Source organism: Macaca nemestrina, chromosome 16 (assembly GCF_043159975.1).
Source record: "Macaca nemestrina isolate mMacNem1 chromosome 16, mMacNem.hap1, whole genome shotgun sequence".
NCBI lineage: Eukaryota > Metazoa > Chordata > Mammalia > Primates > Cercopithecidae > Macaca > Macaca nemestrina.
Window position 1 is genome coordinate 522,958 of NC_092140.1, and position 121,896 is coordinate 644,853.

General features: G+C 52.4%; 3 protein-coding genes across 6 annotated transcripts; 1 reads left to right on the plus strand and 2 right to left on the minus strand.

The window, feature by feature from the left end:
* Window positions 1-11,272: 11,272 nt before the first annotated feature.
* On the minus strand, window positions 11,273-28,307 carry LOC105485244 (G protein-coupled receptor kinase 1). Its single transcript, XM_011747480.2, has 7 exons — window positions 27,609-28,307; window positions 25,749-25,876; window positions 23,778-23,935; window positions 22,214-22,297; window positions 15,097-15,221; window positions 13,391-13,592; window positions 11,273-12,025 (listed from the first exon to the last, which is right to left on the minus strand). Exons 1-7 carry the CDS (start codon window positions 28,305-28,307, stop codon window positions 11,730-11,732), a joined length of 1,692 nt encoding a protein of 563 aa, XP_011745782.2. The 3' UTR covers window positions 11,273-11,729.
* Window positions 28,308-37,780: 9,473 nt separating this feature from the next.
* Window positions 37,781-46,700, plus strand: LOC105485243 (ATPase H+/K+ transporting subunit beta). Its single transcript, XM_011747479.3, has 7 exons — window positions 37,781-37,921; window positions 41,053-41,181; window positions 42,596-42,709; window positions 42,845-43,044; window positions 44,218-44,274; window positions 45,412-45,513; window positions 46,367-46,700. The coding sequence occupies exons 1-7, from the start codon at window positions 37,810-37,812 to the stop codon at window positions 46,526-46,528; spliced, it is 876 nt and encodes a 291-aa protein (XP_011745781.2). The 5' UTR covers window positions 37,781-37,809; the 3' UTR covers window positions 46,529-46,700.
* Window positions 46,701-49,480: 2,780 nt separating this feature from the next.
* On the minus strand, window positions 49,481-114,849 carry LOC105485246 (transcription factor Dp-1). Of its 4 annotated transcripts, none has more exons than XM_011747482.2 (12): window positions 114,776-114,849; window positions 113,668-113,743; window positions 84,726-84,792; window positions 73,372-73,478; window positions 66,379-66,500; window positions 64,811-64,976; window positions 64,199-64,342; window positions 63,648-63,716; window positions 61,901-62,052; window positions 61,372-61,538; window positions 60,178-60,256; window positions 49,481-58,143 (listed from the first exon to the last, which is right to left on the minus strand). In XM_011747482.2, the coding sequence occupies exons 2-12, from the start codon at window positions 113,677-113,679 to the stop codon at window positions 57,996-57,998; spliced, it is 1,233 nt and encodes a 410-aa protein (XP_011745784.1). In that variant the 5' UTR covers window positions 113,680-113,743; window positions 114,776-114,849; the 3' UTR covers window positions 49,481-57,995. The 4 variants fall into 4 exon arrangements, with proteins under 4 accessions (XP_011745784.1, XP_070937078.1, XP_070937077.1 ...); XM_071080977.1 differs by lacking the exon at window positions 114,776-114,849 and adding an exon at window positions 114,618-114,760 and having other exon boundaries at window positions 60,190-60,256; XM_071080976.1 differs by lacking the exon at window positions 114,776-114,849 and adding an exon at window positions 114,618-114,759.
* Window positions 114,850-121,896: the final 7,047 nt, after the last annotated feature.

Below are 121,896 nucleotides of genomic sequence, written 5' to 3' on the forward strand. Positions count from 1 at the left end.
ATATAAACCAGCTAAGTCTGATTCAAAACATAACCACATCTTCCAAGTGGGAAAGCGTGCATTTACCTGAATGTACACTTTCAAGTTAATCTTTCAATCAACCAATACACATGTGTTGGATTTCCTTACATGCAGGATGCTAGACAAGGTGCAAAGATGACTCGTGCAGTTCTGCCCTGTAAGAATCCACAGTTACAGTAAGAAGCAAGAGAAATGGAACAGACGATGAGGAGACAAAGCGGACAGCGGTGACAGCATCCCACCTCACGGCCGCCCTGCTGGAGAATTCACGGGGAAGCCCAGGATGTGGCTGGCCCGTTTGCAGACCAGGAACTCACTGACCGATCAGCACATCAGGCAGGGGGTTGGCAACTGTGGCCTCACCTGAGGGTCCCCCAGGGGCTGCTAAAGACCCAGGACACAGGCCAGACCCCGCACATCAGTCTCTGGAGGGGGTGGATGTTTGAAGCTCCCGAGGTGGTTCTCTAAGTAGCCAGGCCCGCGGGGGGTGGTGGGGGTGAGCAGCGGGTGAGTTTGGGGTGATGGGGAGGAGCAGTGGGTGAAACCACTCCCCGGGGGGGCGGGGAGGAGCAGCTGGTGAGCCACTCCCTGGGGGGTCTACGGTGGTTCCAGGCAGAGGCTGCATTTGTCAGGCCTTGGAGGATGGCGCTGAGCGGGCAGAATTCCAGGAGGCTCTGGGGCAAACCCTAACCCTAACCCTAATCTTGGCCCTGGCAACACCTCCTCGCAGCTCCTCTTCCTCCTGCAGCCCACAGGAGATTCCCCAGCACGAGCACCAGGAAGACGCCCTGTCCCAGAACCCACCCCAAGCAACAGGAGGGGCAGGCCCAGGCCCCAGACACCAGGGCACAGTGCGTCTCCTCCCACCCTCCCAAGGCTGGTCTCCAGGGCACAGCACCTCTCCTCCCACCCCACCCCCACCCTCATCTGCCTGCCAACCTCGTGGGCCTCCCTCACACACACAGGCACCCCCACACAGGTATGCACACACTCACACACACAAGGACTGCACACACACGCCACCAAGCACACATGCTCATACAGGGACTGGCCCGGGTCCAGGCTACGCAGTGTCATGGTGGCTGGAGTGGGTGGGGCTGAGGCATCGGCCATTGGTCCACACTTGCCACAGTATCCACTGTGGGGCTCAGGCAGCCTTTCACAGCCAGCATGCCTCTGACCTTCCGGCCACAGTGAGGGTGGGTGTGCTGTGTGGCCCGGTGCTTGTACCCCCAAGTCTGCAGCGAGGCCTGGCTGGGGAGCCACCGAGATCACCTGCTCCGGCTCGGCCACCCTCTCTCGGCCCTGTCCTCCCCAGGGAAGCCCTTCCTAGTTTTCTGCCCAGGCCTGTGAATCCCCTTCTTCCTCTTTCCCTGCTTCTTTCTCCTTAGGGTTTAGACTTTGGAGAAACCAAAACAGAAAGACCTGCCTGAAGCTCCCTCATGGACCCTCCCTGGAGCCCCCGATTCCACCGGCCCCCACTGGAACGGGAGAGGAAGTAGAGGAAGAAGGTACATGCAGCCTCCAGAACAATGATCAGGAAGATTCCAGACTCACCTGATCGGGCCACCCAGGGCAGGCGATTAGCCCCGATTCCACCTGGGGAGAGGGGCCTCCCCAACCATGCAGCCCTGTGCGGGGAAGGAGCTGCTGGGGCCTGCCAAAGGAATGGGTGTCCCCTGGAGTTCTAAGAGTCAAAAGTTGTGCCTTTTTTGCATGAAAGCAGGACAGAAGGAATTGGGGGTGGCGGTGGCCAAGGCACTACTGAGTTCAAAAGAAGCTCGTTGAGGGCAGGGACCTTCTCCCCAGTTCTCGCGGGAGGCACCCCCTGAACAAAAGCCGCAGGAGGACCAACGCGCCAAACTGCCAAACTCCGACCAGCACCTGCTGGGCCAGGGCCACGGGGACGCCTGGTCCTCTCCCATCCATGCCCACCACAGCCCCCGGGCAGAGGATACGGGGGCCCCGCGGGGGCCTGACTGCTGGGAATACAGCAGATGTGCGTCAACAAGACTCAGACAATGACGTGGGCTCTAAGCAGGTGGCAATTACATGACCCGTGAGGCTCGGTTCCAGTTCCTCCCGCTTGCTCAGAGCCTCCGCATCCTGGCCCCAGCCGGGTGGGAGTCGTTGCTGAGGCACCTGCGTGTGCACGTGGCCTACCTGGATCGGTAGCGCTGGCAGCAAAACGTGATCCTTCCTGTAACCAAACACCCGTGAAACGCAGCAGGGGATGAATAATGTAAGCCGGGCCATGGGGGAGCTGGAGGGGCTGCCCTGCCTATCTGTCCGTGAAACGCAGCAGGGGATGAATAATGTAAGCCAGGCCATGGGGGAGCTGGAGGGGCTGCCCCGCCTATCTGTACAGGGTGTAGGGTGAGGGCAGGAAGGAGACAGGAGGTGCCCCCAGAGGCATGAATTTTTTAAAATTAAACACGCTCCTTGCACTTTGCTAGAAGGCCTCTGTCACCGTGTGACCTGGGACCTCTCGGGGGCTCCCGGCAGGAAAGGCAGAATTACACCCCCCGGGAAGCCTGAAGCCCACCCTCTCGCAGCCCTGAGCTGGGCAACGGCGGCTCGCCAGCGCCTCCGGTTCTAGGTGGCATTTCTCTAAAGTGCAGAGTGCAGCAGCCTCTGCGTCACCCCGGGGAAGGGAGAGAGCCACGCCCTTTGTGGCTGGGAAACCAGACCCGCCGGACAGTTCGCCTCCAAGCACACAGTGCCTATTGGATGCTGACGGGCCGGGATGGCAGTGGGGCTCCTGGGACCCACGTGACCGGTCTAGAGCTGAGGCTCAGCCCGTCACCCCCGCAAGGCCAGCGGGAGAACGCCAGGTCCATCGCTCTCCACGCTGTCGTCCTCAAACCCCAGCAGGACGCCTCACCCTTGGTAACATTCAGCCTTCAGCCCATTTGTCTTGGAAATAAAAAGGTTGAACTTGGAAGAACGTTTCATTACTGTAATTGGGGGATTGGGGTTTGGTTTTTCAAAAATCAAATGAAGCCTTCTTATCTCCGTTTTAAATTGCCTAGATAGAAACCGAGAGTCAATCTCACATTTATTTGTAATTTCATGTTATCAGATTGAGGTTTTCTTTCAAAACTGCTCCTCCGTGGACTGGCATAACGCCTGTAATCTGTACGTTTCATTTGCAGCTGAGGCTCATTTATGTGTCTAAACACTTGCAGAGGGATGGACCCCATTGTGAAAAAACCACGATGGGCCCCAGCCAGAGACCGCCCGCTTTTCGAGGACTCACTGTGGGGGAGCTCACGTTGAGGGAATTACACACTCAGCAAACCCACAGAGTGCAGACAGGAACAAAGAAAGAACCACCACTCTGACCATATAACAAATAGTTCAGTAAAGGAATAAAATAAGAAGTGCTGAGCCTGCAGCCCGTGCTGGAGTTATCAGAACTGGCCCCACATGTCCTGCACGGCCATCTCTGGCACAGCCCCCCCTAGACACCAGCTGGCCCCGTAGGCACATCCACACTGAGCTCCATGGCCTCTCCTCATCCACGCTGAGCTCCACGGCCTCCCCTCATCCGCGCTGAGCTCCACGGCCTCTCCTCCGTCCGCGCTGAGCTCCACGGCCTCCCCTAGGAAGCCCTGGCTTCCTTCCCTCGCCGGCCCTCATGGGAGGGGCCGCTGCAAGAGTCTGCCCTGCTTTTCTCCAGATCGTTTGAGTCTGGGGAACCCCCTCTCCCCAGCCACCCTGTCAACTGGTTCTGGAGACTATGGGCTGGCGTCACAGCTTCCCCAGGCCTCACTACCCCATCCCATCCGAGGGGCTTCTGCCCAGAGTGTCCGGCTGCCCTGGGGTGCAAAGTCAGGGTGGCGAGAAGGCAGGGTCGTGGGGGCTGATGCAGCCCCAAATCTCTAACCTCATGTTTGCCTGACATTTCGCAGAGGTGCCCCTGAATGAAATTTTAGCTGCTGCCCGTGACAGCTCTGCCTCTGTAAGTGACAACTCGTCACGGTTTTGAAATAGCCTCACAAAATCACGTTTTTTTTGTAATTATGAAGCTTTTCCCTCAAATTCCCAAAGCATAAACTGCATGAATGTGCTATAGAAGTATTACTAGAGAAAGCAGATGGTTAGAATAAATAGGCAAATAATTCTAATGCTGCCAAGAAAAACATTTTCTAAATTCTGAGAGGTCTTACAGCCTAGGAATTAACTCCGAAAAACTGGATGGGCAGTTAAAATGTGGAGGGAAAGGAAGATTAAATTGAGCTCATTAATTAGCTCATGCTGGTTAACTTTACAATGTTGGCAAAAATAAAGCTTTAAAATAACATGAAAATGCCAGCCAGACGCAGTGGCTCCCCATGCCTGTAATCCCTGCACTTTGGGAGGCTGAGGTGGGTGAATCATTTGAGGCCAGGAGTTCAAGACCAGCCTGACCAACATGGTGAAACCCCGTCTCTACTAAAAATACAAAAATTAGCCAGGCACGGTGGCGTATACCTGTAGTCCCAGCTACTCGGGAGGCTGAGACAGGAAAATCACTTGAATCCAGGAAGCGGGGGTTGCAGTGAGCTGAGATTGTGCAACGACACTCCAAGCTGGGTGACAGAGCGAGACACCATCTCAAAAAAAAAAAAAAAAAAAAAAAAGAAAAGAAAATGCCAGTATAACAGTATAGTCATTAGAGAAAAATGTCAACTCTGTGGGGAATGTTAATATTATCTTTCAAAGAATGACTTATTTTAATGTATATGATTGTCTCTAGACTATGGAAATGGTCGTTTTTTGTTGCTTTTAAAAGAAAAAGATTTTTGAAATGGGAGAAAAAGAAATAGCCACAATGAAAAGTTATAATCAGCTTCCATTATCAGCAGATATTGTAATCCCAAGTAAGATAAATTCAAGTAGACCACACCTAGGCACACTGTAGTCAAACTGTTCAAGGCTGAAGATGGAGAAAAAAAATCTTGAAAATAGCAAGAGAAACCCACTCATCTAGCTGAGGAGCAGCAGCATGACTGATGGTCAACTTCCCTTCAGAAATGAAAGATGCCGGAGACAGCAGAACTCAGTGCCGAGATCTCTCAGAGCTGTCAAGTAAGTATTCAATACCCACCTAAACCATCCTTCAGAAACAAAGGGCACTGGAGGCAGGGGAACCACAGGTTCAGTGCCTCAGTGTCTCAGAGCTGTTATGTAAGAATCCAGTACCCAGCTAAACTATCCTTCAGAAATGAAGGCAAATGAAGAAATTCCAAAATGGACAAAAACTGAGAGGAGATATTTCCAGTAGACAAGAATATAATACAAGAAATACTGAAGGGAAATCCCCCAGGCTAGAGTCCTGCGGCTGGGATGAAACGAGCAGGTGCCCAGGGAGGGACACGGAGGGTGCTCGCACAGGGGCTCAGGAGGCACGGGGCTGGCATTCTTAGGACCTGGGACTGGGGCCCTCCTGCTCAGTTCGCCCTGGACCCACTGGAGGGCAACTGGGATCCACAGGAAGAAATAAAAGACACTGGAAATGGTGAACATATGGTTGAACACACAGACATGTAGATGGAATTGTTTCTCTTTTCTTCTCTTAATTTACCTACAGGACAGAAGATTTTATCCAGGCAGCAGCTTTGTGGGCTTGGGATGCATTTCAAGGCCCATCAGAAAATTGTATTTTTTTTTTTTTTGTCATTACAGGAATACTGCTAGGACGAACATGAACACGGCATTGTGAAATGTCCACATAGCCCCAGTTCTTCAGAGGCCTCCCTCTTATCCAGGGCCCTCTTTATCTGACAACTTGTACAAGGCCTTGCACATGGTTGAACAAGTTTGTGGGGAAGAATGGAAATGTAAATCTGATTTACAAGAAACATCAGGTCATTCAAGGCCGAAGCCCTTAAGGAAATATCTACCCCCTCAATCGGGCAGGTGTGGACGGAGTGCCCAGCACCACCACAGCACAGAGGGGACGCGAGAGGTGCCTGCAGCTCCAGCCATTTCTCCTCCAGGGGAGGAGACCAGAGGCAGAGGGAAAGCAGGCAGCTCCCGCAGGACAGCCCTGAGCCAGCGTGAGTGGTGGGGGAAGCTCCCGGTGCTCACTGCAACAAGGAGGATGCGTGAGCAAGTGCGGACACTGGGGACTCCGCCCTGACCGGCAACGTTGGCATCTGCCAGCCATATGGAGATGAAAATGAAGGCATGTCACACGCCTGTATGTGTGTAGAGGTGTGTGTGCACATGTGCACCTGTGTGTAATTTTGAAGGAAAGAATGTGACTTGGAAATCATGTCACAATCCAGGGAGTCCACTCTTCCTTATTAACTTTTATTTTTTACTCTTTTTTATTTGAATACAAATTGCAGGTTTTGTTTTTTACAAAAGGAAAGGTTGGCCGGGCGCGGTGGCTCAAGCCTGTAATCCCAGCACTTTGGGAGGCCGAGACGGGCGGATCACGAGGTCAGGAGATCGAGACCATCCTGGCTAACACAATGAAACCCCGTCTCCACTAAAAATACAAAAAAAAATTAGCCGGGCGTGGTGGCGGCGCCTGTAGTCCCAGCTACCCGGGAGGCTGAGGCAGGAGAATGGCGGGAACCCGGGAGGCGGAGCTTGCAGTGAGCCGAGATCGCGCCACTGCACTCCAGCCTGGGCGAAGAGCGAGACTCCGCCTCAAAAAAAAAAAAAAAAAAAAAGGAAAGGTCATGTGGCATTGCTCCTCAGCCCCCTGGTGGCCCACGGCTCCCCTGGCTGCAGCGTCACTAAGGCAGTGCGGTGGGCTGGCCCTGAGCTGCAGGTGCACACGCTTGCCCAGGAGGTTGACAGTGGGATGTTTCTTGCCATGTTTTTGGCCCCAGCATGAGCCGATCGCATCAGCCGCCTCCGCAGATGAGACAAAGCCATCTTGCAGGGATTCCCATGGGCTTCTAGGCGCACTGGCCGTGGCCCACGTTAAGGATAAGAGGATTGAAGCTGAGGGCTTCTCTGCAGAGGGTGCGCCTATGCCTGCCTCACTGCAGCCAGATGCCCAGATGCCTCGGCCTCTTGATGTGCGGCCCCACCCTTTGTTGACCCCCAGGGAGATTACAAACCCAGACCGGCCAGATGGCTGCCTGGGCAGCAGAGTGGGGCGTTGCTGGTCCAGGCAGCACCAAGAGAGAGCCCAGGGAGGGCAGCAGGGGGTTGACCCCGCTGAGGAGAGTATTTGCCCAGATTCAGGGACCTGAAACCCCAAGACTGCCCTCAACAGACGGCCCAGATGAAGAGCCCACAGAGACATCCACATGGAGGGCACCGAGCCACGTGCAGCAGCACCAGGCAGGCAAGAATGGCCCTGGATGCCTTCCTTCATCCCAGCTCAGCCCTGCAGAGCCAGAGGCCGAGGCTGGCCACGGGGAGCAGGGCGGCTCTGCTCTGGGCATGAGACACGGGCACCGCCTCCGTCAGACACTGCAGCCCTGTGGGTAGAGGCCCCAAAGCTCATCACATGTGGAGCTGTGACCGTCACAGGGCCACACGCACTGAGCCCCTGAGGGGAGGCTGCTGCTGCCTGGGTGGGGAGCCACAGGCGGGGGCCGCAGTTTCTGAGCCCCGGAACTGAGCGGGGTCCCCCGGGGTGTCTCTGTGGGATCATTGACTCAGCATCTGTGATGTATTTTCTCCATAGGACACGAAGCTTTAGAAGTTTTTAAAAATAAAGTGACAATAGGCCGGGCACCGTGGCTCACGCCTGTAATCCCAGCACTTTGGAAGGCCAAGGCCAGTGGATCATGAGGTCAGGAGATCAAGACCATCCTGGCTAACATGTTAAAACCCCGTCTCTACTAAAAAATACAAAAAATTAGCCGGGCGAGGTGGCGGGTGCCTGTAGTCCCGGCTACTGCTGAGGCAGGAGAATGGCGTGAACCTGGAGGCGGAGCTTGCAGTGAGCCAAGATTACGCCACTGCACTCCAGCCTGGGCGAGAGAGTGAGACTCCGTCTCAAAATAAATAAATAAAAAATAAAGTGACAACAGGGCTTTCTTTTTTTTTTTTTTTTTTTTTTTTTTTTTTTTTTTTTGAGACGGAGTCTTGCTCTGTCGCCCAGGCTGGAGTGCAGTGGCCGGATCTCAGCTCACTGCAAGCTCCGCCTCCCGGGTTTACGCCATTCTCCTGCCTCAGCCTCCCGAGTAGCTGGGACTACAGGCGCCCGCCACCACGCCCGGCTAGTTTTTTGTATTTTTAGTAGAGACGGGGTTTCACCGTGTTAGCCAGGATGGTCTCGATCTCCTGACCTCGTGATCCGCCCGTCTCGGCCTCCCAAAGTGCTGGGATTACAGGCTTGAGCCACCGCGCCCGGCGACAACAGGGCTTTCGAATGCCTTGTAGGAACGCGTGGGGCCAGCCTGAGTTTCATCAAGGGGTGAAAACACCACTCAGCTGACCCAAGAGATGGCAGAAGCCAAAAACGAAGCTGCTTTTGTGGTTTTAACCAAACAGGTTGCCTGTGCAGTGGAACCACTGCTGATCTTACAGATAAATATATAATCTGCAACAGGCTTGCCAGAGTTAACCAAAAGAAAACTGCAGAACATCCCATTAAATCTGAATTTCAGAAAAATGATGAAGCATTTTTTAGGACAAGTATGTCCCACACACTGCATGGGATAGACTTACACTAAAAAATGATTCCATATTTATCTCAAATTCAAATTCATTGGGATGTCTTGTATCGTGTCTGGCAACCCAGCCCTGAGACAGGCAGACGGTCTTTTTGGTGGGCCTGGGGGCCACGGGGCTCCTCTCCGGCACGGAAGCCAGGCTCCCCTCCACCGCCGTGACCACTCACAGCTCCTCCAAGCCCCCGATCCCAGTAAAGCCGGGATGAGATTGCTCACCTGTCCAGGGTCATAGGAATGCAAGGCAAGTTAAAATGGGTTTAAAAAGTCAGAAATGGAGTCTTTCATGTTCCAGAGTGTAGTGAAGTCAGATTGATAGCCATTACCTAATAAATGTGTAACATTCTAGAAAACAAAACAGGAGGGCCGAGGCAGGCAGATCGCCTGAGGTCAGGAGTTCAAGATCAGCCTGGCCAGCACGGTGAAACCCCATCTCTACTAAAAATACAAAAATTAGCTGGGTGTAGCCAAGCATGGTGGCTCACGCCTGTAATCCCAGCACTTTGGGAGGCTGAGGTGGGTGGATCACGAGGTCAGGCGATCAAGACCATCCTGGCTAACACGGTGAAACCCCACCTCTACTAAAAATACAAAAAATTAGCTGGGTGTTGTGGCGGGCGCCTGTAGTCCCAGCTACTTGGGAGGCTGAGGCAGGAGAATCGCTTGAACCCGGGAGGCAGAAGTTGCAGTGAGCTGATATTGTGCCACTGCACTCCAGCCTGGGTGACAGAGAGAGACCCTGTCTCAAAAAGAAAAGAAAAGAAAAGAAAGAGAAAGGAAGAGGGGAGGGGAGGGGAGGGGAGGGAAGAAGGAAGAAGGGAGGGAGGGAGGGAGGGAGGAAGGGAGGAAGGAAGGAAGGAGAAAGAGTGGATACGGAAATCTGTCCGGCAGCTTCCCACGGGCCTCCTCCTGGGCCTGCCTGGGCCTGTTCAGGTGCACCTGGATGGGCAGCTTTAGGTCAAAAAGCACTGGACACCCCAGAGCTTCTCATGAACATCTCAGGTCTCAGAAGTGTCAGACTCTCAGAGCCAGGACAGGAGGAGGCTGGGAGGTTTATTCTGCAGTCCAGGTTTGCTTCCCAAGAACAGTCTGCAGGTGCACGAGGCACCTGGACAGGACACGTGAAAGTCTGCACAAAACCAGCCGACGTGGAGTTCTGTTGGGGTTCTGTGGGAAGACGTGCTCCTAACCCTGCAGCGAAGCTGACTTAGGATCTGTGGGAAGACGTGCTCCTCACCCTGGGGCACAGCTGACTTAGGATCTATGGGAAGACATGCTCCTAACCCTGGGCTGTGGCCTATCTTCCCTCCAGAAGATCTAAAACCACATAGGAGGGAGTTGGGTCCCCATTTTGGCTGCAGTCAGCAAATCTCCAAAATTGTGGATTGCCAGGGTCCTCTTCTCCCCAACAAGAAAAGGATGACCTGGCAGCCTGGGGACTGTGAGGGCACAGGCCCTGCCCACCGCAGCGCTGACTCTCAGGCAGTTGTCTCTGCCGCTTCTGGGAGACATTGTGAGACCCCCCAGTCCAGGCTACAGAGGACCCATCTCTTCCACTCCCTGCAGGACATGACACCCCCAAGTGGGGCCTTCCCAAGCCACCCTGTCTCCATCAATCACATCATCAGCCACTCGCCACAGTCCGTCTCGCCAAATGAGAGTAGACAGGGCTTATTTCTACCACCAGCTCCACCCCAAGGCTCACAGGGACGTCCCACCGTCTTCTCTCCCTGTGACCACATGTGGTGGGATCAGGCTCCTTCTCCCACTGGTACAACAGTGGCCGGGGCTCAAAGGAAGTTCTTTCCTAAGAGGAGCTCAGAGACCCTCTCTGGAAAGGAGTCCTCAGGCCCCGCATCACCACTCCTCCCCCGTGGCTTGGATGGACTCCCTCTGAGCCCACCGCTGAGGCCACGGAACCCAGGCCAGCACCGCCGGCCCTCAGGAGGGAGTGTGTCCTGGAGGCAGTTGCAGCGGAACTCGCTTCTTGCAGTTAAAACACACAAAGCACTCGGGGAGCCTTCGGTGTTCAAAGTGCAGTTGGAAATGCCAGGTGCATTGTGGGTGGGGCCGGGCTGTAGGAGAGGGTGGGCCATGACTGTTTTCCCGGCTGTGGCTTTAGGACTCCAGTGCTACTGCTGCTGGGAACACAGAGAGGGGTTGCAGCAAGGAGCTCTGTCCCTGTGCAGAAGGCTCGTGGCCTGAAGTGTCCCCTGGGAGATGAGCCGGACCAGCCCTGGTCGGGGGAGGGGTCAGAGAGCACACGGTCCCGGCTCTGCCCACCAATAGCAGCAGGGGTGCTTCCGGGGCTCAGTGTCAAGACAGAAAACATTTGCAGCCCCCAGCTCAGGGGTGGGAACTTTGCACCAGCTACCATCAGCTGGACACTGAGATGAGGAGACCCCGAGATGCACTGAGACCCCCAAACCCCACACCCACTCCCCTCCTCCCAACAGCCCAACAAAGCCTGCGCCTGGCAGATGCGGACCACGGCACCCTGGCGTGCAGGAGACCACATGGCATGCAGGCCACCAGCACAGGGCCCGGGCACCCTGGGAGGCAGGAGCCTGCACAGAGGGACCTGTGGGGGCTGATGTCCGGCCCTCCCCAGTGGGGCCCAGGGTTGTGGCCAGGGTTCACCAACCCCTCACCTGGCCACAGTGCACTCCCACTGAGGAACGTGGCTCTGGGAAGCCGATGGATAAGGTCTTGGGAGGCCCAAGCCGAGTCTCTGCCCCTGACCGCACAGTTGGTCACTCGCCAGTGCCGGAGGCTCCCTGAGAGTTTGTAGATTTTTGGCTTACTCCCTCTGGAGAGTATCTTATGTCTTCTCAGTGAAATGGAGCGAAAGGAGCGAACTATGCGGTCGGGGGCTCACGGCACCAGGTGTGCGTCTGGCGGCTCAGGCCGACACAGGCTTTCTCCTCCTTGGGCCGCAAGGAGACGGCGTGATGGGGCCCTGGGTGGAGGGAACCGCGTGTCCCCTTGCTGGCGGACCCCAGGCTGGCACCACGGAGGCAGGCGGCCCCCACCGAGCCCTGTGGGTCCTTTTCCTCCACGTGGACTCTGGGGCGTCACCTAGGAAACCAGACACATTCCTGACTTGGACGAGGAGCCGGAGCCCCCGGAGACGCCCTTCATGTCATCTGGCATCTGGCCGTCCGAGCGCCACACGTTCAGCTCTCCGAAGACGCCCGTCTCGATCATCTCCTCCTGCCAGGGGATGGGGCAGTTGCCCGTGGCGAATTCCTGAAAGAATTCTGTGTCTGTTTTGTCAAAGGCCACACCTTTGACGGTGGAAAAGGCACCCACGTCCTGAATATCCTTCGCGTAGACAGTTTTGGAGTCTGGGATGAAAGGGGGTATCAGCATCCCTGTGGGAGACAGAAAACACAGAGGCAGGCACCTCGCGCGGGGAAAGAAGCACCGTTTAGCCAAGAAGCCCCTCCCGCCGTGGCTCTGAGATGCACAAAGGCCTGGGGCAGCTCTTCCTTGGGGAAGTGTCCCCGAGGCGGATAGAGAAAGCCCGGTGTGCCTGGACGGCCCCCGGTTTCCCTGAGACCACACAGCTGGGGCTTGAGTGGCGGCGGAAGCAGCCCGGGATCCCAGGGCCCATTCTGGAGCCTTCTCGTGAAAGGGCCTGGCGCTCGCGTCTGCCTCCTTGGGAGCCTCCCCTAGGGCCTCATCATGAAGCCGTCTCCTCCCAAACACCCCTTCCCCTGGGGCCCCGTCCCCACCAGGGCTTCCCCTGCACACTCTGCAGACCCCAGACCCCAGGTGCTTCAACACTTGCTCCAGTGAACTTGGCAGCTTCCTCCCAAACCAGCGTCCCTCCCTGACGCACCACGGCCCCGATGGCCAGGCACAGCCAGTCACAGACATCAACATCCCCAGTGGGTGGGTGGACCCCTCCTCTCAAGGGTCCCCTCCTCGTCCTGTGACCCCTTGGAGCCCCCTTGGGCTCCCTGACCTCAGTCATCCTTGCCTTGCTGGGCCTGCCCAGGGCACCTGTCCGGCAGTCATTGCTGTGATGCCAATATACGAAAGCGACTTCTCATTTGGGGGATCTCCTGCTCTCTAGTCACCCGTGGCCCTGTCCTAAGTTAGTCACACTGCACGTGGACTGACCCTTCCACCTGACCACAGGGTTCTAGAGGGCATGGCTGTGTCTCAGATGCACAAGTGCACGAACACACATACACGCACACACACACACACTCACGCACACGCTCACATGCACATGCACACACACATGCACACACATGCACATATGCACACACGCTCACACACATGTACATACACACACACATGCACACACATGCACACACACACATGCACACGCACATGCACACACATAGTATCTTCCACATCCACTTGACAAGCAAGTGCTGGGGATGGATGACTTTCTCCCTGGCAGACAGCCTGAGCTGCCGGCCTCTGTTTGATCGCGGGCTCCCTCCAGCACCCGGGGACGTGGCGGAAGGTTTGGGTCTCGAGGTCCCAGTGCAGCCAGCATGTTTCCTGCCCCCTATCGCACCCAGAGCCCTCTGGCCTGATGCCAGCTCCATCGGCTTGTCCTGGGGCCGGGAGGATGAGTGGAGGACTGGGGGCCTTGCTGGGGGCAGAGGGAGAGCCTCAGGGGTCTCAGGCACTCCTCCCTGCTGACTCTCACAGGCTGGACCGGGTGGCCACACAGCCCAGTCCCCCGCTCTCCCCAGGGCTGAGGCGTCCAACAGTACCGGCCTCCAGCTGCCTCCAGTTAAGGTCTTTGAAGAGGAAGTGGGTGCGGAGCTTGTCGCAGGTCTCGTCTCTGAACCCCAGGCGCTTCTCCGGGTCCTTCTCCAGCAGCGCCTCGCAGAAGTCCTTGCTGGCCTGGCTGAACTTGTCCGGGTACTTCACAGGCTCTGAGATGATCCGCTGCTTCAGTTCCTTGTTCTCCACCTGCAGGGATATGCGTCGCCTTAGCCCTGCCGGACCCGCCTCTCTTGGGCAGTCAGACCAGACCACAGCTCCTCCCAGAAGAGCCACTGCTCACCCACGTGGGTGGAGGACCCGTGAGGCCTTGTGCCCCTCCCCAGCACAGCAACATTTGAGGCTCCAGTCTCAGGAATGGAATCCTAAAGGCGAAGCTCCCAGGAGCCACAGGTGGGTGCTGTGCATTTTAGGGACTCTGTCTGACCCACCCCCAGCACAGCCGCACCCACCGAGGAAGGAGGAGTGACAGGAAACTGAAGGCCAGCGTGGGCCCAGCTGGGGAGCAGCCTCCGTTTTCACTCCGCCGTGGTGGACAGAAGCCTTGGTGGCTTTGTGGTCTTCAGGAGCTCTGCCAAGGTCTCACTTCCCCACCAGAGGCCCCACCGGTGGGCACAGTGTGAATGGTGCTGCTCAGCCCCCAAGGCCCCTGGATCAGGCCATCGATGCCCCTCCCATAGACATCCCCTTGCCCTGGCAGCCCACGCCTGCGCCACGTCCTACAGATGCAGAGTGGCCACGGGCGTGCTAGCGTCCCGGGACGACTCTGCTGCAAAACCTGTCTTGGTGGGATGGGTCACACGTCCAGGGAAGTCAGGAGGGAGACGGGTGGGCATGGCCCAGGTGGCATCGAGCGGGCGATGGGTGACCAGGGAAGAGCCACACCCCTCCAGCCCAATGGAACTCTGAGATGGCAGCCTTCTGGCTCTGTGCGGCCACTCCCTCGGTCCAACGAGAGGAAGCCCCAGCCCTGAGCTCTGAGTCAGCCTCACTGGGGAAAAGCCAGCTTTGCTCCACTTGTCTCGAATAAGGGACTGGCACCTCCCAACGTTATCTCTATTTGCAGTTCTGGTGACCTAGGAGCCGAGACAGCCCAGGGGGTGCTCAGAGGAGACCCAGCAGCTCAGAGCAGTGCTGGGCCCACCGTGGGCTGTGGGGTTCTTGGCGTCTGGGGAGAAGGGGAGCTTGTGCTGCAACAGCGAGGGATAAGACCGTCCAGGGAGGGGGGGCCCACTCCCGTATCCCCAGGAGCCCCGGCCTCGCCAGTCCCCAGGGGATGAAGCTGCACCCCATGAAGGTGGTTTGTCCTGCTGCCCAGGGTCTGGGGCCACAGTGGGTAAGTCACCCTCCCTTCTCTGGCCTGCCCCAGAGGGACCGACCCAGCAGGGCCCTCAAAGGCTGAGTGGTGGTGTGCTCTCCGGTGGGAGGGTCTGCCTGCCCTGGGGCACAGGGTGACTTGGAATCCCTCAGCCCTTCCACCTGCAGGCCTCAGGGGCTGGGGGCGTCACTCATCGAGACAGAACAGCACGGACCAGGAGCGAGACCCCAGGACGTGAATCTGTGACCTCCCCACCCCAGGGCCCACAGAACAACTCCCAGGTCTGCCCCAGTAACAGACCCCATTGCTGCCCTGTCCCCAGTGAGAGCCAGGGCACCAGGGTGGCTGCAGAGACACCTGCCGGCCACCTCCTACCTTCTCTCCACGGGCTCGGAAGGGTCCTCTGGCCGCAATCATCTCATACAGGGTGACCCCCAGGGCAAAGTAGTCCACGGAGAAGTCATACTCTTCACCCTGCAGGAGCTCGGGGGCCATGAAACCTGCCGGCAAGGGACATTGCGGGTTCAGAGGCGGTCACCTCCATGGTGGGCACGCACTGTGGCAATCGCGGGACTGATGCTCTGAGGATGCATCCCCCGGGGCCTCAGCACTCTCCACATTTGGGACCAGAATATCCTTTGTGGAGGGGCTGCCCTGTGCGTTACCAGGTGCCGAGCAGCACCCCAGACTCTGCCCACGGGGTGACAGCAGCACCCCGAGGCTGTGACAACCAAAAATGTCCCATGCCCACTCCAGTGCTGGGCCCAGGGCGGGACTTGTTGACTGTAGCTGCACTGAGGCAGCCTTCCTGGACTCTTACTGGGGAGAATCCAACATCAATCTCTTTTGAATTTTCCTCTTGAGCTGGTCAGATCATGCCAAGGCGGGTCCACCACATTCTGGGAACCAAGTTCAGAGGAGGCCTGGGGAGCCCCAGCTATCCGTCACTCTCCTCTTCCTCAGCTGTCAGCCTGTTCTCCAGTTGTCCGGTGTCCCAGGAGTGCTATGGGTGTGTCCTCTCCAGAGAGGCAGCCCCAGTTGTCTGCCAAGAAGGCCCTTAGCTGCAGGGACTGTCTCGGGATGGAGGGATGGGTCTGGGTGCAGCCACGAGGGCTGTCTCGGGATGGAGGGACGGGTCTGGGTGCAGCCACGGGGGCTGTCTCGGGATGGAGGGACGGGTCTGGGTGCAGCCACGGGGGCTGTCTCGGGATGGAGGGACGGGTCTGGGTGCAGCCACGGGGGCTGTCTCGGGATGGAGGGACGGGTCTGGGTGCAGCCATGAGGGCTGTCTCGGGATGGAGGGACGGGTCTGGGTGCAGCCACGGGGGCTGTCTCGGGATGGAGGGACGGGTCTGGGTGCAGCCACGAGGGCTGTCTCGGGATAGAGGGACGGGTCTGGGTGCAGCCACGGGGGCTGTCTCGGGATGGAGGGACGGGTCTGGGTGCAGCCACGGGGGCTGTCTCGGGATGGAGGGACGGGTCTGGGTGCAGCCACGGGGGCTGTCTCGGGATGGAGGGACGGGTCTGGGTGCAGCCACGGGGGCTGTCTCGGGATGGAGGGACGGGTCTGGGTGCAGCCACGGGGGCTGTCACGGGATGGAGGGACGGGTCTGGGTGCAGCCACGGGGGCTGTCTCGGGATGGAGGGACGGGTCTGGGTGCAGCCACGGGGGCTGTCTCGGGATGGAGGGACGGGTCTGGGTGCAGCCACGGGGGCTGTCCCGGGATGGAGGGACGGGTCTGGGTGCAGCCACGGGGGCTGTCCCGGGATGGAGGGACGGGTCTGGGTGCAGCCACGGGGGCTGTCTCGGGATGGAGGGACGGGTCTGGGTGCAGCCACGAGGGCTGTCTTGGGATAGAGGGATGGGTCTGGGTGCAGCCACGAGGGCTGTCTCGGGATGGAGGGATGGCTCTGGGTGCAGCTGCTCTCACGAAGTCATTCATCCGCCAAAGCCACCTCTGCACAGACACCAGGCACTGGGCACTGACAGTTCCGTGCTGCTTCAGGGGGCTCTGGTAGCAGCTTAGCATTCTGCTTCCTCGTGTCAGCTGCTGGCTCCCCTCACCCATCGTCAGTCTTTCAGCTGCCATGACGCTGCCACTCACACCCTCCTTTGAGCACGTGGGTTTGTGCTTTTAGCGAGATTCCTTCACTGCCCCCATCCCGGTACTTCAGGAGGGAAAGCACATCACATGTGTGTCCAGCCCACGAGAATATCTGAGTGTCCGCTTCCTGACACTTCACTAAATTCCAAACACACTTTCCACTCCTCACTCTGTGCTCTGGCTCTGCCAGCGGATCAGGGAGCAATGGAGCCGGCAGCCTTGCTCGCTCGTCTGCTGGTGTCTTAACGTCGAAGCAGATCTCTAGGCTCCGCACTTCCACACTCACAAACACCCCTGCTCTAGGTTCCTGCCTGGAAGCCACGCCAGGCTCACGTATGTCTAGTTCACTGAAGCCGAGTTCTCCGCCTGGTCCCACAGTCTCAGCTCGAGTCTTCTGCACCCTAAAAGGCACCTCCCCTCACCGTGGCCTGACCCTGAGGCGCCTCCCTCACCGTGGCCTGACCCTGAGGCGCCTCCCCTCACCGTGGCCTGACTCTGAGGCGCCTCCCCTCACCGTGGCCTGACTCTGAGGCGCCTCCCCTCACCGTGGCCTGACTCTGAGGTGCCTCCCCTCACCGTGGCCTGACTCTGAGGCAGCCAAGCACCTCTCAAACCCTTCCCAGCTCCTCCTCACAGAGAAGACGGAATCCAGTGTGGACTGTGGCCTTCAGGCACCCCCGCGCTGCTCAGGCTGGCACAGGGTCCTCTCCTCTCCTCCCCACCTCTGGCTGAGGCTTGCCCACCTACCTGGCCTTGTCCACCTTTTTTGGCTCCCTGCAGACCCTGCCAGCCAGGCTGTGCCCTCCCCGGCCCTTCCACCCTCTCCATGGTATCCCTCCTTCTTCACAGAGATGAGGTTCAAGGCCACAGCCACGCACTGAGGTTTCCCTCTCCTTGTGAGCAAGCTTCCCTTCCAGGGTGGAAACCGCAGACCCCGCCTGCCTCAGCTCAGGCACTTCCATGGTCCAGCCCTATGCCTGTTCCACGGAGCCAGGGCATCTCTGAGTGATGGCCGCAGACCCTCCAGGCCCCGCTGCGATGCCACCATGGTGATGAGCACAGCACTTGCTCCAGCCTGCCCTGAGTGCCAGGCACAGCAGTCCACTATATGCCATGAGCTCGCCATGGGTACTCCTCATCGCATGGGTACTTCTCATCGCCATGGGTACTCCTCATCGCATGGGTACTCCTCATCACATGGGTACTCCTCATCGCCGTGGGTACTCCTCATCGCATGGGTACTCCTAATCGTCATGGGTACTCCTCATCGCATGGGTACTCCTCATCGCCATGGGTACTCCTCATCGCATGGGTACTCCTCATCGCATGGGTACTCCTCATCGCCATGGGTACTCCTCATCGCCATGGGTAGTCACGATGGGGATGTGCAGCAACTTGTCTAAGGCCACAGCCCACACCCCACAGCCCATAGGCCACTGTCCACAGCCCACAGTCCACAGCCCACAGGCCACGGTCCATGGTCCACAGGCCACAGCCCACAGCCCACACCCTACATCCCACAGTCCACAACCCACAAGCCAGTCCACAGACTGTGGGCTGCCTCCCTGAGTACTCTGCCCTCTTGTCTCCAGTGGCCGTAGCCATGAGCTCTGGGGACTCCCTCCAGATGGCTACATGCTCACCAAACAGGGTCTTTGGTAGACGTCTGCTCTGGTGAGTCAGACTCCAGGATAGGTTCAGACACCTGCCTGGCCCCTGAGCCAGCTCTGTGTGGCACGTGGGGCCTGTGTGAGCTATGTCAGCTCCCCAGCTGCCACCCAGGTGAGGCCAGCCCAGCACACAGTGGTGGACAGGCCCGTTAGATGGCCCCATGACGGACGTCCTGGGACTGGGCAGAGGGGCCACAGGCTGGGGCATGGAGGCTGCTGGGGCTGGTCAGTTCTGACATTTCTGGGTCAAGGTCCTTCCTGGTCCTTTACTGTGTCTGAGGGCCAGGCTGATGTGGCCACAGAATCCTTTTTCCCCAAAAGAGTCGCAGGAACCCTCCTCCACAGAGCCATAGGCCCTGAATATGCCCTGCTGGTCCAGGATTACACTGATGTCAGAATTCTGCCCAGACCCCGGGGAGGAACTGCTCACATGATCACAGCCTCTAGACCCACCCAGAGCCTTCTTAGCTCCAGACCAGGCACAAGCAAGGCCCACCAGACCGCAGGCTCCTGTCAGTTCCTGGGCCAAGGAGCCCCCCAGCCCTCCTGGCCTGACCCCATGACGCAGCCCAGACGGCGCACCTGTTTGTGCCCCAGGCCTCCTGAGGGACCTGCAGCCACGCAGCGGCCAGTAAATATTGACAGAAAGCGTGAGGGAGCCAGCTCTATCTGCTCTGTTCACAAATTCTCCTGCCCCTGAACTCAAACTGAGGACCGGGCATGACCGGCCCCACCCTGTGCACGCCCCTGGGCTGGCACAGCACTGGCAAGGGGGAGTCCCCGGACAGACTCCTGATGGCTGTGGTATCTCTCTCTGCGTGGGGGGCTGTGTGGGAGGGTGCGAGAGTGCCAGGAAGAAGGACACAGACTCTGCGGCTTTGCTGAACTGGCACCGGCCTCCCAGCCTGCACCCTGACGTCAGCATCTCCAGGTCACTGTGCTGGGGTCACAGCCTGAGCCCAGCCCTGCTGTGTGCACCTGGGGCTCTGAGGAACGGGCACCAGCGAAGGCAGGGGGCCCCCTGGCGGCCAGCCGGGCCATCACACTCGGCCTCAAAGCTGGGCCCTTTCCATCCGTGAGGTTAACTCTTCAAGTCCCGGCCTCGGAGTGCACCTGGATCTCCCCAAAACGCGTGAGGGGGCTTCCACCCACGCGGTCACACCCAGGCTTGGCGAGGATCCCAAAGACTTGAGGGCCACAGTGCCCACCGTTTCTACAGACCCAGAAAGAGGCTTGGATCATCTCACGAAGAACAGGTGCCACCCGAGGCTTCCTTGAGCCATGGGATCCCCCAGGGTGAGCTGCCTTCCAGAAAGTTCTCAGACCTTCGACCACTGGGTGCCTTTCACAGAGCCCTAAGCACTCAGTGGCTCCTGAATCCCGCATCCAGATTGCAACCCAGCCGTGAGAGGTGTGAGCACAGAACTGCCCCTCTTCAGAACTGTGGGGACACAGTCCTTAGCCCCCATCCCGAGGTGCACCTTCCCCTAAGTCCAGCTGCAGCAAGGAGGTCCCCACCTTGGCCACGGCACAAACACACCCAGTGCCTAAGCAGCCACATGCGAGGATCCGAAACACCACCGCACACAAACCCCACCAGGCGACAGCACCGCCTCCCCAGAGCCACAGCAACCCCGGGGAAGGGACGATCTCTGGAAATCCCAGCAGAAGTGAGCCTCGACACGTGGACCCTCAAGACTGCAGAGGAGGGAGGAAGAACTGAAATTCACGGTGTGGCTGCTGTTCACAGGCGCCAGGCACACGGCGTGTGAGGCCCCCTAGCAAACCTGTGCACCGAGTGCTAGCAGGAGGCTCAGAGGTTAAGTAAAGCACACGGGCCACACGCAGCAGGTGCTGGGCCCGGAACACGGACCCCGCTCTGCTTGACTGTGGGGGTCTCCTCTCCTCCGCAGGTGTTGCGAGCCTCCCTGCCTGGGGGGAGGTGAGAGGAGATGAGACGGGATGGGGGAGGCAGCAGGATGCACCATGCATGTGCACTCACACACAGGCACATGGACACACATGTGTGCACAGAGATGCAGGCATGCACACAAGGCACACATGCACACATGTGTGCACAAAGACACAGGCATACACATACAGGCACACAGGCACACGGACACGTGTGTGCACACACAGGCATGTACAGGCACACATGCACACACACACGTATGCACAAAGACATACACATGCAGGCACACAGAAGACACACATGTGTGCATAAAGACCCAGGCATGCACACACAGGAACACATGCACACAGACACACATATGTGCACAAAGACGCATGCATGCACATACAGGCACACAGGCACACAGACACATGCGTGTGCACAGAGACATGGGCATGCACACACAGACACACGTGTGTGCACAGAGACGCAGGCATGCACACACAGGCACACATACACACAGACACACAGACATGTGTGTGCACAGAGATGCAAGCATGCACACACAGGCACACATGCACACAGACACACAGACATGTGTGTGCACAGAGATGCAAGCATGCACACACAGGCACACATGCACACAGACACACAGACACACACACATGTGCACAGAGACGCAGGCATGCACACACAGACACACATGCACACTGTAAAAGAAAAATATCTCGGGACCCAAAATCACTAAACTAAAGGGAAAAGTCAAGCTGGGAGCTGCTTATGGCAAACGCGCCTCCCGTTCTATTCAAAGTGGCCCTCTGCTCACTGAGATAAATGCATATCTGACCGCCTCTCTAGAGAGACTAATCAGAAACTCAAAAGAATGTAGCCATTTGTCTCTTATCTTCCTATGACCTGGAAGCCCCCTCCCCACTTCGAGTTGTCCCCGCCTTTCCAGACAGAACCAGTGTTCATCTTACGTATGCTGACTGATGTCTCCTGGCTCCCTAAAATGTGTAAAACCAAACCGTGCCGCGGTCGTCAGGACTTCCTGAGGCCATCATGGACTCGTGTCCTCAACCTCAGCAAAATAAACTTTCTAAATTAACTGGTACCTGCCTCCGATTTTCAGGGTTCACAACACTCACATACACATAAATGCACAACCACACAGACACCCTCAGACACAGGCACACACAGACGCCCATGTGCACACAGACACACATATATACACAAACTCACATGTACGTGATGTGCACACACATATATACACAAACTCACATGCACGTGATGTGCACACAGACACACACATATACACAAACTCACAAGTACGTGATGTGCACACAGACACACATATATACACAAACTCATATGTACGTGATGTACACACACATATATACACAAACTCACATGCACGTGATGTGCACACACACATATATACACGAACTCACATGTACGTGATGTGTACACAGACACACATATATACGCAAACTCACATGTACGTGATGTACACACACATATATAACAAACTCACATGTACGTGATGTGCACACAGGCACACATATATACACAAACTCACATATATGTGATGTGCACACACATATATACACAAACTCACATGTACATGATGTGCAGACACACATATACACACAAACTCACATGTACATGATGTGCAGACACACATATACACACAAACTCACATGTACATGATGTGCACACACACATATATACACAAACTCACACGTACGTGCATGTGCACACAGACACACATGTACACAGGGATGCACACATGCACAGAGCCTCCCTAGCTGTGCTCAGACCCTTACCTGGGGTCCCTGCATAGCCCTTGGTCTTGCTCTGCCCATCCAGCAGCTCCACAGCCAGCCCAAGGTCAGAGATCCGGACATTGCCTGAGAGGCAGACACAGTGGAGTCACCCCTGGCTGCACAGGTACCAGTGAGCCCAGAGCCACCTTCACACAAACGCACACACACAACACACACTACACCACACACACCACACAGATCACACCACAGACACCACACACACACACACCACGAACACCACACACCACACAGATCACAACACACACCACGGACACCACACACACACAGATCACACCACACACACACTACACACCACACACACTACACAGATCACACCACACACCCACACCATACCACACAGACACACCACTACTACACTATACATACCATACCACACGCAGACCACATAGACCATACCACACATACCACACCACACACACACATATCACAGACACACACCACACACAGACATACCAGGCAGCCATGAGGTCCCAGAGCCCAGAAGCCTCCCCTCCCTAGCCAGACTCACATGCACACACCCCACCACCACACCACAAACACATACACACACACCCCACACACACACCCCATGACCACACCACAAACATACACACACACCAAACAGCCATAAGCACCACCCAGTGCCCATGATCCTCCCCTCCCCAGCCAAACTCACAGACACACCACACACAACCCACACGGTCTCAGACACACCACACTCACTGCACACTCACATACCACACACACCACATTCCACAGACCACACACACAGCACACACCAACAACCAAAGACTACATACACACCTCACACACACGTGCCACACACAATACCACACATACCACACACAATACCAGACATACCACATACCACATCATACAGATACCACACACACACACGCCACACACAATACCACACATACCACGTACCACACCAGATATCTCGCACCACACATACACATACCAAGTGACCACGAGGCCCCAGCACCCCAGACTTACACCATACACACCAGACATACCACACAATCACACACCACACATACACACCATATGCCACACACATACCTCACACACAACACACACCCCACAAACCACATACACGTACACAGCACACACCATGCACATGACAGCGGCTCCCTGGCTGACGGTGAAGGGCGCAGGGTGTAGGGAAGAGGGCCGGTCGTGTTGCAGCTAGGCGTGGGTGTTGCCCACCGGGATCCTCCCATCCCAGCCCCCCACATTCTCTTGGGCCGTGGTGCGTGTCTCGCACTTGCCTGACCTGCCAGCGTCGGGAGCCTAAACCCTTGTGTTTATTTCTGAGAAGAATCCCTGTGTGATGCCTCATTCAGGCAGAAGGAAGGTGGGGACTGGGCCTAGCAGACTCACCATTCCCAGCTAGTTCTGCACCACAGACCCCTGCACTCACTCCCGTGACTCCTGGTGCCCAATGACACCCCCGCTGTCCACGCAGCTGTCAACCCTCGTGAGGTTGTGCAGAGACCTCCAGGGAAGCTGCGCCCCGCCGTCCTCGGAGCCCCCATCCCTCACCGCCGCGGGCGCCGCCTACCGTCGTTGTCCAGCAGCACGTTCTCAGGCTTGAGGTCGCGGTAGACGATCCGCCGCTGGTGCAGGTGCTCCAGGCCGCAGATGATCTGCGCCGTGTAGAAGATGGCACGCGGCTCCGGGAAGCCGGGATTCTCCTCATTCACGTTGTAGATGTGGTACCTGGGGGCAGACACGCGGGAGCCATGTGCCCCGGGTTTAATGGGGAGTAAAATCATGGAAAGACAGAGTGGGGACCTCAGAACCAGCCAGCGTTCTGGTCGTTTTGAGGCCTGGCCCCCCAGCGTCCCTGCAGAGGAGACCCCGAGGCCATGGTGGCTGGCGGCGTTAGCAGCTCAGGGACCCCGAACCCCAACGGCTAACGGGGAGAAAGTGCCGTCCACGTGTGTCTCCTGTCCCCATGCTTCCTGGCGTGGGCTGCAGGTGCTGGAAAACAGCCCAGACCGTCTCAGGAAGAGGACAGGCCGAGGCGGGATGGAGCTCCGCAGGCCCCGAGTTCATCAGACTCGTGAAGGATTTGCAGCAAGGTGTTTCTTCTCAGCCTCTTTCCTCCCCCATAAAACATCATTTCTAATGTTTTCCGTGGACAGGTTTTGCAGAGAAGCAAAACCTAACAAATAAAATAAACTATTTAAACTAGGTGGCACCAGGAGTATAGTCGCAGGAAACAGGAGAGGAGGCCCTGGAGCCAGGTGGATCATGAGGCGGCTGGAGCCACCAGGCCCTCCCTGGGCACCCCTGTGACTAAGCTTCCCAGCGCCCCCTCCCCTCTGCCTGGGCACCCCCGTGTGTGTGCTTCCCGGCGCCCCCTCCCCTCCGCCTGGGCACCTGGCATGGTGACTTAGTCTGGACTCACATTCCTCATCTGAAAAATGGGCCACCAGCCTCACCTGAAGGAGTTTCCTTGGAAATTAAAAGCAGGTGAGAATGGGGCATGGTGCTGCCAACCACAGCCATGGCCCCTGCCCATCCCCAACCTTAGGGGTATCAGACACTGTTAATCTTCCAACAATCTTTCTTTTTTTTTTTTTTTTTTTTTTTTTTTTGAGACGGAGTCTTGCTCTGTTGCCCAGGCTGGAATTCAGTGGCGGGATCTCGGCTCACTGTAAGCTCCACCTCCCGGGTTCACGCCATTCTCCTGCCTCAGCCTCCCGAGTAGCTGGGACTACAGGCGCCCGCCACCTAGCCCAGCTAGTTTTTTTGTATTTTTTTAGTAGAGACGGGGTTTCACCGCATTAGCTAGGATGGTCTCGATCTCCTGACCTTGTGATCCACCTGTCTTGGCCTCCCAAAGTGCTGGGATTACAGGCTTGAGCCACTGCGCCTGGCCAAACAATCTTTCAACTTAGATATTATCTCTTCCCATTTTATAGACCAGGAAACAGAACCAAGCAATGGCTAAGCGGCCCAGGTACCAAGCGAGCCTGTGATCTGATCTCCCACACGGGCCTGGGGCCTGCCTCGGTGATGGATCCGGGGCCAGGACTTTGTGGAGGCAGCACCACCTCCTCTCTGCCAGAAAGCAACAAGGCCATGGCCCCACCTGGCCTGATCTTGTCTCCAGCTCCAGCGTCAGCCCCAGGAATGGGCGCTGGTGAAGTTCATCTTCATTTACTCTCCTGGTGCAAGGCCCTCAGCCCTGCAGAGGCCCCTGCACTGCATCATGTGTCCCCCACAGCACCACGTGCCCCCCACACCCACACCAGGGCCACACACAAGGAGGTGCCCTGGCTGTCAGGTTGGGCGCCTCCCAGGCTCCTGCACCAATGTGGGTCCAGGGTGTATTGTTTCAGGAACTGGCGCCTACCGACAGCGAGAAGGGGACGGTGATGGGTGCAAGGCTTTCCCTCGAGGGCAGGCCTCGGGCCACCATGGCTCTACACACAGGAAGCAGCCCCATCGGGCCCCCCGCCGCCGGAAACCCTGACCCAGTGGGACAGCAGGGTCCCCTGGCGCCCTCTGGACCAGCCCTTACCTGATGTCGCCTCCGTTCATGATGGTCATCACCAGACAGAGGTCAGCTTTGGTTTCAAACGCATAGGCCAGAGACACAATGAACCTGCTGTGCACTTTCATCAGAATCTTCTTCTCCACCATAGCACCCTGAAAAGTGAGACGATGAGTATGTGATGGCTTTGAATAGGAAAGGGACCAGTGCATTGTAGAGACCGTGTGCACACGGCCACGCCCACTGCACACACAGCCACTAGTCGCAAACACGCTTTAAATGCGCCTTTCACGGAGCAATTGCAAATGACTTCAAAACATGTCTGTACCCCCATTTCAGAAAACCAGACGTGTGAATTCCTTCACACAGGGGACTTCTGGTCTTCCAGGCCAGCCTCTGGCAAGGGGAGGCTCAAGCCCCACGGCTGAAAAACATGGGTGAGGACCCCGCCAGCCCTGCCTGCCCAGCAATCCTGAAGCCACAGCCCTCCCTGCTGTCTAGGCCCCTGTGGGCTGGGATCACAGACCAGCACCTCCCAAACCACCTCACCCCTCTGCTTCGTTTTGTCTTTATTTTAAAACCTCACAATGCTCCAATGAATGAGTTTGTAAGTGTCTGGATAAGGACAGCACACCCCTCTTTGAAGAGGGAATTCCTGACGTCGGAGGCCCCTTTCTGTGCATTCACACTGGGGGAGGTGTTCAGTTGATGTCAGTATGGAGTTCAGTTAGGTGATGGAAGTCAGGAGAAGAGGCTGACTGTTGGGTTAAATTTAGTTAGATGTGAATGGCATGGTGTGGGAATTAGATGTCAAGAAAGCTAATTTTAAAAAATTACTGCTACAACCACGTGGCATAGTTACCCACCCCGAGTTCCACGGCAAGAACACACGGATATTCCAGGGCCTCTGCCCAGCGCCATGACCACCTGGTATTTCACCTTCACTAAGGGTTGAGGCCCTGCAGAGCCAGGGTGCACAACGGCTGCTGCTTAACCCTAAGAGTTTTCTGTGCCCTCAACACAGCTGCGCGGTGGGAGAGGGGCCAGGAGCTGCGTGGAGCCGAAGTGCAGGGGGCTGGCTCGGGAGATCACGTCCACACCCGGTGCAGCCGCTGCCTCTCACCCTTAAGACCTGTAAGCAGCTTCTGCTGATCCTGCCCCAGATGCACAGTCTGACGCCAGTGGGCAGAGCGGATGAAACTTAGCGTGGCCTGCGTGCCCGTCACTCACTCCCACCCCCAAGAACAGCGCAGTCAGGGGAATAGTTCCTGCATCCGGTGTCACGCCAGGCTTCTCCTCACAGAAAGTGTCATCGGAGTGAGGCTGCCTCCGTCCTGCCTCACTTCCTCCTGCATTCACTGCCATCAGAGGAGCCAGGTCCCTGGAAAGTCTTCCACGGCCATGGCAAAGAATCCGGAGACCCTGCCCTCTTCAGCCTCCCCTGAGAGGTCCTCTTTCCCCCACACTTGAGGCTAGTCTGTGGTTGGTGAAAAGCTGACGAGCAAAGGTGGCACGTCCCCACCCAAAAATGTGGAGGTCCCTCTCCGAGGAGGGACGTCCCCACCCAAAAATGTGGAGGTCCCTCTCCGAGGAGAGATGTCCCCACCCAAAAATGTGGAGGTCCCTCTCCGAGGAGGGACGTCCCCACCCAAAAATGTGGAGGTCCCTCTCCGAGGAGGGACGTCCCCACCCAAAAATGTGGAGGTCCCTCTCCGAGGAGGGACTTCTGCACATGGACTGGAACTGCCCGTGACTGCACGGCCGCAGGGCGCCCACATGGCAAGGCTGGCGAGGCACCAGCTGTTAAGGGCCACGGAGCCCGACAGCGACTTGGGGGCCCTCTGCACCCTGCTGCCCCATCCCTGTTGGCTGGGCCGCGCTGCTCACCTGGTAGCCCTTCCTCTTCTTCAGTCGCTTCTTGTTCAGCTTCTTGCAGGCATACAGCTTGCCGGTCGCCTTCATCTGGCAGGCCGACACCTCCCCAAAACCCCCTTTCCCCAGCACCCTGAAGTCCAGGAACCAGTCCTCCCCCATGGGCTGGGCTTCCAGCCACTTCCACTGCAGGAACCTCAGGAAGTACAGGCTGCCCAGGTACTCCTGGAAGGGGGCTTGGCCCAGGTGTGCCAGGGTGGCCTGCAGCAGGGGCTGGAAGAGCCCGTCCTGGCTCTCCATGGGCCCCTCCTTAAACTTCACCACCATCCCCTCATCCAGGAAGCTGCAGAAGAGTTTGGCCTGGGGGTCCAGGTACTGGGCCAGGATGGTCTGGGCCTTCTGTGGCTGGAGGTCGTTGTCTGCTGTGTCATAGTCCTCGATGTCTTTCCAGAGCTCCAGGGCTGGCACGTGCTGCTCTGCTGATTGCAGGAACTGCTGAAAGAGCTTCTTGCCGATGGGCTGCTCCAAGCACACGCTCTCAAATTCCAGGCTGAGGCTGTCACGGAGGTACTCACACTTGGACAGCGGGGGCAGCTTGAGCTTGGCCAGGTACTTCTTGTCCCGGGAGGGTTGGGAGCTGCTGCCGTCAAAGCTGCCTCGGGCGGCGATGAAGGCAGAGTTGGCCACCACGGTCTCCAAGGACCCGAAATCCATCCCGGAGCTGGCTTCCTGCCCGCTTCAGGAGTGAGGGCCCATCGGCCGAGGCCAAGCCGGCGGTGCTCACAGCAGAGCAGGCCTGACCGCTGCCCTTGGCCTGTGGCCCGTCCCTGCCCTCGCTGGACGAGGGAGATGCCCTGGCCGTGTTGAGGGTGCCTAGGGACCACTGGGAAGCCCCTGGGAGCCCAGGGCTGACACAGCACCAGGCTAAATCTCAGCTGGGGTCACGGAGGACGCTTAGGAGTGGCGAGAAGGTGCTAGAAAAAGACAATCCCCTGAGCTGCTTGGAATCCGATTAGCTCATTCTGCCCGGCCCTTTCCTCCAAGGGGCCGCCTCGCTTTTCCCAAGACGGACAAATAACTCCCAGGCTTCTGGGGCCCCCCGCTGGAGAGGCACTCAGAGCTCTGTTCTGAACCTCCTCGTCCACCCCCTGGCCTCAGCAGCCAGGCTCAAGCCTGCTCTTTCCTTGGGATGTGGGCCCGACAGGAGAGGGTGGTGCCAGGAGAAACCATAATTTACAAAGGCTGTTTTTCCCTACTATATTTCATTTTTATTTTTAAGAAAATAGCAAGTGAGAAGAAAACCACCTGATAATAGGAATTTAGAGGAAAAAAGCCCACAATGACCAGCTTCCTGGGGGTCTGTAGGTGAGACCACCAGTGCTTACTGAGGGGTCAGTTCCCAATTATTTTTCTTCTTCTCACCTGGGGTTTGCAAGCAAGGCAGGACTGTCAAGAGACAGTTGCTGGTGACACCAGGACCAGGGAGCAGAAGATCCTCGGAGCTACACCAAACCAAGGCTCCACTCAGAGGGCCGTATGTGGAATACAGCTGGGGCACACCTGAGACACACCTGGGGCACAGCTGTGGCACACCTGGGGCACACCTGGGACATACCTAGGACACACCTGGGACAGCTGGGGTACAGCTGGGGCACATCTGGGACACACCTGGGGCACACCTGGGGCACACCTGAGACACACCTAAGGAACACCCAGAATCCACCTGAGACACAATGTGGGACACAGCCGTGGCACACCTGGGGCACATCTGGGACATACCTGGAACAGCTGAGACACACCTGGGAACACCTGGTGCACACCCAGAATCCACTTGAGACACACCTGGAACACAGCTGTGGCACACCTGGGGCACATCTGAGACACACCTGGGACAGCTGGGACACACCTGGGACACACCCAGAATCCACCTGAGACACACCCGGGACACATCTGGGGCACACCTGAGATACAGCTGGTGCACATGTAGGATACACCTGGGACTGCTGAGGCACACCTGGGATATGCCTGGGGCACACCTGAGACACCTGAGACAGCTGGGGCACACCTAGGACACACCTGGGCTGTACCTGGGGCACACCTGAGACACCTGAAATGCAGCTGAGGAACACTTGGGACCCATCTGAGACACACCTGGGGCACACCTGAGATCCACCTGGGATACAGCTGGTGCACACGTAGGACACACCTGGGACAGCTGGGGCACACCTGGGATATGCCTGGGGCACACCTGAGACAGCTGAGGCACACCTAGGACACACCTGGGGCACAGCTGAGACACACTGGAGATAGTTGGGGCACACCTGGGATGCACCTGGGATGCACCTAAGACACACCTAAGACAGCTGAGGCACACCTGAGACAGTTGAGGCACACCTGGGATACAACTGTGGCATACCTGAGACACACCTGGGACAGCTGGTGCACACCTGGGGCACACCTGGGATGCAGCTGGGGCACACCTGAGACAGCTGGGGCACACCTGGGATACAACTGTGGCACACCTGAGACACACCTGGGACAGCTGGTGCACACCTGGGGCACACATGGAATGCAACTGGGGCACACCTGGGATGCAACTGGGGCACACCTGGGATGCAGCTGGGGCACACCTGAGACAGCTTGGGCACACTTCAGACACACCTGGGACACACCTGGGGATGGTTATGCAAATAGGAGTGTCAGCTTCATGAGGGCATGGCCCTGCCTTATTCCAGCACACAGTAGGTACTCAATAAAGGTTTAGAGAAGAACGAGGAGGAAGTTAGCAGGGGATTGGTTCCAGCTCACACAGGGAGGAAGCAAAGGGTCACAGAAAGGAAGAATGCCAGAGTGTGGAGAGGTTGAGAATGTCAGCCCACCCCGTTCCACGTGGGAGAAGAGGCACCTGTGGGAGGGCGCTGGGGCTGCACCTGGCAGGGTCCTCTGTAGCGACCAAGGAGGCTGAAGAGAGGGCCTGCGGACTGAGCTGATGTCCCCACGGCCTCCTGAGGGCTTTGGCAGGTGGATCACGAGTAAATATTTGAGGTGAGTGATATCCCATCGTCCGCCAGGAGCCCTGCACGGGCCCAGCCCTACCCTTCACAGCGGTGACCTTGGGCCAATCACATTAACTCCTTCCTGCCTGCTCACTCAGTGGGGCAACTGTGGTGCTTTGTGAAGTGAAGCCGTCTCTGCTGATGTCTCCCGGCCTATCCTAGGCCATGCCTCAAACAGCTACACACACGAATCGCCCGGAGACCTTGCTGGAATAAAGATTCTGCTTTAGTGGCTGGGCGGTCCAAGACTGTGCACCTGTAACAAGCTCACAGGTGGTGCTGATGCTGCAGAGATGCGGGGTCTGAGGAGGACGGCTTCCTGTTGGACTGGGGGCTGTTCCACCTGCACTCATGTTGGGAAGCGTTCGGTGAAATAAAGTTAAATATGTTAAATAAACAAAGTTAAAAATATGTTAAACATGCCCATCACAGAGCTTATTCAGTGATTTCAGGGTGAACACGGTTCTCAAAGAGAAGTAAAGTATGTCGTTCCCCAAATTCATTTGGCCCTGGAAATCCCTTTTTAAACTCTTTATTCTGTGATAGTTGTGGATTTACATGCAGTGTTAAGAAACAATCCAGAGAGATCCTGTGTATCCTTAACTCCGTCTCCTGTAATGATGACTCTTGCCAAGTAGCGAAGATATTGACATCCATACAGTTGAGACAAAGGCCGCCTCCATCCACGGGACCCTCCTGTGCCACTCGCAGATGCACCCATGTTCCTCCAGCCCGCCCTCCTCAACGCCCGGCAACCACGACTTCTCCAAGAACATTATATGAATGGAGTCAGACACTACGTAGCTTTTCAGGATCTGCGTTTCTCACTCTGCACCGTTCTCCAGGTGTCAGCCATGCCCTCCTGCTCGTCTCTGAGTTGTGCTCCACAGAGGGTGTCACGGTCTGTTTCGCCGTTCACCGGTTGAAGGACCCCTGGGTCATCTCCTGTGTTTAGCTATAAAGCTGCTACAAACATCTGTGTAGGCCTTTGTGTGAATATGTTTCTATTTCTCTGGGGTCAATGCCCAAAAGTGTCGTTGCTGGTTGCTGGGGCACACAGTAATTGCACGTTTAGTTTCGAAGAAACTGGCAAGCTGTTTTCTGGAGTGGCCATGCCATTTTACATTCCCACCAGACATGGGGGAGCAGCTCCTTCCTCAGGATCCTCCCCAGAGTTTAGCGCTGCCACGGTCTTTTATCTTGGCTCTCCTGGTAGGTGTGGGGTATTCCCTTATGGTTGTAACTTACATTTCCCTAATGGTGGTCGAACACCTTTCCATGTGTGGATTGCCACCTGTGTGTGCTTTTGGGTGACATGTCTCTTCATATCTTTTGACCATGTAACAACTGGATTGTTTGCTTTCCTGAGTCTTGAGATTCTATCAATATCAGATACTAGTCCTTTGTCAGACACACGGTTTTTGAATATCCTCTCCCACTGACAGCTTGTCTTTGCCTCCTTTCTATATGGGCTTTCACAGAGCAGAAGTTTTCAATTTTGTTGAATATAAATATTATGGATTGTGCTTTTGGTGTTGTCCAGCCCCAGATCTTGAAGATTTTCTCCCATATTTTTCCTAAAAGTTTTATAGTTTTACACTTTACATTTATGTTCATATCTACTTTGGGTTAATTTTTGTAGAAGGTTTAAGAGGTTGAGGGTCTTTTTCCTCCCACTTTGGCCAATGGATATCCAGTAGCTCCAGCACTGTTTGTTGAAAAGGCTATTTTTGCTTCATTGAATTCCTTTTGCACCTTTGTCAGAAATCAGGTGCACATATTGTGTGGGTCTACCTCTGGATTTTCTCTTCTGTTCCATTGATCTATGTGTCTCCCTCTGACCATACCCTACAATCCTGAGTACCATAGCTACATAATAAGCTTTGAAATTCAGTAGACTGAGTCTTCCCATTTTATTCTTGTTTTTCAAAAAATTTTTTAAAAAATGTTTAAAAAATGCTATGTTCAAAATATGCAAGAAAATATTTACTTATTCTAGTTCCTTTGCTTTTGTATATAAATTTTAGAATAATCTTGTATGTATCTACCAAAAACATTGTGCCTGGATTTTGATAGGAATTATGTTGCACCCATATATCAATCTGGGGAGACTGATCTCTTTGTTGAGTCTTCCACACTATAAACATGGTGTGTGTCTCCATTTATTCAAACTCTATTTCTTTCATCACTATTACATGGGTTTCAGCATGCAAGTCCTGTACATGTCGTGTTAGATTAGCACCTAAATATTCCTCTTGGTGTTGAGCAATCATAAATGGTATTGTGTTTTTAATTTTGGTATCCATATGCCTATTGCTACTATATAGACGTACAGTGGAATTCTTCGCCCTCATCTCATATCCTGAGACCTTGCTAAACTCACTTATGAGCTGTAGGAGTTTTGTTATGGATTCTTTGAGATTTTCTACATAAGCATTCATGTTATCTGCAAATAAGGACAGTTTTATTTCTTCCTTTCTGACATTCATGCTTTTTATGTCCTCTTCTTGTTCATTGCTCTAGCTAGAACTTCCAGTACAATGTTGGATAAAAATGAGGGAGCCTTGTTCTCGGTCTTGGGGTAAAAAAACGTTTCATCTTTCACCATTGGGCATACTGTTAGCTGTGGGTTTTTTGTCAGTGCTTTTAATCAAGTTGAACAGGCTTCCTTCTACTCTTGGTTTGCTGAGAGCTTTTGTCACATGGAAGCTGAATTTCATCAAATGCTTTTTCTACACTGATTGATATGATTGTGTGGTTTTTCTTCAGGTTGGTAATGTGGTGGATCACACTGATTGGGTTTTGAATCCTGAACTAGCCTTGTATTCCTGGAATACATCCCACTTGGTCATGGCGTTTGCTTTTCATACTTCGTTGGATTTAATTTACCAATATTTTGTTTATGGTTTTTGCATCTATATTCATGAGGGATACTGATCTGTAGTGTTCTTTTTTTTGAACTATCCTTGTCTGATTTTGGTATAAAGGTAACACTGGTCTTATAAGATGAGTTGGAAAATATTTCCTCTTCTTCTATTTTCCAAAATATGGTGAGGAATTGGTGTTAATTCTTTATTAAATGTTTGGTAGCATTATCCCATGAAATCATCTGGGCCTAAAGGTTTCTTTATTGGGAGATTTTAAATAACTAATTCAATTTTCTTAATAGTTACAGGCTATTTACATTATCTATTAGAAATTGGGTGAGTTGTGATTTTTGATGAAGCAGACCATTATCTAAGTTGTAAAGTTTATGTATGTAGAATTGCATGTAGTATTTCCTTCCTTATCTTTTTGATATTTGCAGGGTCTGTAGTGATAGCTCCTATTTTATTCCTGCTATCAGTTATCTCAGCCTTCTCTCTAGCTACAGATTTATTAATTTTATTTATATTTTCAAAGAACCAGTACTCTCGATTGCTTTTGCATTTTCAAGTTCATCAGTTTCTGCTCTTATCTTTTAATTTCTTCCTTCTGCTTGTTTTTTTGTTGTTGTTGTTGTGGTTTGCTTGCTCGCTTTTGCTTTGTTTTACTTGCTTTTCTTTTTCTAGGTTTGTGAGATGAGAGCTTAGGTTTTTTTGAGACTTGTCTTCTTTTCTAAAATATGCATTTTTAGTGCTATAAATTTTCCTCTTAATACTGCTTTAGCTATGTCCCTTGAGTTTTTATATGTTGTATTTTTTCTTCATTCAGTTCCATGTATTTTTAAAATTTCCCTTGAAACTTCCTTTTTGACTCATGAGTACTAGAAGCATGTTGTTCAGTTTTCATATTTGGAGGTTTTTCTGTTATCTTTGTTATTAATATCTAATTTGATTCCATTTTGATTGGAGAACACTCTGTATGATTTAAATTCTTTAAATTTGCTAAGACTTCCTTTATGGCCCAAGGTATGGCCTATCTTGATACATATTTCATAGGGACTTGAAAAGTACATGTATTCTCTGTTGAGTATTCTACGAATGTCAATGACATCTTGTTGGTTTGATGATGTTGAGTTCTTCTATATCCATGCTAATTTTCTATTTGGTTATTCTATCAATTGTTAAGAGAGGAGTATTGAGATCTCCAACTATAATTGTGGATTTGTTTATTTCTACTTTTAGTTCTATCAGTTTGCTTTCCATATTTTGCAGCTTTCTAATTTTTCATTCGTTTCAGGCTTGTTTGTAATTGCTACTCAAGCATTTTTATCATGGCTGTTTTAAAATTTTTGGCAGCTAATTCTAACATCTCTGTCACCTTGATGTTGGCATATATTGTCTTTTTTAATTCATTTTTAGAATTTTTAAATTTTTTTTTTTTTTTTTTTTTTTTTTTTTTGAGACGGAGTCTCGCTCTGTCACCCAGGCTGGAGTGCAGTGGCCGGATCTCAGCTCACTGCAAGCTCCGCCTCCCGGGTTCACGCCATTCTCCGGCCTCAGCCTCCCGAGTAGCTGGGACTACAGGCGCCCGCCACCGCGCCCGGCTAGTTTTTTTTTGTATTTCTTAATAGAGACGGGGTTTCACCGTGTTAGCCAGGATGGTCTCGATCTCCTGACCTCGTGATCCGCCCGTCTCGGCCTCCCAAAGTGCTGGGATTACAGGCTTGAGCCACCGCGCCCGGCCAGAATTTTTAAATTTTTTTAGCAGAGATGCCCGGGCTGGTCTGGAGCTCCTGGTCTGAAATGATCCTCTCACCCCAGCCTCCCAATGCTCTGGGATAACAGGCATGAGCCAAAACACCCAGCTTTGTATTAATTCATCTTAAAATCTTCCTCATTCTTTGTGTGATGAGTGGTTATCTACTGAAACCCGGATGTTTTCATATTATTTAATCCTTCTCTTTTTATTGGCTTTCTCTGACCCCACTTCAGCAGCAAAAGGGAGGGGCTTCACCTTAACACCATGTGGGGCTAGAAGTCTAGGTTTCCCACTGGAAACCTTTGCGTGGGCTCCTGAGGACTGCTGGGTGGGTGGGTAGGAGTCCTGGCTCTCCATATGGTCTCCACCGACACCACAGTGGGTGGTGGCCTTGTCACCGTGTGGTGGCCACAGTCCTAACTTTCCACTAGGCTGTGTCTGACACCACTCAGGTGGGGGGAGAGAGGGGTGACCAGTGGCTACCAGATGTGGGTGGGATTCTGGGCCCCCCTCATTGTCTGGCACCCAATTTGTATGGAGCACCTAGTTCTATGTTTTCAGAGCAAGCTCTGGGGAAACTGCCCTCTACCAAGGTCTCTGGCCCTCCTCCCTACACGCATGTGTCCAGAAGAAGGTCATTCTGATAATGTGTACAGTTCAGCACATGTACCTGCTTCTGGAAATTCAGAGACTACATTAGGAAGACTAAATTCAAAGATGCTTAGAAAGAATTCATACTTTGTTCATTTCAAGAGCATCTATATACTTCACAGACAACAGCTGCTGCATACCTGTGTTGTCAGATCCCTGGCACTCTGGGGTCCCAGGGCCACAGGCTGTGAATGATTAGACTGTGGCCTACTGCCAGACCCTGTGTTTTTATTGCCCTAACATTCCAAAGTCAGAAATGAGTACAATGTTAAAGAAAATGCGTAGGATGGGTCCATTAAGAAATTATGGCTGGGTGCAGTGACTCACACCTGTAATCCTAACACTTTGGGAGGATCCCTTGAACTCAGGAGTTCTAACCAGTCTGGGCAACATAGGGAGACCCCATCTTTACAAAAAAATAAAAGAAATAAAAATTAGAAATTAAAAAAAAGAAAAGAAATTATACGAATCCAGGTTAAAATGATGTCATTCCATTTGAATTTTAGGGCAATTATTTTGTAAACTCTAAATTATCCTAAAAAATTAAAGCAGCATAATGCCTTCAGGGTTTTTCTTTCTTCTAAGAAATGAATTTGGTTACACGGGTCCCTGAGAGGGACGGCCTAGAGGTGACAGTGTGGGAAACTCTGCATGTAATTCTGGACGCACAGGGCTCATCATTTCAGTTGACTTCGATTCATATTTGTCAGAAGGCCTCTGAGCACGTTCCATTTGCCCTGCATTCCCGTCACCCCCTGCAGAGATGGGCGCTGCAGCCAGCAGGCAGCAATGGCATCCGACATCCAGGACCCCCGTCTCCAACAGCGAAGCCTCCAAGCCGGGATTCTGTAGTGCCCCGCACAACAAGACTGCCTGGGAGCCCTCCATGTCCTGGTGCTCGGCCCCATGGGCGAGGGGCTCAGGCAGAATCCCCGGGCGGAAGTGGGCAGTAATGACTTCACGGTCCCTGCCCCGGCCCTGTGACCCCAATGCACTGCCCAGACCCCCCAGTGACCCCGAGGTGCTGCCTAGGCTGAGCACTCCCCACCTGGACCTTGCCTTACTCCCTCCCACCAGCACTGTTAGAAATGCAGTGTGGGGCCCCCAGGACTCGCTGGGCTGAATCTGTGTTCAGCAGATGCTCAGGGCTCCTGTGCACTTCATTTCAGGGTCCTCTAGATTTAAGGGCTTATATTTATGAATTCCTCCATAGAGACAAAAAATCCTAAAGGGCCCTCCATGCCACTGCCCTCTGGGGATCTAAGAGGATATTGCTGCTCTGAGTGAATCTGGGAGACAGAGGAGCCCCCGGGGACCCCTGTGTTCCCTGCTGACCCAGCTCCAGCTGCCAGGCTCACCCTTCCACTGGGCGACCCAGAATGGGGCCGGCCGCAGCTGGGGACCCAGGGAGCCGATCACCCCTCACTCGCCTGCCTCACACCCTCCCAGGCCAGGGATGCGGCCCCAGCAGGCTCAGCCCAAGGTCGTGGACACAGTAGGTTCAGGCCGGCTCTGCTTTGACCTCGATCTCTCTCCTGAAGTAGAGGAGGGAAGGGGCAGGGCCTGTGAGTGCTGCTCACCCGGGAACGTGCCCTCACCGCAATCAGAGCAGACAAAGCTGAAGCCAAGGGCGTCCCAAGAGCAGCGGGGTGAGGAACGCAGGCCTGGCCCACCCCAGGGGCAATAGCCGGGCTGCACTGGGCCCCTGGTGTTTGGTGAGGCGATGGCCAGCGCTGATAACTCGGCCCTGGACTCTCCCTGGAATCCTTCGCCTGCCATGCCTTTGACCTCTGGCAGAGGAAACTATAAAGCCGAGGCGGGTGTCTGGTCTCAGTCAGGGCGTAGGGGGTGCAAGGAGCAGGCGGGAGGCTCCCAGGCCAGGGACGATGGCGGCGCTGCAGGAGAAGAAGACGTGCGGACAGCGCATGGAGGAGTTCCAGCACTACTGCTGGAATCCGGACACGGGGCAGATGCTGGGCCGCACCCTGTCCCGGTGGGGTACGTGAAGGGGGTGGGCCGGTTGGGTGCATGGAGGGGGCTGCTCTGAGAACGTGGCCTCCAGGTGAGCTCAGGAGGAGGGGAGCAGAGGGCCCCTGACAGTGAGACCCAGATGCTGCCTGGATGGCATGGATGGGCTTTGGCCAGGGCCTCACTGGCCTCCCAGGGAAAGTGAGGGTCCCCAGAGCATCCTGAAGGCTGAGTTGACCTGGAGCCCCGACTGCAGAACGCCAGTGGAGGGCATCCACAGACTGGCCCCAAATTCCAGCCATATGCCTGACAACAGCATTTTAAAAGTATGTTTCCAGTGAATCATTTTTAAAAGAATGTGAAAGGTGGCCATGGCGATTCCTTGGTCACACAGATTCACTCAATAACCTGAATACGGGGCTCTGCCGAGATGCAGCTGCCAGCCCCTCTTTCTGGGACACCTGCTGGCGTCCAGATGCGGAGGTGGGGAGTAAACCAGGCCTGCCTCAGCCTGTAGCACCTGTGCCTTGTGTGAGGTCCGCCCTGCAGGGTCCTGTCCCTGTGGCTGCGCAGAGGTGCCGGCGGCCTGGCCCTCCTGGGAGGAAAGCAGATGCCTGGGCCTCCAAGGCCACACAGGCGGTGGAAGCATCTGCCTCTACATCAGGACTACCACACCCGTTCCGGGAAATGCCCTCACCCCTCACGGGAGAGTCTGGAGGAAGCACCTGCCCGCTCCCACCTTCCCCGGTGACCCCTGAGCCTCAGATGCAGCTGCACTGTCTGGCCAGGTGCTGGCCCTGGCTCCCAGGGAAGGTTGGGCCCTCCTCAGTCCCCATGGTACCTGGCTCTGGGGGTCCCAGCGCCGAGGTGGGAATGCAGAGCCCCAGGCCTGTCCCACCTGTACGTGTAGCTGAGAGGTAGCAGGAACACCCGCGACACACTGCCAAGCCCCTCACACTCACCGCAGTGCTGGTGAAGGCCGCGGCCCTCGCTGGAGGCTCCGCAGTATCAAGGGGCACCAGAGCCCACTGGAGCCACAGTGCATTTGAAGTAGAACAAATACCCGGTTCTTGAAGACGAAGGGACCGGGGGCGGGGGTGGAGGCGGAAGGGCCTCCTGGGCCAGGCGGGGCAGCAGAGCAGGAGACCAGGTTGGGGAGGGAGCTGAGGGTGGGGACTGGGCCGGGGGCTGCCGGCCAGGCCCTTGGAAGCCCCATCTTCTGAGCCATTCTAGATGCTAAGACTCCCACGTGCCGCCTCCTGGCTGCAGGACCACAGAGAACCTTCCGGAATGGTCTCACTGCCCGGTTGGTAGATGTGGCCTCTGTTTAAGTATAAGAAAGTCTTAGGGCCCCGGGAAAACACAATTCAAGTGAAATGACAAAAACAAAAGGAATAGGACACGTTATGTTTACTAATGGGAGGACAGGTGCAGGTGTGAGAGAAGCAGAGTGAGCAGCATCTGGCCGGCCCCGGGAGCTGGTGGGAATGGGACTCTCACCTCCCAACCCCTCCCCTGTGCACTGCAGTGTGCCCTGAACACCGTGGTGCAAGCGGGGGCCCAGGAAGTCCAGGACGCACAGCCCACTTGAGCCTGGGCCCAGCCTGGCCAACCTCGGGCTCCTAGCTGGGAGGCAGGGCTGAGCCACCTGGTGGAGCTGAGAATCGCCATGAAGCGGGTCGGCAGCCACTGGGGAGACACGCACCACCCACGTCTCCACTGTGCACCACAGGCCCCAGGGTAGACCCACAGGACCCGCAGCGGGGAAACGGAGACCTCTGCCTTCACGGCGTAGGTCCCTGGGGGGCAGGCGGCCAAGTCAAATAGAAGCCACAGCAGGAGTGACCTGAGAACACTGAGGCAGAGACCTGCAGGGCCAGCACCAGGGAGGTGCCAGGCATGATCCAGTGAGAGAACAGAACCCTCTCCACCACCACTGGTCCCACGTTGCTGAAGCTGGAAACCCGAAACTGGAGACTGAAGCCAAGTTGCTGGTGGCCACAGGCCCCCGCCACACGAGAATGCTGCTACCAGGGACGCCCGGCAGGGAAAGGAGGGACTCAAAGTGGATGCCAGGTGAGCAAGACCCAGCCCTGAGCCCAGCCGGTGCTGAAGGGACCTGGCTCAGAGACCTGCGCTGTCTCAGCTCACAGGAGGGGCCCCCCCAGAAAAGGACACACGGTCCGCAGGCCACAGCCTCTCATCATAGCTCAGAGCTCCGGCCTCTTGGCCCCACGCTCCCTTGCTTCTCTCTGACTTGGTCCCGCTCTTTGGTTGTGTTTTGGGTCACTGGAGAACAGCTCACTAAGCAGAATCCATGTCACATCACCGGAGAGGAGGAGGAGGCCCAGTTCATTACAGACTCTTCCCAGAAAGAGAAAAGCCGTGGCAAACACACAGCCGTCCTCTTCCTGGCGGTGTCTCCGTGCAAATGCCTGCGGCGATCCACACAGGCGAATTTACAGAGACAAGACAGCATCCAGGAGCCGCCTGTGTCCAGGAGCCGCCTGTGTCCAGGAGCCACCCATGGCCGTGGGGACGGTGACCTCCGTTAGGCTCTGATTCTGAGGGGAAGCTCACAGGAGGGTCTCAGAAGCAGATGAGATGAAGCCACACCCTGAGTGGCCAGTGCCCGTGGATACCCCTGCTTCTGAGAAGAGCCATCTCCAGGGCCTCCCTTCCTCTTCCTGATGTCCTTGTGGAAGCAGGGCCAGCCATGCGCTTCCAGGCCACACTACAGGTCACCATGGGCAGGACCTCACCTCTCTGCCTCAGTTTCCCTTTCTGTGATGGGGAGAACCAGAACTCCCCTCTCAGAGGGCCCTTGGCTCCTGCTGGAGCTGGGATGGTGGCGCAGCCTTGGACACATCTCGAATAGCAGCTGGAGTGAAGTCAGCTGGGTGCAAGGGCCTCGGGTCGCAGGATTCTGCCTACGTGGACATCGAGACAGGCAAACGCAGAGGCAGAACGTGGCCGGTGGTGCAGGGCTGGGAGGGGAGTGCAGCGACGGTGGGGACGGGGTTTCTGTTTTAGGGGAAGAGAATGTTCTGGAACTAGGTAGGGAAGATGGTCACGCTACATCATGGACGCGCTCAAGGCCATCGAATTGTGTGTGTTAAAATGGCCGACGTGGTAAATTTTGTGCCTGCCTTGTGTCGCAGTGTGGATCAGCCTGTACTACGTGGCCTTCTACGTGGTGATGACTGGGCTCTTCGCCCTGTGCCTCTACGTGCTGATGCAGACGGTTGACCCGTACACGCCCGACTACCAAGACCAGCTACAGTCACCAGGTAAGTGCCGGAGATGCTGCCCCCATGCCATGTGACGGGCTAGGCTGCTGCCTCCTGGGCTCTGGAGATGCCCAGGGGGACCCGTGCCTTTCCCAGAAATGAAGCCCAGAGAGGCCAGCCCGGCAGCCCCAGGGTGAGCCACACACCCCAGCAGGTGCCCCCGAGGGCGGCCCCCAGCCCCCGAACTAGCTTTAAGAGCAGCCCCAAGGCCTAAGTGGCCCCTTAGTTTCTTTCCATGAGGAAAATGACCCCAAATTATAAAATCTGACTTTGGCTTTAGTTTTAATTATGAAACAGAAGGGTTTTGTTATAGAGACAAGTTTTTCCATCCACTTACTTCCTACGCTCGGATATGCACATGGAATGTTTCTGCAAGGATGTACAGGAAACGGTTTCCAAGGCGCACACCTGGGAGACCAGCAGAAAAGAGCCCGCTGGTCACCTACACATCAGCAGGGTGCAAAAACAGAGGAATAGGCATCCGAGTTGTCAGAGGCCACAGGACAGACGTCCCCGTCAGTGTGCAGAGCAAGTGCAGAACCTCCTTTTCCCTTAGACCCTGCTGAAGGCTTTTGTTTTAAACCATATATAGATGTTATTCTAACAACATCCACAAAACAGCAACACCTAGCCTCAAATATAAAGCCAGCAGCATCCACAGGGGATCGGCTAAGCAAACTGCAGGCTTCACACAATGAAACCGCATTTATGGAAAGAATGAGGTGAGTCGACGCAAAATGACAGAAAAAGAGGCTCCCAATCGCATGGGAAGTGGAAGTGTGTAGCGTGCGTGGCCACTGGGAAGCGAGTGGCGTGTGGATGGTGGGCTGGTCCTAAGGACCTGAAGCAAACACACGTTTCTGCATCTTCTGTGTTTCCACAGAAACAGGAGAGTGTGTAAAGGACGCACATTTGACAGTTCACATTGGGAAAGTCGACGGTTCTGGGTTTAACTCCCCGCTGTGTGCATCCTGATATTCAGTTTTACAATTAACACGTTGTTAGACCACTTTTGTTCTTAACCAAAACCAGTGAAGACTTTTCTAATGTGTGTTCAAATACAATTTTACATAGAAACCCAGCTGCAGCCTCTGGATTAGTCATCACCTAACAGAGCAGGCACCCAGTGGAGAGAGCCAGCCACCACCCCCCGCCAACCCCACCACAGCAGCCAGCCAGGTTTCAGGGCCTCTCACACCCCAGGCAGAGCCGGGGCAACTCCCAGGAGGGCCCCGGGCCACATTCTAACCGTGCTGTCCTGGGGGTCCTTCCTTCCTCTGCTGCAGACAAGTTTACTCCGAGGAGGCTCCAGGGTTGGGCCACAGCCTCGGGCGTATCCTCAGCCACTTCAGAACTGATGGCTTAAAAGTGGTGAGCATTTGGAGACACTAAACACAAAGGTCTCTCTCTCCAGGGGTAACCTTAAGGCCGGATATTTACGGGGAGAAAGGCCTGGAAATTGTCTACAACGTCTCTGATAACAGAACCTGGGCAGACCTCACACAGACTCTCCACACCTTCCTAGCAGGTAAAGTGTGAAACATCTCCACAGCTGCGACTTTTTTTTATAAGAAACTGGCACTCAGGGCTCAAGGCCTTCCCGGGGGGCAGCCGGGCATCAGGGCCAGAGCAGGACAGGGCTGGCAGGTGCATCCATCCGCAGGCTACTCTCCAGCAGCCCAGGAGGACAGCATCAACTGCACCTCCGAGCAGTACTTCTTCCAGGAGAGTTTCTCCGCTCCCAACCACACCAAGTTCTCCTGCAAGTTCATGGCAGATATGCTGCAGAACTGCTCAGGCCTGGCGGATCCCAACTTCGGCTTTGAAGAAGGAAAGCCGTGTTTTATTATTAAAATGAACAGGGTGAGTACCGAGGGTCTCCTTCCGGCGCCACTACAACAGTGCGGTCAGGGCCTCTCACTCATCCCCACCACAAGGAGCACATGTGTCCCGACCGGGGCTTGCTCAAGCGGGGACAAGGACTCCGGCCTCACCACCCTGTACCTTGGTTTGGCACACAACTGTCCCGTTTGGCTCTTAGACACAAATTTAAAACCACTCGTCAGACACCAGCACATAGCTGGTCCTCTAAAACACGTGGAAACACGTGAACAGGGGTCTCTGTGAGGCCAGGGCCCCCTTCAGGGCGGCCAGAGATGCCAGGGCCAGGTAAACGGGTCTCAAGTTCTGGAGTCAGGACTGGGAGGGGTTTAGCACCTTCTAAAGCAGAGGCTTCCAACATGGGACCAGGGGCCCCTCGAGGGGTATGGGGAGGTGACCCCTGAGCCAGGCTTGAGCAGGGCAGATCCTGGCCAGGCAGAGGGCTTGGGGCCACCGCTCCATGGACCAATCAGCAGCTCTGTGCTAGGCCTCCGGGCAGCTGCGCTGTTCGTTTCCCACTTAACAGGCTGTACACTTGTGCCCTCCACACCTCACGGGTCCCTCTGTCAGCCAGGGTCTCAGCACTGCTGGCATGGAGGGGCTGTGACGGGGGTCCCAGCAGGGCGTGGTGGCCACTGTGCCCGTCTCATGGCAGCTGCCACCCTTGGAGCACAGCAGGGGATGGCTGGGGCTGGAGAAGCCCAGGGAAGAGGTGTGAGGAAGGGGGCTGAAGGCACGGGTGGACCAGAGAGAGTTTTCCAGAATGGCTGTGCAGAGCAGTGGGCGGACCCAGCCCTGCTGCGAGGCAGGCCGGCCCGTGTTCTGTTTCAGCACTCCACCGCAGACCTGGACACAGTTCGAGAGCTAAGACCACCCCGCCCCAGCTCTGCCACCTGCCAGCCACCTCCTGAAGCCTGGGCCAAGCGGCCTGCTAATGGGTGGGTTGGGGGAGGGCTGTGGCTCCAAGTGATGAGTTAGTGACACCTATGGGGATTCCTCCAAGGGAAGCCGCAAACCAGACCAAGGGTCCTTCTCAGTCCTGGTCAGAAAGCCCAGGCTGGGGCTGGCCAGGTCCCAGCTCCACGGGTGGGTGCCGCTGCACCTCACATGGTGGTGGGGGTGGGGAGCAGACACACTCAAGCTTTTCCCTTCTAGATTGTCAAGTTCCTCCCCAGCAACGGCTCAGCCCCCAGAGTGGACTGCACCTTCCTGGTGAGTATGGCCGCACGGTGGGCAGGGCTGCCCCAGGAAAGGGGCTTGTCAGGGTCGTGCTGGTTCACGCTGGGCATGGCCCGCCTGGTTCTCTCCAGGAATGTAGGCCTCGGCCCCGTAAGCCAGATCCCGAACCATCAGCACAGCGAGTTCCACCATGGGGGTTAAAAACCCAGCAAGGGAAACATGATGCTGTTTTCTCATCATTTTGCTTCCAAACGCATCTGAGTAGCATATCACCAGCACGTTTCAAAATGCTTGGTGGCCATGTGGAAAGACCAATGTACATCTACCAGTTCTGTTCTTTTTATGTGCTTCTTTACAAAAATATTCCAGCTTGCCAGCAGCTACAGTTGTTTGTGTTTAGTATACAGACTGCTAAGAGTTGGCATTGATCTCAGGCTAATTCCGCTTTTTAAGTCAACATTTTTTAAAACTAAATTTTTTAAATTAAATGTTTTCTAAGGTTTGCTTCCACCATTACACCCAAAGGCAAAGGTTTCACAGCATGGTTCCATTACTGCGTGGAGCCTTCCCACTCGGGTGTCTGAGGGAACCTCACTTCCCTCGAAGCCTCCACTTTCCGTGTGGGCTACGGGGGTTTGCTTTTCCTTTTTCAATTTATTTGGGCCACACCGTGGCTCCTGAGATTCTAACAGATCCAAAGCACCCTTCAGCTGTTTGTTGATGACCCTGAGCTACCCACTGAGCAAGTCTCTGCTTCTGAAATGAGAGGGCCCCAATCTCACAAAAACATGTGTTCACTTGTCCCTCTCACACCAACTTGTAACCCAGTTGTGGCAAAGCAGCACATGCCACTGAACAGTGGCCATCCTCGAGTGTGGACAAGCAAGCAGACTCCCAGCTTCACCCACCTACATCATCCTTCCAACACTTCAAGTTGTTAGAAGCACACATTGAGGGGTCACTGGGCATTTTGCATGCTAACAAATCATATCCTTGCTGAATCTCAACACTGAGTATAAAGATTGCATCTGATTTATGCTAATTATGCAATAAAGCGTTTATGCAAGCACCTACACAGTGCACATGTGCACACATGCACACAAATGCAACACACAGACATGGGCACACACCAGCTCCCACCAGACTCAGACAGTGGCCTCTCCTCCCCAGGACCAGCCCCGCGAGCTCGGCCAGCCGCTGCAGGTCGAGTACTACCCTCCCAACGGCACCTTCAGTCTGCACTACTTCCCTTATTACGGGAAAAAAGCCCAGGTAGGTTCCTTCCTTTCACGCTTCCCTCACCACAGTTATTGAGTCCTCTCACACTTGGCCAAAGGAAAGCAATAAGCACCTTCATGTATAAAAATGAAACAAAAGTGAACAGTCTGCGTGTTTCCCAAGCCCAGGTTCTTGTATCTACTTGGAAACATTCCTTTCATGCAACATGAAAATACAACTCTAACTGTTCTACCTTTTTTTTTTTTTTTTTTTTTTGGAGACAGAATCTTGCTCTGTCATCCAGGGTGGATTGCAGCAGTGCAATCTTAGCTCACTACAGCCTCAACCTCCTGGGCTCAAGTGATCCTCCCGCCTCAGCCTCTGGAGTAGCTGGGACCACAGGCACACAACACCATGCCCAGCTAATTTTTGTATTTTTTGTAGAGAAAAGGGTCTCAGTATGTTGCCCAGGGTGGTCTTGAACTCCTGGGCTGAAGCACTCAGCCTGCCTCAGCCTCCCAAAGTGCTAGGATTACAGGCATGAGCCACTGCGCCCAGCCTAATTTTTCTACTTCCCAGATCCTCTAAAACAACTGCATATCCACTTCAGAGACTTTCCTCCACGTCACGTGCTTTTCCTGTTTCATTTTTATGTTCATCATCATAAGAGTTTGTAGCTGAATTTACTCCTGGTATTGTCTGTCCCCTAAAGACCGTTGCTCTCCATTCTTACATGAGGGGATGTTATCTCAGCAAATTCCAGGGCATGCATTCGGTCACGACCAGTCTTACACAAACGAGCTGCTCCTCTGCACCAACCTGACTGTTGACACTTCCCTTGCTTAGTTTTCTCTCCTTAACTTCAGAGATTTTTGAAACACCTGTCCTTTCCTCACTCTCACTTCAGCCTCACTACAGCAACCCTCTGGTGGCCGCGAAGCTCCTCAATGTCCCCTGGAACGCTGAGGTCGCCATTGTGTGCAAGGTCATGGCAGAGCACGTGACCTTCGACAATCCTCACGACCCGTATGAAGGGAAAGTGGAGTTCAAACTCAAGATTGAGAAGTGAAACGGTTTGCGCAGGGGTCCTGGGCACAGCCTGCGGTGTCGCTCATGGACGCCCTCATGGTTGGGCTTCCCTTGCCCCTCAGCTCCCTGCCAAATCATACCCAAAGTGGTTTAGAGCAGCAACGGTGTTGTCAGTGTGGGAACTCCAGAGAAGTGCCCACAGTGAAGGGCCTGCTCGCGAGTATCAGTTCTTCCTTCTTGAATTCTTACAGTTTTTAAATGGAATTTGCTGCTATAAGAATGTCCAGCTAACATGGGAACGCCAAGGCAGCAACTCTAATTTACCAGGTTGTAAAAACAATTCGTCTTCTCCTGTGTAGACATCACTTTCTTATTATAATTTATTTTTCTACACTTCAATATGAACTGCCCACATTAATATAACAACTATTAATGCACTGATATGAAACACGGCTTACACTAATGACATTCTGAATTCTTGCTTTTAAAATTGCAATTCCTATGTTGTAAACATAAAATACATTAAAGTTACTCTTATTGTATGAAAAAAAAATCATGTGTTTCCTGATATGGGAGAAAAATTAAACCAAACACTTCCTTAAAAATCTCATTCTAAAAGTCTCAATTGCAAGTCAAGGAAATTACAAAAACCATGTTGGTGTGGGTTTGTCACCTAAGGATGCTCACAGCTCCGGGAGGCAAACAGTGGGGAGTGAGGGTGTTGGCAACCTGATGGAGTTTAAAACCCAATTAGTTACAAACACACTTCTTGTTCACCAAGAACAAGTCTCTCTTCCAGTTAGCAACTCTAACCCTTTCAGAAAACTGAAATGAGAACATTCTCCCAAACAAGCAAACCTGCTCTTGCTGAAGGCCACGGGCTGCTCACCCAGACGGCGGTGTGAGGCCTGGGACCTAGTTTCACCACTGAAGGCCACGGTTGCTCACCCAAGTGGTGTTGTGCGGCCTGGGCCCCAGTTCCACCACCGAAGGCCACGGGCTTCTCACCCAGACGATGGTGTGCGGCCTGGGTCCCAGTTCCACCACTGAAGGCCACGGGCTTCTCACCCAGACGGCGGTGTGCACCCTGGGTCCAAGTTCCACCACTGAAGGCCACGGGCTGCTCACCCAGACGGCGATGTGTGGCCTGGGTCCCAGTTCCACACGCTCAGTAGCGTGGCTGTTAGTGCCCAAAGGGCCCCAAGCACAGCGACTGACACGTGGAAATCTATCGACCCCCAGTAGATACAAAATCCACGAAAAACGGTGTCTGAAGAAAGATTACAAACCTTGTAGATACGTTGTAAGGTTAACGAAATCAATTTACGGACGGAAGGCGCTGTACCCAGCATCTCCACTGCTTACTCCATCGGTAAAAACTGCTGGCAAAGGTCTCGGCACAGACGTGAGTTTACCTCATGGGACACGTGGCCACACTCACAGTCTGTGCTTCTTGGAGGGAGGGGCTTGTGTGCAGCTGACGCCGCTGGCTGCCACTCAAGCTGGAGACAAGGTGGAGGCACAGCTGCGGCTGGACGTCTGAGGCGTAGGGCGGGACATCTGAGGCGGAGGGCGGGACGTCTGAGGCGGAGGGCGGGACGACTGAGGCGCAGGGCGGGACGACTGAGGCGCAGGGCGGGACGTCTGAGGCGCAGGGCGGGACGTCTGAGGCGCAGGGCGGGACGTCTGAGGCGCAGGGCGGGACGACTGAGGCGCAGGGCGGGACGACTGAGGCCCAGGGCGGCGGTGGCCGGTGGCGCAACACCAGTGCGGAAGACGAGGTACCTGCAGGAGGCGTGGGAGCTTGTGGAATCAGGTCCTGAGCCCAGGACGCTCCATTATGCTGGGCAGTGATGATTCACAGAGAGGGAAGGAAATTAGGGGCTACGCGCCAAAGACTTAATCTGAGTTTTAATTTTGCCTTTGAGAAGTCAGTGGAGCGCTCTTTCAGGAACCCGGAAGGCAGAAGACAAGTCCTTGACTGACCCGAGGCAGTGCGGGAAAGGGCGGCCGTGCCAGCAAGGTTGTCTGCGAGCCCAGGGTCCTCGAGGACAGCCGCCCCGCTCACTGGGGACACGGGAGGAAGCTGAACCGGGAGGCGGTCATGCTCCCAACCAGGAGTAAAACAGCGCTGCCAGGCACAGAAACGAAGTGGGCGGTGACACCAGAATATTCCAATGAACGCAGCCCTCGACGGTCTTAAGCCTCACATTCAGATCTCAGGTTCATTTTTTGGCACATGGAAAATCAGTTTTCCCAATACCAACACTCAGGCTAATATGTGGGACACCTGGGTCACCTCAGTAAGGTCATGCCATGCTGAAGGTCAGAGGTGACACCACCTCAAAGTGACGGTTGGGCCATGAGAGTTCATCCCACCCGACTGTCAAAGTCCACCCAGCTGGAACCCAACACGCCTGCCACGTGTCCCAGGGCCAAACAGAGCCCCCATCTCCAGGCCCTCACAGAACCCTAGCCTCCACCTCCCTCCCCAGACTCTCCATGGACACCAAAGCCCCCTTCTTTCTTTAGAGGCAGGGTCTCTCTATGCTGCCCAGGCTGGCCTTGAACTCCTGGGCTCCAGCAATCCCACCCACAGGGCACCCCTGTGCCCGATCAGAGCCCCTTCCTGATGAAGCCGGGGGCTGCTCCCGCCCCACCCTTCAGAATCACCAGTCCTAGTTTCAGCCCCAAGGCTTGGAGGGAACCACAGGCACAGGAAGCTCGCCACGGGAAGCCACGGTGCACCAGCAGGTGCTGGCTGCACATGCACCCAGACGGAGCGCTCTGAGGCACGACTGCCCGCTGTTTTATTAAGTTCCACAACCCTTGAGATGCTTAATGTAATTCAAGATTAGGAAAAAATGACTCTTCTAAAACTAGTCTTTTATTGGAATTTTCAGTGATTTAGCCAACTCAAAACACTTAGCTCTCCTTCATACCTTCTATGTCTTTCCAATTTTTTTTGTGGCAAAATACACATAACATAAAATTTACCATCTTAACTACTTTTAATGCACAGTTTGGTGGTGTTGGGCACATTCACAGGGTCCTGCAGCCATCACTGCCATCCACCTCCAGGCCTCTCCATCCTTCCAAAGAGAAGGTCGGTCCCATTCAACACTTATTCCCCACCCCTCCCTCAGCTCCTGGCAACCGTTCAACTTCCTGTCTCTATGATTCAAAGACTCTAAGTACCTCATATAAGTATTTTATGACTGGCATATTTCACATAGTATAACGTCCTCAAGGGGCATCCATGTTGTAGCATGACAGGATTTCCTTCCAAAGATTTAAGATTTCGCTGTCTGTACAAACCACACTTTGCTTGTCCACTCATCCATGGATGGACACTTCGGGTGCCTCTGCTGTTCAGCTATCCTAAATAGTGGTACGTGTAGACGTGGGTGTACAAATGTCTCTGGGTATATACCCTAAGCGGAATTGCCGGGCATAGGGTAATTCTGTTTTTAATTCTGTGAAGAACAGACATTTGGTTTTCCATAGTGGCTGTGGCTCTTTACACCCCCACCAACAGTGTTAACAGGGCTCTCTGCCTTCTCCACATCCTCGCCAATGTTTATTTTCTATTTTATAGGTTAATCTATGTTGCCTTCATGATAGTGACATTGAGCCCCTTTCATGTTCTTACAAGCCATTCATAGACTTTTCTTTGGAGAAATGCCTATTCAAGCCCTTGCCTGTTTTTAAATCAGTTTGGTTGGTTGTTGAGTTTTAAGAGTTCTCTATATATCCTGGATATTAATTACCTACCAGATACAGGGGCTGTGCACATTTTCTCCCATTCTGTGCATTGTCTTTCTATGTTGACACTGTCTTCTGATGCAAGAAGGGTTTCTATTTTCATAAAGTCCACATTGTCTATTTTTCCCTGTGCCTTTGGTGTCATATCCAAAAAAATCACTGCCAAATCCAATGCCATGAAGCTTCTGCTCTGTTTTCTTCTTTTGTTTTTTGAGGCAGAGTCTCGCTCTGTCACCCAGGCTGGAGTGCAGTGGCACGATCTCAACTCACTGCAACCTCTGCCTCCCGGATTCAAGCGATTCTCCTGCCTCAGCCTCCCGAGTAGCTGGGATTACAGGTGCGCGCCATCTCACTGGGCTAGTTTTTTGTATTTGTAGTAGAGACGGAGTTTCACCTAACTTTTACAGTACTAGCTTGACAATACTCACCTCTTACAATACTAGCTTTTATAGGTGCCCACATATTTACCTTTACTGAGATCTTGATTTCTTCCTTTGGCTTCAAGCACGTTGGCCAGGCTGGTCTCAAACTCCTGACCTCAAGTGATCCACCTGCCTCGGCCCCCAAAGTGCTGGGATTACAGGAGTGAGCCACTGCGCTCGGCCACTCTTGTTTTCTTCAGAGAGTTTGACGGTCTTAAGCCTCACATTCAGATCTCAGGTTCATTTTTTTTGCACATGGAAAATCAGTTTTCCCAATACCATTTGTGAAAAGACCACCCTTTCCCCATTGCATGGTCTTGGCTCCCTTGTCAAAAAAATCACAAGTATGTGAGGGTGTTTGGCAGGGCTCTCTATTCTATTCCTTTAGTCTGTAGGTCTTTCTTTATGTCAATACTGCTCTGTTTTGATTATTATAGATTTGTATTTTTTTTTTTTTTTTTTTTTTTTTTTTTTTGAGATGGAGTCTCACGCTGTTGCCCAGGCTGGAGTGCAGTGGCGCGATCTCGGCTCACTGCAAGCTCCGCCTCCCGGGTTCCCGCCATTCTCCTGCCTCAGCCTCCTGAGTAGCTGGGACTACGGGCGCCCGCCACCGCGCCCGGCTAATTTTTTGTATTTTTAGTAGAGACGGGGTTTCACTGTGGTCTCGATCTCCTGACCTTGTGATCCGCCCGCCTCGGCCTCCCAAAGTGCTGGGATTACAGGCTTGAGCCACCGCGCCCGGCCTTATAGATTTGTAGTTTTGAAACCAGAAGTATGAGTCCTCCAGCTTTGCTCTTCAAGATTGTTGGGGCTATCTGAGGTCACTTGAGAAATTCTGTATGAATTTTAGGATGAGATTTATTTCTGAAAAACAAATCATTGGGACTTTGACAGGGACTGCATGTAATCTACAGATTAAGTTGGGTAGTGTTGACATCTTAACAATACTGTGTTCCAATACATAGCCATGGGGTGCGTTTCCATTTGTTAATTCTTCTTAGCAATGTCTTGTCATTTTCATTCTGTAGGTCTTTCATGTCCTCCAAGTTAATTCCTAAGTATTTCATTATTTTGATGCTATTGTAAATGGGATTTTTTCTTAATTCCCTTTTCAGATTTTCATTGTTAGTGTACAGAAACACAAATGACTTTCATATTTACTTTACAACCTATAGCCTTGCTTATTAGTTCTGTTTTTTAGTGGATTCTTTCAGATTTCCTGCATATAAGATCACATCAACAAATGGAGATAGTTTTACTTCTTCCTTTCAAATAAAATGCCTTGTATTTATTTTTCTCATATAACTGCTTCGCTAGAACTTCCAGTACTACGTTGAATAGAAAAGGCCAGGGTGGGCATCTCTGCCTTGTCCTTATCTCACAGGAAAAGCTTTTAGTCTTTCACCTTGATGTTTGTTCTCTTTGAGTTTTTCATATATGGCATTAACTATATTGAAGTAGTTTCCTTCTATTCCTAGTTTGTTCCTTTTGCCATAACAGGATGTTGAATTTTTTATTTATTATTTATTTATTTATTTTGAGACGGAGTCTCGCTCTGTTGCCCAGGCTGGAGTGCAGTGGCCGGATCTCAGCTCACTGCAAGCTCCACCTCCCGGGTTCCCGCCATTCTCCTGCCTCAGCCTCCCGAGTAGCTGGGACTACAGGCGCCCGCCACCTCGCCCGGCTAGTTTTTTGTATTTTTTAGTAGTGACGGGGTTTCACCATGTTAGCCAGGATGGTCTCGATCTCCTGACCTCGTGATCCACCCGTCTCGGCCTCCCAAAGTGCTGGAATTACAGGCTTGAGCCACCACGCCCGGCCAGGATGTTGAATTTTATAAAATACTTTTTGTACATCACTTGTGATGATTACAGCTGAACACAGTGGCTCACACCTGTAATCCAAGCATTTTGGGGGGCCAAGGTGGGACGATCACTTGAGCCAGGAGTTCAAAACCAGCCTGGGTAACACAGAGACCCTATCTGTGCAAAAAGATAACAAATCAAAAAATTAGCCTGGCATGGTGACACACACCTGTAGTTCCAGCTACTTGGGAGCATAAGGTAGGAGCTTGAGCCCAGGAGTTTCAGGCTGCAATGAGCTATGATCAGGCCACTGTACTCCACCCTGGATGACAGAGCAAGACTCCATCCCTAATTTAAAAAAAAAAAGCTTTTAAAACAACATTGAGATGATCATGATTTTTGCTTTCATTCTGTTTATGTGTGTATTACAATGATCAATTTTCTTATGTCAAAATATCTTTGCATTCTAAAACTAAATCCCACTAGGTCATGCTGTGTAATCTTCTAAAGACGCTGCTAGTATTTACGTTGTATAATCTTTTAAATACGTTGCCAGTATTTTGTTGAGGATTTCTGCATCACTGCTCCTCAGGCATGTTGGTGTTTTGTGCTTGTGGTGTCTTTGGCTTTGATATCGGGGTAGTAATGGTGGCTTCACAGAATGAATGAGAATGTGTTCCCACCTCGTCAATTTTTTGGAAAAGCTTGAGGACTGGTAGTTATTCTTCAAATATTTGGCAGAATTCACCAGAGAAGACACTAGGTCCAGAGAAAGATTTTAAAGTACTGATTCAATCTCCTTACTAGTCAAAGGTCTATTCAGATTTTTACTTATTTTTATTAAATCTGGGTAGGTTTTGTTTCTAGGAATTTGTCCATTTCATCTAGGTTTTTTATGTTGACATATAATTGTTCCTATTATTCTCTCATAATCCTTTTTATTTCTGTAGAGCCAGTAGAAATGTTCCCATTTTCATTTCTGATTTTAGTAATGTCAATCTTTCTTAGTATACCTAACTAAAGATTTGTCGGTTTTATTGATGTAAACACTTTTCGGTTTCTTGATTTTCTCCATTGTTTTTCTGTTCTCTAATTTTAGCTTTGCTCTAATTTTTGTTAAATTGTCTTCCCTCTACTTGCTATGGGTTTAGATTTTTTTCTAATGCCTGAACTTATAAAGTTAGGCCATTGATTTTGAGATCTTTCTTGTTTTTTAATGTAAGCGTTTATAGCTATAAATCTCCGTTATCACTGCTTTTGCCACATTTAAGTTTTGGCATTTTCATTGTCCTCTAAGTATTTTGTAAAATCTCCCCTGGTTCTTCTTTCATTGTTTAGGAGTGCGTTGGTTAATTTACATAATTTTGTTAATTTTCCAGTTTTACTTGTTACTGATTTCTGACTTCATCTCCTGTGGTCTGAAAAGATACTTGGCATGTTATCTATCTTATTAAATCTACTGAGACTGAATTTGTACCTAGAAAAATGTCCCATGGAAACCTGGGAAGAGTGTGCATGCTGTAGTTGGGTGGGTGTTCTGTATATTCATGTCTGAGATCTAGTTGGCTTACTGTATACTCTATTTCCTGGTTTTTCTGTCTGATTGAGAGTGCTATATTGAAATCTCCAACTATAATTGAAGAGCTATTTCTCACTTCAATTCTGTTAGTTTTTGCTTCATGAATCTTGATGGTCTGTCATTAGGTGTGTAAATGTTTTTAATTGTTTTATGTTCTCACTGTACTGAAGCTTTTATTAATATATAATGTCCTTTGTCTTTTGTAATTTTAAAAATTTAGTCTACTTTGGTATTACTGCTCTCTTCTGGAGACTATTTACACAGAATATCTTTTTCTATGCTTTCGCTTTCACCTATTCATCTCTGGATCTAAAGTGAGTACTTTGAAGACAGCATGTAGGTTGATCACGTTTTTATCCACTCTATCAGTCTTTTGATAGGAGAATTTAATCCATTTACATTTAAAGTAATTACTGATAAGGACTTGTTATTTTGCTATATGGCATATATTTTTCCATATGCCCTATAGCTTTTTAGCTCTTCTTGCCTCTCATTTCTTGTATCACTGTCTTCTTTTATGTTAAGTTGGCTTCTTGTAGCTAAAGTTTACATTCATTTCTCATTTCCTTTTCTGTAAATTCTATAGTGATTTTCTTTGTGGTGGTTACATTTAACATCCTAAAGTTGTAACACTTTAATATGAATTTGTACCAGCTTACCTTCAATAGCATAAACAGTTCTCCTTTAAAGCTCTGTTCCCACCCCTTTAGGTTGCTGATACCACAAAATTACCTCTTAGTACATTGTGTGTTCAAAAACAAATACTTCTTTTAAATACATTAGTCTCTTAATCCTGTAAAAAACAAAAAAATGGAGTTACAACCTATTCTTACAATACTAGCTTTTACAATGGCCCATATATTTACCTTTATTGAGATCTTGAATTCTTCGTTTGGCTTCAAGCTCTTGTCTACCATTCTTTCATTCCACCCTGCAGGACTCCCTTAAGCATTTCTTGCAGGGCAGGTCTAGCGGCAGCACATTTCCTCAGCTTTTGTTTATCTGGGAATGTCTTAATTTTGCCCTCACCTTGTCTTAACTGAAGGACAGTTTTGTCAGCTGTAGGATTCCTGGTACCCAATTTATTGTTTTTCTTTTAGCAGTTTGAATATACTGGCCCACTGCTTTGTGGCCTCCAGTTTCTGATGAAAACTCTGTGGATAATTTTAATGGGGGCCACTTGTATGTGATGAGTTGCTCCTACTCTGCTGCTTTAAAGATCTTCTCTGTCTTCTGAAAGCTTAATTATAATGTGTCTCGGTGTGGATCTCTGAGTTCATCTTACTTGGAGTTCACGGTGCATCTTGGATGTTTATATTCACATCTTTTATTAAACTTGTTGCATTTTCAGTCATTATTATCTTCAAATATTCTCTCTGCCCCTTTCTTTCTCTTCTCCTTCACAGACCTCACAACATGTGCACTGGTCAGCCTGATGGGTGTCCCGCGGGCCCCATAGGCTCTGTTCACTTCAATCTTTTCTCTTTTTGCTCCTCAGACTTAGTTATTTCCATTGTTCTGTCTTCAAATTTGCTATTTCTGCCTTTGAATCACTCTGATGAATTTTTCATTTGTTACTGTACTTTTCAGCTACAGAATTTCTTTTTGGTTTTTCAGATTGTCTGTCTCATTATGATCCTTGCATTTGGTTCTATTATCATTCTCTTGACTTTCTGCACATATTCTTTGGCTTCCGTGAGCATCTTTGACACAGTTGTTTAAAAGTATTTGTCTAGTTTGCCTGCCAGCAGATCCTTTCCAAGGACAGTTTTTTTCCCTTTAAATGGGCCATACTTTGCTATTTGTTGGTATGCCTTGTCACTGTTTGTTGAAAACTGGACATCTGAATCTATTACTGTGGTAAAACTCTGAAAAGAGGTCTCCTGTTCCCCGGGATTTGCCATTTTTGTTATTGCTGTGTTTATTGTTTCTTTGACAGCTCTAGGCTATACCTGTGCCGTGGTTCAGCCTGAGGTGTAAACATAAGGTCTTCTCGGGTCTTTTCTGAGCCTCTCCCTGGGCAGCCCCGTATATACAGTTGATTTTGTACATCCTAGTCTTCAATGTCTGGCTTCCAAAAGGGGTAAGAGAAAAATGAAGGAACAGGGGTTGGGGTAGAAAGCTGAAATGGACCAAAATTAACTGCAATGTGCTGACCAAGCCTCCCTTGAAAGTTTTCAGCCTTCAGTAGATTCCAGTTACAGAACAGCTGCATCAGGCAGATCCTGCCCGCAAGGTAGACGTCTACCTGGGGAGCCAGATTCCTGGTGCTTCCTATTCCGCCATCTTCCCAGAATCCTCTCAATTTTATTCTTGTTCTCAAAGTCAAACTTTTAAATTTTGTCTCAATTTTCATTGTGAAAAAGGGCCAAGGAACTTGGCTTATCTTTCTCTGCACCACAGGCACCAAAAACGAAGGTGCCTCTTTGCCCTGTGTCCACCAAGACCTTCACCCTTGGCCACCTTCCACCTTCAGGGTAAGCTCCCAGAGGATGTGCCTCAGACAACATTTGGTGGGGAAGGGGTTCACACCCACAGGGACCACCCAGGCCTAAGGCGTCTGGGCCTAACAACCTACTTTCTCACTCAAGTATAAAGTAAAACCAACAAGACAGACAAATTTCTAGATAATAATCCTGAATTAGAGAAACACAGCTTGTTTAAAATGCCCATGCGCGTTTTATTAATAAAAACTAACAGTGCCAAGTTAAACAAGTCAAACAATTAAAGTCTCTTTATATTCCATAAAATATTACAGAAAAGTTTATTTGTGTTTCAATAAAAAGACTATCGTTTTAGAACAGGCAGCTAATAGCAACTGTGCAGTTAATGGGTTTTGTGAATAAATTTTAAAAGAGACTACTGCCTGTCCTTAAATTCCTTTTTCTTTTTATAAAAAAAGAACTATTAAAAATGATTGACAAATTTTGAGTTAAAAAATTGTTAAAACATTCTCTATATTTAATTTCAATTTTATAATAGATTACAGGAAGATGCTTATGAAACAAATACATTTGTTTCAGTAGATGTCTTTAAATGATAGACTTATAAGTATGTAAACAACTATATAATAAAAGGTTTCCAAACACTGCCTGTAAGAAATCAGGCAAATTTTACCATAAGCAATAAACCATTCCAAGCCTTCCAGACAGTCTCCATAGCCGCACCAGCGTGGCAATAAGCTTTAACCAAACAAAAACAAACAAACAAAAGCACTTCGCAATTTGTTGCTGCAAAATAGGGAGAGAAAAGAGTGTATAAACTTGATGGAATCACAACAGTCAATATAATTTAAGGGACAATAAAGTCAATAAGGTTGATGGTATTTATTGTTTAAAAAGTCAAATTCTGCTGTTTGCTTAGGGCTGTTTAGAAAGTCGAATTCTGCTGTTTGCTTGGACACCGTACCACTGAACAAACTCCACAGTCTCGCTATCCGCCAGCAGGGGCGCTGTCCAAACTCATGGCAAATAAGTGGCATCAGGGGGCGCCGTCCAAACTCACGGCAAATAAGTGGCATCAGGGGCGCCGTCCAAACTCACGGCAAATAAGCGGCATCAGGTGCTCACCGTCCACAACAGGAGGGTGTTTTATTTTCATGGATGTGGATGAAATACAATTTCTTCAGCAAACTCAGCAAAAACTTTTCAGGGGCAAAAATGAACTCTGCACTTAAAGAAAAATAGCAAATGAAAACACAAAATCCTAAAAAGTAAATAAACGCTCTGCATCAGCACACTGGTATCAAAACACACATCCACAGCACATCCTAATCCTACGGGAAACAATCCTTGCTTATTAGAGGTGCATATCTAAATTCAATAGCTTACCAATATCTTCTTGGGAGTAGGCCAAAAGGAACAGAAAACCCACATTAAAAAAAAAGTTTCTTTTCCTAAACGTTTTCCTGAAGCTGAATTTGAAGTGGGGAGGACATCAGTCGTCCTCGTCATTCTCATTGAAGTCATCGTCCTCCTCATCGTCCTCCCCGACGTAGGACACTGGGGTCTCCACCCTGGAGCCGCTGTACTGAGACCCATTGGAGCTTGTGGCCAGCATCCCATCTGCGCCGTTGGTCAGGTCACTGCAAGGCAGGAGGCGGATGAGGGGTGGTCAGTGCAGGGCAGCCCACTCAGCCTCCCCTCGCCTGAGGGCCTGTGGCCAAAGGACAGGCAGTGCCCCACAGGTGTGGGTTTTGTCATTCACACAAACAGAACTGGGAGGTTGTGAGTGTCTGCAGTAGAGCACACCAGCGCTCTGGCACTCACTCCATCCCTGTCTGGTTCTCTTCTAGCCCTGTCTCCTGGCATCCATAACAACAGAAACAGGAGGCCGAGCAGTCACACGCTGCCTCTCCCTCACTCATCATTCCATCAGGAGCAGTGCCCCAGAGGGAACAAACTGTAAAACCATTAGACCCCTCCCTCCAGGACTTTCACTCATAACCAGCAACAGGAAAAAAGAGAGCCTGGGGCAGGACCGGATGAAGTCCAGAGCATGGGTCGAATCTGGCAGCATGGACTGAGAACCCAGAGGGTTGGCAGCACCACAAAAACCTACCACCAACCAGAGCTCACAACATTCCTAACATTTAAAAATGTTTTTCAATTAACATAAACCCATATGTACATATTTTAATACATTTTAATGGTATTTATTAACACTACAATAAAAATCAGTCAATGTGCCTTTTGATGAAGTAATTCCGTATCTTGGAAACAAGTCAGAATGGTGAGAAATTCAGCCATAAAGCTGCACACTGTAGTTTTTCTTATAACTGGGAACTACCTAGATGTCCTTTCATGAGGTACTTTTATAATATGTCCTATCATGCCACTATGAAAATTGGTATTTGGTAATAGCTTCGTTTCTATTGTTATGAAAAACTGACGAGTCTGAAGAATCACATCCATAAAAAGATTATATGATGATAAAAGTCCTAAAAATACCCGTATCCCACCTCATGGAAGAACCAGCGTTAAACATGTTAAACATGTTTACAGATGGACCCCTACACGTTCACACATAGCTACAAGAATCGGCCTGTCAAAAGCTTGTCACCAAAGTCCTTTCTTCCATCACCATCTCACTGATCCTTGCCACAGATCAGTAACTCATCAATCACCAGTCTCACCTTACAGGTGAGGAGGCTAAGGCTGGCAGAGGCTGGCTTTGCACCTCCAGAGCTGGCCAGGAAGCTACACGTGCCTGACACACCTGTTACATCTCATGGCTACAGCACATCCCAACGCAGGCTCAAGCGCACTGCAACTCACTATGTCGAGCCCTGTTATCCAGACCCATAGGTTACTAAGTTCTTATATTTCTAATGAAAGATTTTATTAAGATTATAATATAAAGTAATACTATATATTGTATCACAATGCAATATAATAGTTAATAAAATCATTGTTTTGTTAATATTTACCATAAAAGGTATATTTATCTTTGAAGCACTAAGATCAATACCTAGGGACATCATTCTACTCTATGGGATTGCAGGTTATAGATTAAATACAAATTTATTTAAATAAAGGCCCTTTAATAGCATAGAAACTATATATATTAATACAATAAAATGTAAGCTGAAAAATGCACGGAACAAAATATGTGTGCTGTGACCGCAGATGCGTTCTGAAAAATACATGCACTGTGACCGTTCTGAAAAATACGTGCACTGTGACCGTTCTGAAAAAATACATGCACTGTGACCGTTCTGAAAAATACGTGCACTGTGACCGTTCTGAAAAATACGTGCACTGTGACTGCAGATGTGTTCTGAAAAATGGGAGAAAAAAACCTAGAAATACTTGCTGTTACTTGGGCTGCCCGGGACAGGAGGGTTTGGGTGGTTTTCGTTCCTACTTTATTTATTAGGTGATACTTTGAAAAAATCCACCACCATGTATTACTTTTAGTTTTTAGTGAGCAAAAACCAACTGAGACAAGCAGGGAAAGCCACAGAGGGAAAGCCAGCAGGGCCCCACTGCCTGGACAGACAAGCCACATTGGAGCAGCCTCGGACCTGATGGCCACACGAGACGGCTGCCCTGCCTTGGCCCCTGGACCCTGGGGGAGGCCTAGACGATGCCTCTCCCACACCCTCAACCACTGTCACCTGGCAGAGAACCTTGTGCCGTTAGACGTGGAACCTGCCGTCGTGATGAACACGCCTCCAACAGTTCCCTGAGCCATTTCTGAAAAGGGAAAGAAAATAAGCGAATGGTCATGAAACAGAAACAACACAAGACGCACAGGCCACCAACAAAATGACACGCAGCGCCACAGGACAGACGGCTGGAGAAGCTTCCAGATATCCTTCACTTGTCCAGTATTTTCTGCACTGTGCCATGGAGCAGGACATCCCGCTGTGCAGTCACATAAGCCTGTCTTCTCTAAAAAGGCACAGACAGCCTTGCAATAAATACCTGCACACACTGACTTACAAACGGCACACGTGTGCTTCTGCATCAGTATCACACCCATCGTGAAACAGAACAGAATGAAGTGTCGAGCTGAAACCCTCTTCCCACAGCCCATCCTGGCGGCTCCACGAAGCACAGGACAGAGGCCGGGGTCAGGGCTCAGCCCACGTGGGCGGCCGGAGCCCACTGTCACCTGACAACATGGACCAGCCAGATTTTCACAAGATCTGGAGTGGTTTAGGAGCTCAGGGAGGAATCTCTGACCCTCTCGGGGAATAAATCCACACCCCAAGTTTAGCCTGACAAGAGAAGGATCAGCAGATATGGCACTTTCACAATTTCTCACCTTAAAGCCATTCTGCTGTCAGTGGCTGGGACCCTACGGCCCCACGGAAAGAATTCACCAGAACAGAAAAAAAGTCCCTTCAACAAAAGCTCCTGTGCTCCCGGCCCTCCGGAGCAGGACGCCAATGACTCTGAAACGCTTTTTCTTGGTTACTTTGCCCTAGTGACCAATCAGCTACCATCAGTGGGTGGGATCAGCAATCCAACTGCACTTCTCAAAGAATGTCAACTTCTACTTCTGGGCCTACGTGGAGGGTAAAATCCTGACTTAGCATCTCCTCATACAAACCACACGGGAAATCCACACGAGCCACCTGCAGACTCAAGGCCCCCACATCCAGTGGGTGATGGCACTGGCTGGACCCCGCCCCAGCCACACCCCCGCCCCCATGCCCCTCGTAGCCCCTTTGTCTTTGCTCCTGGCCCTACACACGTGGGCCCAATCTCAGCAAGACACATCCCAAGCTGGGAGGGGAGGGCGCCATCCGAGGCTGGGAGCCATTCCTCACACAGCCACGCCGGGTTGTCTGGGCATCGCTGACCTGTCACGTACGGCTCTAGAGCCTTGGGGACCAGACTTCTGGCCATTTTAAGGTCTTCGGCAGAGCAGCTCCCCGACTCCAGTCCACAAGCCATGCCCATCCGCTTCAGCACTTCTATGTCATCGTGGATTTCAAATGTGTTGTCAAAATTAAACAGATACTCAAATCTGAAGGGGAAAGGCACAGTCAGAAACACAGGGTCTCCCAGCAGAGCCGGTAACCGGTGGGGCCAGGACAGCTGACCCACGGACCGCCACACACAGCCTCCACATTCCCAGTCATCAGCATCTCCTCACAGAATTTACAAACTCCGCGGTAAATGAGGTGAGAGGCAAATCGAGGTCCATTCTCCCAGGACATGCCCTGAGGCACACGCTCCCGGGACACAGCCTCCCACCACCCCACAATGGACAGCAAACCCCGGCTATTTGTGCAACATTTAAAACTTGTCCTCGTGACAATCCCAACAGGGTCAGCTCCCTCAAAAAGAGATAAGCGACCAGAGAATGGCTCCCCACCCACAACCTACTTGTCATTGGAGATGCTGCAGTCGATGACCGTCTTCTTGCTGGTGTTGACGATGATGAAGGGCAGGTGGATGACTGAGTTGGGTGGCGGCGGCCGGCTGGCCTGCTGCTCCGCATGCCGGTTTCTCTGCACCAGGTTCTTGAAGGCAATTTGCTAAAAAAAAGGAGGAGCCAGGTGGCCCGTGGCAGCACGAGAACACAGTCCCTGTGCTCGAGGGTTCCTCACAGCCCTCCCTGCGCCCAGGCAACAGTGAGAAGTTGGCCTGGACATCTGAAAAGGCCAGCACCAGCCGCTGGGTGCTGACCTCTGCAGTCCAGGGACAAAAGCGCTCAGGAAACGAGATCCTGAGGGAAGAACTAAGGGAAAGCGGGCGCATAGCCATCCGGGCCCGTGATAAAAGTGTCCTCCATGGGAAGGGTGCTCACACCTCACAGCCATCTGTGCCCGTGATGAAAACGTCCACCACGGCAAGGGTGCTCAACAAAACACCAATTTTGGAAGTCGATTTCTTGCTGTCCTTCACCCCTCTGAGGCCACCCACCCCCGTGGCACCTACAGGGTGACAGCCTTGGAGGGGTGCCATGCCGTGGACTTCGCCCACCCTGGGAAGTAGAACGCGGAAGGGCCCGTGTGCTGCAGGGGTGCTCCTCTGGGGGAATGGGCCCTGCAAGGCTGAACCCAGGGCCAGGGCCTCAGGCCCCAAACCAAGTGTTCCACTTGGAGAGAACTTCTCTGCTATTAATGTAGAGCCAGGAGATTCCCTTCCTCTCCCGGCCACCCTGGGTCTATCCCCGTTGGGCAGGTACTAAGGCACTGGCAACCAGGACTGTCCCTCCTGACAGACTCTGTGGCCCTGAGCAGCTCTCGCCCACGAGTCTCCATCACCATGGCTGCCACACCATCCCCTCTGGGAGGGCTCGAGCACACCTCGGCCAGAGCAGCAGTCAGCTCTGCACTGAGCACCTTGCACACGACCCCCTCCACACCAGACACGGGGCCCCCAGGGGTGCCGCCCACCCTCAGCACTCAATGGGAGGTGGGGAAGGCCAGCTCCAGGGCCCTGATCAGCACTGTCAAGACCCAGGTGCATTGCGCCCACCACAGTTTTACATGCCTCGCCTGGCACCTGGGCCTTGGGTTAAGCACCTCTGAGGGGATTTTTCAAATGCTGCCTTTGCATGAAGTCATCCCTCCATCTGTCTTTTGGCTGTTTAGACACTGTGACGAGGGATACACACATACACATGCACACACACAGGCACATGGATGCAGGCACACACACGCAGGCACACACACACATGCGTGCACACACACGCAGGCACACACGCAGGCATGCACACACATGCACACACACAGGCACATGGACGCAGGTGCACACACACATGCACACACGCAGGCACGCACACACATACACATGCACACACGCAGGCACGCACACACATGCGTGCACACACACGCAGGCACACACGCAGGCACACACGCAGGCATGCACACAGGCACATGGACGCAGGTGCACACACACATGCACACACACACGCACGCACGCATGCATACGCACACACATACACAACCTCGCTCTGGGAACACGGCCCACATTCAACACCTATGAGATGAACTCACACTCAGAATCTTAAAGCAGTCATTTAATTTGCCACACAGGAGCGTAACCCAAGGCAGTATGTTGCTGTTATAAAACTAAATTAGTAAAATAAAAATTACCCTGCCTCCAAAGATATGTATTCTCTTACCTGTAGAATAAGTTCTTGAAGTTGAGACTGTTTCTGTTTTATTCTTTCAAGTCTCCTCTGTCTTTCCACCTTCAAAAACAAACCCCCATGTAGAGAATCACCACGATTGTTCCATACAGTGCATTTCACAACCCGCATCCTCAGTGTTACCTATGTTTACCTTGAATGTAATCGAAGGGATATGGACAAAGCTAGACATAGCAGGTGCCACAAAATACAGGTGAGTTTTTCTTCCATTTCTAAACTATACCTTTTCCCCTCTCCTCTCATTTCTTGGATTTAACTATGGTATCTAAAAAGAAAACAAAAATCCCACAAACTAGGATTCACAATTAACCTATGCTAGAGTTTAACACACTCTAGTGGGTCTGGGCCAACCATGCTCCCTCCCCTGACAGCCGAGACTGAGAAACGCAGGGAGACGTCTGCATGACCGTCTGCCAGCCGTCTGGACACAGAGAGCATAAGGGCATGGAGCCCAGACCCTTCTGAGTGACGGACAACAAACACATCTACACAGACTTGAAGGGAAATCAAGGCTGAAGGGCCACCTCTAAGTTCTGACATTCCTGAGCCGAGTTGGTGGGCAGACCAATCCACTTGATCTCCTTCTTCTCCTTGGAGATGATGTTCATGGCCATCAGCACGTTTAAGGCATCGTAGACGCGCCGTCTTATGTTCTTCTGGTCATAAGCCTGCGGATGACAGGGAGTGGATTTTCCAAATGATCCAAAAAAGCCTGTGGATCCCACCTTAAACTGTAGGCCACGTGCACCGGCTTGAAGGGGCACCCCGCTCACAGAGCTGTCACCCCAACACGTCCTCAGGGAGCACTCCCACCCTACAGATGATGCAGGGCAAGACAGGGCTGTGCGAAGCCCGGTGTGTTCCAGGAGGGGAGCTGGGGGCCCTCGGGTGTCGAGCCCAGCTGGCGAGGAGGGCACGTCTGCATTTCTGGGCCGCTGGATGTGCAGAGCCAGCCCACGTGCTCGCTCACTGACGCTGACAGAGCATCATGCCAGCAAATGGACTGGGAAAAATTCTGTCATGCTGTACTTGGAATTTTCTGTATGGTTTTAACTGTTCCCAATATTAAAAGAGTAAAACGTGCCACACCACTTGGTTCCGCTACCCTGGCCTCTCGGCCCCCAGCACACACTTACTGACTCGTTTGGTAAGATGTGGTTGTCGGCAGCACTGAACTCCGCGACCAGCTCGTCCGCCACTTCGTTGTAGGAAGTGGTCCCTTTCCTCTGCACCTTCTCGCAGACCTTCATGGAGAAATGCCGCAGGCCCTTGCCATTCTTCTCTCCTTTCCTGTTGCGCTTCCTTCAAAATACAAAGGAAAAAAGAAGCGACTGTCAGCCCTCCTGAGCATCAGTCTGAATCGAGGAATGCTTTTACCTGAGAGCTCTAATGAGCTGCACAAAAAGGGGCCACATCCCACAGGCGCAGCAGATCCAACACGTGAGCAGGCCAGGACCACCTAGCCCCAGCCCCCAGGCCCAGTGCTCCTGCAGGTCAGAAAGCAAGTGTCTCCCTGGCAGGCTGCACCTCTGTCCTTCCAAGTGTCAGGGAAAACGGGAGGCGTCCCCAGGACCCGAATCAGCATATGGAAGGCCTATCAGTACTCAGCATATGAGAGGCCTATCAGTACACCAAGCACTTCTTTTTTTTTTTTTTCTTTTTTGAGATGGAGTCTCGCTCTGTAGTGGGCTGGAGTGCGGTGGCACGATCTTGGCTCACTGCAACCTCCGCCTCCTGGGTTCAAGCGATTCTCCTGCCTCAGCCTCCCAAGTAGCTGGGATTACAGGCGCCCGCCCGCCACCACACCTGGCTAATTTTTTTGTATTTTTAGTAGAGACAGGGTTTCAGCATGTTGGCCAGGATGGTCTCAATCTCTTGACCTCATGATCTGCCGGCCTCGGCCTCCCACAGGGCTGGGATTACAGGTGTGAGCCACAGGCATCACTTTTCTAAAGAGGGCAACCAGAATCAGGAACTATGGGACATTTCAGTGTACATTTGGGAATTTTTAGGACAAATTTCAGCAGGCTATAATTTCATACGGCTTGGGCTGTGATAGCCGCTTGACAACAGGTGCAAACCACTAAGTGTTCTTCACACAGAGGGAAAGCCCAACTCTACACTCTGGTCAGTCCCCACGTGGCGGGAAAGGTCACCTGCGGTCCCAGCTGGTGAAGCTTTGGGCACCGACACAGGTAGGTTTTTGTAGCTTTGCATGTGTGTTTTTTTAAGGAAAGACACAGCTCATCAGATCTTGCTTTAGTGGAAGGAGCCACTCTGGTGGGACCACTCACGGGGGCCGTAACCCCAGGGGCAGTAGAGGCTGCATTCAGGGGCAGTGGGTGAAATCCATCCCGCGTGCTCCCAGCACAGACGATGAAAAGTCTCCAAGGTCCTGTGGCAAGTACAAGGCCAGCTTCTCCCCGTCTTGGCCAAGAGCTGCCAGCCCTTCCAAGAGCACCCACTACACCAGACACAAAGCAGGGTGGGCAGTGCCCAGCCCGACTTCTCCGTGACCGAGGCAGTGCGCCTCGACTGCACACCTGTGCGGGGCACGATGATGGGTGAGTGTGATTCGGAGGCTGACATCAATGCGCATGGGAGCCCCACCGTGCGACTGTGTCACGCACGTGGCCCAGGAGAACGTGGAGGTGCGAACCGCAAGCAATCCTACAACTCTAAGGGTCCGGAGGGAAGTGCTCACCCGGCAGACCAAGGTGAGGAGTCGGAAGGCTGGTTCTGAGAGGCAAAGTGAGTGCTGGGGGTGTGTGGGCTTCCTACCACCAGGGTGTTTGACGCTGCCGGTCTCTGAGGCGTACCAATTACCTATAGTCAAAAAAGACAATTCAGACAGTCAGTCCCCGCCCACACGGCGAGGGTGCCACGCCCACCAACTGTTCGCTATCCACAGCCACTGTGGAATTTTGTTAACCACAGCGAGCAGCCACGACGGGGCAGGAAAAACGTCCGGCGGTGGACGCTTTTGACACGGTGACGGCATCACCACACCTGTTCTGACTGTGGCTCATCTTCCTCCTGTCAGTCACAGGCATCTTCTCCAATTAGACAAAAGCAACAAGAAACTGTGAACAACCCAAGCAAGCAAGAACAGGACAGGGCAGAGCGTGACCCCCAAAGCGCTAACGGTCATTTAACGAAGGGGGCGGCACAGAATTCCACACAGAGCACTTCGGCACACTTCTGTTTTTCCCTTCACCCTTTTACTTCCTTTTAGCAATATGGATGAGGATGAAATTGTATCCTTCTGTGGTACTAAAAAGAGGCCTGAAACAAACCAAAATAGCTCTCGAAGGACAAAAGCACAGGCAGGGTGACAGCCATCACCTGGTAACCCTGTGCCCTGGGGCCCTGTCCGGGGAGACCCCTGCACCTGCAATGACGTCAGGCAAGGAGGGAGGGCGACCAGCACTGGGGGCGGAAGGTGGGGAGCTCCACGCACCCCTGGGGCTCACACACCTGGGCCCCTCTCGGGGGAACCACGAGAGGCAAGGCCAGTGTGGACGCTGACCCATCCACCTCACCCCACAGCACACCCGAGGTGTCGACAACTATCTCTTCCTCAAGGGACATGCTGGCTGGTGTGACTTTTGACAAGTTCTTATCACTTCATTCATTGGTTCCTCAATGAATGTTTGAGTGTGAAAACCTGGGCACCCTCGTACAGGCAAACAACTCTGACTTCAAAGATCTTGTGGCATGACTCTATCTAAACTGGAAACACTATTTCTCAGTAAATGTTGAGTCATTCCATTCACCACAAATCCAAGTGCCTCAGCGACTGAACTGCTTGTGTGGGCATGTGGCTTCCGCTAAAGGGATTGGAGCTGGACACCTGCATGCTGGCGGGGGGTGCTTCATGCGGCCGACGCCCTGAGCTGCTCTAAGCTGGGCCCGCCACCCCAGCTCCCCTTCTTACAGGGATAAATGCATCACCTGCGGTGGCCCTGGGAGCAGCTGAGGGGACACTTTCCAAGTATCCCCAGGCCAGATCGCCTGTCAGCTCCTGAGAAGAAAAGCATTTCAACAGGACCAATCTTTTCATTGACACTCATGTCTCCGATGATCAGAGACGCATCAGAGTGCGGCCTTCCGTGGATCACCCCGTTAGCAGGCCACGAAATCAAACTAGTGAATTTGCTGCAAAACGAAACCATACAAAAGATAAGTCTCCTGGGCATGAATAAATGTCCTGTGAAGCTTGTTTGGTTTAATACGTGTGTGTGTGTGTGTGTGTGTGTGTGTGTGTGTGTGTGTGTGTGCGCGCGCGCTGCTGAGGCACTGCACCACGTGGCAGATCGAAATAGCTGACAAAAGGACCCTGCGACCCGGTTGCCTGCAAGCACACTGGCCCCACACGGCTTCCTGCGTTGAGTTCAGCGGATGCAGTTCTCCGGGAGCCGATGTAAGACTGAGAACCCGGCCGGGCGCGGTGGCTCAAGCCTGTAATCCCAGCACTTTGGGAGGCCGAGACGGGCGGATCACGAGGTCAGGAGATCGAGACCATCCTGGCTAACACGGTGAAACCCCGTCTCTACTAAAAAAAATACAAAAAACCAGCCGGGCGAGGTGGCGGGCGCCTGTGGTCCCAGCTACTCGGGAGGCTGAGGCAGGAGAATGGCGTAAACCCGGGAGGTGGAGCTTGCAGTGAGCTGAGATCCGGCCACTGCACTCCAGCCTGGGCGACAGAGCAGACTCCGTCTCAAAAAAAAAAAAAAAAAAAAAAAAAAAAAAAAAAGACTGAGAACCCGCCAGCTCCACACCAGGCAGTGCTGGCTGGCTCTGCGCATACCACACGCACAGGTACGGGGGACTGGAGAATCCCACACACAATTCTAACCCACCTCATGGGTCTACTCCCTTCCCCAGGAATCCCAGGACCACACAAGGCACTGGATCTTGGCCCCAAGACAAATGCCATCACTGTGCCGCCGTCCTCCAGTCAGGAGCAAACCGACTCACGAAGAGTGGCTCTGACTCACAATGGGGAACATCCCGATAAACCCGCGTGAGCTGAAAACACCCTAAGTCGAAATGCACGTCATCCACCTGTCCTACTGCGCATCACGGCTTAGCCAGTCTACCTTACATGTGCTCAGATCACGCACATTAGCCCAGTCGGGCCAAAGCATCTCACATAAAGCCCACTCTAGATGAGTGTGGGTATCCCAGAACTGGATACCGCACTCAAAGGGAAAAACAGGATGGTTGTGTGGACACTGGAAGCTGTTTCCACTGAATGCGTGTTGCTTTCAGACCATCTTAAAGTCAAAAAATCGCAGGTCAAACCCACTGTAAGTAGGGAAGAAGAGAAAACCAGAGGGCAGGTGCACACCAGGTGCTCAATGGTGCTCACCAACAGCCTTTCCTGGAAGACAGGACTCAGCACCCAGGGCACCCTGAGACCAAGCCGCCAGTGCACTGGGAAAGCGTTGTTACGGAGGCCAGGTCTTACAGGAAGCCCTTCCTACTCTCCTGCTTTAACTGCTCCCTGCGGAAGGCCCCACATCATCAGGCCCATGCAGTGCTGGGGGAGGGTGCCGGCACCTTCCTCTGCGTGCCCTGCATGGCAGCTCCCCTCGCTGCGTCTCCACAGCACTGTCCCTGCTCTTCACCCATCACCTGCAGCTCACCAGCCCTGTGAGCTGAGTCAGCTTCATAGGGGCGGCCTGGAGCCAGCCCTCCCAGGAATGAGACTCAGACGCTTCGCTCCCGGACCTGGCACAGGTGCGTTTCCTTCCTGGTGCACAGGAAGCCGGGTGAACTCCGGCCGGCCGCCTGTGCCACAGGATGCCTTCTGGCCTCCCATTCAACAGACATGGAGCAGGCTCCCAGCCTCACTTCCCTACACCAGGAGCCACACTCAACAACCACAGGAGCCACAGCAACACACTGAAGCCCTGGAGGGCGTGTGTGGGCAAAAGCGCAGGGAAAACAGCAACCAAGGAGGTGCCAGAGGGTGGATGGGTCAGTGCCGGGAAGGACAGTTCAGAGTTGGGCCCCTAGGAGAGGAGAGGTGGTTTCGGAAGCAGAGGCCACACTAGCTGGAGCGGTGGGCAGAGACCCTGGAAGGGAGAAGTGGTCACAGCACAATGAGGGGTGCTGCCCAAAGTTGGGAGGCAGTGGGTCTGACTCCAACCCGGGCTTTACAGGAGATCCAGGAGCCCTCTGGGAGCAGGAGGCAGGCGGGGCTGCAAGGTGCCAGGGACACCCACTCCTTGGATTTAACGGTGGCTTCTCTGGAGGATGGGCTCTGCCCTCATGACTCCCCCACCCGCCTCTCGTGGGGGAGCAGGGGAGGTGACCCGGGCCCCACAGGTCACGAGGGGTCTTCTCTTCCTACTGTGCTCACGGCTGGAATCCAAGCTGTGCTTCAGAGAAGCTAAATGACACGGCTTCAAACACAGCCGTTTGATTCTAAAGCTTCTGCAGCTTCCGTGCCAGCAGTTGCTAGAAAATGGAGCACGCGGTGTAAGCATCCCACAGTAGAGGACCTGCCAGAGGTCCACCTTGCCTGAGACCAGTCCTCCTCCCCCAGGAGCCCCCCTCACTGGCTCCACAGAGAACCCTGGTGTTTTAAAGCAGCGATCCCCTACCTTTTCAGTACTAGGGACCAGTTTTGTTAAGACAGTTTTTCCACAGACCGGGGTGGGGGTGGTTTGGGGAAGAAACTGCTCCACCTCAGATCATCAGGCATTCGGTTCTCGTAAGGAGCGCCGCCTGGACCCGCACGTGCTGTTCACAGTGGGGTTTGCGCTCCCGAGAACCGAGAACCTCATGCCGCTGATCCCACAGGAGGCAGGGCTCAGGCAGTCCCCTCCTGCTACGCAGCCAGCTTCCTAACAGGCCCAGGGGTTGGGGGTTCCTGATTTAAGGAATTCCTTCTGCCCTAAGAGCACACTTTTTGCACCTTAATTTCACACACTCTAAAAACTGAGATTACAACGCCTCTGTGCAGTGTGGCGCCACCAGACACAGAGTCCTGGAGAGGGACCGAGGTTAGCTGCAGTGTCCAGAGAGACTCGGCCAGCGGTGCAGCCGCAAAGGAAAGGCCACTGCGACCACAGAGGCCACCTTCTGGGACAGAGGCCCGGGTGGGGGCTGCTTCTCACGGGGGTCTCACACGGGCCGCTGCTCCTGCCGCCTGAGCGCATCCGTCCCGCACACCTTCCTGTGCGTGAGCTACGCTTTGCAGCACTGCAGGCTTCACGAGCGTTTGCACCTCAAAAGACCTTGACCTTGACAAGCCCTGTGCCTGCTGGCTGGTGAAGGTCACAGACCTAAGGAACCTCCCACCGCTTTCACTCACATGCCTGGACTGAGCTCCACCCCTCGCATCAGAATGAGCCAGTCCCGTTTTTTGTAAACCTCTGGTATATAAAAAGGTTTAAGAGACATTTGCCATTTGTCAGCTTTAATTCCTATCACTGAGATTTTGCAAAGCATAAAACAGCAATGATAAGCTCCACCCGAACAGGTGAATTTAAATCAGGAACTAGACTTTCAGTGACGAAGTTTAAAGCACATCAGTAAGATAATCTTCTCATTCATTTTCCTCCAGTGTATTCAGACCGGCAGTAAAGACGGAAGTGGTGCTACAATTATTCACCCAGATAAACTCCGCTATGATACACAGCACCTATAAAATCAACCTTATAATTCCCAATCAACTTATAGTCAAATCTATAATCTAATTATAAAGCAAAACAAAAACTGAATTTTTAGCGTTTATCAAAATGGCATTTACTGAAAAGCCGTGATCAGCCGTGATCAGTTATATCAGCCGTATAACATGGAAGAGCTTCCACAAACCGCTACTTTCAATGGCCACAAAACTTCTGCAGAGCGAGGTTTCTGTCACCTCCCACTGGCAGGAAAGGGGCCATGAAAGCTGCGTGGGACCTGGAACCGCTCACTCAGGACAGCTGTGTGGGAGCACACACAGGGTGCGGGGGAGCACGCATGGGGAGGGGGTGCGTGGGGGGGCTCACGGGGAAGGCAATCCCGCTCACATCTCTCAAGGGTGTGACCCACAAGCCGCTCTCTCTTAAAACTCATATCCTAAGATCTGTTAAAGAGTCCAGAGAATTTCAAGGGTATTTAAATAAATGGAAATAGCAGGACTGCATATAAAATAAAGACTAAAGTACAAAAATGACCAAAATATCCCTGGTATGTGGTCATTGTTCTCTAAAGAAAACATGATTAGACCAAAGGGAGATGCCCTAGACAACAGAAAACAGCTCAGTACAGAGAGCTCTCTACAAGGCTGGGGACACCTGAGGATGCCTGGGGACACCTGAGAGACATGTGAGGACACCTGGGGATGCCTGAGACACACCTGGGGACACCTGAGAGACACCTGGGGACACCTGAGAGACACATGAGGACACCTGGGGATGCCTGAGAGACATGAGGACACCTGGGGATGCCTGAGAGACATGGGAGGATACCTGGGGATGCCTGAGAGACATGAGGACACCTGGGGACACCTGGGGATGCCTGAGAGACATGGGAGGATACCTGGGGACACCTGAGAGACACGTGAGGACACCTGGGGATGCCTGAGAGACACGTGAGGACACCTGGGGATGCCTGAGAGACATGGGAGGATACCTGGGGATGCCTGAGAGACACATGAGGACACCTGGGGATGCCTGAGAGACACCTGGGGATAGATGAACGGACAGGTTCTCATCCCACCCGGAGGTGTTCAATCCTTGTAAGAGGACAGGGCCACAGCATAGGCAGTGCAGGGTGAGGGGTTGGAGGAGACCAGGAGGCTGGGGTGCGAGAGGTGCTGCATCACCAAAGCCCACGGCTGGCAGGAACAGGGCTGGGACAGCTGCCCAGGCGGGGCCAGAGCATCATCTCAGGACCAGGAAGGAGCTCTCAGGCACCATAAACAAGTCCCTGAGGAAGGACTGGAAGCCCAGCCTAGCCTTGGGGTGGCTGTGTCCCTCACCACCAGCTCCAGTCACAGCCAAACCTGCCCACCCAGTGCCTGGGGCCCCACTTCTGGTGAGGTCAGGATTCCGTGCGGGCTCCTTGTCTCCAATAGCCTGCCACCGGCAAGAACGCGGAGGGTGGACAGAGACAGGAAACAGCATTGTGAGACGCGGCATCAGTTGGCCAGCAGCAGCCTGGGGAGGGGGGATGCGCCGTTTCCCAACGCCCATGCGCCCCTCTCCTGTGCGCAGCTGAGGGAGCGGCATCTGCCCCGTCACTGCCCCGGGGCCAAGACACAGCCACGGCCAGGGCCCTGCCCCTACCTGGCTTCCCAGCCTGGTGTCGCAAGGAGGGCCACGGCCAGTGCTCGGCCACATCACGTAAGAAGCCCTTGTTAGAAGAAGAGCTTTGAGCTCTGACACTAAGAGGAAGGTGCCTCTGGCTGGGGCTGGGGCCCCGCCCACCACCCTCCAGCTACTGGAAGGACGGCGTGGGCTGGGGCACACAGGAGTGCTGTGCATGCCATCATGTCTCCCACAACAACACGCAGGCAGCTGCAGAGGGCCGTGGAAAATCTAGCACTGGCCATGGGCTCCCTGACGAGGGGAAGGCCCTATGCTGCAACCAGAGTCCAAATCCAGTCATGCCTGGGAACACCCCCAACCACACGGCTCACCCAACCCCGACCCCGCACCAAGATCCCGACTGGCCGCTCCTGCGGGAGCCTTACCACTTGCTGGGCAATGTTGACATTGGACTGTCCAAAGGTTTTTGGCAAGAGCTGCTTCCCGAGCGGGTTGACGGTGGAGGGGTGAACAGCCACGAGGGACACCACGCCTGCAACACAAAGACACCAGGTCAAGGGCGAGACTCCTTTTCTAAGTTAAGGCTAAAAGTGACCGTCCAGCAAGATGGTGCTTCCAATTAGAGATGCTTAGCTTTCCCCACTTGTACTGTCTCAAATCCATGGCTCAAGTGCAAACACCTCCATGAAGCTTAATTCCCAACGTAAAACCGTAAGGGGAGAGCTGCAGGGCCGTGCTGACGCGACCCAGGTGACCCAGGCTGATCACCCACTGCTCTGGCCCCTCAGTGAGGTCTGCAGAACGTGCTGGTGGGACCACGGCCTGGAAAAGTCTGTGATTCTGTGACAATTATGGAACAGAATTTTAAAACTAGAACTTTTATCCCAACATTTCTCTATGAGGTTGCAAACCTAGCATGGAAATCTGATAATCCACTTTTCCTTAGGAAGGAGAGCCACATTTGTTCCCAGGAAGGAGCGTGCCTTCCGTGGAGGCTGCGCCTCTAAACACACAGGAGCCCTCAGAACACTGGTGAAGCAAGTGGGGACTCCTCTGCAGGAGACGTGAGGCCTCTCTCCTCCAACAGCGGAATGCAAAAGGTCCTAGGGACACAGCAGTGGACAAAGTCCTGGAACATTTACACAAAAATAGTAAAATGAAGCAGTAATGATAAAGTTCAAAAACTGGCATCAGCGGGCAGAGAGAACAGAGGAACCTGTAAACTAGGTGGTAGCGAGCACCCTGGGAAACAAGGTGGGAGGCCCGGGTGGCCAGCACAGCCCGGGAGGGGCGTTAGGCGGCCACACGGAGGAGCAAGGGGCTCGCAGTGCCCCGCGGCATGGCTGGGGGAGCTGAGCCGATGGCCCCACATTTGAAAATGCGCGATACCCTCAGGTGAAGAAAAGACAGACTTGCGGGTCATGACAATATCAGGAAAGGAGAACTCCCCAATCTCGCCACACCTCAGGCCTCCCCGGACGGCTGCCCATCCGACCTCGGGCCTCCCCCGACAGCCGCCCGAGGAGCTGCAGGACCCTGGACTTCCCCACAGGCATCTCCCTTCATTCCCACCAGTCAGCACCAAAATGACTCACAAATCATTGGTGAGACTTTCGAATACGTCGTCTTTGCGATCTGGTTTCATTTTGGGGCCCTTTACAACCCATGCGTTCTAAAAACATCTACTGCTTTTTATGCGTTTCTTTAAAATATACTAAAGAATGAATTTTGCTGCTACATAAGAACACTCAATAATTTCTCTTAATAACCTAAGTTGGCCAAGACAGATTATTAGGAAGTGATTAAAAAGACATTTGCCTTTTGATTCAACTGGGTTAAATATTAGTATTTTTACCAACCAATATCAACACATATTTAAAATTCTTTTCTGGAACTAAATAAGATGATCTGCTGTGGGATAATTTTCTTCCAAAAATAAAGATGTGTATCCTAAGAAAGGGCAAATATTTACTTTTTAATTGTTTTATATATGTGAAATATTTTTATTTTAGAATATTCAATTGAAAAGTAAAGATTGTACATATTCAAAATGTACAAGTGATGATTTGATGCACATATACACTGTGTAATACTTACCAGAGAAAGACTTTTTAAAAGCAAACATAATATTCTACTATGCAGGGAATGATTTAAAATACATAATTAAACACTTTTCAGATTCATGTACAGATGAGTAAATAGTAAGCTTTCAAGAATATTTAGCTGATTCATTACAAAGATAACATCTTTTAAAATTTGCAAACGAGTCTCTAATTTCAATAAATGTGGAGAAAGCAACAGACCTCTGAGTTCACAAAAGCCAGTGGCACCATCACTCCCCATCAGCAGCCAGGCGGCTCTTTCCGTCCTGCATGGCCCGGCCACAGCACCACAGCGCCCGGCCACAGCGCCGCCCACCAGCACCACAGGTACCGTGCACTCGGGCGTCCCAGTCTGGGGCTCCCCTTTCCTGCCCCAGCAGGGAGTGTGGGTAGGACTCGGGGATTCGGGGGGTGGTGGGGCTGTGGGACAGCAGTGTAGCTGAGACCCTCGGGGCATCTGGCCTGCCCTCCATCTGCTCTGCCCACAGGCCGGCTGGCTGGCCTGTCTACGCCATCTGTCCTTCCAACCAGGTCTCTCTCTCTGGGCCAGAGGCCAGCACCATGAGTCTGGGGTGGGTTGCTAAGGGTTTTCACAGCTAGGAAGGGGGAGAAACACACAGAGGGAAGAGGGTCCCTCCTCTGGTACCCAGCACAGGATGAGTGAATGCAGGCAGACGTCCACGGCCCCTGAGCTTCCCCACTCGCTCCTGTTGTCCACCTGGAGTCTGAGCCCCCACACCAGTTGCAGGTAAAGGGTTTTGGAGCCCGAGGGCTTGCCAAGCACAGAGGGCCCCTCCCAGCCTAGACGCAAACCAACAGAGAACCTCTGAGCAGCACACATCAACCAGCAGCACCCCTCGGTCACCAGCTGAGTCTCTGCAGGACAGAGGGCAGGGTACGTGCATCAGTAACAGGGAGAAGAAAGAAATCCTGAGGCTGAGGGTGAGTATCCCCTGCCCCGCCCCAGAGCAGCATTTCAGAAGGGCCTTGAGATAGGGGCTGAGTTCGCACGCCCACCCGGCCAGTGAGCAGCAAGGCCCCTCCCTGAATACATCTCAGACCCACACCCAGAAGTACAGGCTGGAAAGGGCAGTGATGTCTGGGGACCAGAGCTGGGTGGGTGGGTTTCTTTCTTTCTTTTTTTCTTTTTTTTTTTGAGATAAGAGTCCTGCTCTGCTGCCCAGGCTGGAGTGCAGTGACATCATCTCGGCTCACTGCAACCTACGCCTCCCAGGTTCCAGCGATTCTCCTGCCTCAGCCTCCTGAGTAGCTGGGACTACAGGCACCCGCCACCACGCCCGGCTAATTTTTGTATTTTTAGTAGAGATGGGGTTTCACCATGTTGGCCAGGCTGGTCTTGAACGCGTGACTTAAGGTGATCCACCCGTCTTGGCCTCCCAAAGTGCTGGGATTACAGGTGTGAGCCAATGTGCCTGGCCGGGCTTGTTTCTATTCATTGAGAAACTTTTCAAATACAAACAATAACACGACAATTTTATTTCAGTACACTTCAAATACACTGTTATCATCATACTTGCTTCAAGTTTCGTAGAGACATAAGGAGCAGAAATAAAATGAGTCCCCAGGACCCTCAGCCTCCCCGCGAGGCTGCCCGTGTGCGGCGCCCAGGGCCTGCAGGGACGCACTCTCTTCATTTTTCATGCTTTTCCAGGATGTGCGGAACTGAACCTAAGGCTATAACGATTGTTTTTTGTGCGCCTCTGAAACACAGACAAATATTATATGGCTCGCATTCTGCAATTCTCCCAACACTGTGTTCAGACTTACCCACACGTACAGATCAGGCTGATTTCCTCAAACGCTGCTACACTATTCCATTGTAATAAAGTGGTCATATGAACACAGACGTCATATGAAAATGCTGTTTGTTATTACTGAACCGCATGCTGTGTGTTTTTCTCAGCACGCCTGCCGCCAGCGAAGCCTGGGTCCAAGCGGCCGCCGTCCCAGAGTCCGCCCAGTTCCCCAGGCGGTCATTCCAGTCCAAACGCACCAGTGGCAGCCAGGCTGTCGCTCCCCGCCACTTTTTTGTCCACCTCAGGGTAGAATGTTATTTCAATTAGTAGTTGTTGTTGTTTTTGAGACAGGGTCTCACTCTGTCACCCAGGCAGGAGCGCGGTGGTACAATCTCAGTTCACTGCAACCTCCACCTCCCGGTTCAAGGGATCCTCCCACCTCAACCTCCCAAGTAGCTGGTACTACAGGCTCGCACCACCACACCCGGCTAATTTTCTTATTTTTTGTAAAGACAGGGTTTCGCCGCATCGCACAGACTGGTCTTGAACTCCTGAGTTCAAGTCATCCACCCGCCTTGGCCTCTCAAAGTGCTGGGACTACAGGTGTGAGCCACCGTGCCCAGCCAATCATTTAGTTTTAATCTGGCAATATAAGTAGAGTGTTCCACATATTTTCTTGGTAAGACTGACCCACACAATCTATGCATGGGAGGGAGGAGGACTAACATTTCAGGGACAAGCTGAGTCACATGAAGACATGGCCCATAAGCTGACTCTACAGAAATAATATTGTTTCAACTGTAAAAGGCACACATAGCCTTTTTCAAAAGAACTAATTAAAAACATTGTATATACAGCATTTTAAATGGAGAATTCCTTTCTTGGGAAGAAAATTAGTTAAGAATATATATGGTCTAAGTTGCTATAATCCACTAACAGAAAAAGGAGTCTAAATACAGTACTCACGTTTTTATCATTACTTGTCCTATTCTATTAATATGTATAGGGCTTAAGATAAATTATGAAACCATAAAGTTTTGTATTTTCTGAAAAACAATTTTAACATCTTTACATTGTCAGAGCCAGAGGTCTACGAGTTACTGTTTTGCCCACCAAGCTGGAGATGTTTTATCTGCTCATCTGGTCAAGCACAGCCCCTCTGCAGGGGAGCGGCTCCGCAGGGAAGTAGCTCCGCAGGGGAGTGCCTCTGTGGCTGGCTTGCAAGCAGCATTTGTGCACACTTGACTGGCCACAACAGAACATTCTTCTCTGTTGTCAGCACTGAGGAGGAAGCTCCTGCCTAAGTGACCACAGCCAGGCACCTGCCCAATGGAGACATTGCTCTCCCCAGACTCCATTCAGACTCAGGAGACCTGAGCTCCTAGAACGCAGGCTGAGGCAACTCCCACACAAAACCTATCCTCTGGCAGTTATCAGAGACCTCAGCTGCACAAACCACACACCTACTGTGCCTGACGTGGCTGGGCCCCCGGCAGGACCTGCTCCTGAGAACACGCGGTTACTACTCTAAGTTCACAGCATGGCTGAAGTCACTCCCAAGAACCTCTCTGTCCAAACACACAGAGCTCCAGCAGGCTACCCTGCATCCAAGAGTCATCATCTCACACCTGGGAACAAGGGTTACAGCCACAGAAATGCCATTACTGGGCTAAAAACAGAGGCTGGGTTTTTAATGTCTTTCAGGCTAAAAACAGAGAAATACGAAGAGAGAAAAAGCGGATGGCCTCTCCTGACAGTTCTGTAGGAGGCTGGCAGTTTGAAGAGGCCAACCAAAAGTTATATCCTCCCTTCCTATAACCCCCTTCCTAACAGTTGTACAAAGATCAGTGCGTGTGTGGGGGGGGTGGGGGGGCACAGTTCACAAGCGACAGTCACCACGAGTAAGGAATTACGTAAGCAACACTAAGCTTCTGACCACACATCACTGATAAATTTCCTCCTCCACTTAGAACCCTAAAGCTGACAGACATGAGACTGAAGCAGGAGGAAAGTAAAGACACAACAAAGGGAGATGCTCTTTCGGAAGCAGTCATTCTGGGCTAAGAGGACATGTATAATCCAATGCCCACATGTGCTGGGCACTCCCATATGAGCAGCAACCGAGGGACCCGGGCCCGGCGCCGCAGACAAGGTGAACCTGCACCGTGCACAGCCATGACCTGTGTCTGAGCGCTCTCCACGGACCCACTATGTTAAAAATCATGAGCACACTATGAGAAAAAGGCAGCAAATAACCAAAGGTAGCAAACACATCGCAGTCGCCGAAGCCACGACTGGAAGGGCCCCAGTGACTAAAGACAGGAGCCACCACACAGCATGGGGAGGACGCAGACACTCCACGCACCAGCTGCCAAAGTACACACTCAAATGTACACTTATACATTTACTCTTTTTTTTTTTTTTTTTTTTTTTGAGACAGAGTCTCACTCTGTCACCCAGGCTAGAGGGTAGTGGAGCGATCCTGGTTCACTGCAACCTCCACCTCCTGGGTTCAAGTGATTCTCCTGCCTCAGCCTCCTGAATAGCTGGGATTACAGGCGTGCACCACAGCGCCCCAGTAATTTTTATATTTGTAGTGGAGAGGCAGTTTCACCATGTTGGCTAGGCTGGTCTTGAACTCCTGACCTCAGGTGATCCACCTGCCTCGGCCTCCCAAAGTGCTGGGATAACAGGCGTGAGCCACTGTGCCCAGCCTACTCATTTGAGACGGGGTCTGGCTCTGTCGCCCAGGCTGGAGTGCAGAGGCTCAATCACAACTCACTGCAGCCTCGACCTCCCACGCTCAAGTGATCCTCCTGCCTCAGCCTCCCAAGTAGCTGCGACTATCTATAGGCATGCGCCACCATGCTTGGCTACTTTTTTTTTTTAATTTTGTAGAGATGGGGCCTCACGTTGATGCCCAGGCTGGTCTTGAACTCCTGGCCTCAAGCAATCCTCCCACTGCAGCACTGAGATTTCTGGTGTGAGCCCCTGCACCTGGCCTACACACGTATCTGCGCTCTCAGGAACAGTGTGGGCAGATTCTCAGGGGGCCTGGATCACCCCTCGGTACAGGGGGTGCACAGGCAGCCCTGAGGTACAGACAGACAAGCACACTTCCAGGCCAGCTGTGGCCTCCCGGCTGGCCTCCCTGAGGACGAGGCGCAGGTCAGACAGGATTGCACACATCAGGGAGGAGGATGCAGGCAGCCCTGGGGCCAGGTCACGCTGGGACGGGGGCAGGGTGGACCAGGCAAAGCCAGAGGGAAAGCTCCTACCAGTACCGCGGGGCCACAGGCATGATATGAGTAAGAGCCCACCTGCGACACACAAAGCCTGAAAACCCAACACCACCAAATGGTGGTGAGGACATGGAACTGTCAGACACACAAAGTGTGTGTGCAAATGTTCACAGCAGCATTTTGCTCTCAGGGAACAATTAGAGGCAAACCAAACAGCCACGACTAAAATAGCCCACGTAAAATGTATTGTCAAAACCTCCACGTTGGGACTCTCATCCTTGGGGAGCCTGTGGATGCAAAATGTCTCGAGTTTGGTGCATTTCTCTGGGTGGAAAGCAGTTTTCTGAGCCTCGAAGGGTGTGGTGGTCAGTTTTACGTGCCAGCCTGACGGTGCTCTATCCCGTTATTCAGCCAAAGGCCAGCTGAGAACTTGCCGCTAAGCTCCTTGAAAAGGAGCCATTAAGCAAAGGAGATTGTGCTCGATGCAGGTGGGCCTCGTCTAACCCGTTGAAGGCTTTTAGAGCAAAACCTACATTTTTCCAGAAAAAGAATTCATCACCAACCGCCCTGCAGGCTCCGCCCTGATGGCCCCACTATGGCTAGGCTGGGTCCTGTCGTGAGTCCCCACCTGGGTTCCCTGTCCCCCTGGCTGTTGCTCTACAGAACACTGACAATCACAGTGGGGACCTGGACACAGGCCCCCCACGGCAGCAGCAGGAAGAGACACAGTGGCCCCAGGCAGCTGTGGCATGGAGTGGAGCTGGGAGGACCAGGGCCAGGGACCCACGAGGAGCCTCGGCTGGGCTCATCCCCTCTACCTTCCCCTGATCCACTCTCACCGGGACAGCTCCTGTCCTGCCTTAAGATCTGACTCAAGGAAGGGCTCCACAGCCCTCGAAGTGCTACTGACCATGCCCTGGGCTCGCAGGGCACAGAGGAAGGCGGAGCCTTGCTCACTTGCACCACCGAGGGCAACTCAAAAAGCACCCGCAACGGCTCCATCTAAGGGCGTAGACCGCCCCACCTCCCAAACTAGAGGCAAGGGGGGCCCACTAGTGAAGACGGGTGTCTGTTGGGGAAGCAAGGGCTGCACGCTCACACACACACACAACTCACACACATGCACAATCAGAACTCACACTCAACTCATGCACATACACGCATACTCACACAACTCATACTCAACTCGCACATACACACACTCATTCAATTCACGCACACAACATACACACATGCACACGCACAGAACACAACACACACAACACTCCACATACAAAACTCACTCAACTCACACCCAACTCACACGTGCACATGCACACAACTCACATGCAACTCACGCACAACTCACGCAACTCACATACTCACATCTCACATGCACACAACTCATGCACACAACACACCTCGACTCACAAATGCACGAACACAACTGACACAACTCACGTGAACTCATGCACACTCACAACACATGCACTCCACACACACTCCTCACAATTCACACATACAACTCACTTGCACACACATGCACACAACTCACACGCATGCACACACACGCAAATTCACAGGTACACTCACGTACTCACACAACTGATGCACACAACACACATGCACACTCAACACATACTCAACTCATGCACACTCAGACATGCAGTCATTCCTCATACACAATGCACCGACAAGCACTCCTCACATACACACTCATTCACGCATACACACTGACACTCATGCACACACTCCTCACATGCACACTCAGTGACACACACGTTCCTCACGCGCACTCATGCACACATATTGACACAGACACATGCAAACACCAACAAACTGTTCTATTTGTTAAACAGAATTCTCTGGAACAAACACCGGAAGTGAACACTGGTGCTAACGTGCTGGGCAGAAGAGGAAAGAAGGAAACCTCTCTGCACCTTTTCACACTTCAAAATTTTAAAACATGAACATGTCACTGACGCAAAAGCAAATTTAAAATAACCACGTGTGGCCAGGTCTCTCTGTACCTTTTCATACTTCAAAACTTTAAAACATGAACATGTCACTGACGCAAAAGCAAATTTAAAATAACCACGTGTGGCCAGGTGCAGTCGCTCACGCCTGTAATCCTAGCACTTTGGGAGGCTGAGGCGAGCAGATCATGAGGTCAGGAGTTGGAGACCAGCCTGACCAACATGGTGAAACCCCATCTCTACTAAAAACACAAAATTAGCTGGATATGGTGGTGGGCACCTGTAATCCCAGCTACTCAGGAGGTTGAGGCAGGAGAATCACTTGAATCCGGGAGGCGGAGGTTGCAGTGAGCCGAGATCACGCCACTGCACTCCAGCGCGGGCGACAGAGTGAGACTCCATCTCAAAAACAACAACAACAACAAAAGCTCCACGTGTGTGGTGGAATCAACACCAGGTGAGGGGAGGGGAGGCCCAAGAGCCGCTGCCGACGATCCGGGGAAAGAACTGACCATCCCAAGGCTCACCTCGGGGGGATCAGGGGCCGGGGCACGTGGGGCAAGCAGACGGGAAACGCATGGCCCTGCCGCGAGCCGGGTCAAAACCAGAACATTTTCAGCTATGCCACAAATGCCAGAGTATGTTCCCTCCTAATCCCAGCAATTCAACTCTTCAGCTCCATTAAACCTGTTACAGATTTAAGCACAGATTTGTGAGTAAGAATGGAAAAGGAGACAGCCCACATGTGGTAAGAAAGCTGACTGCATGTAACCTAACAAGAGGAATTCAAATTCAACACCATAGAAACAGACTTCATCATTTCAAGCATAAAATGGTGAAAATGGTGAATTTTTCATTGTTATTTCTGCTTTATCACTTGAACAGAAAATGTCATGCCTGCAACTTGTGCACTTTTAAGTGTTCAATTAGTTACACTAAAACTATACTTCTCTCGAGCAATCTGTGAATCCTCAAATGATCAAGACAAAAAGCTCATAAATAATCCTAAAAGGGCTGCACAGATTTGCTCCCTATTCCTAGAAAAGCAGGAGGGAAGGACCTGTGTCAGCAGAAGAGCAGGGCCAGTCCCACCACCTTCCTCTGGCAGGGCCCACAGGCAGCAGGAGGCTGGGGAGGCTGCAGGCTGGCTCAGGTCACAAGGCCAAGTTCTCCCAAGGAAGAGACCAGAGTAGGACCTAGGGACAGGCCCCAAGGAGACACCTGGACCTGGCTCCGCAGCAAGTAGGGGTTGGAGGCAGATGGCACCATGGGCACCCGCACCAGCACTGGACAGAAAGGGACGGGCAGCAGGGTCAAGCCTCAGCAGAGAGCTGGTGGCCTGGTCACCACACTCCCACGCCCCAGAGCCACGGCAAGCACTGAGAGGTCACTTACAAGGGTCTCAATGTTAAGAGTAAAAAAAGCGGCCGGGCGCGGTGGCTCAAGCCTGTAATCCCAGCACTTTGGGAGGCCGAGACGGGTGGATCACGAGGTCAGGAGATCGAGACCATCCTGGATAACACGGTGAAACCCCGTCTCTACTAAAAAATACAAAAAACTAGCCGGGCGAGGTGGCGGGCGCCTGTAGTCCCAGCTACTCGGGAGGCTGAGGCAGGAGAATGGCGTAAACCCGGGAGGCGGAGCTTGCAGTGAGCCGAGATCGCGCCACTGCACTCCAGCCTGGGTGACAGAGCCAGACTCCGTCTCAAAAAAAAAAAAAAAAAAAAAAAAAAAAAAAGGAGTAAAAAAAGCTCATTTTATATATGGGAATAATTAGAAAAATCAGAAAGTTCCTTCTAGGAATCTAAAACGGAAACGCATCCAGGCCTCTAGGCTCCTCCCTGGGCTGACGCAACCAAGTGCATGCATGTCGCGACCAGAGCACTCAGTGGGCCCACTAGGTTCTGCAGGCAGAAACGTCTTAGGACAAAGCAAGCTCTTCCACAAGCTTGTCTCCCAGCAATATCGCAACAAACCACAATGAACCGCCCTGCACGCACTCCCAGCTCCACACAGCACAACCTCTCACGAGGGGCCAAGCACCGCACATCAAAGCTTCTAAGTGGTGTGTCCTAACCCAGCACAGGTAAGGAGTTTACCTGGGAAGTAACCAGGTGAGCACACACACCTTCATGAATGTAAACCCCAGCACCACTCCAAGGTGTAAAATGGAAACTGCCAACCGTGGGACCCGGAAGAGGCGGCTTCAACCTCTCCAGCTGACTTCCTCCCCTGGATTCCTCAAGACAAGAAAAATGGCTTTTCCTCAAGAGCTAGTAAAATACACATGCGAAGCGTTAAACGTGGCAAGTGCTTGCTTCGCAGGAGGTGTGCACCATGGTACACCTATCTTTCCTCAAACAGCACAGGTGAGTCTGGCTTCTGGAGGAGCCCACACCACTGCTGAGACGTCATTATCTTTGGGTGGCGGGAAAACAAATTGTCTTTATTTCTTCTTTACATTATTCTACCTTTTTCTAAATGTCTGCAAATAGTACACACACCTTAGAATTCAAAATCCACAAAGCTTCTGGTGTGTGTGTGCAGGCTGTGTTCTAAATATTAGAAGGCCCCTACGCCCACCCTCCTGGATTCTCAGAGCACAAAGGTGCCCGTGCAGGAGATGCCATCATTAGCAAGAGGCTTCAACGTCAACAGCTTCATAAACACATGAAGCTTCACGCGTTCATCAACACAAGTGTGTCCAGAACAGGTGCCCTTACCTTTTCCGGGACTAAGGTTCTGGTCTATGAAGACCTTGAGTTCTCCGTTGGCTTCAATTAGACCGGCCTGCAGAAAGCAACAAAACAATAATAAATACAACAGCTAAAAGGGCTACAAAACTAGGGGTGTCTAAAACCACCCTCAAGGGTTCTATCAAATAACGTCGTAAAAAGGCAGAAGGGCCACAGTTAAGCAACTCCAGGAACACCCCGGAGAACGCCAGGCCCGGAGAAGGAATGTTGCTATCACCATGGCACCTGTAGGGCCAAAACAGCACCGTCCACCAGGAATTAGCCACGACTTACAAAATCTACACAGTCTTGAAAAATCACGACTGTAATGAGGAAAACGTTCACAATAGAATGTTAAACGAAAGGCGGCACAGATAAGAGTACAGCCACACAGCGGGGGCACAGGCGTGATGGCGCAGCCACACAGCGGGGGCACACGCGTGACGGCGAGTCACACAGCGGGGGCACACACGTGATGGTGCAGCCACACAGCTGGACACACATGCATGATGGTACAGCCATACAGAGGGGCACACGTGTGACAGTATAGCTACACAGCAAGAACACACGTGTGATGGCACAGCCACAGCAGGGGCACACACGTGACGGTATAGCCACAGCAGAGGCACACACCTAATGGTCCAGCTATACGGCAGTAACACACACCTAACGGTACAGCCACACAGCAAGAAACATTAAGGGGGACTCCTATCAGAATTGTCAACCTCATCCTGCTTCTCCAGAAAAGTCATGAAATGTTTCATTCTCTTCCTAGTCCCAACAAAATGTCAGTCCCCAGGGGCTAGGCTCTGCGAAGGAAAGGCCATCCCAAGAGGAGGTCTTGGAGGGGCGGCCTCTGGGAGTGGCGTGCTGGCAGCCCAGGCATGGCAGCCTGAGCATGAGCACACACACGGCAGCACGCTTGAGTACCCAGGGTCCGAGGAGGCCACGCACCTCAGGCAGTGGGGCTGCGGTGTGGCGATGGGGGTTGCTGTCTTCACTGAGAGTAAAGGCACTCGAATGCACCCTTCTGTAGACAACACCACGGGAACAAGGAGACGCCATGACCCCATGGTGCCACCCAGGTAAGTCAGGGGACATGGGGAGGCAGCCCAGGTACAAGCCAGGCAGCCAAGACTAAAAGCCCAGCAAGACGACCCCTGCAAGACCACCGGACAATTTCCTGGGCATCTTCACAACCCCCTTCCCCACAGAAGATGAGGAAAGCCAGGGCTGCCCGTAAGCTTGAGGACGGTGGCAAGTTCACGTCCTAGGAGGCTAAAAAAAAGACAGGAACGACAGACGTTCAAACCGGGTCCAACCGCACTTTCTGAGTCTGGCTGTGCAGCAGGCACCATCCCAGCCTTGGCTGTGGGACTTGCTGGGCGGTGGGTGGACGACCCAGTGACCCCCTGCACACAGAGCCAGGTGAGGTGGGATGTGCAGAAGGGGCTGCATCACACTGGCCACACCAAGGGGCTGGGATCCAGGCTCCACCACGCCCAGGGCCCAAAGACAGCTTGTGATGCAATCTCAAGGAAAAGAGCCATGGGGCAAGAACCTGACCACACCCAGGAGGCGCCTCTGAGGCCACCAACCTGATGCAGCACCAGACAGGCCCCCAGAGGGCTACGCCGGCACAAACGCACGACACCAGACAGGCCCGCAGAGGGCTATGCCGGCACAAACGCACGACAGGAAAAGCATGACCCATGGTCAACGATGGTGCCTGAAGGTCGGCGTGCATGGCTTTGTGCTGGCACCCATTAGTGTGTTACAGGTGTGAGATGCCAGATGTCCTGGTCACCATGAGGGCAATACCATCCAGGCCAGGTTGGTAAGGCCGAGACGTTAAGCCTGGGAGAGAAAGGGCAGGAGGGTACGGCCAGTTAGAAAAAGGCGAGTGGGTGTGGACAGGTGGTTGAGCCAGGTACACACGGCCAAGCGGCTATGGAGGGCCAGAACCCACAGGAGATGAAGGTCAAAACACTACAGCAAAGTAGGTAAGGTCAGGTGACTATGACCAAGGAGGTGAAAGCAAACTAGGTAAGACTGAGAAGTTAAACAAAAGGTGGGTCAGCCAGGAGAGAACAGCCAGGTGCGTAAGGCCAGGAAGTTACATCCAAGACGTTAAGGCCTAGTGGGTGAGGCCAGGAGGCAAGGGCCTCGGTCAGGGCTGGTCAGGCTTGAGCCCAGCTCCAGCATCTGTGTGGGAGTGGAGCGTCTGTGTGGGAGTGGAGCATCTGTGTGGGAGTGGAGCGTGCTCCAGCCCCGGGTGCGTGGAGCTGGAGGAAGCCCTGCCAGGGGTCTGATGGAGCAAGTCCCAGTTGTGGAGGACGACTGCCCTCCCCGCTACACAGCCAGGGCTGTGCCCACTTCCCCTGCGTGGCGTCTGCGCTCCCAGCCCTGGCATGTGGCAACCATGGTTTGGGCTCTGAAGCTGTTTTGTACCACTGTCCCTGTCTATCACCCTCCCTCACCAGGATGAACAAATGAACACCTGCTAAGAAGTGTAGGGCCAGGGACTGGTGCAGGGCACGCACTGCGCAGGATGGCACAGCACCTTTTTTCTGTTGGTGGGGACAGTCCAATGGGCAGAGACAGAGCGGGGGCTGTTCCTCCTCATGCCTGCAGGGCGTGTGGAAGACCCCCAGGAGCAGTGGCTGCCTGCGGCCTCCATGAAACGCTGGCAAGTCTGGCCTCAACAGAGGAGCCCGACTAGGGCCACCGTGCACTCAGACACGGGCCTGGCCCGGCCACCACGACGCTCGTGTCCGTAAACGTTCTGCCACTGCTCACAGAAAACACTCCTCACGTGCACCAACACAGGCCCTGCAAGAACGCCAACTGGCCCTGCCCAGGGGAGACCTCGGCAGCCGCGGGGGCTGGGGCACAGGTGGCCTGGATGTTTCTCACTCTGCCCCATTGACGCGGTGGTCAGCCCCGGCTGGGACAGGAACTCAGCAATCCCTGAGTAGCCCACGCCCAGGAAACCCAGGTCCAAGAGACCACTGCCCCGTCACGGCCACCCACCAGCACAGCCCCTCCTTCCGGGCAGTGCTTCCTCCTCCCCAGCAGCTGCCCAGGGAGTTAACGGGCCAGGCTGTGGACCCAGGCGGCCCTTCCAGGAATACTGAGATGGGGTGAAGGGGCCAGTCTTTCTCCACCAGCCTCAACGTTGTGACATAAAGCTCTGGGGTAACTGCACGGATGCGGAGCACACAGTGACGGCAGCCAGTGAGGAGAGAACAAGGCCCACATGTGGGCCGGAGTCACACTGCCGACACAAGCGTGGCATCATCTGTGGGTCCAACTGGGTCTGCCACAAGCATCGTTTTGTTCCAGGAAAAACCCTTTCATTCCCCTTCTTTATGCAACTCATGCTTCTGAAAGTAGAAACGGCTGATAGCACTTCAAAATCCACAGCCTCGGCCTGCTGGTTCCACCGGCCACGTGCTCAGGTGTCGCCAGATCCCTGGCAAGCACCCGCAGCTCACAGCTGGCCCCTTTCCTCAGCTTTCTCCTGGAGAAGCTCTGGGCCCAGGAGGCAGGGGCCATGAATGACGCCCTGCGCTGTCTCAGCAGCAGTGCTGACGCTGCCACCTGCACGGCTCTGCCAGGGGCCAGCCTCCCTGCAGGGTGTTTGGTGGCATCCTCAGCCTTCACCCCGCGTGGGACAACCAGAATCATCCCCGGACACTGCAAAGCCACCTGCAGCCAAGAACCACAGACTCAGAGGCACGACTTCTGGGGCCGCAGGGCCTCTAAGCAGACCTCTCCAGAGCTGGCGGAGAACAAACGCACACCTGGCTACAGAGGCTACAGTCTCAACCTTAATTTCCAACTAGGAACATGAGGCTGTAAGACAGGAAATCTGACCTAAAAGGAAACCACACAGTGGGTTCCTGTGGCTGCCTGTAAGTGCCTATCTTGATGGGATGCGCTTACTCCACACTGAGTTTGACAAACACTGAAAATATTTCATAATACAATGTGTGTCAAAATCACAAGGGAAACGCAAACTCTCCTTTCTATAAAGGAGACTAGAAAACAAAACCACCACCTAGACTGCCTCTGTTCACAGATCATCTGAAGGACTCACACAAATGTTCTACAAACCAGCACTGGAGGAGGGTGAACTGGGGAGACGTGAGTGGGAGCAGGCGGCTGACGGCGGGGCTGGGGCACACAGCCTCCAGGAAGGCTCTGCGGTGTCTTCATGTGTGGCCCTCCTAATCCTGCTTGGGATGGTATTTCGAAGTGACTGGGCCATGAAGGCACAGCCTCCCAGATGGAATCTGTGCCCTGATAAAGGGGCTCCCTGGCCCTTCCACCAGGTGAGGGCACGGCAAGAAGACGCTACTTACCAGCCAAGCAGCGGCTCTCACCAGACACCAAACCTACCAGGGCCTTGATAGTGGACTCCTAGGCTCCCGAGCTGTGAGCAGCCGATTCCTGTTGTTTACAAGCTGCCCGATTCATGGTCACAGTATTCTTGTGACGGCAGCCCAAGCAACCAGGACAAGCTCTCCTGCAAATACCCACCACTGTGCTGCCTTTCCAATGGGCCCTCCTGCAGACATCCACCACCACACCGCCTTTCCAACGGGCTCCCCGGCAGACACTCCCCACCGCACCACCTTCCCACAGGATCCCCTGCGGACACCCACCACCGCACCATCTCCTACCGGCTCCCCTGCGGACACTCACCACCGCACCACCTTCCCACAGGATCCCCTGCGGACACCCACCACCGCACCACCTTCCCACAGGATCCCCTGCGGACACCCACCACCGCACCATCTCCTACCGGCTCCCCTGCGGACACTCACCACCGCACCACCTTCCCACAGGATCCCCTGCGGACACCCACCACCGCACCACCTTCCCACAGGATCCCCTGCGGACACCCACCACCGCACCACCTTCCCACAGGATCCCCTGCGGACACCCACCACCGCACCACCTTCCCACAGGATCCCCTGCGGACACTCACCACCGCACCACCTTCCCACAGGATCCCCTGCGGACACTCAACATTGCGCCACTTTCTCCCTGAACTGACTTCTGTGACCCGACCCCCAGGAGGATGGAAATAAGGGGCAACTTCTGAAGCTAGGTCACTCCCTGCCCTCTTGCGAAAGCTGGTGCCATGGTGTGAGGATACTCAGGAGGCCCTGAGGTGGTCGTGGTGCTGAGGGCTCCTCCTGCTAACTCCCAGACCTTGGTCTTGAGGTCTGCAGAGCTGGGCAACGTCTCAACTGCAACTGCGTGAGACTCCAGGACAGAAGCACCCAACCGAGCCACTCCCAAACTCCGGGCCCACAGCCATTGTGTGGGGGTAAGAGAGCGTATTGTTTTAAGCCACTACATTCATCTGTTTCACAGCAATAGATAACACAGCAGTTAAAGAGTTTTCTCTAGAACATTAAAAAAAAGTGATTATTTTCATCAACCAGGTCGTCACTGAATTTATTTTCGAAGGGATCTTGAACCCTGCGCAAACTTAGCTCCACACGGAAAGCTCACTGGCACTGTCGTCTGAAGAACGGGATCCCACATGCCACACCCTCAGCATCAGCCTTTCAAAGCTGCACTCACTCTCTGACACCCCCCTTCCTGGAAGGTGACCCCCAAGGACAGGGAAGATCGTTATGACGACCCCCTTGGCTGACAACAGGAAGAGTCGCAAGAACTAAGTGCAGCATTGTCCCTGAAAAAGACAGTGACGATGCCATGATTTAAATCCCATTTGCCATCAAACACAATGCCCCGCTGAGGCTCCACGCAGCCACGAGGAAGCTCAGCCAGCCACATCCCGACAAAAACCTACCAAGAGCTTGAGGTTCATGACTCACTGCTGCCCACCTGGAGACCACAACCTCCCCACGTGGGCTCCAACTCGCTCCGGGGACAGAGCCCACTCAGGGCAGTAAACATGCAGACCCTCAGCCTCCGCTCCTGCCCGAGACAACAGCACCAGACCCCCAGCATAGCGTGTGAACACTGAGAACCCTGTATGTGGGGTAACGACCCGTCCTGGTTGGCCCGGAACTAAGAGAGGCTCCTAGGACACAGAACCACCGGGGTCCCGCCAGGCAGGCAGGTCCCAGGCTGGCTATAAATGCTGGCTGCTAAACGGGACTTGTTAACAGGAACACCGGCCGGGGTCGGTCTGCTCAGTGTTCGTGTCAACAGGATGCACACGGGTGCACATTGGCCTGCTGGGCAATGGCAAAGTGGCCTTGGCACCCAAGTCCCCACTCTCCAGACCAGGGGCCAGCTGTGGCCTTGCTAGCTCCCATGTCAAAGCCAGCACCTGAATAAGCAACCCCACGTAAGCCACGCAGGATCCAAGGCCACAGCCTCTCCTGTCCTGTGTCCTGTCTTTAGGAGTGTGGGTGTGAGTCTGGGTCTCCACTGACACTTTAGAACTGACTAAGACACACCCAAGTATAGCCTCTGTGATTGTTTGATATGAAGTCATTCCTATGGGTTGATATTTAGTAGATACTACAAAACCACAACTGACAGCTTGAGTATGTAAGGAGCTGTAGGAAAGACCCTCATGTGGGTCCTCCTTACATTTCTCATGGGCTGTGACCCACAGGAACTCAGTAAAAAGCACCAAAACACAAACAGTTTCATTTGACTTTTTTTTTTGGAGACAGGCTCTTACTCTGTCACCCATACGGGGGTGCAGTGGTAAGACCTCAGTTCACTGCAGGCTTGACCTTCTGGGCTCAAGCCATCCTCCCACATCAGCCTCCGAAGCAGCTAGGACAGGCACGCACCCCATGCCGGGCTAGTATTTCTTTAACTTTTAGTAGAGACGAGGTCTCATTATGTTGCCCAGGCTGGTCTCGAACCCCTGGGCTCAAGCAGGCGTAAGCTACCACGCCTGGCCCAGCTTCCTGTGTTTAACATACTGCTGAAATTGCTATTAGTTTAACATACTGCTGAAATTTTAAGACATGTGCACTGGACTTATTTTCCTGTTAAATCTTTATACTCAAGATGCAGCCCTACCTCCCAGTAAGGACACCTCAAGGTGCTAAACACATTCACATATAAGCCAACAGCAAAGGTGCCCCTTGGCTAAAACTAACCTTAATTTCTATTAGAAAAACTGTGTTCAACTATATTTGTGTTTATAGTTAATGGAGATAACAGTTGATTATTCTCTTGTCTTACATTAGATAAAACCGTACTGTGAGTAGCAGCAACAACAGCAAAACACATGTTCCCAAAACACACCATGCTGCTAGAAAAAGCTGAACCAACTAAAAACGAGAATTATTAAAGATGACATCGTTTAATAAACCTCACCAGTGCCCACTTTGTGACAGGGTCTACGAATGGGACTAACTTCCGTTCCAGGCCTAAAAGGGGGCCTATCACTGCCGTCATCTTTAAAACACACAGGTGACCACGGTTCTCACAACCTGGAGCTGCACTCGCCTGGCCCGGATGGAGGCGCTGCCCGGGCCCTCATCGCCTCCTTCCCTGCCAGCCAGCACCCACCAGGGTGTGTCCAGGGGGCTAATTCCCTGGTGATACACAAGCCCTAGAGACCCAGGAGGATGCAAGGGCGTGAAGAGGACGCTCCCCTACACTCGACACACAAGCCCTAGAGACCCAGGAGGGTGTGCGGGCGTGAAGAGGACGCTCCCCCACACAGCCAGTGAGGGGTCAGCCAGTGGCACACAGCAGCCAGGTGGGGCACATGCCGGACCCCGCACCGTCTCACCACTCTCTGCCCCGCTCTTCTCTGTACTTTCTAATCTACTGAACAATTTACCATTTCCATTGCTAACGGCTCCCCACTAAAGTGTAAACCAGGCTTATCTGAGCCGTGGCCTGCAGGCTGTATGTGGCCCGAGACACCTTTGAATGCAGCCCAACACAAATTTGCAAATTTTATGAGTTTTTTTTTTTTTTACCTCAGCTATTGTTAGTGTTATTCTACTTTATGTGGCCCAAGACAATTCTTCTTCTTGCAATGTGGCCCAGGGAAGACAAAAGATTTGACGGCCCTGGCATCAACTCTGTGAAGCAGGAATTTTGCCTGGTAAGAAAACGGCCCAGCAGGGGCCCTGCAGTCCCGACATCACAGGTTCACAAGCCAGGCCCAGGGGAGGGCTGGAGAGAGGGACACCAGGGCCACACACTTCTCAGGGGGGACCCAGCAAATGATTCAGGCTTGAGGGTCATCCAGTCTCTATCACAGCCACTCAGCTCTGCCTTCACAACAGCCAAAAAAGTGTCAAGAAACAATCTTAATTTCAAAAGTAAGCAGAGGCAAGAAGAAAGTGACCCAGCTGCACTGAGGGATCCCCCTGAGGACTGGAGTGGTCCACGCCAGACTCCAGGGCAGAAAACACTTCACTGCACATTAAACTGTATAATGAATGAAGAGACCTAGGGAAGAGGCCACTCTGTAAACAGCAGCCAGGATGGCCTGCCTGCTACCAGGGCCCTCCTGGTCCCAGCACAGGACTCCTGCAGAGAACTCTCTCTGCTCCTCCCTTGACTTGTGCGGAGAACTCCGTCTGCTCCTCCCTCAACTCCTGCAGGTAACTCCGTCTGCTCCCCCCTTGACTCCTGTGGGTAACTCCGTCTGCTCCTCCCTCAACTCCTGCAGGTAACTCCGTCCACTCCCCCCTCAACTCCTGCGGGTAACTCCGTCCACTCCCCCCTCAACTCCTGCGGGTAACTCCATCCGCTCCTCCCTCAACTCCTGGGGGTAACTCCGTCTGCTCCTCCCTCAACTTCTGCGCAGAACTCCGTCCGCTACCCCCTCGACTCCTGAGGAGAACTCCGTCCACTCCTCCCTCGACTCAGGCGGGTAACTCCGTCTGCTCCCCACTCGACTCCTGCGGGTAACTCCGTCCGCTCCTCCCTCAACTCCTGCGGGTAACTCCATCCACTACCCCCTCGACTCCTGCGGGTAACTCCGTCTGCTCCTCCCTCAACTTCTGTGCAGAACTCCGTCCGCTCCTCCCTCAACTCCTGCGGGTAACTCCATCCACTCCCCACTCGACTCCTGCGGGTAACTCCGTCCGCTCCTCCCTCAACTCCTCCGGAGAACTCCGTCCGCTCCTCCCTCGACTCAGGCGGGTAACTCCGTCTGCTCCCCACTCGACTCCTGTGGGTAACTCCATCTGCTCCTCCCTCAACTCCTGCAGGTAACTCTGTCCACTCCCCACTCGATCCTGCGGGTAACTCCGTCTGCTCCTCCCTCAACTCCTGCGGGTAACTCCATCTGCTCTTCCCTCAACTCTTGCGGAGAACTCCATCCGCTCCCCCCTCGACTCCTGCGGGTAACTCCGTCCGCTTCTCCCTCAACTCCTGTGGGTAACTCCGTACGCTCCCCGCTTGACTCCTGCGGGTAACTCCATCTGCTCCTCCCTTAACTCCTGCAGAGAACTCTCTCTGCTCCTCCCTTTTGGCTGTTGGGTTGCCCATCACAAACAGCTGGCACCTTCCGCCCACCTGGCCACAAGACCTTTCTCTGGGGCTGGGGCTGGGACCCAGCCTGGAGCTCCCAGGGGCCCTCCTGGGAACAAACACAACCCCAGAGCTCAGGGAAAACCTCTGGCAGCCCCAGCCACTCCTCTGGCACCCTGGTCCTGCAGGGGACCCTGCGTGGGCTGCCCTGACCTACTCCCACCAAGCACCAGAGCCTGGTGAGGGTGAGGGTGGCCTCAAGAGACTGACTCTGACCTTGCTGGCTTACCCTGAGGAAGCCACCAGCGAGCTGCCCTACACTGGGGTCCAAATGGCAAAGCACAAGAACACAACCCCACCAACAACCCACAAGGAGCGTGTTCTCACCAGCAGCCGGGCGAGTTAATCTGAAAGTGGTCCTGCCGGGACCAACTCAGGGCACCACAGGCCAGGGCCACCTGGGACAGGCTGGACAGGGGACCTGGGCTTCTAACAGGCACTGGGAGGCAACAGACGCTGCTGGTTCAAGATCCTAAGTCCAGACAGGACACGCTGGGTGACCGCCAGGCCCAGCCTTTCTCAGCTACAGAGGCCAACACCTCCCCACGTCCGGGAAGAGGACACGGTGCCACCACAGAGCAGGGATGCGGCAGAAAAAAACCTCGCGTCTGAAGAAGATCCGGGACAGTGTGAAGGCTCATCTCACGAACATGCTCCGAGTAAAAGCATCAAGTGGGAAGAGCAGGACAGGAGCTGCCGTGTCTGGAAATGGCAGGACAGGAGCCTCAGATCAAGCCTGCTACGGAAACAATTACAGAAGAAATGTGTTTACATAAAAATCCTAGAGGAAAACCTGGGCAATACCATTCAGGACATAGGCATGGGAAAGGACTTCATGTCTAAAACACCAAAAGCAATGGCAACAAAAGCCAAAATTGACAAATGGGATCTAATTAAACTAAAGAGCTTCTGCACAGCAAAAGAAACTACCATCAGGGTGAACAGGAAACCTACAGAATGGGAGAAAATTTTTGCAATCTACTCATCTGACAAAGGGCTAATATCCAGAACCTACAAAGAACTCAAACAAATTTACAAGAAAAAAACAAACAACCCCATCGAAAAGTAGGCGAAGGATATGAACAGACACTTCTCAAAAGAAGACTTTTATGCAGCCAACAGCCACATGAAAAAATGCTCATCATCACTCGCCATTAGAGAAATGCAAATCAAAACCACAATGAGATACCATCTCACACCAGTTAGAATGGCAATCATTAAAAAGTCAGGAAACAACAGGTGCTGGAGAGGATGTGGAGAAACAGGAACACTTTTACACTGTTGGTGGGACTGTAAACTAGTTCAACTATTGTGGACGACAGTGTGGCGATTCCTCAAGGATCTAGAACTAGAAATACCACTTGGCCCAGCCATCCCATTACTGGGTATATACCCAAAGGAGTATAAATCATGCTGCTATAAAGACACATGCACATTGGCCGGGCGCGGTGGCTCACGCCTGTAATCCCAGCACTTTGGGAGGCCGAGGCGGGCGGATCACAAGGTCAGGAGATCGAGACCACAGTGAAACCCCGTCTCTACTAAAAATACAAAAAATTAGCCGGGCGCGGTTGTGGGCGCCTGTAGTCCCAGCTACTCGGGAGGCTGAGGCAGGAGAATGGCGTGAACCCGGGAGGCGGAGCTTGCAGTGAGCCGAGATCGCGCCACTGCACTCCAGCCTGGGCGAGAGAGCGAGACTCCGTCTCAAAAAAAAAAAAAAAAAAAAAAGACACATGCACACGTATGTTTTTTGCGGCACTATTCACAATAGCAAAGACTTGGAACCAACCCAAATGTCCATCAATGATAGACTGGATTAAGCAAATGTGGCACATATACACCATGGAATACTATGCAGCCATAAAAAAGGATGAGTTCATGTCCTTTGTAGGGACATGGATGCAGCTGGAAACCATCATTCTCAGCAAACTATCACAAGAACAGAAAACCAAACACCGCATGTTCTCCCTCATAGGTGGGAACTGAACAATGCAATCACTTGGACACAGGAAAGGGAACATCACACACCGGGGCCTGTCGTGGGGTGGGGGGAGGGCGGAGGAACAGCATCAGGAGATATACCTAATGTAATGACGAGTTAATGGGTGTAGCACACCAACATGGCACATGTATACATACGTAACAAACCTGCATATTGTACACATGTACCCTAGAACTTAAAGTATAATAAAAAAATAAATTAATTAAAAAAAAAAAAGAAATGTGTTTAAATCCATTGAATCTGTCTAATGCAATCAGAGAACCCATGACCAGGGCAGGCAGGGCCAGTGCTGAGGCCCCCCGGAAGAAGGCTCCAAGCAAAGCCCCCGTACTGGGGTTGGGACCCCCCAAGGGCCACACCTTGAGAAGAAAGACCTGGAAACTCAAAGAGCCAGACCCTCACCCAGCATGAAGCCCAGACACCAAGACCCGAGGGATCCGTCGCCACCATCTGCGGCCCAGCTGCTGAGAAGGGCCCTGCACTTCCTCCACAGACTCTGATATAAATGCCCAACAGGCCACAGGACAAGAGGGCAAGTCGTGACCAAAAACCAAGAGCACGGGGCCAGACCCACAGGGATGGGGGTGAAATCACCAGAGAGCCAGACCCGCAGGGATGGGGGTGAAATCACTAGAGAGCCAGACCCACAGGGATGGGGGTGAAATCACCAGAGTAACTGATCAGACGCTCAAGAAATTAAAACTCAGGTTTGACCATTTTAGCAAAGAACTAAAACCTATAAAAGAAACCAAAAGAAAGTTCCAGAGCAGAAAATACAATAACTGCACATTAGACAGTGAGATCAACTATCCGGTTTGGAGCAGAGATAGCAGGAGGGAAAATAAAGAAAAACGTAAGAAGCAAACACGATGATGTTAAAAAGGCCAAAGAATTGTACCATTTGCACCCAAGGAAAGAGAAAAGGGCAGTGAAAGTCTCCTCATCAAAGGGAGCCATTTAAAAAAAAAAAATCAAGAGTGCCGCAGCCAGGGAGGACATGCCTGCAACATGCAGACCCGAGGCAGGACCACACCCAGAGCAGAGAAGCAGCCCTGCAAGTCAGAACAAAGAGACAGACAGACAGCCCAACTCCTGCGCGTGGACTGGAGACGCCACTCCGCATCAAGACAAAGAGGCCCTTCTGCAGCCCGGGAGCAGAAGCGACACACAGCACCCTCGGGCGCCAGGAATGCAGGTGGAGGCCACAGGCGCCCAGCACCCCAGGAGCCATCACGCCCTGCTGCCCAACAGCTGTGGGCACAGGAGCAAGCCCCCTTGGGTCTGCCCCCAGCTCAGCGACCCCACAGGGCCAAACCATGCAAATCCTCCACAGACACGCACAGACGTGCGCCAAAGACAGGACACAGCGAACGTCCGTTCCTGAGAATGCATCTGCAGCGGTAGTGGTATCCTTAGCACAAGGCACTGCGGCTGGCGGCAGAGCTGACTTCTCACTGCTGGACTCCAGCACGGGAGGAGAATCATGGCAGGGGGACTGCCCTAGGCGCATGTGGGAGGCTCCTGGATGGCTGTGTTGCCATCTGGGCAGTGGTGACATAGTGTGTGTGATGTTTAAAATCCATTTAGCTGTATACTTCACATCTGTGTATTCTATAGTAGGTATGTTATCATTCTTTAGGTTTTCTTGCACTTTACATATTATTATTCACTGAGGTTTTTTTTTTTTTTTTTTTGAGACAGAGTCTCACTCTGTCACCCAGGCTAGAGTACAGGGGCGCAATCTCAGCTCACTGCAACCTCCACCCTCAGAGTTCAAGCAATTCTCCTGCCTCAGCCTCCTGAGTAGCTAGGATTACAGGCGCCTGCCAACACATCTGGCTAATTTTTTGTATGTTTAGTAGACGGAGTTTCACCATCTTGGCCAGGCTGGTCTTCAACTCCTGACCTCGTGATCCACCCGCCTCGGCCTCCCAAAGCGCTGGGATTACAGGCGTGAGCCACCACGCCCAGCCTCACTAAAGTTTTTTTAAGTCATAAGAATGCTAGAAAATATCAAGCAGAGTAAAGAAAACATAAAAACAAAAGTAATGGGAGTTAAGCTGTGAGCATGCAAAGGCATAAGAATGATACAATGGACTTTGGGGACTTGGGGGAAAGGGTGGGAAGGGGGTGAGGAATAAAAGACTACAAATTGGGTTCAGTGTACACTGCTTGGGTGATGGGTGCACCAAAATCTCAAAAATCACCACTAAAGAACTTATTCATGTAACCAAATACCACCTGTTCTCCAAAAACCTATGGAAATAAAAAATAAAAATAGAAAAAAAATGAAAAAAATTAAGAAAAAAGTATACTAGAAAAAGCAGACCTTTATAAGCAATAATAACCAGTTAGAAAATACAATGGGTGGCCAGGCATGATGGCTCACACCTCTAATCCCAGCACTTTGGGAGGCCAAGACGGGCAGATCACGAGGTCAGGAGATCGAGATCATCTTGGCTAATACGGTGAAACCCCGTCTCTACTAAAAAATACAAAAAATTAGCCAGGCGTGGTGGCGGGCACCTGTAGTACCAGCTACTCGGGAGGCTGAGGCAGGAGAATGGCATGAACCCAGGAGGCAGAGCTTGCAGTGAGCCGAGATAGCGCCACTGCACTCCAGCCTGGACAACAGAGCGAGACTGTTTCAAAAAAAAAAAAAAAAGAAGAAAGAAAGAAAATACAATGGATAAAAACACTCATTGATAATAACAAATTTTAAAAACATATAACCCCTAAGATCAAATCTACATGCAAGGTATATATTTGCAAAACTAAAATTTTCACAAACATCCTAATTTTTCTGAAGGTAAAGAAAAACTTTACCGAAATGGAGACTCAAACTTTGTTCTTGGATAAGAATCAGAAGTTGATTAAAAGACAAACACCTAATAGAAAAATACACAAGACACAAAGCTGTTAACAAACGTAAGACAAGACGCTCTAGCTATCCCAGTAGTGCTCTGAGAAGTGCAAACAAAAACGTGCACTCCTGGGCTGGCAGAGATGCCGTGGCTGGCAGCGCCCAGGTCCTCTGCCCAGTCCTCAATCCCTACCTGGGCAGCTGTACTTCCAAGAACCCATTAGGAGGGTACTTGGAAGCCTAACCCAGCCAGTGCATTTATCACACACCTGCTTAGATAAAAACAAAGTGCTGCAAGCAACCTAAATAAACATGTGAGCCATGTCTTAGTCCTTTCAGACTCCGCCACCAAACACCACAGCCTGCAGCCCTACGTGCGAGGGTTCTCTCTCACGGTCCTGGAGCCGTAGGTCCAAAGGTTCTCTCCCACAGTCCTGGGCTCTCTCGCGCGGTCCAGGAGCCCTACGTGCGAGGGTTCTCTCTCACGGTCCTGGAGCCGTAGGTCCAAAGGTTCTCTCCCGCAGTCCTGGGTTCTCTCTCGCGGTCCTGGAGCCCTACGTAGAAGGGTTCCGTCTCACAGTCCTGGGTTCCTTCTCTCATGGTCCTGGAGCCCTACATGCAAGGATTTTCTCTCACAGTGCTGGGTCCTGGGTTCTCTCTTGCAGTCCTGAGTTCTCTATTGCGGTCCTGGAGCCCTACGTGGGAAGGTTCTCTGTCATGGTCCCGGAGCCCTATGTGCAAGGATTCTCTCTCATGGTTCTGGGTTCTCTCTCACAATCCTGCAGCCCTACATGTGAGGGCTCTCTCTCACGGTCCTGGAGCCCTTCGTGCAAGGGTTCTCTCTCACGGTCTTGGAGCCCCACATGCAAGGGTTCTCTCTCACGGTACTGGGTTCTCTATCACGGTCCTGGAGCCCCACGTGCGAGGGTTCTCTCTCACGGTACTGGGTTCTCTCTCACGGTCCTGGAGCCCTACGTGCAAGGGTTCTCTCTCACGGTACTGGGTTCTCTCTCACGGTCCTGGAGCCCTACGTGCAAGGGTTCTCTCTCACGGTCTTGGAGCCCCACATGCAAGGGTTCTCTCTCACGGTCTTGGAGCCCCACATGCAAGGGTTCTCTCTCACGGTACTGGGTTCTCTCTCACGGTCCTGGAGCCCTACGTGCAAGGGTTCTCTCTCACGGTCTTGGAGCCCCACATGCAAGGGTTCTCTCTCACGGTACTGGGTTCTCTATCACGGTCCTGGAGCCCCACGTGCGAGGGTTCTCTCTCATGGTCCTGGAGCCCTACGGGCAAGGATTCTGTCTCACGGTTCTGGGTTCTCTCTTGCAGTCCTGGAGCCCTACGTGCAAGGACTCTCTCTCACGGTCCTGGTTTCTCTCTCACGGTCCTGGAGCACTATGTGCAAAGCTTCTCTCTCATGGTCCGGAGCCCTACATGCAAGGATTCTCTCTCATGATTCTGGGTTCTCACTTGCAGTCCTGGAGCCCTACATGTGAGGGTTCTCCCTTGCAGTCCTGGAGCCCTACGTGTGAGGGTTGTATCTTGTAGTCCCGGAGCCCTAAGCACAAGGATTCTCTCGCAGTCCTGAAGCCCTAAGTGCAAGGGTTCTCCCTCACGGTTCTGGAGTCCTACATACAAGGATTCTCTCTGGCAGTCCTGAAGCCCTAAGTACAAGGGTTCTCTTTCACAGTCCTGGGTTCTCTCTCGTGATCCTGGAGCCCTATCCTACCTGCAAGGGTTCTCTCTCACAGTCCTGGGTTCTCTCTCACGGTCCTGGAGCCCTAAGTGCAAGGATTCTCTCTCGCAGTCCTGGAGGTGGAAGTGGGAGGTCAGGGCAGAGCCAGCTTCCAGGCTGTACCTACCACCTCCTCCTTGGGCCTCATAAGGCGGGAAAAGGGCAGGCTCGCCCTGGGGACTGGCTTATAAGGACGCTGATCCAACAGGCAGAGGGGCTACACCCTCGTGCCCTCAATCAATCCTAGTCACTCCCAAAGGCCCCAACACCGTTGAGGGTAAGGTTTTGAAGGATGAACACTCAGCCAGGGCAGCGCATCAACAGGGTGGAGTAAGTGAGGGTGCATCGACGAGACCAGACTCCAGCAGCTGCGGAAAGGGGGCGAGGCTCCAATGCAAACAAACTTTCCAAATTTGAGACAACTTGAGAAATCTAAATGCTGCCCATGTGACAATAAGAGTGAATGACTATCTCTCAGAGACACATGTCAGAGTATTTAATAACTACTTAATAATCACCCTGGCCAGGCAGGGAGTCACCCAGGTCCGTGACAGGGATGAGGCAGCAGCACAATCTCTCTCTTTTGTGTGTGTCTGAAATGTTCCACAAACTTTTTAGAATTATCTCTGCTTATATTTACTGATGTGAAAAAAAAACGTAGGACAAACTGTTGAGTAAAAATTAGCAGTGAACAAAACGTGAGTTCATTTACTTAAAATTCCATACTGTACATGTGTGTTTCAACACACACATCTAGGTTATCCCCAAAAACAATCACCAAAAAGGCTTAACAGCAGAGCCCCCATGACTGTCATTTCAGATGGCTGCTTACTTTCTGATACCTTTCTGCACCACTGTTTTTAAATAATCTTTCCATTGTCATAACTAAACAAAGCAATAAAGCAATTTCATCCCCTAAATTAAGGGAAAAACCGCACGCCTAACGAGGTCCATCCAGAGGTGCTGAGCTGCAGGCGAAGGTGGGGCCCAATGTCACTCTAAGAAAGAGTCAGAGGAAGCTGGCATCCCCGAGCGGGCAGACGGACGGCAGCCAGAGCCACAGTGCAAGCCATGCAGGGGCAGAGAACGCCTCCTCCCGGCCCCACGCAACTTAAATGAAGAGGAAAGGGGGGTGCAGATTCCACCCAAGTGGGCAACACAAACCCCAGGTCCTCAGGGCACAGCCTGGAGCCACCAGGCAGGGAAGCTGAAGAGCAAGGAGGTAAGTTCACACACAACGCGAGTCACAGGAGGGGCAGGTTGGGGAGGTGGGGCTGTGCTTCAGGGGGCACCAGAACCTTCAGGAAACCAATGGATTCTGAAGCCCCAGCAAGCACAGAGGGTGGGGCCCATCCACTTGCGAGCAGACACCTGGAAGGCAGGAACCCAGCATCCCTCTCCCAGCAGAGGCTGCTCTAATCTATATGATCTATAATCAGACTTTCAGCCACCACTCTAAAGCCTGCTTTTCCAGCAGAAAAACAGCAAAAGATGCTCCTATCTACAATAGGCACAAATGCAAAACCGCCTGGAAAACCCATACATTAGTTCCACAGCCGTTAAACAGGTGCTTGCATCCTGCCTCCGGCTGTCTTTGGGGCAGGCTGCACTGGGTTGTGCAGTATGAACCTGGCAGGCGAGGTTTTCCAGGGCTGGGGTGGTGGGGAGTAGAGGGACCAGACAGGGACTTGGCCAGGGACCAGCAAGTGGCTCCCAGCACAGTTGGATTCCACACTCTTGACAACGACTCACCTGAAATGTCAGCAGCTCCGCTCTCTTTTCTTATGAAGTCACTGCTGTGTTCAAACACCTCATGCCCGAAGCCCTCCTGGAAGCCGCAGCCTGCAGGAGAGGCCTGCTCCCTCGGAGACTCCATCTCTCCTGTGTCTGGCCAACCGCCACCGCCTCAATCATTCTAAACAGTGCCCAGGGCAAGCCAGGGCCCCTCTGTGCAACACTGGGTCAGAGGCAGGGGCCACAGAGTCCCAGCGTGCCTGGCTGCTGGCTCCTGAGCTCAGAGCCCTCACACTGGGCACGCGGCAATGGCCGTCCCTCCAGCTCTGATCAGACCAGTCCCTTGTGGCTGGGAGAAGGTCTGACCCCGAGCCCAGGCCTATGAGGTGCTCCTAATTTCGTCAAAGCCTTATGTTCACTCTTTTGCATCCACCCAAGTTCAGCCAGGACGGGGCCAGCAGCTGACGCCCTCCTTTCTCCCTCACTGCCCTGTTAGGGAGGGTGGCTGGCCACCCACATGGGATAGGCGAGCACACAGAGGCCAGGAGTCCCCACCTGAGGTCCCAGGGCTAGCAAGGTCCAGCCGTGCAGGCCCCTGGAACCCCTGCCTCACACAGCTTCCTCCACAACACGTCACACAGGCCCGGTAGGAAAATGCTCCCCAGGGAAATGCAGCACACGCTGCTGGACAGCGCGACGGGGTCCAGGCCTGGGGCCTCAGGGAAGAGCCGCCCCGTAGCCCTCGACCAAGTATACTGCCAGCCTGTGGGAAGTGGAGACCATCTCCGTTCATCTGTTTACTTATCGTATCAGCTAACTTTAAAAGTAACAATATGTTCATCTAATTTCTCCTCTGGAAAAGTTTTTACATTAAACTCTTTTCTCTTTTAGAAAGAATTTAAATTTCCATTTTAACAAAAACCAAGTCATCCAAGGACAGAGTGAGCCACCGGCACTCTCAGAAACACTCCTCCAGGGTGGCCTGGGGTCAGCACGGAGCAGTAACCCTGGCCAGACGGGGTGTCCGGAGGGCCCAGGACACCCACCCTGACCAGAGCCACAGCAGACTCAGGTGCGGGGTTTGATGCCCACCCACAAGGAGGCACTGTCAGGCAAGCTCAGGACAGGTTGGGGCGAGGGGATGCACAGCCTCCTCACCAGCAGCCTTTCTGTCTCAACAGTGAGCAAAAACGGGGCTCCAGGGAACCAATGCCCAAAAACACGAAGCATGGCTTCCAGGATCAGCATCCACGTGTGATAAATGCCACTGGAACCACGGCCTGGGATGGGACAGACACTGAGGACACGAATGGGCATCAACATCACCCTCGATGCTGACCACCTTCATCCCCTTCCACCCCAGAACAGGATTTGGTCCGGCCACTCCAATGGGAACTCCTTTTCCATTTGTTAGAGAAAAAAGAGGTTAAGTCCAGGCAAAAGTCATCGTGGCTAGCCGACTGCACCGCCGGCCTGCAGAGCTCCCAGACACGGAGCCCGCAGACCAGAGTTTCCAGTTCTGTGGCTGCACACCCCCTGAGCTGTTGAATGTGTGACTCCTCCTCCCCAACCTGGCCGTGCTGGGGGAGGGGACACCCGGGGTCTCCCAAAGCGAGAGGAACCCCTCGTCCACAGACAGCTCAATTTGGGCTAGCTGGATGACGCTGAGGCAGACATCTGTCCTCCATGCTGCATCATTCCAGATAAGGCTTCTAAACTTAAAAACGACTCCGGGAGTCAAAGGATGCCCTAAAGCAGGAATGGCTTCCAAGAGTCAATAACTAGGTAAGAGGTATGACCTCAAACTCAGGCATGAAAACAAAGCCAGAGGCTGAACTCCCACCACGGTCATCTCCCTCTTCATCCTGCTTCCCTGCAAAATATAATTCGGATTCTATCAACAGTGGTGACATGAGATATTTTCATTCAAACCCTGATTTTTCTTAAAGGCAAAAGAAACAGCAGTCTAAAATAAGTCCCATACAAATTACTCCGAGCCATTAATACTCTCGAGGAGGGGAAGTAAATGACTACACAGCAGCTAAAAAGCCTGACGGCACGTCTCAAAGACCAGCGTTTGTACTCGCAGACATACACGCACACAGGCAATTTCACCTCCAGCAGTTCATCCTAAAACTCATCCTGGATTTGTGCAAATTTGAGAAGATTTAACTGGAAACCACTAGAATCCCCAACCACAGGGCAGTGGGTAATTACTGAGGCCCATGCATGCAGCAGGAAGAGCTCTCCTAACTCCGCCGGCTCTCCCATACAGCGCCAGGCCGAAAGGACTCTCTTGGACAGATCCGCATGTGTCTCAGACTCAGCCTTGTTCATTCCAGACACCCCTTTACACCAGCGGCTCTGTTATCAGCATCCTGGGAAAACTGCAAACAACCCCGGAGGCTGCACTCTGTGTCCTGAGATGTCTTTTACGTTCTCCACTCAATCTACAGAAATCAAAACCCGTACGGTGCTGGGTGTGGCTCGAAGGGGTGGCCCCATTCTCCAAGAAGAGGAGTTCAGTCCAGAGGCAAGAGATTTGGGGACCAGATGCACATTTGTTTGAATGTAAAATGAAGTGTTTAGGTACAGCATCTTTTAAAAATTATTTCCCAGGTTAATCCACGTTTTCAGTAACTGACCATCTACAACTCCCCAACGTACCAAATAAACGTATAGCTGCTAAAAACATGGTAGAAAAAAATAACTGACCAGAGAAAACACTGACAATATACTGAGGTAAAAAGATTAGAAACAGAAGGTACAGTACGTTCCCATCTTGGAAAAGCTGCTTTATCACACACAGCTAAATAGGAATCCAACAGGCATACGCTATAAAATCCTAACAGTTCAGCTCACATATGAACGTAACTTTTCTTCTTTTTGCTTTCCTATAATTTTTTTAAATTTTCTGCAACTAAGATTACTCTTACAATCAGAAGAAATATTGCTCGAACTTTTTTTAGTAAGTCATATTCTTTTCTTGTGAAAAGTCTACTTAATGGATACTATTAAAAAGCAACTGCGACAGAAAAGCTCGCTGGTACAGCAACCGGCACAGGCAGGTCACTCAGTAACACAAGGATTCCATGTCCACTAGGAATGGGCGGCACCCACAGCCCAAGCCTGGGCACAACTGAGGACCAGCGCACAGGACACCTGTCACCTGGGCACGGCTGAGGACCTGCGCACACCACATCAGTCACCTGGGCAGGGTGAGGACCCACACACACCACACCTGTCACCTGGGCATGGCTGAAGACCAGCGCACAAGACACCTGCCACCTGGGTAGGGTGAGGACCCACACACACCACACCTGTCACCTGGGCATGGCTGAAGACCAGCGCACAGGACACCTGCCACCTGGGTAGGGTGAGGACCCACACACACCACACCTGTCACCTGGGCATGGCTGAAGACCAGCGCACAGGACACCTGCCACCTGGGTAGGGTGAGGACCCGCGCACACCACACCTGTCACCAGGGAAGGGCTGAGAACCAGCACACAACACACCTGTCACCTGGGCACAGCTAAGGACCCGTGTACACCACACCTGTCACCTGGGCATGGCTGAGGACCAGCACACACCACACCTGTCACCAGGGAAGGGCTGAGGACCAGCGCACAGCATACCTGTCACCTGGGCATAGCTGAGGACCCACAGACACCACACCTGTCACCTGGGCACAGCTAAGGACCCGTGTACACCACACCTGTCACCTGGACAAGGCTAAGGACCTGCACACACCACAACTGTCTCCTGGGCAGGGCTGAGGACCAGCACACACCACACCTGTCACCAGGGAAGGGCTGAGGACCAGCGCACAGCATACCTGTCACCTGAGCATAGCTGAGGACCCACAGACACCACACCTGTCACCTGGACAAGGCTAAGGACCTGCACACACCACAACTGTCTCCTGGGCAGGGCTGAGGACCAGCACACACCACACCTGTCACCTGGGCAGGAGGGGAGGGCCAGGGACGCGTTGGCAATGCTGGATTCTGGGCTGATCCATTCGGGTTTCCGACCCTTTCCTGCTTCCCCATCCACTGGAGCAGATCACACTGCCTCTTTTCCTCAGACCCCAGTGACGCGATGTTATTGAATGGCACACCAGGGTGCACAGGGCAAGCACCTGTGTTAAAAGACACTGTATCTCAAAGCCACAGGGGACACACAAGGGTTTCATTCATCAGACCAGAATCTCTTAGACACTGGACCATGGAAAAACAGGATTTATGGCTGGGCGTGGCGGCTCACGCCTGTAATTCCAGCACTCTGGGAGGCCGAGGCAGGTGGATCACCCAAGGTCGGAAGTTCGAGATCAGCCTGACCAACATGGAGAAACCCCATCTCTACTAAAAATAAAAAAACTTAGCAGGGTATGGTGGCGCATGCCTGTAATCCCAGCTACTTGGGAGGCTGAGGTAGGAGAATCGCTTGAACCCAGGAGGCAGAGGTTGCGGTGAGCCAAGATCACGCCATTGCACTCCAGCCTGGGCAATAAGAGTGAAACTCCGTCTCAAAACAAAAAACAGGATTCACACAGAAGACTGACAGGAAGAGGCAGATACAACTCTTCATCCTTGAGTCTCAAAATGACCTGCAGCACATGTGAACAGAGCCCATGACCTGTGCAACAACTTAAAAGCCATAGTCTGCGTCTGCACAGGAGACCGGAAGCAGAGTCAGGATGCTGTGGGAATCTCAGCCAGCTGGGAAAAAAGTGCAAAGGGTGGACGCTTTTCCAGGCCTGCACCACGCACAAAGATACAGACAGCAGTGCATGGCCAGTACCCGAACAACCAGAATCATCTGAGTAAGAAGACAACTGGGGGATGAGGGGTCATCTAATTCAGCCTCTAATTCAGCCAATGCTGACACCGCCCTTCCCCCTGCAGATCCATCCCCACGTGTGGTCTAAGCCACCCACTGCTGCTAGGCCTCCTCTCTGAGCAAAACTTGACAAATCTAGTCCCTTACGACAAACAGCAGAAAGCCACACTGTAAGTCAAGCTAAATATCAACTGCAAATCTGGATTTTCTCATTGTTCTACAACAAAATAGTTTTTAATGTAAATACCAAGAGTGAAAAGTTTTTAACATCCCCTGAAGAGCACCTAACAGTTCTACTGCAAACTAAGCTGTGCACCAAAGGTGAGGTTTCTAATTCTTACACAATGAACTCCAGAGATTTTTTCCAAATACCAAAAGTAAAGAGCTAACAAAGAGCTGATTAAGATATTCTTTTTGGCCGGGCGCGGTGGCTCAAGCCTGTAATCCCAGCACTTTGGGAGGCCGAGACGGGTGGATCACGAGGTCAGGAGATCGAGACCATCCTGGATAACACGGTGAAACCCCATCTCTACTAAGAAATACAAAAAACTAGCCGGGCGAGGTGGCGGGCGCCTGTAGTCCCAGCTACTCGGGAGGCTGAGGCCGGAGAATGGCGTGAACCCGGGAGGCGGAGCTTGCAGTGAGCTGAGATCCGGCCACTGCACTCCAGCCTGGGCTACAGAGCGAGACTCCGTCTCAAAAAAAAAAAAAAAAGATATTCTTTTTATCTTTCGAATTTTATACCAGATGTTCCTATAATACCTCTTTCAAAGCACGTTTTAGGGGCAAAACTTTTGTTTTTTTTTGAGATGAAGTCTTGCTCTTGTTGCCCAGGCTGGAGTGCAATGGTGGTGTCATCTCGGCTCACTGCAACCTCCGCCTCCCGGGTTCAAGTAATTCTCCTTCTCAGACTCCCGAGTAGCTGGGATTACAGGCGCCTACCACCACGCCTGGCTAATTTTTATATGTTTAGTAGAGACAGGGTTTTGCCACGTTGGCCAGACTGGTCTTGAACTCCTGACCTCAGATGATCTGCCCACCTCCTGGATTACAGGCGTGAGCCACCGCAACCGGCAGGGGCAAAACTTTTAATTAACCTATAATTTTCTAATTTTTAATACCTCTTCAGAATTAATCTAACCTCATCCTATGTAGGAAAAAAAATCCTGAAATATGAAAAGACTGTTGTAAAAACAAGCATGTCATCACAGATTTCTTCAATACTTAAACCTGAGGGGGCTAAACTGACAACCTTCTTAACCTCAAATGTAAAGTTGTTTCTTTATGAGGACAAAACAAGGCCTGAGTTGCTGAATCCTGTTCCCAGAACTCACTTCTTCAAACACTGAAGGAAACAGCAGTTTGTTGCTGCATCAGGTCCACCTCTTCAGGCCTGAACTTCATCGTCCAAGTCTGTAAAAGGACACCTGGTGGTAGACCCTTCGAGGAGCTCATTGGTCCCCTCTTGACATTAGCAGGGCCTCATGACAGCATCGCTCAAAAGCCTCCATGGTGAGAGGCACACAGTTCTCTTTGGTCCCCAGCTCTCAATTTCAGGATTTCTCCATAAACTCACAGGACACAAACAGGCACCACAGAACGGCTTTCACAACCAAGGCAAGTGAATGCTGGGCAGTGATGTCCACAGCCACCTTCTCTGCACAGGCAGCTGACCAGGCCCGAGTCCCCGCCCAACCCAAGTTCAGATTCTCTGCATCTTTACCAAAAGCAGGAGGAGCTTGGAGAGACAAACAGGACCCCAGAAACAGCCCCACACTGGCTACACCCCAATGTCTTACAGCAAAAGCATCCCTGTAATGTCTGATGAATTCATTATCTGCTCGCCTTCCCACTTACAAACCTTCACGACACTGGACAATCGTGTGTGAGGGCAGGATCTTCCAAGGTCAAGAGGGGAGAGGCACAGCTCTGCCTGATCCCAAGGGTCGTGCTGCCTGGGCAGACAGGAAACTTGGCTGCAGGCCAAGATGCCAGTGCCAGGCTATACTCCCTCAGCCAAGGGCCCTGCCAGCCCAGCTCTAGAACAACTTGAGGCCCTGCAGCTGCAGTGACTCGTGACAAGGGCCTATCCGACTCTACAGGAGGCGCCAAAGTGTCTTCCAAGACTAAATCTGAAGACGGTTCTGAGCACCACCATTACCTGCCATGTGACCCCACAGATCCGCGGGTCACAGCCACCCTGCTCAGGAACGGGAGGACAGCCTCTCTGGGCCCTGAGGGGGAGGGCCTGAGACATTTCAAGGGCAGTTCAAAAACTCAAAGTCTGTATGGACCTCCCCGAGTGTCTCCAAACTTAAGACAGGACTGCACCTGAGGCTATCACAGACTGGGTGGGCCAGGCATGGAAACAGACAGTCCCCACAGCAAGGAAATCCTCCCCAGATTGCCAAGGGCAGCCCATAATCTTGATAATAAATTTCTGTAAGTGGCCCAAGCTATGCCAGCACTCCTGCTGGGCAAGACCAGGCCTCAGGTTCCCGGCGCCAGCCAGGTGGCCATCTGACAGCTGACTCCTGTTCTCCACATTCTCCCACTCAACAGAGTATAAAGAGAAATATTCCATTAGAATTTACCATTTTAATTCAAATAAATAAAATAAAATAAAAAACAAGTCCCTGAGCAAGAGAGCAGAAACCTAATCCTTCTCACCATTTCTCCAGCTGGGCCCGCTCAAGGAACATCAAAGGCAGCCACCTTCCAGGCTGTTTCCTCCTCCTGTGACCCTATATCACCCACTCCAGCACCGCCACTCACTCTCCACCCACAATACCATCACCACACTCACTCTCTACCAGCTCCACCATCACCACTCACTCTCCACCTACAACACCATCACCACTCTATCCACTCACAACACTACCAACACTCACTCTCCACCCACACCACCATAATCACACTCACTCTCTACCAACTCCATCACGACTCACTCTCCCTCCAATCTACAATCACCACTCACTCTCCACTCCACCCACTCCACCATCATCACCACTTATTCTCCCCCAGTCTACCACCATCACCACTCACTCTCCACCTACAACACCATCACCACTCACTCTCCACACACTCCACCATCACCACTCACTCTCCACCCACTCCACCACCACCACACTCTCTCTCCCCCAACCTACCACCATCACCACTCACTCTCTAGTCACAACACCATCACCACTCACTCACCACCCATTCCGCCATCACCATCACTCTCTCTCCACCCACAACACCATCACCACTCACTCTCCTCCAGTCTACCACACTCACTCTCCATCCAATCTACCATCACCACTCACTCTCCACCTACAACACCATCACTACTCACTCTTCACCTACAACACCATCACCACTCACTCTTCACCTACACCATCACCACTCACTCACTCTCCACCCACTCCAGCACCACCACACTCACTCTCCATCAAGTCCACCACCACTCACTCTGCACCTACTGTACCATCACTGATCACTCTCCTCACCACTCCTCAGTCATTTCCTACCCACTCTGCAAACTCTGAGTACCTCTCTCCTCCCTTCTGTGTAGCTCCTTGCCATACAGACCTTCACACTCACTGCCTCTCAACTGCTGTTCAAAGATGACACCCCCAGAGGACTGACTTCATCCTCTTCTTTCTGCCCCTAACTCACATGGAGCCATTTGTGGCCTTTTCCCACCTGCTTGTCTCCCTGTGCCCTACTTGAGGTTGGAAGCTCCCGAGTTGTTTTTCTCTTGTGTTCTCTCCAGAACTTTCCAGTCTCAGGTCTTGGGTGTCCTTGTTTCTTCTCCTCCATGGTGACTACCAGGGACTAGTTCCAGCTCCCTGCATCCTGTGGCACCTCATGGCCCTCTACAGAGGCCCCAGGGCTCTGAGAAGCTGGAGTGGCACAGCTTTCCCCTCGAATAAGGGCTTTTGGCACATACCTATGGTTTTACTGCAGTACCAGTGCTTTAAAAACCTAACTGGTGGGCTGGACACAGTGGCTCATGCCTGCAATCCCAGCACTTTGGGAGTCTGAGGTGGGCGGATCACCTGTGGTCAGGGGTTCAAGACCAGCCTGGCCAACATGGTGAAACCCAATGTCTACTAACAAAAAATTAGCTGGATGTGGTGGTGCACCTGTAATCCCAGCTATTTGGGAGGCAGAGGAGGAGAATCGCTTGAACCCGGGAGGCTAAGGTCACAGTGAGCCGAGGTCACGCCACTGCACTCTAGCCTGGGCAACAAGAGCAAAACTGTCTCAAAAAAAAAAAAAAAAAAAAAAAAACCCTAACTGGTGATCTATGTTCCCTTCTGCAAAAGCTGCCAACATTATCTTTTCAAAACTCAAATGTCACACCTCTACTTAAAAGAGTTAGCTAGGCTGGGCACTGTGGCTCACGCCTGTAAGGTGGGTGGATTGTTGAGGTCAGGAGTTCAAGACCAGCCTGACCAACGTGGTGAAACCCCATCTCTACTAATAACACAAAAAAATTTGCCAGGCATGGTGGCACACGCCTGTAATCCTAGCTTCCTGGGAGGCTGAGACGAGAGGATTGCTTAAATCCAGGAGGCAGAGGCTGCAGTGGGCCAAGATCGCGCCACTGCACTCCAGCTTGGGAGACAGCGCAAGACTCTGTCTCAAAAGAAAAAGAGCTAGAGAAAACATCAAATTCCTTGACTTGTCCACAATCTCCCTTTCCAGCCAGACCCAGCACTCCTGACCACTCCCAGACTTTGAGCAGGGAAGGCCTCACCAGCTGTAGAATCCTATTCTCCTCCCAGCGCCAGCCCCCAACTCAGATCATAACCCCTGAGCGCAAGGTAAGCCCCCAGGCCCTGTGCCTATGCAGCCCCTGACAAATGCCGCGTCTCAAATGCCAAAACTGGATAGAGCATTTGGAGTCCCGCAGAGTCGGATCACCTTTCTGTATGCCCCCGACCCCCAGCCTCACACTACATGCTGTTCACATACAGTGCCAATGAAATCAAGGGGGAATGAATGAGGGCCCCGGTGACACCACCCATTATGTATCAAAGCGTGTTTGAGAACCATTTGAGGAAACCACACAGGAAACCACACAACACCAGAAGCGTGCTCTAACCGAGGCCCTGGGCCCAGCTCCTCACTGTGAGGAGACGTAATGAACACGGCTGCGCGCTGAGCACATGGCCACATCTGGCATTCTGAGTGCATGCACGCATGAGGTCAGGGCATGGTACGGACAAGCACGGTGGATAGGATAAAAGTAGCCTCGCAGCACACCCAGATATGACTTCAAAAACCCACATTGGGTCCACCTGTGTGCTCATATGCCCTCTCTAAAGCACATCCCAGTGCTTGAAGCCAGGGACACCGTGTGACGTAAGTGGTCACAGGTCAGGGAGGGCAGACGCCCCACAAGGACTCACAGGGACCACTGAAACCTCTGCGTCGATGGAGAGGGTTCCACACTCCGGATGCATTTTCGCTACAGCTGTATCAACAACCCCTTTCACTCACAGTTACAGAGCAATGCGTGATGGGAAACACTAAGGAATCCAGCTTGCTTCAGTGACCAGCATTACCAAGCATGGTAAAGAACCACACGCCAATAAAATAGAGTACATTTCTGGCCTTAAAAGCCTCGATCCCCACACAAATTTAAAAAATTATTCAAAATATTCTATAGTTTCATGACAAATACTAAGCAGGCTAAGTAGCATTTCTTACCAGATTTCATAAACCACCAAATCTCATCCTTCTGAGAAAAAAAAGTGGCCAAAACAATTGCTTAGCTCTTGGTCCACCCAAGTGGAATTAACTTCCTCTATAGAAAGACAGGTGCCAGCAGGTGGCTACAGTCTGAGACCTAAGCCTGGCCCCCGTCCAGGATCTTATGTGGAAGCCCCCAAGAAATGGAGGATTCGCTGCGGTGCTGCAACACCCTCCACCTCAATTTAATAAGGAGTTTATTCAAAATTAGCAATTAACACAGTCGGTAAAGATAAGGAGAAAGTCAGAAGGCACCACCCCATCACCACCCAACTGCACAGTGTGGTATCCAAGGCCACAACTTGGGGGTGGTGAGCGCAGTTTCAGAGATCAGATCCTTCCATCTTTCACCTTCATCCCGCTTCAGATGCTTTAAAAGTCTGAAAATAAACACTACTGTAGCTTATGCGTTGTCATTCTGAAATAAAGGCAGAAAACTACAAAGAATTTAGTGCGAGGCAAACATTCGTGTGCAGCATGAAGCAAACATACTTACATCTTTTGCCATGTTACCAGATCCGGGAAATAAATGCTACAAATGTTCACCTTCCCAGAGAAGAAAAATGATTTTTCTGGTAAAAAAAAAAAAAAGGAAGGAAAAACAATAAATAAGTAAGAATGAAAAAAGAAGTTGAAAAAATAACACATCTCAAAGGAAACGTGGACCTTCCTTCCCAAAGGCACCCTCCATCCTGAGAGCGGAGCTGGCCAAACCGACTCCCACACTCAGGATTTTAAGTCGCCTCGTCAGACGGAAATGCCCCCTGCGCAAAAGTGGCCCGCGGGCCCGCAGGGTCACCACCACGACCCCCAGGTCCCCGACGGCCCGCCCAGCGGCCGAGGGTGGGGCTGAGCCCCGGCAGCCAGGGCGCAGCGCCTCCCTCCCGCCGCTGCAGGGGGGACCCCACCACCCACCTGGGCGCAGCCCCAGGGTCCCGGCGCAAAGTGCAGGCTCGCGGCGTCCACCCCAGACCCCGGCGGCGCCCGCCTGGCTGACCGGTAACTCTGACAGGTGGGCTTCCGGGGTCCGCGCCGCGCGCCTGTCACTAGGCCTCGGGCCGCCTCCGCACGAGGCGCCTCCCGCGCGCGCCGGAACCGGGTCCCCGCGGGCCGCCGTGGGGCGGCATCCCCTCCCCCGCCCTGCGCGCTCCGGCCGACCCTGGCCCTGGCCCCACCTCCGGCGCGGGGCGCGGGCGCTGCTGTCGGCCAGGAGGGCCAGGCCCGGGACCCCCGCCCCGCGGTCACCTGGGGAGCCCCCACCAGCGCCGAGCGCGCGGGGTCCCCGAGGCACAGGAGCGCGCGGGGCGCGGGAGGGCGCGGGAGACCGCGGGTCGGGACCGCGCGGCGCCTACACGCGGCCGGGGCACAGGATGGGGTGGCCGGGGGTCCCGCCCGCACCCCCGGCCCCCGCCCGCGGCTCCCGCGGCATCCCCTGCCCGCCCGCACCTGGCTGCCCGGTCCGGCCGCGCGGGCGGGGACGCGGAAAGGGCGCGGTGCGGGGCGCGGGGCGGCGCAGGGAGGCGCGGGCGGGGGCCGGGCCGGGCGGTCCCGGCCGTGGCGGGGTCCCTGCCCTGGGCCGAGCGGCGCCGGGACGCGGGGCTCACCCTGGCCGAGCGTCGGGCCGGCGTGACGTGCGCGCGGCGCGGTGACGTGGGCGGCGGCGGGCCCCGCAGCGCGCCTGCGCGCCTTTTCGCGCCTTCGGCGCCCTCCTCCTCCTCTTCTGCAGCTCCTCGGTCTCCCGCTCCTCCCGCCAGTGCTGCGCGCCCTGGGAGGGCGGGGAGGGGCCGTGTGCGCGTGTCCGCGTGTGCGCGTGCGCGTGCGGAGATGGAACCGGGGCCTGCGCCGGGACAGGCAGTGAGCGCGCGCGGCGTGCGCTCGGAGGTCAAGGGGCCGCGTTTGTGCGCGTCTGTGACGGTGTGTCTGGAGAGAGAGGTGGCCGGCTGTGTGCAAGAGTGTGTGTGCACATGGGGGAGCGGGGTCGGCTATGTGCACGAGTGTGTGTGCACGTGGGGGAGCGGCGACTGGTGTGTGCACGTAGGGGAGCGAGTAGTGTGCGCACTAGTGTGTGTGCATGTGAGGGGGCGGGGACTGGTGTGTGCACTAGTGTGTGTGCACATGGGGCAGCAGGTGGGGGGCCGGGTGTGTCAGGATGTGTGTGCAGGGAGCAGAGAGTGCCGGCTGTGTGCATGTGTGTAGGGGGGAGCACGGACTAGTGTGTCCAGGAGTGTGTGTGCGAATAGCGGGGCCGGGTGTGTGCTTGAGCTCCCTCTCACAAAGGAGAGACAGCCAGCTGTGTGCGCGCCTGTATGCACGGAGGGAAGGGGCCGCTTGTGTGCACGAGTGTCTGTGCACATAAAGGGCCGACTGTGTGTGGGGCTGTGCATGTATGGAGAGCAGGTGTGTGCACAGACGTGTGTATGTGGACACACGGAAGAGAGGTGTGTGTGCGTGCGTGGCACAGAGGCCGCTGCCTCTGCTGGACCCGGTGACCTCCAAGCCCATGCCTGGCCTACGCCCAGATTACCAACAATTCTGGGCGTCCTCGGTGCCCACTGGACGCAGCCTGGCCCGGGACTCGGGAGGGAAAGCAGGGACAGGAAAACTCCAGAAACAGTTTCATTGCATGGTGAGCCTGGTGGTCCCCGAGTCCTGGAGACTCAGTCCACCCTGGACGGCCCCGCCGCTAGGGCCAGGCCCGAGCACCCCAGCCAAGGGCGGGCTAGGCCAGAGAAGAGTCCAAAGTTCAGGGCCACAGCTGGCGGCAGAGGCTGGTGCGCACCAAGCGTAAGTCTAGGAGGACTTGAGGAGCTGACCAAAGGCCTCTCTGCCTATGCAGGGTATTATTACATGACAGCCCGCTTTGCACATTTTATGCTGATTTTGGCCACTCCTGCTCCTCAGGCAAGGCCGCACGCCCTAAAGTTCTGGTCACCTGGCTTCAACTGCTTATAAATTAGCACCCGTTTCTTCTTTGAAGACTACCAGAAACGCTCACTTTCTGCGAGCTGGTTCACACAAATAGGTACTTAGACAACACTGATGTTCCTCAAATGGCCCTATCTTCCTAGCTCCGTTCCTTCTCTTTCACAGGAATTCTTTATGTGTTCCTAAATTTCAGTATTTGAGCCCTGATGGCAACAGTGACACCCTCCCGGCCTCTGGGGACTTCTCCCTGAGACCTGGGGGCTCCAGTTAGGAGGATACACACGTAGGGTACAAGATTGGGGTCTTAAACGTCTTCCCCACAAATTCAGGATTCTGATAAGCCAACAATGTTTATATAGTTGATAACTAATATTATTCAAAGAAATTTCTGCACAAAAATCACTGCACTGAGATACTCTGAACGCGCATGAGGCACTGCAGCAATGAACGCTCACGGGGCTCTGTGTGGCTTAGGAAAAGGGCAAAAAGTTACTCCCTTTTTCCTCTCCATAGCCATATGTTCCACAGAAAGCCTTCGTTTCTCTTAACAAAAGTCAACAGAATTCCCTCTAAAATGTTTGGTTGATGATCCAAATATTTTTAGCCACTGCCTTGTCTTGCAGTCTCTTGACTGGGTTGCTGAAATGCAAACTTCCTAAATAAGCCCATAACCCTAGGAATTTAAGCCATTGGCCTCCCTGTGTCTCCAGAGCCTGGGCTGTTTAGGACACAAGGTTCTTTTAATGATGCACTCATTCAGGTGTTGACTTGCACCACATGCCAGAGGCGAGGTTCAGCCCTATGGTTGGGGCCAGATACTGTCTTGTTTTGTGCATGTAGGCACCAGATTCAGCTACCGTCCCAAATATTACATGGAAATGGCCTGTGCTTCGTTTTACTAGAAGTGAACGTGTCCTTCCCAGGAAAAGTCTTCATCTCCCAAAAGCTGTGTATGTGTCTGCTCCAGAGTCTCCAGTCATGGTACAAACTCTCCCTGCCAATTCCACACCCCCATTAAACTGTCCTCTTTTTCAGAGAGAGAGAATTTTCTAATCCTGTTTTAATTCTAAATCTGCTGATTACATATCCAGATTGTCTTTTGTTTCCCTCCTCGATGACATTGGTCTTTTCTCCAACCATCTCCTATTTTCTGCCTTCTTCCATCACCATGACAAGAGGCCTTTGGTGGGAGGACAAGCAGGAGGCAGGGACTCATGGAATGTATGGGGAGAGTTAAAAAATAACATTCCTGGATATGGGTAAATGGCATTTTCTTGATCTTTGGTAAAATGTCAATAAAGGCATCTGTAGAAAACTTTGCTCTGTGTATTTGAGTGCATCATAAAACATGGGAAAATCTGTGCACTTTCCCAACCTCCAGGTCTGTCTCACGTGGCTCTCCTTTGCTCTCACAGATCAATACTCCTAACCCCCCCACCACCCCCAGACACAAAGACATTTTTTTGTGTTTCCTACTCTCCTACTCTCTCCTACTGCATTATTGCTCCTTTTTAAAATTCCCAGTCAAATCCCAAGTTCTCCCTCTTGGAAGGAAGGTCCGTTGTGATCCTGCCACATTAGCATGCTATAATATTATTTCTGTCTTAAAGACTGTCACATTCATTTATAGTCTGAAACCACAGTTCTTTCAAAATCACCCCTTGGATCTGACAAATTCTAGAGGAGCATATCACCAAATTTATAAAAGTCTAATTTACCCTAATTGACCAATTTTGCCTACTCCTTAGACATGTTCCCTTGCTTTGATCTGGAATCTTCTCTGGCTTTTGCGATGAGAGACCCCTTGGCACCTCGGCCATTGACTCTGCAGTTCTCCTGAAGTGTCCCTGCCCTGTGGCTTGCTTCACTCTGGCTGAGATAATGTCAGGTGATGTTCTGTGGAGTCCCATGATTTCAGGTTGAAAGATATATGTTCTCCTGGCGTCATCTCCTTTCCCCACAGCACCCATCTGTGGTCAGCCCAAGGTGAAGCCAGCACCAGAAGCCTACAGAATAATTTTGTTTGAGAAATGTGGCCTCACGTGCAATTGAGTACCTTTGGGCGTTTTTCTGCTGCCTGCCCACGCCTCTTATGGATTCACAGAAGGAACTTAGCGTCCACTGGACACTAATGCTGAGATGATGGGGCGTCACATCACTGTGGATAAGTGGTCTTAGCCTCCGTGATGTGCAAATTCCTTTAACTGAGAAATAAGTGGATAAAAATACAGTTTGTTAATAAGAAGACAAAACCACAGTTTTGAAACCCTTGCCTTCCCTGCATTCCTCCCTCCCCAAGCATTTCTGAGCTCCTACTAAGTGCCAGACACAACTCTGGGTGCTGATATTATGCCGATAATAAGAGACTGTCCAGAGTCAAACTGGAGAGACAGATGCACCTGCAATTATAATGGATGTGACCTGGTGGGACAAGCTCATGTTCACGATTGGGAAGGGGGCTATGGAAGCACAGAACAATGATTTCTCCCTGCACACAGTCAGCAACACTTCATGGAGAATGTGACAACTGAGAGACACTATGACCAGCTGAGTATATACACAGGTGTGTCTGAGAGTGTGTGTGTGTGCACAAACAGAAACAAATCAGTTTGCACTCCAGCCTAGGCGACAGAGCAAGACTCCCTCTCAAAAGGATTAAAAAAAAAAAAAAAAGCAATGCAAGCAAGAACCAAGCAGCCAGTCCAGACAGAACCAGGACGTTGAACAGATGCTAGAATTAGTCTGCGCCAGATCTCATCAGAGCCCTGTGCTCCAGACTCACGTCCTGCCTGGGAGCCTTCCAAGGGCTGTGTGTCCTCCAGCCCCTAGTTTTCCCACTCTGGATGGCACCTGCCTCGGCCTCCCAAAATGCTGGGATTATAGGTGCAAGCCACTGCACCCAGTCTGATCTGCTAGTATTTTATTGAAGACTTTTGCATTTATGTTCATGAGAGAGATGACTCTGTAGTTTTCTTTTCTTGCAATGTATTTGTCTAGTTTTCGTATTATGTTAATGCTGGCCTCACAGAATAAATTAAAACATATTCCTCTGCTTTTATCTTCTGGAAGAGACTGTAGAGAAGTGGTATAATTTATTCCTTAAATGTTTAGTAAAATTTACCAGTGAACCTATCTGAGCCTGGTGCTTTCTGTTATTCATTATTGATTCAATTTCTTTAATAGATTTAGGTCTATTCAAATTGTCTCTTTTTGTGTGAGTTTTGGCAGATTGTGTCTTCCAAGGAATTGGTCCATTTCATATAGGATACCAAATTTGCAGGCACAGAGTTGTTCGTCATATGCCTTTATTACCCCTTTAATGTCCATGAGTTCTATATGAAGTCTAATGGGCCCTCTATCATTTTGGATATGAGCAATTTCTGTCTTCTCTGTTTTTTCCTTAGCCTGGCTAGAAGTTTATGGATTTTATTAATCTTTTCAAAAAACCATCTTTTGGTTTTATTGCTTTTTGCTATTGTTTTCTTGTTTTCATTTCATTGGTTTCTGCTCTAATTCTTATTATTTCTTTTCTTCTGCTTACATTGAATTTAATTTCTAGTTCACTAAAGTGGAGACTTAGATCATTGATTTTAGGTATTTCTTCTTTTCTAATATATGTAGTCAATGCCATAAGTTCTCCTTTAAGCACTGCTTTTGCTGTACTCCACAAATTTTGATAGTTGTATTTTCATTTTCATTTAGGTCAATGAAAGATTTTTAAATTTCTCTTGAAATTTCTACTTAAGCCTATGTCTTATCTACAAGTATGTTGTTTAATCAACAAGTAGTTTGGGATTTTCCAGTGACAACCCGACTTGAAATTTTATACAGAATACCAACAGATCTAGTAATTCCAAGATCATCTTGAAGAACAATAATGTTGAAGGATTTATACTACCAGATTTCAATGCCACATTAAGATAGTGTGGTGATGGCCTACAGATAAATAAATATAGCTAAAGAGATCAATGACACAGAATAGAAAATCCCAAAATAGACTCATATTATATTTACTTGATTTTCAACAAAGGCATCAATGCCATTAATGAGAAAATAAAAGTCTTTTCAATAAATGGTGCTGGATCTCATATGGAAAAAAAATGAACTTTGATCTCTACCTCACACCAAACCCCCCAAATTAAACTGTATGATATTACATTAATTTTAGCTTTATGAAAGCTAAAATTAGATATTTTGAAGAAAACAGGACCTTAGGATAGGCAAAAATTTTTTAAATAGAGCAAAAATAGCACCAAGTATAAAAGAAAAAATGTATAACTTGGACTTTTTTAAGATTTAAAACTCTTGCTCATCAAAAGCAAGTTTAAAAAATATTCACAGACCAGGGAAATATTTACAACACAAATATCTAACAAAGAAATATCCAGAACAATTAAGAACAACTACAAGTTAATAAATAAAAGAAAACTCAGTTATAAGATTGTCAAAAAGCCTTGAGCTATAGTAAAGAAGAAATCCAAATGGCCAAGAAACATGTGAAAATGTTCTCAGCCTCTTTAGTAATCAGAAAAACGCAAATTAAAGGCATAGGCAAATACCATTTCATACCCATCTGAATGGCTAAAAGGCAAGGGATTGACAACATCAAGTGTTGGCAAAGAATGTGACACAAGTGGAGCTGTCATATACTGGTGGTGGGAGTGTTAAATGTTAAAATTCTTTTGAAAAACTGACTAATATTCCCTAATGAAGTCAAACATACAACTACTCCATGGTCCAGCAATTCCACTCCCAGGAATATATCCAAGAGAAATCAATGCATTTGTCTATCAAAAGACATCTTCAGGAGGTTAAAGCAAGAGAATTGCTTGAACCTGGGAAGCAGAGGTTGCAGTGAGCAGCACTATGTGTAACTGTTCCAAACTGGGACCTGTCCCAATGCTCCCTGACAACAGGACAAATTCTGATAGAGTCACATGATGGAATGAACTGTCCACAATTACAGGCAGTAATGGGGTAAAATGCCTCATAAATACTGTTTTGAGCTCTTGCTCAAAGAGTAGCAAGACACAAAACTCTACATTTTGTGTGGATCCATTTTTATACAGTACCAAACAAGCAAAATGAATCTAGTTGGGACAGAGGCTGCTGGTTGGAAGGTGGGAGTGGGAGTGGGAATAAATGGAAGAGAACACAGGGGGTCTTGGGGTGCTGGCGAAGCTGCATTTCATTGATCTGGGTCTAGGTTAAATAGGTGAATCCAGTGAAAATTCATCAAGCTGTAACTTGTGATATTTGTACCTTTCCATACGTATACAATACAGCAATAAAAAGTAAGAAACCAATCCAGAAGAAATCAAACCAATATCCGATTTGACAACAGAACAAAATATGGAATACAAGGAACAACTCTAATGAAAAATGTGTACAACACAATACTATAAAATACAACTGAAAGACAGAAGAAGAACTAAATACATAAAGGTATATGCTGTTCATGGCTCAGAAGAGTCAGTGTTGTTGATGGGCCAATATATATACACATGAAAAGATTCTTGTTCTCATTAATTATTAGGGAGATACAGATCAAGACCACAGTCAGAAATCATTTTATGCCCATATGACAGGCAAACTTTAAGAAGTCGGACAATAGCAAATACTGGAAAGGCTGTGGGCCAATGACATTTCTTACACATGACCAGTAAGAGTGTGAGTTGATACAGTCACTTTTGAAAATAATTTGGCACAATCCTATTAGGTTGTATATTTGCACAACCTGCTACCTAACAATTCCACATTCAAGACCTGTCCCAGGGATCATGCTCAGCACCAATGTTTA

Bases quoted from the DNA above. Each gene is read 5' to 3' on its own strand.
- LOC105485244 (XM_011747480.2), bottom strand. From the start codon at position 28,307: ATGGATTTCGGGTCCTTGGAGACCGTGGTGGCCAACTCTGCCTTCATC. The intron at 25,877-27,608 runs GTGAGCAGCGCG...CTCACTTTTCAG, and splicing joins AGAAGAGGAAGGGCTACCAG to GGTGCTATGGTGGAGAAGAA. The intron at 22,298-23,777 runs GTAGGCGGCGCC...TCTGCCTCTCAG, and splicing joins CGTGCTGCTGGACAACGACG to GCAATGTCCGGATCTCTGAC.
- LOC105485246 (XM_011747482.2), bottom strand. The intron at 63,717-64,198 runs GTGGCCCTTCAG...TTGTTTTTGAAG, and splicing joins AGGAATGTCAGAACTTAGAG to GTGGAAAGACAGAGGAGACT. The intron at 58,144-60,177 runs GTGACAGTGGTT...CCTGCCTTGCAG, and splicing joins GGCACAAGGTTCTCTGCCAG to TGACCTGACCAACGGCGCAG.
- LOC105485243 (XM_011747479.3), top strand. From the start codon at position 37,810: ATGGCGGCGCTGCAGGAGAAGAAGACGTGCGGACAGCGCATGGAGGAG. The intron at 42,710-42,844 runs GTAAAGTGTGAA...ATCCATCCGCAG, and splicing joins TCTCCACACCTTCCTAGCAG to GCTACTCTCCAGCAGCCCAG. The intron at 44,275-45,411 runs GTGAGTATGGCC...TCTCCTCCCCAG, and splicing joins GAGTGGACTGCACCTTCCTG to GACCAGCCCCGCGAGCTCGG.